We start from the raw sequence: 141,482 nt of genomic DNA, 5'->3' as shown, positions 1-141,482 counted from the left end.
GGGTGGGCGCGTGCTATGGCTGTGGGTGGGTGGGTGCTATGGCTGTGGGTGGGCGGGCGCTATGGCTGTGGGTGGGCGCTATGGCTGTGGGTGCGCGCTATGGCTGTGGGCGGGTGCGCGCTATGGCTGTGGGTGGGCGCTATGGCTGTGGGTGCGCGCTATGGCTGTGGGTGGGTGGGCGCTATGGCTGTGGGCGGGTGCGTGCTATGCCTGTGGGTGCGCGCTATGGCGGTGGGTGGGCGCTATGGCTGTGGGTGCGCGCTATGGCTGTGGGTGGGCGCGTGCTATGGCTGTGGGCGAGCACTATGGCTGTGGGTGGGCGCGTGCTATGGCTGTGGGTGGGCGGGTGGTATGGCGGTGGGCGGGCGCTATGGCTGTGGGTGGGCGGGCGCTATGGCTGTGGGCGGGCGCTATGGCTGTGGGTGCGCGCTATGGCGGTGGGTGGGTGCGCGCTATGGCTGTGGGTGCGCGCTATGGCTGTGGGCGGGTGTGTGCTATGGCTGTGAGCGGGTGTGTGCTATGGCTGTGGGCGGGTGCTATGGCTGTGGGTCCGTGCTATGGCTGTGGGCGGGTGCTATGGCGGTGGGCGGGCGCTATGGCTGTGGGTGGGCGGGTGCTATGGCTGTGGGTGGGCGGGCGCTATGGCTGTGGGCGGGCGCTATGGCTGTGGGTGGGTGGGCGCTATGGCTGTGGGTGGGTGCGCGCTATGGCTGTGGGTGGGCGCTATGGCTGTGGGCGGGCGGGCGCTATGGCTGTGGGTGCGCGCTATGGCTGTGGGTGGGCGGGCGCTATGCCTGTGGGTGCGCGCTATGGCTGTGGGTGGGTGCGAGCTATGGCGGTGGGTGGGCGCTATGGCTGTGGGTGGGCGTTATGGCTGTGGGTGGGTGTGTGCTATGGCTGTGGGCGGGTGTGTGCTATGGCTGTGGGCGGGTGTGTGCTATGGCTGTGGGTGGGCGGGCGCTATGGCTGTGGGTGGGTGCTATGGCTGTGGGTGGGTGCGCGCTATGGCTGTGAGCGGGCGCTATGGCTGTGGGTGCTATGGCTGTGGGCGGGCGCTATGGCTGTGGGTGGGTGTGTGCTATGGCTGTGGGTGCGCGCTATGGCTGTGGGTGCGCGCTATGGCTGTGGGTGGGTGGGTGCTATGGCTGTGGGTGGGCGGGCGCTATGGCTGTGGGTGGGCGCTATTGCTGTGGGTGGGTGCGCGCTATGGCTGTGGGTGCGCGCTATGGCTGTGGGTGGGCGCGTGCTATGGCTGTGGGTGGGCGGGCGCTATGGCTGTGGGTGGGCGCTATGGCTGTGGGTGGGTGGGTGCTATGGCTGTGGGTGGGCGGGCGCTATGGCTGTGGGTGGGCGCTATTGCTGTGGGTGGGTGCGCGCTATGGCTGTGGGTGCGCGCTATGGCTGTGGGTGGGTGCGTGCTATGGCTGTGGGTGGGCGGGCGCTATGGCTGTGGGTGGGCGCTATGGCTGTGGGTGGGTGCGCGCTATGGCTGTGAGCGGGCGCTATGGCTGTGGGTGGGTGTGCGCTAAGGCGGTGGACGGGTGCGCGCTATGGCTGTGGGTGGGCGCGTGCTATGGCTGTGGGTGGGTGGGTGCTATGGCTGTGGGTGGGCGGGCGCTATGGCTGTGGGTGGGCGCTATGGCTGTGGGTGCGCGCTATGGCTGTGGGCGGGTGCGCGCTATGGCTGTGGGTGGGCGCTATGGCTGTGGGTGCGCGCTATGGCTGTGGGTGGGTGGGCGCTATGGCTGTGGGCGGGTGCGTGCTATGCCTGTGGGTGCGCGCTATGGCGGTGGGTGGGCGCTATGGCTGTGGGTCCGTGCTATGGCTGTGGGCGGGTGGTATGGCGGTGGGCGGGCGCTATGGCTGTGGGTGGGCGGGTGCTATGGCTGTGGGCGGGCGCTATGGCTGTGGGTGCGCGCTATGGCGGTGGGTGGGTGCGCGCTATGGCTGTGGGTGCGCGCTATGGCTGTGGGCGGGTGCTATGGCTGTGGGTCCGTGCTATGGCTGTGGGCGGGTGCTATGGCGGTGGGCGGGCGCTATGGCTGTGGGTGGGCGGGTGCTATGGCTGTGGGTGGGCGGGCGCTATGGCTGTGGGCGGGCGCTATGGCTGTGGGTGCGCGCTATGGCGGTGGGTGGGTGCGCGCTATGGCTGTAGGTGCGCGCTATGGCTGTGGGCGGGTGTGTGCTATGGCTGTGAGCGGGTGTGTGCTATGGCTGTGGGCGGGTGCTATGGCTGTGGGTGCGCGCTATGGCTGTGGGCGGGTGCGCGCTATGGCTGTGGGTGCGTGCTATGGCTGTGGGTGGGCGCTATGGCTGTGGGCGGGTGTGTGCTATGGCTGTGGGTGGGTGGGTGCTATGGCTGTGGGTGCGCGCTATGGCTGTGGGTGGGCGCGTGCTATGGCTGTGGGCGAGCACTATGGCTGTGGGTGGGCGCGTGCTATGGCTGTGGGTGGGCGCTATGGCTGTGGGCGGGCGCTATGGCTGTGGGTGGGCGCTATGGCTGTGGGCGGGCGCTATGGCGGTGGGTGCGCGCTATGGCTGTGGGTGCGCGCTATGGCTGTGGGCGGGTGTGTGCTATGGCTGTGAGCGGGCGCTATGGCGGTGGGTGCGCGCTATGGCTCTGGGTGCGCGCTATGGCTGTGGGCGCGTGCTAGGGCTGTGGGTGGGCGCTATGGCTGTGGGTGGGTGGGCGCTATGGCTGTGGCTGGGTGGGTGCTATGGCTGTGGGTGGGCGGGTGCTATGGCTGTGGGTGGGTGCGCGCTATGGCTGTGGGTAGGTGGGCGCTATGGCGGCGGGCGGGCGCTATGGCTGTGGGTGGGTGCGCGCTATGGCTGTGGGTGCGCGCTATGGCTGTGGGTGGGCGCGTGCTATGGCTGTGGGTGGGTGGGCGCTATGGCTGTGGCTGGGTGGGTGCTATGGCTGTGGGTGGGTGGGTGCTATGGCTGTGGGTGCGCGCGTGCTATGGCTGTGGGCGGGTGCTATGGCGGTGCGCGGGCGCTATGGCTGTGGGTGGGCGGGTGCTATGGCTGTGGGCGGGCGCTATGGCTGTGGGTGCGCGCTATGGCGGTGGGTGGGTGCGCGCTATGGCTGTGGGTGCGCGCTATGGCGGTGGGTGGGCGCTATGTCTGTGGGTCCGTGCTATGGCTGTGGGCGGGTGCTATGGCGGTGGGCGGGCGCTATGGCTGTGGGTGGGCGGGTGCTATGGCTGTGGGTGGGCGGGCGCTATGGCTGTGGGCGGGCGCTATGGCTGTGGGTGCGCGCTATGGCGGTGGGTGGGTGCGCGCTATGGCTGTGGGTGCGCGCTATGGCTGTGGGCGGGTGTGTGCTATGGCTGTGAGCGGGTGTGTGCTATGGCTGTGGGTGCGCGCTATGGCTGTGGGCGGGTGTGTGCTATGGCTGTGAGCGGGTGTGTGCTATGGCTGTGGGCGGGTGCTATGGCTGTGGGTGCGCGCTATGGCTGTGGGTGGGTGCGCGCTATGGCTGTGGGTGCGTGCTATGGCTGTGGGTGGGCGCTATGGCTGTGGGCGGGTGTGTGCTATGGCTGTGGGTGGGTGGGTGCTATGGCTGTGGGTGCGCGCTATGGCTGTGGGTGGGCGCGTGCTATGGCTGTGGGCGGGCACTATGGCTGTGGGTGGGCGCGTGCTATGGCTGTGGGTGGGCGCTATGGCTGTGGGCGGGCGCTATGGCTGTGGGTGGGCGCTATGGCTGTGGGCGGGCGCTATGGCGGTGGGTGCGCGCTATGGCTCTGGGTGCGCGCTATGGCTGTGGGTGGGCGCGTGCTATGGCTGTGGGTGGGCGCTATGGCTGTGGGTGGGCGCTATGGCTGTGGGCGGGTGTGTGCTATGGCTGTGAGCGGGCGCTATGGCGGTGGGTGCGCGCTATGGCTCTGGGTGCGCGCTATGGCTGTGGGTGCGCGCTATGGCTGTGGGTGGGCGCTATGGCTGTGGGTGGGTGGGCGCTATGGCTGTGGCTGGGTGGGTGCTATGGCTGTGGGTGGGCGGGTGCTATGGCTGTGGGTGGGTGCGCGCTATGGCTGTGGGTAGGTGGGCGCTATGGCGGCGGGCGGGCGCTATGGCTGTGGGTGGGTGCGCGCTATGGCTCTGGGTGCGCGCTATGGCTGTGGGTGCGCGCTATGGCTGTGGGTGGGCGCGTGCTATGGCTGTGGCTGGGTGGGTGCTATGGCTGTGGGTGGGCGGGTGCTATGGCTGTGGGTGCGCGCGTGCTATGGCTGTGGGCGGGTGCTATGGCTGTGGGCGGGCGCTATGGCTGTGGGTGCGCGCTATGGCGGTGGGTGGGTGCGCGCTATGGCTGTGGGTGCGCGCTTTGGCTGTGGGCGGGTGTGTGCTATGGCTGTGAGCGGGTGTGTGCTATGCCTGTGGGTGCGCGCTATGGCTGTGGGCGGGTGTGTGCTATGGCTGTGAGCGGGTGTGTGCTATGGCTGTGGGCGGGTGCGCGCTATGGCTGTGGGCGGGTGTGTGCTATGGCTGTGAGCGGGTGTGTGCTATGGCTGTGGGTGGGTGCTATGGCTGTGGGTGCGCGCTATGGCTGTGGGCGGGTGCGCGCTATGGCTGTAGGTGCGCGCTATGGCTGTGGGCGGGTGTGTGCTATGGCTGTGAGCGGGTGTGTGCTATGGCTGTGGGCGGGTGCTATGGCTGTGGGTGCGCGCTATGGCTGTGGGCGGGTGCGCGCTATGGCTGTGGGTGCGTGCTATGGCTGTGGGTGGGCGCTATGGCTGTGGGCGGGTGTGTGCTATGGCTGTGCGTGGGTGGGTGCTATGGCTGTGGGTGCGCGCTATGGCTGTGGGTGGGCGCGTGCTATGGCTGTGGGCGGGCACTATGGCTGTGGGTGGGCGTGTGCTATGGCTGTGGGTGGGCGCTATGGCTGTGGGCGGGCGCTATGGCTGTGGGTGGGCGCTATGGCTGTGGGCGGGCGCTATGGCTGTGGGTGGGTGTGTGCTATGGCTGTGAGCGGGCGCTATGGCGGTGGGTGCGCGCTATGGCTCTGGGTGCGCGCTATGGCTGTGGGTGGGCGCGTGCTATGGCTGTGGGTGGGCGCTATGGCTGTGGGTGGGCGCTATGGCTGTGGGTGGGCGCTATGGCTGTGGGCGGGTGTGTGCTATGGCTGTGGCTGGGTTGGTGCTATGGCTGTGGGTGGGTGCGCGCTATGGCTGTGGGTAGGTGGGCGCTATGGCTGTGGGTGGGTGCGCGCTATGGCTCTGGGTGCGCGCTATGGCTGTGGGTGCGCGCTATGGCTGTGGGTGGGCGCGTGCTATGGCTGTGGGTGGGTGGGCGCTATGGCTGTGGCTGGGTGGGTGCTATGGCTGTGGGTGGGCGGGTGCTATGGCTGTGGGTGGGTGGGTGCTATGGCTGTGGGTGCGCGCGTGCTATGGCTGTGGGCGGGTGCTATGGCGGTGGGCGGGCGCTATGGCTGTGGGTGGGCGGGTGCTATGGCTGTGGGCGGGCGCTATGGCTGTGGGTGCGCGCTATGGCGGTGGGTGGGTGCGCGCTATGGCTGTGGGTGCGCGCTATGGCGGTGGGTGGGCGCTATGGCTGTGGGTCCGTGCTATGGCTGTGGGCGGGTGCTATGGCGGTGGGCGGGCGCTATGGCTGTGGGTGGGTGCGCGCTATGGCTCTGGGTGCGCGCTATGGCTGTGGGTGCGCGCTATGGCTGTGGGTGGGCGCGTGCTATGGCTGTGGGTGGGTGGGCGCTATGGCTGTGGCTGGGTGGTTGCTATGGCTGTGGGTGGGCGGGTGCTATGGCTGTGGGTGGGTGGGTGCTATGGCTGTGGGTGCGCGCGTGCTATGGCTGTGGGCGGGTGCTATGGCGGTGGGCGGGCGCTATGGCTGTGGGTGGGCGGGTGCTATGGCTGTGGGTGGGCGGGCGCTATGGCTGTGGGCGGGCGCTATGGCTGTGGGTGCGCGCTATGGCGGTGGGTGGGTGCGCGCTATGGCTGTGGGTGCGCGCTTTGGCTGTGGGCGGGTGTGTGCTATGGCTGTGAGCGGGTGTGTGCTATGGCTGTGGGTGCGCGCTATGGCTGTGGGCGGGTGTGTGCTATGGCTGTGAGCGGGTGTGTGCTATGGCTGTGGGCGGGTGCGCGCTATGGCTGTGGGCGGGTGTGTGCTATGGCTGTGAGCGGGTGTGTGCTATGGCTGTGGGTGGGTGCTATGGCTGTGGGTGCGCGCTATGGCTGTGGGCGGGTGCGCGCTATGGCTGTGGGTGCGTGCTATGGCTGTGGGTGGGCGCTATGGCTGTGGGCGGGTGTGTGCTATGGCTGTGCGTGGGTGGGTGCTATGGCTGTGGGTGCGCGCTATGGCTGTGGGTGGGCGCGTGCTATGGCTGTGGGCGGGCACTATGGCTGTGGGTGGGCGTGTGCTATGGCTGTGGGTGGGCGCTATGGCTGTGGGCGGGCGCTATGGCTGTGGGTGGGCGCTATGGCTGTGGGCGGGCGCTATGGCTGTGGGTGGGTGTGTGCTATGGCTGTGAGCGGGCGCTATGGCGGTGGGTGCGCGCTATGGCTCTGGGTGCGCGCTATGGCTGTGGGTGGGCGCTATGGCTGTGGGTGGGCGCTATGGCTGTGGGCGGGTGTGTGCTATGGCTGTGAGCGGGCGCTATGGCGGTGGGTGCGCGCTATGGCTCTGGTTGCGCGCTATGGCTGTGGGTGCGCGCTATGGCTGTGGGTGGGTGGGCGCTATGGCTGTGGGTGGGCGGGTGCTATGGCTGTGGGTGGGTGCGCGCTATGGCTGTGGGTAGGTGGGCGCTATGGCGGCGGGCGGGCGCTATGGCTGTGGGTGGGTGCGCGCTATGGCTCTGGGTGCGCGCTATGGCTGTGGGTGGGCGCGTGCTATGGCTGTGGGTGGGTGGGCGCTATGGCTGTGGCTGGGTGGGTGCTATGGCTGTGGGTGGGTGGGTGCTATGGCTGTGGGTGCGCGCGTGCTGTGGCTGTGGGCGGGTGCTATGGCGGTGGGCGGGCGCTATGGCTGTGGGTGGGCGCTGTGGGTGGGCGGGCGCTATGGCTGTGGGCGGGCGCTATGGCTGTGGGTGCGCGCTATGGCGGTGGGTGGGTGCGCGCTATGGCTGTGGGTGCGCGCTATGGCGGTGGGTGGGCGCTATGGCTGTGGGTCCGTGCTATGGCTGTGGGCGGGTGCTATGGCGGTGGGCGGGCGCTATGGCTGTGGGTGGGCGGGTGCTATGGCTGTGGGTGGGCGGGCGCTATGGCTGTGGGCGGGCGCTATGGCTGTGGGTGCGCTCTATGGCGGTGGGTGTGTGCGCGCTATGGCTGTGGGTGCGCGCTATGGCTGTGGGCGGGTGTGTGCTATGGCTGTGAGCGGGTGTGTGCTATGGCTGTGGGTGCGCGCTATGGCTGTGGGCGGGTGTGTGCTATGGCTGTGAGCGGGTGTGTGCTATGGCTGTGGGCGGGTGCTATGGCTGTGGGTGCGCGCTATGGCTGTGGGCGGGTGCGCGCTATGGCTGTGGGTGCGCGCTATGGCGGTGGGTGGGTGCGCGCTATGGCTGTGGGTGCGCGCTATGGCTGTGAGCGGGTGTGTGCTATGGCTGTGGCTGGGCGCGTGCTATGGCTGTGGGTGGGTGGGCGCTATGGCTGTGGGCGGGTGTGTGCTATGGCTGTGGGTGGGTGGGTGCTATGGCTGTGGGTGCGCGCTATGGCTGTGGGTGGGTGCGCGCTATGGCTGTGGGTGCGCGCTATGGCTGTGGGCGGGTGCGCGCTATGGCTGTGGGTGGGCGCGTGCTATGGCTGTGGGTGGGTGGGCGCTATGGCTGTGGGCGGGTGTGTGCTATGGCTGTGGGTGGGTGGGTGCTATGGCTGTGGGTGCGCGCTATGGCTGTGGGTGGGCGCGTGCTATGGCTGTGGGCGGGCACTATGGCTGTGGGTGGGCGCGTGCTATGGCTGTGGGCGGGCGCTATGGCTGTGGGCGGGCACTATGGCGGTGGGTGCGCGCTATGGCTCTGGGTGCGCGCTATGGCTGTGGGCGGGTGTGTGCTATGGCTGTGAGCGGGCGCTATGGCGGTGGGTGCGCGCTATGGCTCTGGGTGCGCGCTATGGCTGTGGGTGGGTGCTATGGCTGTGGCTGGGCGGGTGCTATGGCTGTGGGTGGGTGCGCGCTATGGCTGTGGGTAGGTGGGCGCTATGGCGGCGGGCGGGCGCTATGGCTGTGGGTGGGTGCGCGCTATGGCTCTGGGTGCGCGCTATGGCTGTGGGTGCGCGCTATGGCTGTGGGTGGGCGCGTGCTATGGCTGTGGGTGGGTGGGCGCTATGGCTGTGGCTGGGTGGGTGCTATGGCTGTGGGTGGGTGGGTGCTATGGCTGTGGGTGCGCGCGTGCTATGGCTGTGGGCGGGTGCTATGGCGGTGGGCGGGCGCTATGGCTGTGGGTGGGCGGGTGCTATGGCTGTGGGTGGGCGGGCGCTATGGCTGTGGGCGGGCGCTATGGCTGTGGGTGCGCGCTATGGCGGTGGGTGGGTGCGCGCTATGGCTGTGGGTGCGCGCTTTGGCTGTGGGCGGGTGTGTGCTATGGCTGTGAGCGGGTGTGTGCTATGGCTGTGGGTGCGCGCTTTGGCTTTGGGCGGGTGTGTGCTATGGCTGTGAGCGGGTGTGTGCTATGGCTGTGGGTGCGCGCTATGGCTGTGGGCGGGTGTGTGCTATGGCTGTGAGCGGGTGTGTGCTATGGCTGTGGGCGGGTGCGCGCTATGGCTGTGGGCGGGTGTGTGCTATGGCTGTGAGCGGGTGTGTGCTATGGCTGTGGGTGGGTGCTATGGCTGTGGGTGCGCGCTATGGCTGTGGGCGGGTGCGCGCTATGGCTGTGGGTGCGTGCTATGGCTGTGGGTGGGCGCTATGGCTGTGGGCGGGTGTGTGCTATGGCTGTGCGTGGGTGGGTGCTATGGCTGTGGGTGCGCGCTATGGCTGTGGGTGGGAGCGTGCTATGGCTGTGGGCGGGCACTATGGCTGTGGGTGGGCGCGTGCTATGGCTGTGGGTGGGCGCTATGGCTGTGGGTGGGTGTGTGCTATGGCTGTGAGCGGGCGCTATGGCGGTGGGTGCGCGCTATGGCTGTGGGTGCGCGCTATGGCTGTGAGCGGGCGCTATGGCGGTGGGTGCGCGCTATGGCTCTGGGTGCGCGCTATGGCTGTGGGTGCGCGCTATGGCTGTGGGTGGGCGCGTGCTATGGCTGTGGGTGGGTGGGCGCTATGGCTGTGGCTGGGTGGGTGCTATGGCTGTGGGTGGGTGCGCGCTATGGCTGTGGGTAGGTGGGCGCTATGGCGGCGGGCGGGCGCTATGGCTGTGGGTGGGTGCGCGCTATGGCTGTGGGCGGGCGCTATGGCTGTGGGTGCGCGCTATGGCGGTGGGTGGGTGCGCGCTATGGCTGTGGGTGCGCGCTATGGCTGTGGGCGGGTGTGTGCTATGGCTGTGAGCGGGTGTGTGCTATGGCTGTGGGTGCGCGCTATGGCTGTGGGCGGGTGTGTGCTATGGCTGTGGGCGGGTGTGTGCTATGGCTGTGGGTGGGTGCTATGGCTGTGGGTGCGCGCTATGGCTGTGGGCGGGTGCGCGCTATGGCTGTGGGTGCGTGCTATGGCTGTGGGTGGGCTCTATGGCTGTGGGCGGGTGTGTGCTATGGCTGTGGGTGGGTGGGTGCTATGGCTGTGGGTGCGCGCTATGGCTGTGGGTGGGCGCGTGCTATGGCTGTGGGCGGGCACTATGGCTGTGGGTGGGCGCGTGCTATGGCTGTGGGTGGGCGGGCGCTATGGCTGTGAGCGGGTGCTATGGCTGTGGGTGCGCGCTATGGTGGTGGGTGCGCGCTATGGCTGTGGGTGGGTGGGCGCTATGGCTGTGGGCGGGTGCGTGCGATGGCTGTGGGCGGGCGCTATGGCTGTGGGTTGGTGGGCGCTATGGCTGTGGGCGGGTGCGTGCGATGGCTGTGGGCGGGTGCGCGCTATGGCTGTGGGTGCGCGCTATGGTGGTGGGTGCGCGCTATGGCTGTGCGTGGGTGGGCGCTATGGCTGTGGGCGGGTGCGTGCGATGGCTGTGGGCGCGTGCGATGGCTGTTGGCGGGCGCTATGGCTGTGGGTGCGTGCTATGGCTGTGGGTGGGCGCGTGCGATGGCTGTGGGTGGGTGCTATGGCGGTGGGTGCGCGCTATGGCTGTGGGTGGGCGGGCGCTATGGCTGTGGGCGGGCGCTATGGCTGTGGGTGGGTGCGTGCGATGGCTGTGGGTGGGTGCTATGGCGGTGGGTGCGCGCTATGGCTGTGGGTGGGTGGGCGCTATGGCTGTGGGCGGGTGCGCACTATAGCTGTGGGTGCGCGCTATGGCTGAGGATGGATGCATGCTATGGCTGTGGGTGGGTACGCGCTATGACTCTGGATGCGCGCTATGACTGTGGGCGGATGAGCGCTATGGCTGTGGATGGATGCATGCTATGGCTGTGGGTGGGCGCTATGGCGGTGGGTGGGTGCGTGCTATAGCAGTGGGTGGGTGTGCGCTATGGCAGTGGGTGGGCGCGCGCGCTATGGCTGTGGATGGGCGCGCGCGCTGTGGCGGTGGGTGGGTGCACGCTATAGCAGTGGGTGGGTGTGCGCTATGGCGGTGGGTGAGCGCGTGCACTATAGCAGTGGGTGGGTGCGTGCTATGGCTGTGGGTGGGTGCACGCTATAGCGGTGGGTGGGTGCACGCTATAGCGGTGGGTGAGCGTGCGCTATGGCGGTGGGTGCACGCTATAGCGGTGGGTGAGCGTGCGCTATGGCGGTGGGTGCACGCTATGGTGGTGGGTGGGTGCACGCTATGGCTGTGGGTGCACGCTATAGCGGTGGGTGGGCGTGCGCTATGGCGGTGGGTGAGCGCGCGCGCTATGGCTGTGGGTGCACGCTACGGACATGCAGAAGGCAGGTGTTTTAAGTGTGATTTGGAGTTTGGGTTGAGCAGTGGGGGCTGTCCCCAGCCATGAGGACATAGGCCTGACGGGTGGGTGCCACGTGCGCAGTGAGAGACCATTGGACTCTGAACACCCTGAGACGGCAGGAGGGATGTGGCTGGGAAGTGGGGCGGGGACATGGGGGATGCCGGGCTGCGGGAGGCTTCAGGCTGGCTCCAGGCCTTGCACACTAGGGAGTGCCCCACATGCCCGGTGACAGGAGCACAAGGCGTAACACTGGCCAGCCCCTTGTTCCCACTCTCTCCGAATACCTAAGTAACGTGGTCCCTTCCTGGAGGGAGAAGGACGATCCCTCCTGCTGCATGATGGGGCCAATTACATCCTAACCCTTCCCTGGCCAGTGGTGCCCTCTGTTGAGGACAGGATGCGTGTGGGGTCTGGGGCCTGTACTGAGGGAGTTAATCCCATTCTGTTCCTTAGCTCTTCTAGTGCCATAAACCAGACAGTGCTGCCCAGGGGGTTGAAAATCCAGAGGCCGCCTCAGTCCCCGGAAGGGGAGGAAATTTGCTCCCATTGCAGGCATTTCCCCTGCCAAACTTGTGCGGCAGCACCAGGCAATGCACGACCTCATTTCTCCCAGGCACCTGGGATCCCGCCCGTCCGTAACCCTGCGGCTGGGGGCAGATCGTAGGGAGTAACTCCGCATCAATACAAGGGAACCTCAGCTGGGTTAAGCTGCTGCTGTTTGGGCTCAGACTGGGTGGGATTTATTCACCCCCCAGCCCGAGGCCTTTCCCCCCTCTAGCCCCGGCACGCTGCAGATCTGGTCGTCACAGCTAGTGCCGGAGAGGAAGGGCAGTCCAGGGGGAGGGGCTGGGGTTGTGCATTTGTGCAGAGCAAATCCCTTGTGCAGCCACCGAGGAGAGGCTAGGGGGACGTGGGGAAGAGGGCAGCCCCCCATCCTAGCCATGGGCTGGGGAGGGGCTGGATACCTCGCCATCCACATGCAGCCCAAATTCATTCCATCCATCCATCCTCCCTATCCAATGTAATCCACTTCCCCCCCCCCCACCTGCATGGCCCTCATCTCCACAGCCTCTGCCAAGTCCAGCGCTCCGCGACGAAGGGAATTTCACCTACCCCACATCAGAGGACCTGTTCGCTTCCCTGGACTACGGCGACCCCTGCGCATTGACATGCAGCGGGGGCCGAAAACGGAGAACCTGCCACTGGGCTGACGGATGCTCTGTCCCTTCCCTCCCCTTGTCGTGCGGGAAGTCCCAGGCATCGATCAAACCACCAGTTTAATAGGACTCGTAAAACCAAAGAGGCAAAGGCTGTAACGGGACTCCGGGCCTTAGGAGCCCACACAACGTTCGGGATGCACTTGAAAGGGAAAAGGTGAATTACGGAGTCAGGAGATATTTCACAGCTGTTCAGAGTATTCATGACTGTTCTCTAGGGCGTGGGGTGTGGGAAGGGAGCCAAATAATCTCGCCACGGCCTCCGAGCCAGAGCTGACGTGACTGGCGTAGCAGCCCGGCTGGATTTCAAAAGGGCAGAGCAGTGCTCGGGGGAGGACGAAAGGAATGGCTTAGGGTACGTAAGCGGGTTGTGGAAACTGCCATCAAGCAGGCGGGGTGTTCTCCAAGCACTGAGGTGGGGAGAGGCAACTTGGTAAACTGATAGTGTGAAAAGAGCAGGCTGGGAACCAGGGGGCCTGGATTGCTAACGAGCTTCTGGAATGTTCTGTCCCTGCTGGGGGTGCAGAAACTGAGGGCTGCGGAGGGTTTGGCTAGAGCGGGGGGGGGCAAACTTTTTGGCCTGAGGGCCACATTGGGGTTGCAAAACTGTATGGAGGGCCGGGTAGGGAAGGCTGTGCCTCCCCAAACAGCCTGGCCCCTGCCCCCTATCCACCCCCTCCCATTTCCCACCCCCTGACTGCCCCCCTCAGAATCCCCAACCCATCCACACACCCCGCTCCTTGTCCCCTAACTGCCCCCTCCCGGGACCCCCCTCCCCTAACCGCCCCTGGGACCCCACCCCCTCGCCATCCCCTCTGCTCCCAGTCCCCTGACAGCCCCTATCCACACCCCAGCCCCTTGTCAGGGCCCCTGGGATGCCACGCCTATCCAACCTCCCCCCGTTCCCTGTCCCCTGACCCCTATCCACACCCTCGCCCCCTGACAGGCCCGCCCAGGACTCCCACGCTTATCCAACCCCCCCACCCCCCCGTTCTCTGACTGCCCCCCAGAACCTCCACCCCATCCAACCGCCTCCTGCTCCCTGTCCCCTGACTGCCCCCGGGACCCTCCACCCTTATCATGCCGCTCAGAGCAGCATGTCTGGCAGCCGTGCCGCCCGGCTGGAGCCAGACACGCTGCCACGCTGCTCGGCAGGAGCACGCTACCCATGCGGCGGCGTGGCTGCGGTGGAGGGGGGAGGGCGGGGGAGGGGCCGGGGGCTAGCCTCCCTGGCCAGGAGCTCAGGGGCCAGGCAGGACGGTCCCGCGGGCCGTAGTTTGCCCACCTCTGGGCTAGAGTGTAGCCTGTAAGAAACCATTTGATGTGTGGACCGTGCCTAGCCCAGCAGGGTCCAGAGCCCCGACTGGGCCTCTGGGCTTCACTGCAGCACAAACAGGAATCATTCTGGGGAAGTCCCAGGGCCTGTGTGATGCGGGAGGGCAGACTAGATGACCCCTGCTGGCCTTAGACTCTACGAACCTATGAAATGAATAGTGATACTAATATGCGACGACCTAGAGAAAAGTGGAAAGTTTGGGGACACCTCTTCACCGCCTGTGTCGTGATCGTTGGGACTCACGCAGCCCCTCTCAATCCGAGGGCTCCTTGGTACTTGGATTACAGCTGGACTTGAGAGGCCCCTGCCAAGATGACGATCACCGTGCTAGCTGTTGCACACACACCCAGTAAGACAGCTCTGCTCTGAAATGCTGGCAATCTAAGTAGACAAGACAGACACAAGAAGGATTATTTAGCTCCATTTTGCAGATGGGGAACTGAAGGAGAGAGAGACACATTCAAGGTCACACAGGGAGACCCCCACGGCCTTAACCACAAGACCATTCTTTCTTTGCTCAGGGCTTTACAGCTGCTCCTTTATAAAATCTCAAGGTCAACCCCTCCCCCTCACATCCCCGCCCCCTGGATCTTGATCAGCTGAAATTTGGGCATGTCCCCAGAACGCCAAATTCATCCAGGAATGTATTTCATTTACCTAAAACGTTAGTTATTTGGGTGCCCCACCACACATTCCGATAGCTAAGGTTTAGCCAAAGAGCGGTCGTATCATCCAGCGTTGAAAAGCACTCAGCTCTGGGGAGGAACACGGCCACCATTTTAACAGCACACGCTAGTATTAGGCCAGAGCTTAGTAGGGGAAGTGAAGCGGGGCCACCCTGCCCAGTTTAACATTGCAGCCGAGGGGCAGAAGAGTGGAGTATGGCGAAGACCTTCGGGTGAACACCCCCCTTCCTGTAAAAAAGCGCAATAGAGTCTATGCCGACCGCTAGTCGACAGGACCTCCGTTTTGTCTGAGCCGATGACCAACACTGGAAGCAGTGTGGTCGTGCTGGTGAAAGATGTGGCATTTTTTCCCAGCTGTGGTTACAACAAAGTGGGTGACACAATATGTCTCCTGGGAAGAGCTTGTTCCCCTTTTGCTCTTGGGAGGCAGTGTGGCGTAGTGGGTAGCACAGCTGACGGGGATTCAGGAGACCTGCGTTCTGTTCCTGGCTCTGCCACTGACCTGCTGGGTGACCTTGGGCAAGTCACTGCCTTCTGCTGTGTGCCTCAGTTTCCCCAGATGTAAAATGGGGGCGATGGTCCTGTCTTCCTTTTGCAAAGCACTTTGGAATGTAGGGATTAAAGTGGTGAGAGCTAGGTATTATTAACAAGAGCTATAGAAAAAGGGTTCAGTAGAGAGGCAAGGGGGCTAGAAAGGAGGACAGAACAGGACAGCTAGATTCTCCCATGGGAGTTGGGCACCTAACTTTCAAAATTCCCAGGCCAGAATCCAGCTGTGCTGCTGTGGGACCATGGGAGAGTCACTCCATCTGTCGGGGTCATGGTAAATGCTCCCTCGGTGGAGCAGGGCTAATGAAACAGCATCAACCACAGCTGAGTTCGTTTCTGACAGCTTCACTCTGAGCTTCATGTTTAGCGAGTCCTCAGAGAGCCTCGGACAACGGGCAACGGAGACGAGGAGCAGCATGAATTATTCCTGGTGTCAGCAAAAAGGGATTCGGGGGGGGGGGGGGCAGATCCTCTGCTGGTGTAAATTGTGACAGCTCTATTGATTCCAATGGAGCGATGATGTTTCACACCAGTCTAGGATCTGCCCCTTTTGACTGAAGTGGAGCTGGGATATTTTACACCAGTGCAGGATCGGCCCCATTGACTGCAGTGGAGCTGGGATATTTTACACCAGTGCAGGATCGGCCCCATTGACTGCAGTGGAGCTGGGATATTTTACACCAGTGCAGGATCGGCCCCATTGACTGCAGTGAAGCTGGGATATTTTACACCAGTGGGGGCTCGGCCCCATTGACTGCAGTGGAGCTGGGACATTTTACACCAGCTGGGGACTTGTCCCATTGAGCACAATGGAGCTGGGACATTTTACGCCAGCCGAGGAGCTTTGGAAAGCTCGCAGCAGACACACAAACTATCAGCTCGACTAGGATGGTACAAGGCAAAGCTTGTCGCAGCCGGTGTGTGGAAATGATGCCAAAGGCCAAGGCCAGCTTGTGGGAGTTACACCAAACATGAGCCTGTAATGGAAAGCGCGGCTGTAGAGCGGGAGGCCGTGCCAATGGCTCGTATTGTATAGCTGTTTACAAGGTGCAGCCAGGAGCTCTTCAAGGCCGAGACATAAACACAACCCAGTCCTGACCCATATGCCCCTCCGCCCCCCTCCTCCGGTACAATCACTGGGACATTCAGGGCTCAGCGCCTCTGAGGACTTGGGCCCGGATGCTCATGTATGTGTTTGGTTTCAGTGGAAGTTGGGAGCCTAAATCCTTTTGGAGATCTGGCTTTAGCACTTTGTTCCCAAGTCGGCCTGTGATCGCCAGGTGCCCGGCGTGTTGGGTGCGCCTGGGAATCGCAGACTCGGCTTACAGAACTGGGTTCTCATTTCTTTTTCCAGTCCTTTTTACCCTCTCGGAGAGCGCAGAGCTGCAGGGACGCTTGGAAAGGAACGAACCACCGAGCTCTATTATTCTCTATCCAGGCACTTCCCTTGCACTCGGCACTGTAATTCTGCAACACCTTAGGCACATGGCTGTGATGGCAGGTTCTCTGCACGCACCGTGTATGTCCCGCATTTTGAAAAACGAGTCGTTGGATCAATCTATTCGTAGCAGACAATCTGAACAGTCCTGACTGCTTACAAGGCCGTGGCCAGATGACTCGGCAGGAACCACAGCCAAGTGGAGTCGGCGTGGGTTTTTCCTTAGCCCCAGAAATCAAACCACCTTAACACAAGCAAAACCCCTGGCCTGGGGCTCACCTCACTCCTGGGAGCGGGGCTGTGGGTCCCTGTCTTCCCAAAGGCAGCCTCAGCCCTCCACCTCCCGCAAGCAACCCATTATAGCCCTGAACATCCGTGCAAGGGGAAGTGGAGCTGAGGTGAACCCCTTGTGCACCAGGGAATGAGTAGCACCACCTGCGTGCATGGCCCCATCCAGCCATAAATACCCTGTGTGGACAAGGGAAAGCTTCTTCAACAGGACGTGCCAGACGCCGTACTCTACTGCTTCCTAAAATCAGGTTCAGAAGGACACACGAGGGAGCGTGAGTCCCACAGCCAGGGACTTGCTACTGAAAAAACTCTGCCCTGGGCCTCCCAGGATACGCCGCTAGGACCTAGTAGCAGCTCAGCTGATCTCTGCCCAGACACCTGCTCGCGGCGTCAGTGGAAATTCTACCCACGTCCCGCCTCTGCCTAATGGCCACCCAACCACCAGCTGCTGGACGCAACCCTACGTGGCTCTGCAGAGCACTGTAGGGCCTGGCCCTGCTTGCCTATTCCCGCCCACAGAAGGTCCTGTTGACTCAAGGGGGCCAGTCCCATGAGGCAGACGAGCAGGTTTGGGGCCTGAGGACTCAGCAGCATTGTTTCAGTAGCGTCCATCTCAGAAATGACCTCGGGTCACATGGCTCTTGCTGACAAACACACTCAGGGAGGTCTCTCCACAGGCTCCCAGTTTGCTGAAGGCCAATACCTGGAAATCAGGAGGGCAGGAGAAACAAATAGTTTAACTCTGTCTCTCAGTGACTGGCCCTGAGCCTTGGGATAATTCACTCAGGGGCTTCTCTAGCTCTTCCCTCCGCTGCCACAAACGAGTGGGTGATCTCCAGGTGAACTCACTGGCTGAGACCCAGCACGGCATCATCAAACATCGGCTTTGGGTGTCTCCGGGATCGTTCCCAGCCAGGTGAAGTCTAGCTAGGCGCGCCTCAGCACAGCAGCCGCGCATTCTGCCCTAAAGGCCGGTTGAAGCCGCCGAGTGGATGCAGATCAAACATTTGCCATCACGTGCACAAGGAGGAACGGGCACGTGTCTCAAGACGTTATTCCGAGGGTGCTGCAATGGCGATAAATGAGAACGACCTGGGCACCAACATCCTCCTTAAGAGAAGAGGCGATGTCCTATAGGGGGGTCGTCCTATATGGTTTTTGTACAATGTGCATGTGTGCCCAGCGTGTCATTCCTCTGGCTAGTGAGTGGCCTGCTAGGGGTTAACAACCTCCTACTGCTAACAGGGCTAGTCCTTTAGCTCATGCAGTAAAGCCCCAGGCTGAAAATTGTGGATTCAAATCCTGCTGACAGTCTCTAGGACAAGGGAGGTGTTTATACCTGCCTACCAGTATTATTACAAAACACCCTTCGGTTTACAGTAACAGCGTGACTGGAGCAGTTATTTAAAAGGATATTGTCTATTGATAAGCATTTTTACGTGCCCATCAGCGTAGTATCTGGGCATCAACAACAGTGTAGGAGAATTGGGCCCAATCTTGACGTCTTTACGCCATGATTTCAAATGGCGTTTTGCCGGAATCCTGATGACTAAGTATTAAACTGAGTAAAGATTTCAGGAGTCCGCCTCCTGTTTAATAACATTGTCTCTTCCCCAGGGCCGTCAAAAGAAACACTCCACGCATATGAAAAATTCCAAGAGCTGGGTTACCGAGAGCACTTTTGATTATTCCACAATTGAATTCCTTTTCTGCTCTAGCTGCCGTTTGTTTGTCTATTGTCTCCACTTCGCTCAGCCTGGCCGGTTTGGTTTCTTTTTGATTTCTATTTATAGTCCGTTTCTCTTGCGCATTCTCAGGCACTACTAAGCCAGTGCTGTTGTGTTAGAATCTCCAAGATAGCAGGGGAAGGTTTGACTCTTCAGTCTGTGCCACTCACCAAAACAAAAAAACAAAAATATAGGCAAGACCTGGTTTTGTTGAAACGTTAAGAAAATCCTGACAGTTCCATGTGGATTGTCTATTAGGTTTCATAAAATGGCTTTTAAAATACTCCATTTTGGCACAGTCCCTTTAAACTGGAAATGGACGAAGCTTATTGTATTTGATATGGGCAATGGCATGAGGCTATGCAGAGCCAGATTCTGAGCTGGAGAACTCTGTGCAGCTCAGTGGGAGAGGTAGCGGCTTTAAGCTGCTTCTGTGCTCCCCTGGTCTGGACTGAACTGAGGTAGGTCTTTCCCAGGCACAAATAAGAGTGGCCCCAGGGCTGCTCTAAATTGCACTGGTTGCCATTGACAGCTGGGGATCTTTGAGACATGGGGATATCCCAGCCATGCCTCCTTTTCCCCAGCCACTGTCCCTGTATGGCTGCAATGGAGGATATCAGAGCAGCTACACTGGCTCTGTGTCCCTAGAGGATCCCCTTACACGTGAGTGATCCTGATGTGGCTGGTTACACCAGCTCTAGGACAGCTTTGTGCCAACGAAGCAGTGCAAAGCTCCCTAAACACGGCCCTGGCTCTAGCCCACAGGCCCTAGTCCAATAGTATTTGCCAAATACTATTCAGCAAAACACTCGAGCACTTCCCTATTCAGCAAAGCCCGCTGATTTATGTGCTGAATTAGGCACATGCTTAAAGTGAAGCATGTGCTTAAGTGCTTTCCTAAATCAGTGACAATGGGCTTTATTTTAGCTTTGTGACATATGCACAAACCACTCCCATGGGTTAGGAACATGATTGTCATTTGAAAACATTCAAGGAATCGCTCCAGCAAACAAACAGCAGCCTAAGGCATATAGACGTTCAGGCTTTCTAGCTAGTTACACACGTATCCTGGGCCCAGATCCTCCATGGGAGTGTGACGGGATCCACTCACTGCTGGTGGCGCCTCCTCCAGGCCATCCTAGGGATTAGTTCTGCCAGGCATCACACCCTCCTCTGGTGGTGTCTTCACCCATTCTGTCGCACCCTGCCACCCCTCTCGCTCCAGAAACTGCAGCCTTCTCTTCGTGACTCAGCTCTCCGGCTAGGTCTCCATATGGATTCCCCTTCCGGAGGTAGCAAAGTTCATCTTGACCACTGGGCTCAGGCAGTCTTCCTGCTCACTGCCTCACCAATGCCACTTCAGCAGCAGCTGGTAGGGGGACCCGGGCTTGCCCTCCCCTCCCTCCGGTTCTAGCTCAGGGGCCCTCTAGTCAGCAGCCAAGGCCCGCGCTGTCCTACCTTGCTGCTTTCCCCTGAGCCTTCTCCTACCTTTCTGGGTTCACCAACCTCCCACCTCCCTCCTCTAATGGAACAATTGCAGCCTACTTCCGGGCAGCTTCCTTCGGTTGCCTGTTCCTCCTCAGCTGGGCTTCATTCTTCAGCGGCAATTTGGCGGCAGGTCCTTCCCTCTGAGAGGGACCGAGGGATCCGCTGCCGAATTGCCGCCGAAGACCCGGACATGCCGCCCATTTCCGTTGGCCGCCCCAAGCACCTGCTTGTTGCGCTGGTGCCTGGAGCCAGCCCTGTCCTGGCTTTTCCTCCAGCTGCAGCCTGGGCAGTTAATAGGCCTACCTGGCCACCTTAACCCCTTCCTGTCCTGCATGAGGTGGACACCCCATCACAGGAGTGAAATGCCTAAATACCTTTGAGGCACTGGGCCCTAGTTGCCTTATCTGTTGACTATGTGTATTCGACCCAGTCAAGCAGACCGGTTTTGAAGCTTGGTGACTCTGAAAAGTCAGGAATTCTCTCTAGTTGCCCTAGTAATTGCCAAACACCCATCACTGACCCCAGCCCAGTATTCATCCAGCAAGACACAAAACCTACTCCCTGTTTTAAGAAGAGAAAATATCATCATTATCTTGAAGCTTAAAAGAAACACCGACTGCCGCGTTAAGAAGGATTGTGCTTCTATTCCTTCAACGCTGTGATCCGTTGGATTTTCAGTACCCAGCTCCGTTGCGTACAAGGGAGCTGACTTGCCAAATATCTTTCCCTTTAATAGTGCCACTGCGCTGCTGACTTCCTGCTTTGTAGCGGGAGCAGTGCTATGTATTCAGAGGTACTTATAGCAGTGAGCAGTGCGAGGCCGGAGCAGGCAGCAGGTGGGGTAGAAAAGTTCCTGTTTGTGCCAGAGAAAGTGAGAGCTGGTGAAGGGGGCAGAGTCCTCTGATGAATCTATTTTGGATAGCTCCATGCAGCTCTGCATTGCTGTAAGTGGTGTTCAGGCACTCCAGTGGTAGCAGCTACATTCGAAACAGACTGAGCCTGAGAAAAGAGTGCAGTGAAATACTAGGAAGTGGGCTACCTGGGTTCTATGCCCATCTCTGCCATTTATTTTCTGTGTGGCCATGGTCAAGCCACGTAATCACTCTGTGCCTCAGTTTCCCCCTCTGTTAAATGGTGTACGGCTGCTGCTGCGGGAAAGTCGCCTCGGACACGTTGCTCAGGGGAGTGGCGCAGAAGTGCCCTCGGGTTTCTACTTTTCAAACGCATCTTTTTTTGCTATTGCACACCCAGCGGGGCAAATTCAGCCCTGGAATGAAGTCAGCCCAAACCAGGGCTGGATTTGAGCAGCGCAAGCGTCTTCACATAACAGAACCAAAACCAAAACACTCCCTAGCAACCAGCCCTTTGGATCGAGGGCCACGAAGCTGCAGCAAATGCCATCCCAAGGCAGGTAGAAGGGTGGGAAGACCAAAAATCTCAGCTAAACTCCCCCCTGGCTGGCCCCTTCTTTGCCTGACACAGCAAGAGAGCGCCCCCTCCTGGCCTCCCAAGTCACTTGCAATGGTTGCTGCCTCTTTCAAGGTGCTTTCAGTTGTAACAGCAGCTAGAAGGTCACTCTCTTTATGGCACTCGGCTGAGCAAAGATTTGAGTCTGAGTCCCGCTCTCCTAAGGGCTGTCCAGGCCAAGCACTGAGTGCCAGCGCTAGCTCCCCTGTTCCCCATGACATTTCTGCACATACTGTTTTTATTCTCTAAAGAGCAAAAGACACAACAGTCCCCTTGAAGGGGACTGGGGAGTCGGGCAGGGCAATCATTGTTGCAGTAATTGGAATTGCCCGAAGAATAAATGAGCCGCATGTTCTAGTAGCCCAAAGAGATGGGCAGAAGGTAGGGTGACCAGCCGTCCGGGCATTATCCGGACCGTCCCAATATTAGGGGCTTTGTCTTAGAGATGCAACTCTATCCTCCCACCCCTGGGGGGAAAAAGTCCTGATTTTTCACACTTGCTATCTGGTCCGCCTAGCAGAAGGGCTCTTATAAACGTGGCCGGCGCTTTGGAAATGTGACTCATTCGGCCGATCGTGGAGAGGTAGTTCAATTGTAGAAAACCTTTTAAGAGGCAGAAGGGATGACACTGTGGAGTGAAGTGCAGGCTTCCTCAGAAGGCTAATGGATCAGCTGCAGTTCTGCGGGGCTCTCTCCCCGGCCCCCGATCCCTGGGGAATAGGAGGGGATCCAGACCTCACTGATTTAAATGGAATTTTAAACAAGAAACGAGGTCCGTTTCTGCTGCATCTTGGAGCTTTGCGTGGACTGGAGGATACACAACCTGCTCCCCTGGTTCATTGTAGGCCTGTCCCAGCCTCCCTCTCTTTAAATCACCAACCGCACTTTGCATCAGGGCCCACTGGAATTTTGCAGGCAGGCCTTTTCGGTGCTGAGGGCCATTTGTCAACAGTGCCCCGGCTTCCCCTTCTCATGTCAGCCGGACGGTGAGTTCAGAGTTTCTCCTTTATTCCCGACAGCCAATAATTATCTCCATTTCCTTTTTCTCTTTATCAAAAGAGGCCATTCTTCAGCCAAAAGGGATTACCTGAAACTGTACATCATCCGCTGACATCATGCACAGCGGGGGGAATCTACCCCTCCGGGCAAAAAGCCATCACCCGGCACCCAGCAAGTCCCCCTCCAGCCCATAGTGGTGCATAGCCCCCTGCCCAGGGGTGGGTCTCACCCAGTATGCGTGAAGGCTCCCACACAGCCGGCATCCAGGGGCTAGGCCGGGGAGGTCTCCTTGCAAAAGAGCTTCTCCTGGGTGTGCTGCATGCATTCCGGCCACACTGAAATACTGTGATTCATTCAGCAGCCGTGCCACTTCCTGTTCCCTCGCCCCAAAATAGGGGCCTAAAAATAGATCCTCTTTATACGTCTGGAGGAGAACTGAGTTGGAAAAGCCCGACATAAAGTGGCCTTTTATTACGCGCTGTTGGAGCTGCACAGCCCAGGGACGATACAGTCAGTGTCGCTACTGTGCTGGAAATGAACCGGGTCTGCGAACTGTGTTTCTCCTTGTAAATTAATGAATCTACAGGGTACCTGCAAACCAAATAATGATCCATCCAAAGTACACTGTTATGGAATGGCTCGTCTGTATGGGCACTACTGCCCTCTACTGGATAGACTCAGAACTGCTCAACTGTGTGGCACAATCTCTACATTACAAGCAGCGAATGGGGAGTCTCCTTTTGCTCATGTAGTAAAAGTCTGTGATTTTGGAGTTGCGCTCTCAGTAGACTGCGTGTGCAGGGCATCAGTGTGGACAGCTGAACAAAAGCCTCTCTTCCATCTGCAGCAGCAGTGGAAATAAAGCAAGCCAAATGTAGGCTGCATAAAGAATGAGACGGATAATAATACTGTAACAGCAGGTTATAAAGCAATGAGCTGTGCTTGCCTGCAGGGTGTTCAGTTCTGGTCACCGTGTCTCAGAAAGGGTCGAGGAGAAATCCAGGGGTTTCACAGCTGGGAAATGAAAACGACTAGAGGTCTGGATAAACTTCCATTGGCATGAAGAGAGGCTGAAAAGATTGGGGTTGTTTAATTCTGAGAGGAGGTGGATAAAGAGGCCCAATGATAAAGGTTTACAAAATAAGGAATGGCACAGAGAAGGCAAATCAGATGCTGCTAATCACCCCACCCACCCACACACACACACACTATCAGTTATGAACAAGGGAACATTCAGGACAATTGGAAGGCAGGTCATTTCAAATAATAAAGGAAAATCCATTTTTTGCTCAAGGCACAATGAGCCTGTGGAACTCATTCCCACTGGATATCATTGAGCCTGAAAGCTCAGCAGGTTTGAGCAAAAGGGGGGAGGGATAGCTCAGTGGTTTGAGCATTGGCCTGCTAAACCCAGGGTTGTGAGTTCAATCCTTGAGGGGGCCACTTAGGGAGCTGGGGCAAAATCAGTACTTGGTCCTGCCTAGTGAAGACAGGGGGCTGGACTCGATGACCTTTCAAGGTCCCTTCCAGCTCTAGGAGATGGGATATCTCAATTTCTATGAATAATATGAACATTCAGAGGACTTTTTCACAGGAAGTTTGGATGCGCTATAAACCCTCCTGCTTCAGGGCATAAGCCAAGCTCTAAATATCGGAGATCAGGAAGTAACACCCCATTAGGGCAGTTTATCCCAGGTCTGCCTCCTGAAGGCTTTCCTGCACCTTCCTTTGAAGCAGCGGGTGCTGGCTATTGTTGGAGACAAAATCCAGGGTGGGATGGAGCCCAGGTCTGATCTGCTATAGCAGTTCTGTTCGTAGGGCATTTTTTTCCTAGCTCCAGGGCCAGTGACCTCTGTTGGAGCTGACAGCTCTGGGTTCTAGTCCTGGTGTAATTGGCTACTGTTCTGCAACACAGGAGTTTGTTTCACAATGCAGCCGGGGAAAGGCGGGGTGGGAGGCGTCTGGTGTATGCAAAGGTTAGGGCACCGGTGAATCACTGCTGGGAAGGCCTTTGTCTTAGGAGGCTCCTGTCAGGGTTGTTTCCTGACCTTTGAGACGTGGAACATACCTGTGCCTGATTTATACCATTAACGGAGATTTCGAAGGCTAATGAAGTCATCTCCACTTCCTCTCGCCTCTTGATTGAGACCAACGCTCCTGCTTAGACCTGTCTCCACAACAGTAATTAAAGGCTTTATTGAGCTGAGGGAGGGAGGGAACCACGGTTCATCCTCAGGGTGTTTCCTGAGTGAAAGGGACAAAGAGGGGGTGAGTGGTCTGCTGGATTAGCAGGGACCCACTGGGAAATCTGAAGAATCAGGGGCCCTTTCAAAGAGATTTCCCTTTCCTAGGCATTGCTGCAGCACTAATTAATAGTAACAATCATTTTTATTAATTATTATATCTGTCTGAGGAACACTTTGAGCCCACCCCAGCCCCTCTTGGATTTCAGCTGTCCTTCCCCCTGCTCCCAGGCCAGCAGAGAGCACATGAGTATGGCCCTTCGTTATCAGTTTTTCTTTTATTTAATTTTCCCCAGGAATTTATCAGTGTTTATTACAACAAAAAATGGTGAAAATCAACGCAAAACATTATTTACACTTTTTCTGGGTAAATATCGGGTTTATTTTGGTGGACGGAAAGATGAGGGGTGGGATTCATGCTTTGAATCCCGTTCGTCCATGTGGTTTGCTGTGGCACTAAAACAGAGCTCAAAACACAAGGCCACCTCTGAGTTTAAGAAAACAAGATACCGCTAATCCCCAACTTGTCATCTGAATAAACAGGTCACTGTTGTAGATTTGGAACTATTAGCCTACAAATATTTACATTTAAGAATCGGGCCACACCGTTTACAGTGCACATAGTCAACGTCAACCTTTTCTCCTGGTTTTGTTTCGTTAAAACTTTCAAATACTTCCTTGTGTTCTGAACCGTATTCTGGTACAGATGGTCGTTTTCTTCCCATTTTAGCGTGTCAAATCTTTAAACCCTTATCTGCCAACAGCTTGAAATGTGTACGTGGTGGGCACGAGATTCATCAGTACGTTCAGATGGGCACGCGCTTCAGAGCTTGCGGGCGTGTTTGTTTATTGTGTGTATCTTCTAGCCTAATACATGGCCTTACTTCAACAGGCAGCTTTGCATATACACACAGACTAATGCATTATCGTAATACATAGAGCTCATGCAATGTATTGCATTTTCCTAATAAAACAAGTGATTGTTTGTATATTCGAATGATACAAAAGTAGGGTGAAAATCAGAAAAAAATGAATACTACTTTTTGTAAAACCCGCACATTTTTCAGTAAAAATCAGTTTAATCTGGAAATGAAGGGGCTTGCACATGAGGCAGATGTCCCAACCAACCCGGGCTATCATTCCAGCTCACCGCATTGGCAAGGTCAGGCTTGACAAAGCCCTGACTGGGATGATTTAGCTGGGGATTAGAATAATAGAATCATAGAATATCAGGGTTGGAAGGGACCTCAGGAGGTCATCTAGTCCAACCCCCTGCTCAAAGCAGGACCAATCCCCAACTAAATCATCCCAGCCAGGGCTTTGTCAAGCCTGACCTTAAAAACATCTAGCCTTAGGTCCTGCTATGAGCAGGGGGTTGGACTAGATGACCTCCTAAGGTCCCTTCCAACCCTGATATTCTATGATTCTAAGATTCCCCATAAGAAAACTTGATCCTAGTAGGGAAGCTCCCAGCCATGGGGCTCTCTGCATTGATAGACTCCTCAGCTCTGGGGCTCCTCACACTGGCATGATTCAGTCACAGGATTCCCCACACAGGCCCTGGAAATGGGGTGCTTCTGGCATCTGAGGGCATCTTCTGGGTGCTGATGGGCCGAGACCACTGCTGACCAATACTGTCTCATTGTTTCCTCGTACTGCCCCGTTGGTCTGGATCCATCTGTTGTCTCTTGTCATAGACTTAGATTATACACTCTTTGGAGCCTGTCTGTTTGTTCTGTTTGTACAGCACCTGGCACAAAGGGGCTCCCAAATGCTATGATAATACAAATCATCATCCTCTAAGGTGGCTGCTGGGACTACCGTCGCAGTTGGATGAACAATCAAAGCGTCGGATAAATGTCTAGCAATTCAGGAGCCTGATTGACCCTGGGTTACTCTGATTTTGTGCCGGCATAACCCCATTGATTTCAATGGAGTTACACCAGTGTAAATCTGGAGCAACACGAGGAATACTTGCTCTGGAATTGCTGTTGGGCAAGTCAGCCTGAAGCCCTTCAGGTTCTGGTTTGGGTTCTCGCTGACCGGAGAACCCTAAATGCATCATGATGTCATCTAATAGGTGTCAGGCAAGGGACCTTGGTCCACAGGGGAAAGTCAGGCCCTGAGTGGTACTGGCACTCAGCATTGGCACTGATGTAGCTATACTGGGGCAAACCACTCCTGTGGTCAGGTTGCACTGGTGTAAAGTGGACCTTGCACCAATGTAATTTACTCCAGTCATTTACAAGAATGAGTTGGGCCACCATGAGCCCCATCTCGCGCCCACACAGCGCGTCTGCTTTCCGGGGTGACCACCCTGCAGCTGAGTCAGTGCAAACCTCCCCCAGGGCATCGGACCTTGTGTGTCCAAACTGGCCACTGGCAGCCCCAGAGTCCTGGAACAACCACCTCTGCCCCTATGCTGTGGTCGGCTTGGCCATGCCCCAGAACTGGGGGCGGACCCTGATAGAATTTGAGGCACCCAATTTGGAGAGTGCATTGGCAAATGTATGCTCGTGGGCCTGATTCTCCTTTGCCCTGTACCTTGGGCCAGTGCCCAGTGGCTGTGAAACACGCCCAGATCCGAAGGGTAGCAGGCCGCACTAGCTTTGCTGCACTGTAAATGACAACACAAGTGGCAGAGCTCCTCCGGATCAGCCCCCCTGGCTTTCCTTTTGCCATAGCTGGAAAGCAAAGACGCCAGCCTGGCCGCAGCTGTCAGATTTCAAAGTCACTTTTTTACGGTGCTGAAATTTCACAGTGGCTTTCCTACTACTCCTAGCCCAAGCTTTCTGGCCTGCGCTTATGGCCCAGGCCTAGAACCCAATGGATCATAAAGCTTCATTTCCCATAGTTAAGCGCCAGTTAACACATACGTGACAGGACCCTCACTGCTCCGCACTTTATTACGTGTGTGGGGTGGGGACACGCAATTCCTCTTTTATTCAGTCATTACTTTAGCTTCAAGGGGACATTATTTTCCTCCCCAACTTCCTTTCTCACTTGCAGCATGAAATCAAGATTAAAAACACGACCCAGGGCCTAGGGAGAAGGGGCGCTCGCCTAAAAAACACCCCCACACTTTTACAGCCCTTCAAGTGTCCATCATAAAGCAATTGTGGGCTCTAAAAACAGCTCCCCTTGTAAAAAAGCAGCATCCCACCCAGACCTGTCATTTCACTCCAGCAGCAAAGAACCACCTGGCCTCAGCCCCTGGAAGTAGGTAGCAATCATTGGGATAAAAATGGGTTTATTCCTCCCTATAAACCCATCTTGTCATTTTCAGCGGGGAGTGAAATTGACCAGTGATTTTCCTAATTAACCAGAGGTGTCAACTCTCCCTCAGCAGAGAGACCCATTCCTCCTCTTTTCTTATTGTCATGACACTTCCTCCTTCTTGCCCACCATTTGAAAAGAGCTCAAATTGAGCTGAAAGGGGAACCAGACAGGACCAAAGGGCTAGATTCATCCAGTCTCATATTTACTTCTGACTTCCAGGGGAGCAGGATCGGGCCCTTGCTGAGCAGAAAGAGGGAAGGTGACTGGGGGCTGAATCAACGTGCAGGGGCCATCGGGCTGCTGCAGCTGCAGAGACAATGATTAGCACCTGGCAAAGGGGCAGGTGTCGCTGTACTGCCAGGCAGAGGCTCTGAGGGTGGGTTCGGAGATTGCCGTCTGTAGCAGAGACATATTTGAGACAGATAGGAGAACAGACAGGAGTTGATGACAGAGCAGCGTACTAGGAAGGGAGAGAGATACTAGCTGAGGGGGTCAAGGATGAAACAAACAATGAAGGCCAGGTCCTGGATCCTGAAAGGTATTTAGGTCTTTTGAAATCAATGGGAGTTAGGCACCGAAATACCTTTGAGGCTCTGGGCCTAAACTCCCCTGTTACGTTGCCAAGTGATGGCTGAGACAAGCTGGCCCAGGCAGCAGCCTCTTGCATTGACAGTTACCTGTGCTGGCTTGCTCTCTGGAGAAACAAAGGCCGCCAAGCTCTGGGGCTGTCGCTCCCGCACCTTCCACCCGCCTGACCGTCGCTCTGAATTTCTGAGACGTGGAAAAAGTAAAACGACCGAGAGGAAAACGCTGCGGCCCAAACGTTATGGTCACCGTGACGATTGCTGAATCAGTTCAGATTGAATGGCTCCATGGAAACCACTGGGCTCGCTCTAGGGCTTCTGTGGCTTTTCTCTCATCACAGGTACCGTCAACGGCAGCGTGTGAGGCAAAGCATCTCTTGGTAGCGCAACGGCTCATCCAAGGAGAGGAGGGGAAATCTAGGGCTATGTTCCTCTTTAGCCAGATACCTATAACTACAGCTGCCTTTCAAAGCCAGCACAATTACCAAGCCAGGACTTACCTAGCTTCCTCTCAGGGAGTGAGGAGGTGCGGGTGTGGCTAGCGCAGGGCCTTTGGAGGATTGTGTGCTGGAGAGAGCTTTTCCCCTCAGTGGTTGCCTGTGGAGATTCCACCTGCCAGGCCATCTCCCGAGGGAAATTAAAGAGGTTTGTGTCTGTTTCTGCTACCACACCTCGTGCTTGGGGTAGTGGTTTTGGCACTAGCAAAGCACAGGCACCCGTACAGGGAAACACGTCAGGTGAAATAAACAAGAGATCAAGAATCTGGATAGATGACTATCTAAAAGGTGCTTACACGGCCCATGTCATGAGCACCTCCCAGTCCATGTATTTATCCTGCCAACACTCCTGTGAGGTAGGGCAGTGCTATTACCCTCATGTCACTGATGGGAAACCGAGGCACGGAGCGACTAAGGGTTAGATCCATAAAGGGATTTAGGCACCTAACTGCCACATTAGGTGACCAAGTTCAACATTTAGACCCTCAAAACCACCCTGTATGTGCCTAGGTGCTTACGTTTCTGACAGTAAAGTCACCTAATGAACAGAAAGTTGGGAATCATTAGGAAAGGGAGAGATAAGAAGACTGAAAATATCATATTGCCGCTATATAAATCCATGGTATGCCCACAGCTTGAACAGTGTGTGCAGATGTGGTCGCCCCGTCTCAAAAAAGATATGCTGGAATTGGAAAAGGTTCAGGAAAGGGCAACAAAAATTATTAGGGGTATGGAACAGCTGCCGTATGAGGAGAGATTAATAAGACTTGGACTTTTCAGCTTGGAAAAGAGACAACTAGGGGGATATGATAGAGGTCTATAAAATCATGACTGGTGTGGAGAAGGTAAATAAGGAAGTTTATTTACTCCTTCTCAAAACACAAGAACTAGGGGCCACCAAATGAAATTAATAGCCAGCAGGTTTAAAACAAACAAAAGGAAGTATTTTTTCACACAACGCACAGTCAACCGGTGGAACTCCTTGCCAGAGGATGCTGTGAAGGCCAAGACTATAACAGGGTTCAAAAAAGAACTAGATAAATTCATGGAAGATAGGTCCATCAATGGCTATTAGCCAGGATGGGCAGGGACGGTGTCCCTAGCCTCTGTTTGCCAGAAGCTGGGAATGAGCAACAGGGGATGGATCACTTGATGGTACCCTGTTCTGTTCATTCCCTTTGGGCACCTGGCATTGGCCACTGTTGGTAGACAGCAAACTGGGCTGGATGGACCTTTGCTCTGACCCAGTATGGCCGTTCTAATGTTCTTATGTTCTAACGTTTGGCCAGTGATTATGGGCAAAGCTGGCCACAGCCTGACAGCACTGAGCAGTTCAATGTGAGCCTCAGACTAGGGTGTTTGGGAGGAAATAGAGTCTTTGGGTTAAATTCAGACCCAATGTAAACAGGCCCAACTCCATTTCAGTCAGGAAGTCCAGACACTTCCACCTGTCTGCATCAGGTCCCTTGTTTTTAAAAGTCTATCTGCTTCTGGTGTGTATTTGCCACCTGAAGTTATTGTCCTTAGTGACATCATATTTGGTTACTGTAAAAATTGTAGTGATGTCCCATTAATCAATTAAGAGGGTGCATAAACAGCAGGGCCGGCTCCAGGCACCAGCCAACCAAGCACGTGCTTGGGGCGGCACCTGGTGAGGGGCGGCCAATCTTGGGGTGGCGGGGGCAGCGCGGCGCGGCACTCGGCGGGGGGGGGGAGGTGTTCTGGCGGCGCAGCACTCAGCGGAGGGTGTTCGGCAGCATGGCGCTCCGCGGGGAGGGGTTCAGCAGCGCGGCGCTCGGCAGGGGGTGTTTGGCGGTGCTCCATGCGGTGGGGGGGTTTCAGTAGCGCGGCGCTCCGCGGGGGGTGTTTGGCGGCGCGGTGCTCCGTGGGGGGTGTTTGGTGGTGCTCTGCTCGGGGTGGGGGGGGGAGAGTTTTCGGCAGGGGGGCACTCCGCGGGGGTTTCGGCGGCATGGTGCTCCGTGGGGAGCGGGGGTGTTCGGCGGCGCTCGGCGGGGGGCGGGGAGGTTCGGCAGCGCGGCTTGAGGTGCGGGGGCGGTTCGGCGGCGGGGGTTTCGGCGGCATGGTGCTCTGCGGGGGGCGAGGGTGTTCGGCAGCGTGGCGTTCAGCAGGGGGGTGTTCGGCGGCACTCCCTGCGGGGGGGTTCAGCAACTCGGCGGGGAGGCGAAGGGTGTTTGGCAGCACGGCAGGGGGGTGGGGGCTGTATGGCAGCGCGGCGCTCAGCGGGGTTTTGGCGGCGCGGCGCTCCACGGGGGGCGGGGGTGTTCGGCGGCGCTCCGCGCGGGGGAGGGGCGTGTTTGGCAGCACTCCCTGCGGGGGGGTTCAGCAGTGCGGCGCTCCGCGGGGGGTGGGGGTGTTCGGCAGCGCTCCGCGCGGGGGCGGGGTATTCGGCGGCGCTCCCTGCGGGGGGGTTCGGCGGCGCAGCGCTCGGCAGGGGGCGGGGGGTGTTCGGCAGCGCGGCGGGGGGCAGGGGCTGTTCAGCAGCGCAGCGCTCAGCGGGGGGGGGTTAGGTGGCGTGGCACTCGGTGGGGGGTGTTTCGGCGGGGCGGGACGGCGCTGGGGGGGGTTACGGTGGGGCGGTGCTTTTTTTTGCTGCTGGGGGCGGCAAAAAAGTTAGAGCCAGCCCTGATAAACAGATAGATAGAGCAGAGTAGCAAACTAGGCAACGGGAGACCAGGGTTTGAATCCTGGCTCTGCCACAGACTTACTGCATGGCCTTGGGTAAATTACTTCACCTTGCTGCCTTATTTCCCTCATCTATAAGTGGGAATGGCATGGCAGAAGTACTAGGCTATTACACATGGTCTTAAAGTCCTTAGTGAGCGAACAAGTTTTCAGTCCATTGAAGAAACGCTGTGTTGTTTTGTTATGAAGTAGTCCTTTGAGAGAAGCTCTGCTTTATTCTCTATAATTGGTGGCAATTCTTGGGCCAGAGTAGTTTCCTGGGAGACGGGGGCGTGGGCTGAGATTTCTGGCAGAAGGGATTTCCTGCATGCTGTTTGTGACCATCTCTGTGCCAGGACTGGTGTATATGTTTACCGAAAACAAGTTAAACTTAGCGTATACTCGCACTCCATGTCACTGGTTTTTCCTCCCCTAGGAAGCCGATCTGAAAACCCCCCGAATTCTGCTGCCGCTCAACAGATGGGTGCCGCTGGTCTTAGCGATGGGATGCTGTGCTCGGACAAAGGGGCAAGCGGGAATAATGAGCGCCACTTCCCAAGGGCTTAGTGAGGCTTAACTCATTCATTTTGGGGAAGTCCTTGGAAAGCCTCCTATGGAAGGCACTGAAATGAGGCCAAATACTGCTACTAATACAGAAAACAGCTGATAAACCAGCACAATCATCGCTGAATGCAGGGCCAGGAACCTAGCTCGTGTAAACCAGCTTCACTCCAACCCAGCTCTTCACTGGTATAAATCAGCACAACCACATTCTAGCCAATGGGGCCAGATCTTCAGCTGGCGTAAATCAGCATTGCTCCAGGTGCTGCAATGTAGCATTACTGATTTCAATAGTTACAGCATTTTACATCAGCGGCAGGTTTTCCCCCAGATCACCTGGTTTCCTGTTTGAAGCTCTCTGGCTAATGCCCCCCATTGCTGGATTCTCTGAGCACCTGGTGGGGTTCAGGCTATTGCCCCTGGTGGGGGCGGGGAGGGGAAAGCCGTGAAGTTTTTTTCTTTTACGTGCCAATGAGTTTTTTATGCCTTGAGCCCTAGTTGCTGCCCCCATTAACCCAGGCCCCATCTGCACACACGTGTCACCACGCAGATGGGCCGTACAATCCTTCATGCCAGCGTAGTTCGAGCTAGGCGGTGTTGGGGGGTGGCCAGGCGGGTTGCACTGGGACTGGACCTGAGCCAGAACGTGGGTATATGAGGGACGGGCGTGAAACTGGCACCCATTTGGCATTGAGTGGGCCGGGTTCCCTCCTCCGAGCGAGCGCAGCATGGCACACCATGAGGGGAAGTTGGCTTTAAGCCACCTTCATGGTCTTTAGATTCTGGGGCCAGCTGGGGATCAGTCTGAGGCCTGCCCTAATCACAGCTGTCTGCCTATATCCCAAGGGGCAGTTTTGGCAGTTGAGGATCGCTAGAGCACAGAGACAGCCTGGCCATGCCCCTTTTCCCCTGGGAATGTCTCCTGTGCTCAGCGCCTGGAGGCAGTGCAGGGTTTACAATGGCTCCATGGAGCCGGGCCCATGCTCAGAAGGGTCCCCGGTCTGCTCCCTTTGCACTGCGCCCCGAGACCCCACTGGTTCCCTCTGCCCACCACTTGCTCCTCTCGGCCTGCCCGCCGGCTGGCTGAGGGCTCTTCTTTGCCCCCTGGCCCCACCCCCTGAAGTTGTGGTGGGGCTGTGGGCAGAGGTGGTGGTGTGCAGGGCACTGTGCATTTGTGGGTGGGTCTGGGGGGGCGCTGGCCATAGTGGGTCTGGGGGGGGGCTCTGGCCATAGGGAGTCAGGAGGATGTTGGGCGGGGGGCCTGTGTGGCATGGCATAGGCCCACCCCTGAGGGAAAGGGGCATGCTGGCAGCACACGGCCGGGCAGGCCACTGTGTGTCTGGCAACTGCCAGTTTGTAAATAGTGCCCTCGCATTGGGCGGAGCAGGGCCGCCCTTGCCATGCCATGCCCCATTGCCTCTGGCTGGCCCCTTGCTCCGGGGACTGACCTCCCTGTGCCATGCTCCATTGCCTCCATGGTGGCCCACAGATATGTTTGGCGCTGGCCAGGCCCACAAAAGGTTAATCTGGTCCTGCCTGGAGAGCGTGGCTTAGAAGCTGCTCTGTGGCTTTAGACTGCCCACGGATTCCCCTTCTGCCAAGGGAAGCCCCAGCCAGCCAGTGATGCTGGATTTCTGTCTGCTCTGTGCCACCAGAGTGGGGCCCAGTCGCTGTGCCCAGGAGTGCCGTGTCCACCCCCAGGGGCAGAACGGAGGTAACATGAAACATAACGCTCCACCCTGAGAGTGTAAAATAAATGAATGGGTCCTGTTTCCATCTTACACTCCCTGTGCTGGCCACGCCACCGACTTGGCTTCCCCTGGCTCCGGTGTCGCCGTGAGACAAGGGAGGACGCCTGGCATGACAGCGGTGTAGCTGAGCGTGGGATTGGCCCCCATTGACTTCGACAGCATGCCTTGCTTGCCGCAGACTTGATTTAGGCTCATGGCATCAAATATGCCTGAATTTCTAGATGTTTGTTCCTTATTGTGTTTAAATCCTGTTTTAAAACGGATTTGTCCCATGGGACAGAGACACCTGGGACTGGAACAGGGCTCCCCACTGCTGCAATGCTTCTCCGACAGCCCCGTGGATCAAACACTGATCTTGGGGGTCAGGAGATGGGGGTCTAATCCCAGCTGTGCTCTGGCCAGCCGTGTGCCTTTGGGCAAGTCACTTCTGTGCCTCTGTTCCCCATTTTGGGATGATGATAATGACCGTCCCTTGCGAAGCACAGTGAGATCACAGATGGGGAACGCTATAAAGGAGCTAAATGTTGGACTTTCAGCACCGTTATCAAGCCACGTCTGACAGTGCTGCTGCCAGGTAGGCTTGGGCACTTTGTACAGGAACTGAGGAGTCGGCCCTTTGCCGGCGTCCAGACAAAAGGGCTTGGCAGGCCACAAAAGAGGTGACTAGAGACACTTTGTATAGAGCTAATTCCACACCACACCTGCTCCCAGACCAGTGCTTTAATAGATAGGTCCCTCCTAGCCATAAGTAATGGAGCACCTGATCACCTAATTCAGAGGTGAGCAAACTACGGCCCAGGGGCTGCATCTGGCCCTCCAGATGTTTTAACCTGGCCCTCAAGCTCCCGCCAGGGAGCAGGGTCAGGGGCTTGCCCCACTCCACGCGGCTCCAAGAAGTAGCAGTATGCCTCCCTCCAGCTCCTATGCATTGGGGCAGCCAGGGGGCTCCACACACTGCCCAAAGCACTGCCCCTGCAGCTCCCATTGGCCAGGAATTGTGGCCAATAGGAGCTGCAGGGCGGTGCCTGTGGACGGGTGGCATCTGCAGACAGGGCAGCGCACAGAACCGGAGGGGAAAGATGCTGCTGCTTCTGGGAGCTGCTTGAGGTAAGCGCTGCCCAGAGCCTGCACCGCTGACCCCCTCCCGTGCCCCAACCCCCTGCCTGAGCCCTGATCCCCCTTCCACCCGCTGAACCCCTCAGTCCCAGCCTGGAGCGCCTTCCTGCATTCCCAACCCCTCATCCCCAGCCCCACCCCAGAGCCCGCACCCCCAGCCGGAGCTCTCACCCCCCCACACCCTGCATCCCAACCTCCTGCCTCAGCCTGGAGCCCCCTCCCACATTCTGAACTCCTCATTTCTGGCCCCACCCCAGAGCCCTCACCCCCAGCCGGACCCCTCACCCCATTCCGCACCCCAGCCACCAATTTCATGAGCATTCATGGCCCGCCGTACAATTTCCATACCCAGATGTGGCCCTCGGGCCAAACCGTTTGCCCACCCCTGGCCTAATTGTTTTGATCAAAGTCAATCAGTTCTGCACAGCTGATTGCTCATTACAGCTCCTAACCGTTTTTTTAATTGCCCTTTGTCCTAAGTCTTCCCCTGAATGAAAGTGCCACAGTGCTCCAAGAAACATACTCTGGGCCAGAACCTCAGCTGGGGTAAATTGGCATCGTCCCACTGCATCTGGCTTCAGTGGCGCTCTGCTGATAGACACCATCTGAGAGACTTAGGGTGACCAGACAGGAAATGTGAAAAATCAGGACAGGGGGTGGGAGGTAATAGGAGCCTATATAAGAAAAAGACCCCAAATCAGGGCTGTCCCTATAAAACCGGGACATCTGGTCACCCTAGAGAGACTCAGCCCACGTCTCAGCACGAAGGGTGCCCCCCAGCGGATTCTGATGTACGCCGAAGGGAGAAAAGTTTACGGGCACCCCCTTTGCACAGAACAGACCCTACCTCCTGCCATCACAAAACGGTGGCGTGGGACTCCCAGGGTGCCCGAGAAGGCCGTTTCTAAGGTAAGCTGGTCCAACAGGCAGGACAAGACCCAACGGCCGGAAGCTGAAGCCAGAAAATTCAAACTGGAAATAAGGCACCAACTCAACAGTGAGCGCAGCTAACCCCAGGAACAAGCTCCCAAGGGCAGTGGTGCATTCCCCAGCTCTTGCTGCCTTCGGATCACGCCGGGCTGCCTTCCCGGGAGGTGACTGGGACTAAAGCACAGGTTAGCATGCTCAGAACAGGGGTAGCCGGGTGGAACACTGCGGCCTGTTACACAAAGCAGACTAGATGCTCATCTAAAAGCTTTAAATACTAAGACTGTGACTAGTTCTCTCTGTACAATCAACCGGCAGCCAGTGCAGTGAGCAGCCCTGAAATGCCCCCCTCTCCCTCTCCTGCCCTTATAACCAAACCAGCCTGCCTCTATGGGAGAGCACAGACCAAGTTCAAGCCTTGAGGGGGACATTTAGGGATCTGGGGCAAAAATCTGTCTGGGGATTGGCCCTGCTTTGAGCAGGGGGTTGGACTAGATGACCTCCTGAGGTCCCTTCCAACCTTGATATTCTATGATTCTGTTCTGGTTGGGTTACACATGCAAGCAGAGCGGAAATGAGGTGTGACAGCGCCACCTATGGGCAATGTGTACACACAGCTAGTCCAGGTAAGAGTATTTTGCCCCAGCTGTGGCAATACCTTCCAAAGGGAGGGCACCACTGAGGGTGGCAAACCAGTCTGTGCCTTTCGAAGCATTGGGCGCTGAATATCTAATTGCTGGTACTAGCAGTTCAAGTCCCAGCAAGGTCAAGCCAACTCTGTGGAGTGGTCGCGGGGTAGGTAAATTGAGCAGCACGCGGTTTTCAGTGTTAGAGCCTGTAGGAGGAGACCTGGAGCCGGTGTGGACCTTAATCATCCCAGGCACTTTCTGTAGCTTGATCCCAATGTCTCCTCCCTGTACTGCTCTGCAGTGCCCTCTGTGCTCCACCCTAGAGGTGGGTGCATTTCAGATGCCTTCTAGTTTGCTTAGGAGAGCAAAACGCTCCAGTCGGGCACTGCCTGTACCCTCCGCTCAGGCACTAACAGGCAATACAACACAGTCTGTCTCAGCCACGCGACCTGCACGGCTGTTCAGGCCATTGGCTTCTCACTGCTATTTCACCACATGTGTGAGCTGTTTCCCTCATCCCTGTGCGTATCCCAGCAGGGCCTAGGGGCCCCAGACTGAGCCCGGCTCTGCTAGGAGCAGTACAGAAACGGAGTGAGAGAGAGGCCCTGCCCCACGAGTTAACAGTCTGAATAGACAAGGCAGACAGGGGGTAAAGGGGATTGTGATGCGGGAGCCACGGTTGCCAGTGGGGATTAATGAATCCTGCACCCTGGGCAACCTGCACAGAGACAGACAGACACATACACACACGCACCCCACTGGCATTCACAGACTCCTTTGTGTGTGGTCTCAGCTGAGAGCCCAATGCCTGACTAAGCCACATGGCCCCTGCAGGGTTCAGGCCTACCTGGATGGAGGCAAGTCCCCCTTGTCGCCCAGCCCTTTCCAGAGGCCACTGATGAAGTGTGGAGCGGCCAGGTCCTGCACTCCCCGGAGGGGCCAGCGGCTGGCATCAGGCTCCCCCTGCTCCGGCTCACTGCCTTTGCCGGCTGGGACGGGCTCCCATGCAAAGCCCCTTCCATGCTGGGAGGAGGCCTATTAATCAGATGGAAAACGCTGGAGCCAGACTGGTGGGGCCCAGCATGGCCTTTCCTCTCCCTCCCCTTCCTAGCCAACAATGGGATTCATTTGCAACCCCCCTCCCGCAACTCCTCAGCGGCCCCCGCCCTGCTCCCCACCGCCCTGAAAAGGAGTCGCCTTCTTTAATTGACCTCCCCTTATTCTTACAGCAACAGGCGTCTCCCCTGCCGCCCGCCCCCTCCCCAACCCCCCCGGTCTCAAACTGACTGGATTGCATGAGAAGCCTGGAGGCCAAGGGGGAATCAGGGGTGTGGGGGGGGAGCCAGATTTATCCCACAAGTCAGCTAGTCCCGCCAAACGCAAACGCTCCATGGTGTACTGGGAGTGAGCCAGCCCCACGTGTGGACAGGTCATAACCAATGGTTAGGAAAGGTTAAAAGCGGGAAATGCACCCTCTTCTCCGGATTAGCGCCTGACTCTGCTGACATCGACCCGAGGGCTTGCTATGGGGCCAGCCGCCAGGACTGCTCGCTGCTGCGGCAGTTCCCCGGAGCACCTGCACTGCGGGGCGGGGGGTCGCCCCGGCCTTCAGTGGGAGCAGGATTAAAGCAGGGGGAAGACGGTGCCCACGCTAAGATCCCTGCCTGGCCTCTCTGAAGCTGGGCTTAATATGTAATAATGACACCCAGCTCTTAGATAGCAGTAGGGCTCAATGTGCTTTACAAAGGAGGTCAGTGCCATTATCCCCATTTTACAGATGAGGAAACTGAGGCACAGGGCTGAGACATGACTTGCCTGAGATCACCCAGCAGGGCAGTAGCCAAGTAGGACTAGAACCCAGGTCTTCCAAGTCCCAATCTAGGGAGCTACCCCCTAGACCTCTCTCTGGTTGCGTTGAGGGCCAAAGGGAAACTGCCAGCCCCGCATTTAACTGAGAAACTGTAGAAGCTAGAGAGACAGTAGAGTTACTAGAGGCTCTAGTCCATGCCCCAGGGGTCCATACAGGATGGGGCCTATGCGCTAAGCAGCCCAGCCTGGGGACTCCACCCCTGCTAGGGGAGGCTAGTGCGCAGCGTCTTCTCTAGAGCGCTTCGCCAACATCCAGCCCCAATTCCCCATGGCTTTGGCAACCTGGCAAGGCTAAACATCAACAGTCCTCAGCATCCCCCTCGCTCCGGGGCCTAAGCTTTTCATTGGCTGAGCGAGAGCTGCACCAAAAGCTCTCTACATTCACCTGTCCTCCCGCCTCGGGCCTGTATCTTCCTGGCTGCCCAGAACTAGCCGGCCTCTCTCCCATGAGCTCTCTTCTGCCCCTGCCATGAAGAGAGGACTGCTGGAGGTGGCAGGTTGGACAGGCCGTGTGGACACCACACACGCAACCCAGCTTGCAGGCCCCTATCGCAGCTACAACCAAGGGTCTTGTGGGTTAGCTCGTTTCCCAACCAGGGGAAAGCCTCAGGCAGTTCAGGGCTTCAGCCAGCTTATGAATGTTACAAAATCATGTAAGGGCACCCGGTGAGTAAAGTGCACAGCAGGGACCAGAATACCAAAGCCTCCTGCCTCCCTATGCCATCTTCTAATCATTATCCTTAGTTACACGTAGGAGGGTAGCACCCAGCCGAGATTCGGGCCCCATTGTGCTAGGTGCTGTACGTATCTGTTGTAAGAGGCAGTCCCTGCCCCGAAGAACTTCCAGTCTGCATAAACACAACACACAAAGGGTGGAAAGGAGCCCCTAAAGATGAATGCCTAGATCAGGGGTCTCCAACGCGGTGCCCGCGGGCGCCTGCCAGGGCATCTATGTGCGCCCACGTACTGGCCAGCGGACAAGCATCCGCTGAAATGCCACCGAGAAGCAGCATCATCCAGAGGCATTGCCGCCGAAATGCCACTGAAAATCGGCAGCATTTCAGCGGTGACACCTATTGACATTGCCGCTTGGCAGCGGCATTTCGGCGGATGCTCGTCCGCCGCCACGGTCCTCCGCGGCTCATCGTCTGGCGCCCGCCAGACAAAAAAGGTTGGGGACCACTAGCCTAGATTCTCAAAGGCATTTAGGCACCTAACTCCCCTTGACTCCAGTGAGAGTTAGGCACCTAAATACTTTTGAGGATCTGGGCTGAAGCGACTTGCCTAAGTTCACACAGCTGATACACGGCAGAGCCCAGCTGTTCTGAGGTTCACCCAGTGCCATTCACTGGCCCATTCTGCCTCTCAGAAGTTGTGGCATTGGCAAGGCGTGTGTCCCTTCTCCTAATGCTTAATTTTTATTCCCCCTTCCCCTTCTGATTTCTGCCAATTCCAGTGCCGACTGAAGGGGAATGAAAGGCCAGCTGGCCAGGACTACACCGGGCTGCTGTCTACTTGGTTAGCACTGGCCAGGGCGGAATGGGATTAATGGACTCAGTCCAGTTCTAAGTGTAATTGCATGTTTACTTGCAGCACATCATTCAGCCAGTAGGTGTCTGTGCACATAAGGTTCATGACCTTATAGGTGGGACCCCTGGTAAACAGAAGAGACCATGCGGAGACACGAGCTTTGCAGAAGCCTGGCTGTAGTTGTAATTGTTTTCTCTGACAAGCACATGTGATTCCATACACCACAGCACCCAGGGGCCAAGCTGACTTGGTAACACTGTATGAGGGGCTCCGCTCTGTGTTGTGCGGGATGTTTGACTAAATGATCATTGTGGTCCCATCTGAACTTAAATTCAATGGGGAAAAACCACCAGCCCCATTTGTCCCTTCCAGCCTTGCAATCTATGAATTGTGACTAGCTGGCCCTGCCTTGACCAGCTGGGCAAAGAGGCTCCAGCCACGGAATGGACCTTCTCCCCCTCGGAAGCAGTCCCTTGCATGGCTGCTACCCCACCCTGTGCCTGTTCAGTGGACAAAAAGAGGACTCTGCTTTCCAGGGGCTGTCCACACAGCCTCCTTTCCCCAGCCCTGACTTGACTCAGAGAAACCCTGTGTGGAGTAATGCAAGGACAGGATGCTCCAATGAGCAATAGGTTCCCAGGCAAATTACCGCCCAGTTTCCTAAATGACGCTGAGCGAGGCAAAAGGCCGATGGTTGGCGAGGTCTAAAGATCGAGACAAACACAGCCGGAAAGGCCCCTGCCCTGGTGACCGGGCAGCTGAAGCTCTGGCTTGTTTCAAAGGCCAGGTGTCAGCACAGCTGCCTTCCACATCCTGGCTTCACCTGGGCCTGAGCCAGTTCGCTGCCTCAGCTTAGCGTCCCCCCGCCAGCTGCGTTTGATCCTGCAGCTCCCCCTGCAGGAGAGAGCGTGGCATGAGCACTTCCACTACTAGCACAAGCTTCGAAGCCAGACCCTAGAGGATATGGACCAGGAGCGTGCGAATTCAGCACTGGGGAGACACCAACTGAGCAGATACAGCACGGGTGGCAGCCCAGCTCCCCTTCCCCTCCACCGGGTGCTGCCCGGCCAGCAAACCTCCATCCCCATCCAGCTAGCAACGACAGTTCACTTTCCACGACCCACGTGCCCTTTGGCCCCTGGCTGAGGCTGCCAAGGAGGGCGAGTTCGGCCCAGTGGAAGGAGAGCTGAGGAGACGTGGACAACGGCCCCCTAAGATCCAACAGGCCCCTGAACAGCCATGGGAGGACAACACTCATTTCCCCTCCTCCCACCAAGCACTCCCAGCCCTTCAGCAGCAGCTGAACAGTAATTAAATTGCAACACACAGAGCACTGGAGTCAGTCCAGCATGAAGCAGCTTTGTTGATTCCTCCCTTCCCAAATTCCCATTGATTTACCCCATTGACCCTCCTCTCCCATCCCATCCCAGCCGTAGTCCTGCCAGCTGAGCCAGGAGCCACTCCCCTCTTCTCAGCTGGCACACACGAGCCCAGCCAGCAAGGGGAAGGAACGGCTAGGACACTGGCTCCAGGTGCTGGAAGAACCAGTACCTCATGGGGAGCAGCCATCCGGAGGCCAGGAGGTTTTGGAAGCTAGATTTGCACCGGGCAGCTCCCAGGCCAGTGCTGCCACGTCAGTTCCATTCACAGGATTGCCCGTCCTTCAGTGGCAAAGCACGCCAGAGCGACGGCTCCGGAGCTGCACGTCCCTTTTTTGCACCCAGAGCACAGGCAGGTGCCACGCAGGTTCTCCCCACCCCTCTGACGCAGCCAGAAGGGGCATTCGCTGTCCCTGCCGAGACTGGCTGGTTCCATGACCCGGCCCGTTTCACACCCTGCCCTGGTTTCCTAGCAGGTGATGGTGTCAGCCATATAGTGACCATCTTACACATCCTGGGCAGATGCTCCAGCCCTCATGGAGAATGCCAACCCCGGCCCACTAACAGGCACAAACAAAGTTATCAAGGACCAGGGACATCACTCTACACGCAGGAGGTTAGTCTGCAGGCAGGAGGGCCCCTGGGCTCAGCTGTGGACTGCACAGGGCAGAATTGCTGCCAGGCTTCACAGAACTCAGTGGAATTGTGCCAGTATACAACAGCAGAGACTTTAGCCCCACAGAAGTGCAGAGCAGATATTCTGATCTCTCTTCACATCCAGGGACGGTAGGTTACGGTTAGTAAACTTGTATTTGGACAAACGTATAAGTCTCCAAAACGTCAAGTTCTTTTGTTCTTGGGGGGGAAAGTTTACAAAACTTCCTCTAAGTAAGTTTAAAAAAAATTGGGGAAATTTAAAGGGAAAGTGGCAGGTTAAAAAAAAAAAAAAAAAAAACCACCCCTTCAGCACAGTAAAAAACACACAAGGATAGCAACACCTTTTAGGCTATTAAAGCCAAAACTGTTCATCTCCAGCTGCCTGGTTTTCAGGGACACACTGTTTACTTGCTAGGTCACCCTCTGCTTGAAACAGACTAGATTCAATGTCCGTTTTTATTGGTCATGTTCCAGTTGCTTTAACCTTGCTGGTTCTCCTGTGCTAGCACAGCGGGTTGCAGACATTCACCGCAGGCGACAGTCAAAATCTAAACAAGATCTCTCTTCTATTACAGTCTCTCCCCAAGATTTTCAGTAAAATTCTGATTGAATAGGAGGTTCTGTAGTTGACCTTGGTTTTCTAAAATACCTAACTGGGCACACAAATACCTGATCAACATTCCCAAACAAAGGTCTCCATTCTGCAAGAGGTTCGCTCCCCGGCATACAGTTATCTCCCTGCAGATACACGAGGGATCTGTGCATCTGGCTTTAAATCTTTTGTGGGCACAAGACACAGCGGGGCAGGGCAAACTCAGCAGAATCAAAGGAATAGACCAGTGGAGCGGCCGTGGCCAAGCTAAGGGCTAGGCTCCGCTAAAACCTTTAAGCGGTGTAGCTGCAATTATACTGGCATAAGAAAGTGCGTTTGCTGGTATAAATGTGTCTACACTAGGCATCTATGCTAGGGCATCGGTAGCATAGATAAGGGCATTAAAAAAAAAAACCCCACATCAACCTCTGGGCGAGATCCTCAGCTGGTGTGAACCGGTGCAGTTCAATGCACTCTCAATCCAGTGACTTCACAGCTGCACTGATTTGTACCAGCGGAGGATCTGATCCTGTAACTTCCGTTTGGACAGCGTCCCTTTAAAACAAGGCCATAGCAGTCCCCGTCTCTCCCGCGCTTCCCTGCAGCTCAGTCCTCTGAATCAGTGTCGTGGCGCCGGTTGGCGTGGCGGGCTGGGGGGGACCCTTTGCCGTTTCCCTTGCCCCTGGAGGTTGAGGGCCGGCTGTGGTGGTCCCTGCTGCCACTCCTGTCATTACTGTGGGCTGGGAGCTGTCGGCGAGGGGGGCTCCCTCCCATGCCCTCACTGCTGGAGGAGTCCATGTCGTGCTGCCGCCTGCCGGGTTGCTTCTGTGCCTCTCGGCCCGGTGATGAATGGCTGTCACGCCAGCCGCCTGCAAGCCGCCGGGAGGATGATGAATGGTCCTTGGGGGGTGGGGCTTCCCCCCTCCTCCTGCAACACAGAAGATGGGTCAGAGCCTGCGGGTGCAAACCCCGCGGCCCCTGAAAGGGGCAGTGAACAGACCCTCGAAGCGGGAATGGAGAGAGACAAGTGATAAGGGACTAGTCCCTGTATGCTGAAAGGACAATGCAGGCAATGCTGAGATACGGCTCCGCACAGGGGAACGTAGCCCAGGGAACAATCCTACCGTCTGCATCTTTGCCTTCCCTCGGGCACAATCCCGCCCCCAGCCTTGGGGCTGAGCTCTGGGGGATCCAATTCTAGGACGACAAGAACAACGTTCTTCCAAACTAGGGGCCGGGTTCTGCTTTCAGTTACACCCAGCTAAACTGCCACGCCCAGTGTCAATGCAGTTAACCCTGGATATACGCCTCTGACAGACATCAGAGTTTGGCCCTAGAAAAATGCATTCAGGGCGAGTTATTCTCCTGCAAAACCGTTCACGCTCACTGTGCTGTTAAACCCAGTTCATTTCAGTCCATGGCCAGGCCTCCAGGCTGTGGTGACAGCAGTGCATTTATAATCAACCGTAGGTCACAAGGGCTGCTGGATGCATAGGGGACACCCAGGGAAATCTCCCTCCTCTGCACAATGCTCATCAGCATGCCCAGTGGTTTGCATACAAAGCACAGAGCCCCTCAGCCGAGACTTAACAGCTGCTGCTAGGGAGAGGCTGCCTGTTCCCGGGATTTCATTTCTTTTGCCGCAATACACTCCAGGACGTTTACTGCTATCACCGCGTGGGGCTAGCGTACATCACCACCACTACGCTACACCGGCAGATCCCGTGAGGAAGGGTGTGCTGCACTGCCCCTGAATCTCCCCTGTGCTCCCTCACCCAGACATTGGCCAGGGCTCTCCATGGTGCAAGCCAGCAAGGTCGCCCTGGTCACTTGGTTTTGAAAGAGGCAGCGTGGGGGCTCGAGTCAGACCACTGGTTAAGGGACAATCTCCACCTGTCACACACATTAATGGCATGGGTAAGGTGTGTTAAATGACAATCCTCCTCAGAGATCCCACTGAGCCAGCGGGAGGAGAGAGACTGCTGGAGGTCCACTTTGGACACGGCCAGTTACTCTGTAGTCTAGAGGGGAAGGAATAAATACAAAAAAAAAAAAGCCAGCAGGGTTGGTAGGTTTGTTTCTGGGATTCCATGAACGTGTCCCTTAAATAGAGTGTGGCAGCAGTTGGCTCACAGCGCCCTCATGTGTTAAGTATTTGCAAATGCATCAAAAAATGTGAATGCACGAAAATGTAACCTTCGCACATCAGGTAAGCATGGGCCAAATGAGCACATCCCTTGGGACCCCCAGTTCTGATCTCACACAGCCATTCCCCCTGGGTAATGCCACAATCCTCAACCGAGTTACTCCTGGCTTACACTGGCACAAGCGAGAGGAGAATCAGGCCCCTTGTTTATGCTAAGAACTATCTGCACCGACTCCCATGCACAGTAACTCCTCGCTTAACGTTGTAGTTACGTTCCTGAAAAATGCAACTTTCAGCGAAACAATGTTAAGCGAAGCCAATTTCCCCTTAAGAATTCATGTAAATGGGGGGCGGGGGGTTAGGTTCCAGGGAAAAAAATTTCACCAGACAAAAGACATTGTGTGTATAAATACATATATATATATACACACACACACACACACACTATAAGTGTTAAAACAAACAATTTACTACTGCACACAGCAATGATGATTGTGAAGGTTGGTTGAGGTGGTGAAGTCAGAAGGTGGGATATTTCTGCTACATGATGAACTAGCACTTGGCTGAGCCCTCAAGGGTTAACCCATTGTTGTTAATGTAGCCTCACACTCTACAAGGCAGCACGAATGGAGGGAGGGGAGACAGCATGGCAGAGAAAGACAGAGACACACACCGTGTGTGTGAGAGAGAGAGAGATGCACATTGCCCCTTTAAGTACACTGACCCCACTCTAAGTACATTGCCTTTTTAAGTAGATCAGCAAGTTGAGACCGCAGCTGCTGCTAGCAAGTTCCCTCTGTCCTGAGCCCTGTCATGTCCCCCCGCTCTATGGAGATGGGGTAAGCGGGGGGGGGGCCAGGAGCAGGGGGGAAGGGGACACCCTGACATTAGCACCCCTCTTCCCCCCCACCCCCGCACAGCAAGCAGGAGGCTCCTGGGAGCAGCTCCAAGGCAGAGGGCAGGAGCAGCACATGGCAGTGGGGGGAGGGACAGCTGAATTGCCGGCAATCAGGCGGCTGCCGCACAGGGAACTTAGGGGAGCGGGGAGCTGCCTGTCCACCCTGGTTCCAAGCCCCCACTACCTAGCTGCAACGGGCTGCTCTTCCTGCAAGCAGTGGACAAAGCAGGCGGCTGCCAAACAACATTAGAAGGGAGCATTGCGCAACTTTAAACGAGCATGTTCTCTAATTGATCAGCAACGTACCAATGAAACAACGTTAAGTGAGGAGTTACCATACTATGTATGTGGATTGTGGTAGCGGCTAGGGCAGTGGCTCTCCAACGTTTGTACTGGTGACCCCTTTCCCACAGCAAGCCTCTGAGTGCGACCCCCCCGTCTTGTAAATTAAAAACACTTTTTATAGGGTTACCATACGTCCGGATTTTCCCGGACATGTCCGGCTTTTGGGGGCTCAAATCCCCATCCGGGGGGAAATCCCCAAAAGCCGGGCATGTCCGGGAAAATCGGGAGGGAGGGAGGGCTCGGCCGGGGCCTCTTTGGCCGGGGCCGGTGCGGGGCCGGGCCGGGGTCGCAGTGCCAGGCCGGGCTGGGCGCGGGGCCGGGCGGGGAGCAGGGGGCGCGGTGCCGGGAGTGAGAAATATAAATACAGTGCGTAGAGAAATATAAAAAAAAAAAATTTAAGAGCAGAAACTTTTTTTTTTTTTTAAATGAGCTAATAGCTAAATACTAGCTTGACCCTCCCCCCCCCTCCAATTACACTGCAAGTTGCAGTCAGACCAAAGTCTATGTCTCTCCCTGATCCGACCATCCTGTAGCCGTGTTCTCAGTTCAGCACTGGAGATATGCAGGCTGGCTTGCAATAGAGAACTAAAGCAAGAATCCATTCTACCACCACTGATTAAAATCCAAGGGTGTTCTGCCATGGACTCTGGAGTCTGAGATGTGGAACTCCAGGTCGAATGGTCCAAGGAGCAGTGGGCTATAGACTGCGTGGAGAGAGAAGTCATTTAGCTCTTAATGGATGGAAGATTTGTACTGGTGCTTGGTTGGGGGCATAGCTAATACAGAAGTTAATCAAAAGCTGCTGCAGGGGGGGCGGGGGAGAGGATGACGCACTGAGATTGGCAAGAGGCCCAGAAAATACCGACCTGCCGCAACAGAAGAGCGCTCAGCAGGTTACTCCATTGAATGTTTGCATTTCAATCCCTACCGGAGGGGGGGCTGGCTCGGTATGACGGGTCAATCCATCCCACCGATTCCCCCCAATGAGCCTTTTTACTACCCGAGGAGCAAGCAGAGATACTCTCGGGTGGTGCTGCGCAACCACAATTATCCTCAGCTTGCTGTTGGTGATGGGGTATGGGGGGGGAGTGTTGTAGGCTTCCCCAGTTGGGTCAGACAAGCTACAGACACCACAATCCCCTCGCCCCCTGCTACACTCAACACCTGGAGCAGCTGCTGCACGTGGGCTCAGGGCATTGTACAGGTGTGGCAAAAATCAAGGTGCTGCCTCACCCGATGTTGCTAATGCCAGAGAGTCTTCACACCGGGTGACCTACCCAGGGGAGCAAATCCAACTACCGTGTCGAGCCCCAGCTTTAGGCAGTCGAGGTGAACGCAACACCCCCCCACCCCACGACACACTCTGAACTCCCTTGGCTGGAAAAAGGAGAGAGCACAATGCAGCCGACACACTTGCTGCACAAAGGCTGTGGCAGGGAGAGACTTTACAGGCTGCTTGTTCTCCCCACGCCTTAGGCTATGTCTACACTATGCACCTTTAAGTACCGTTACACGACGAGAACTCTCCCGCTGACAAAAAAAATCCACCCCCAATGGGAAGCAGCGGGAGAGCTCTCCCGCCAACAAAGCGCTGTTCACACCGGTGCTTTTCGTCAGTAAAACTTTTGTTGTTCAGAGAGGTGGGAGGAGGGTGTTTTTTTCACACCCCTGAACTACAAAAGTTTTACCAAGGAAAGTGCACGGTGAACAAAACCTGAGTTTGAGAGCTCCAGGGTCAGGAAGGGGCTCAATACAGGAGTAACTGAGTGAAATTCTCCAGCTACACAGAAGGTCAGAAAGTTGGTCTTGGCGTTAGAGCACTGGAGTTGGGTGACGTGGTTTCAATTCCCAGTTCAACTAATATCAACTTCCTCTATGATCTGGAACTCTGTGCCTCAGTTTTGCCATCTGTAAAATGGGGCTATAATACCCAACACACTTCATGGGGCTATAATATCTAACACACTCACAGGTTATACAGGAGGTCAGATGAGAAGATCTAATTGTCCCTTCTGGCCTTGGAGTCTATGACTGCCCTTGTGTTTGTACAGTGCCTAGCACAATGGGGTCCTGATCCCTGACTGGGGGTCTTTAGTTGGTATTGGTCCTGCTTTGAGCAGGGGATTGGACTAGATGACCTCCTGAAGTCTCTTCCAACCTTAATCTTCTATGATTTTAGACATTGCCATGAGAGAGAATGATAGCAGGAGCTCTGGTACCTTTCCCCATGATCTGGAGAGGGGGAGGAGGAGGTGGTGGCTGCTTCTTTCTTGTGATGTTTCTCTTTTTCCTTTTCTTTCTTGTGTTTTCTCTTCTTTTTCTTCTTCTTCTCCTTTTTGGATTTCTTGCTGCTCTCGGGCCTGCACGGTTAAAGAAACGGGGAGACATGCAAACAGCACCGGCGCTTCTTTTAAAGCACAGCTGCATTTGCTGTCCAGAGGCAAGTTGCCAGGTCTCAGCCCAGTGCCTGCCCAAAATGACCAACTGCTGTGGATCACTCAATGAATGTTTTGCAAGAACGGATTAAGCCTTGAGTTGCTCACAAGCTGCTGCAACTATCTAATAATCTGTGTGATTGGTTGCTTCACTCACATGGTATTGTTTCTTCCACGCAGTTGGTTAGCTCAGTGATTCTCAACCCGCAGGCTGCTTGCTGCCCAATCAGCACACAGTTGCGACCCATGTGATAGCCTCAGGGGCATATAGGCAGTATATACATTGTGCGCATGTGGCCCAAATAACAGAGAGCTGCATGTGTGGCCCACAATGGTAAATACGTTGAGAACCACTGGGTTAGCCTAATCTTTATAAAACCACTTCTGCGCGGAAGGAAGTTAGTTTGGGATTAAATGAATCCCAGCTGCTAGCTCCAAGTTTGCAGATGTCCACACGCAAAAGGCTTTGCCGGCAGGGAGCTCTGTGAAATCAAAGCGGGTGCAGACGCAGCCAGAGGGGAATTTGATTTATAGAGACACCTGGCTGTTGGTGAACAGCGTCTCACGGTAGCCCACCGCAGCTCCAGCTGTGCGTAAAGTACAAGTGGGTTGTTCTTACCATGCCTCTTCTGCCTTCTCTTCCTTGCCCAGTTTTCTCTTCGCACCTGAGGCCTCCGGACTGTTTGCCACTCTCTGATGCTAGATTTCCAAAAGACAAAATGATGTACGAGACCGTCAGGCTGAGGGTGCCCATGGTTAACATCACAGAGCAGGTCCCGCTGTTCAGAGCTATTACTGAGCAATACCAAGATTAAACAAGGTGGCAACATAGCTGGGGAGGGGGGGCCCAGGGCTGGCAGTGTGGAGCTCCTTCCTTCTCACTCTGCCGATTCCCTGCTATGTGACGCCATCCATTGGATGTAAAGATTACACCCTGCAAGTTAGGTCACAGCCGCGACAATGCTGGGGCGACAGCTAGTGCTGACTGGCAGTGCCTCCCTGCAGGAGGGCAAAGTGGTGCCATCTTAGACCCTTGCTCTAGAAATCCTTTTTCTGGGCCCCACCATGACCGTCTCTCACCCTCAAGCTCCTCCCAGCCATGACCTAAGCCTCGCCTTGTATTTCCACTCCCCACATCTACCCATGGGGCGGTCAGGGTTACCACGCTAACTCGGCCGCTGGAGCAATCTCCCAATCCCAGCCAACCCCCAATGCTCACAATAAGGGATTTAATATTTTAGTATGTGCCATAGAGCTGGGCTGACCCCAAGTTAAACTCTCCTGAAGGTTGGGGGATGTGTTTGTATCAAGGGATTTGCCCAGTTACAAAGATAGGCACTGGCTGCAAACTTTAGAGTTAGGCTGAAATGCTCCCAGAGTTCAAGGAGGTGGGGGGCCCAGAGAGCCAATTCAGGCTTATTTCTGTTATCCAGGTAATAAAACTATTGCCCTCCTGCACAAAATCCTGCTCCCATGACATCAGTGACAAAATTCCCAGATCCATTTGAACAGATGGAGAAAGGATGGTGTCTAGTAAAAACTCTGGCCAGGGGCTGAGAGTTGAGTTCAATTCCTGCTCTGCCACAGACTTCCTGTGAGAGCTTGGGCAACTCACTTAGTCTCTGTTCCTCAGTTCCCCCATCTGTAAAATAGGGCCAATACTTCTGTACCTCACATGGGTGCTGTCAGGATAAAATCCACTAGTGATCATGAGGCACTCAGATATTAGTGAGGAGGGCCACGCCAGCACCTACACAGACATGCGAGTAGGATCAGCCCCTGTACAAACAAACAAACACCCCAATGCAGCCCTCAATGTGGAATGTGAAACTAACCCCAGAAAGTTACACTCTGGAGTTTCACTTGGACGGTAAAAGTTAGTGTAGACGCAGCATGGATCAAGCCTCTCCTATGCTCTGCAAAGCACCTAGCACGCAGAACGACTAGCACAGGGATGGAAAGACTTACAGTAAAAACAGAAAGCCCCAGTTTGGCAGCCTCTTTGTCTTCTTTGGAGAGCATCATTCTGCCAGCACCGCCACTGGGGGGAAAATAAAATGAAAAGATACACACACACACACGCATACGGCATGATTTTCTCTAGTCACCGTGAGGGCTGAGACGATGATGCTTTTGGAGCAATGTCTACTGGTTATAGCAGGGGACTGGCAGTCACGAATTCCTGAGATCTGTTCCTGCTCTGCTACTGAGTGGCTGCATAATCTTGGGAGAGTCATTTAACTTCTGTGCTGCCTCAGTTTCCTCTTGGGGCATGAAGATTCATCTGTGTTTTGAACGACCTTTGAAAACTCTCCGATGAACACGCTAGACCGGGGCACAGTATTACTGTTATTCCACAATGGCCCTGGACAGGAATCATCGATCTGATCAGGTTCCCTCCGCTTCTTTTCAAAATCCCCTTGCATTAAACACTGCCTGCTCGTACACATCCTGTGCTTCCTGGACCCAGAGCCTAGGTTTCTGTTCCAATCCTTCCTATTAATCCACGTTCAACCTCTATAGAGGAGACCACCACTTACCCGAAAGGTGGCCACGTTTCTGCAGGGACTGGACAGATTCCAGCCTGAACAGGGGTTTCAGCATATTATATAATATAACAAGCTAGTAAAAATACTCCTCCCATTCGCTCAAGAGGCCAACCCCACTGCCCCACGAGAAAGCTGCTCCAGGGTTGACTTTGGCTAATACGTTATGGTTAGATGGCTTCCTAGTTGGAAGATTAATCCCAGTGGCCCATGGTCTGCTCTTGTAGTTGCGTAATGCGGTCCTCTGTACAATGGGAGGTAGTGTGGTCTGGTGGAACCACCACAGGGCCGGAAGGGTCTGAAAACACCCTGTTCTAACCCCAGCTCGCCACTGACTTCCTTTCCCTGGTGGGAGAGAGGAGAACAAGGAAGCAGCATGGAGAGACATGGGGGAAGACTGCCAAGGATGTGGAGGGATGAGCACTGCAGAACATAAGAACGGCCATACTGGGTCAGACCAAGGGTCCATCTAGCTCAGCATCCTGTCTTCTAACAGGGGCTGGGGCCAGATGCTGCAGAGGGAGTTAACAGAACAGGGTAATTCTCGAGTGATCCATCCCGTTGTCCACTCCCAGCTTCTGGCAGTCAGAGTTTAGGGGCACCCAGAGCACGGGGTTTTGTCCCTGACCGTCTTGGCTAATAGCCATTGATGGACCTATCTTCCATGAACTTACTTAATTTTGTTGAACCCCTTTGTACTTTTGGCCTTCACAACATCCTCTGGCAAGGAGTGCCACAGGTTGAAGTGGCATTGTGTGAAGTAGTACTGCTTTATGTTTGTTTTAAACCTGCTGCATATTAATTTCACTGGACGATCCCTGGTTCTTGTGTGATGTGATAGGGTAAATAACACTTCCTTATTCATTTTCTCCACACCAGTCATGATTTCATAGACCTCTATCATACCTTTTCCAAACTGAACAGTCCTAGTCTTTAAATCTCTCCTCCTATAGAAGCTGTCCCATGCCCCTAACCATTTTTGTTGCCCTTCTCTGTACTATTTTTAATTCTAATATTATATCTCGGAGATGGGGCGACCAGAACGGCACACAGTATTAAAGGTGTGGGCGTACCAGGGATTTCTATAGTGGCATAATGATATTTTCTGTCTTATCAACCCCTTTCCTAATGGTTCCTAACAGTTAGCTTTTTGGACTACAGCTGTGCATTGGGCAGATGCAGAGAACTATCCACAAAAGCTCCAAGATCTCTTTCTTGAGTGGTAACAGCTAATTTAGACCCCATCATGTTTATGTATAGTTGGAATTATATTTTCCTCATGTGCATTAACTTTGCACTTATAAACATTGAATTTCATCTGCCATTTTGTTGCCCAGTCACCCGGTTCTGGGAGAGCCCTTTAACTCTTCGCAGTCTGATTTGGACTTAACCATCTTGAGTAATTTTGTATCATCTGAAAATTTTGCCACCTCACTGTTTATCCCTTTTCCCACATCGTTTGTGGTTTTGGGGTCCCCAGATCTCCTGCTTTAGCCACCAGAGGTTCTAAAGAGCAGGGAAAAGCACTGGAGTTCTTATGCTAGTGGAAAATAGCCCCATACCTGGAACTCCCCAGCCCCAAGACTCGGTCTGTATCCTTCTCATCACGCTCTGCTCCATCACGCTTACAGACCTCAGCGAGATCCTAGGAAGGAACAGGTTAGAAGGAGCAGTAAGTCCATGGAGCTGACCAGTTAACCGCATCCGTGCATTAGAAGAACTGGAGGCGCTGAATTCTTCAACACTGTATTTTCCATAGTCAGGAGCACCCCTTCCATAGTCAGGGGACACACAGGGAAGCACGATGGTAATCAGAGTGATGTGATTTTTTTTTTATTTTTATTTTTTTTAAATAAGAACTGATACGTCATGACCCAGCAGGGCTGGGAACATTTTGGAAGCAGCAGTAGAAATTCTTTATGGACCAAGTGAATCCAGGCTCCGAAATAAGAAAGCGTTAAATGTCAATAGGCTTATGAGGCAAACCCAGATAACCTGGCAGGGAGTGTGCCTGTGGCCCTGTTAAGCGTCGCTTCCCGCTCCCTCCCCTGAATCTCCCGCACAAAGGCCCCACATATCTCACACTCGGACGCCTAACTTACCTCTTTGCTCAGGCCCGTGGGCTGTTTCTTCACATTCTTGTAGCCCCTGGAAAAAGTAAAATCCAGACAAGTGACAAAAGCAAGCGATGGGTGAGTCACCCGTTCGGGGAGAGGGGCTGGGAGAAAGGGAACGAGACGCCAAGACTGCTTCTCCATCGGTTGAATTGTTTGAAGATCACCGAGTCACTAGACGCAGAGTTGCTATTACCACAAGACTGCAGGGACGCTCAGGCTCAGTTGGGATGTTTACCCAATCTAACCTGTTTGGAGCTCACAAATGCATTTGTATGTGGTTCTCAGACACCACGGTGATGGGCACCCTAGAAATATCAGACAGAGCAGGTTGCCTACAATCCCACAACACTGGCTGAATTATTTGCACTAGGACAGTCCCCAGAGGCCCTAACCAAGATCACGGCCCCGTCGCGCCAGGTGCTGTACAAACACACACAGTAGGAGATCAAAGAATTTACTAGCTAGGTAGCCACAACAGAGAAATGGTGGGAGAGGAAGCAGAGCTGACTTGCCCAGTTGTGACTAGAGATTTCAGGTCAGATGAACCAACTCCAAGGTGCTTTTTAAGCTGTGGTTCTCAATATGACATAGGCCTTGGAGAGGTCACCTGTTAGACCCATTCGTCAAGGACTTACAGAGCCGTCATCATGGCCTCCTGCTCGGCTAGCCGGACTGCAGCCAGCTCAGCTTCTCGGGAGATCTGCACGTCGCCTTGCTTCCCCTTTGCGTACCAGGTGAGGTCTTTGCCCTTCTGCCACCTGCCCACCGGAGCCATCAGGGAGTTGCCTGCCATTTAGAACAAGAGAAGCCTTCAAGAGACCTAAAGTGTTAGGCCAGTATGAAACGTCACTTCTAAAACAATATAACCAGCCTAACGATAGATCACGCAGGGCACAGCGTTGGGTGTCAGGGCACCCAGGTCTTCCACTAACCTGCGGTGTGACTGCGGACAAGGCATTTCACTGTCCGTGCCTCAGTGTCCCCATCTGTAAAATGGGACTACTGATCCTGAACTCCTTTGTAAAGTGCTTTGAGGTGAAGAGTGCTACGTAATAGCTAAGCATTATTCTTGACAAGGTCCAGGATGTGATTCAAAGGCTTTTGTATAGGTCTAGGGGCCAATCATTTATTCTGAGGGGAAAAGACAGCATTTGGGCCAATCTGTCCCAGCCATTCAGCTTCCACTAACAGCGAACAATAACATCTTACATTTCTATAGCACTTTTCATCCTCGGGGATCCAAAAGGGCTTTGTAACTCTATATGCATCGCTGCACTGAAATGCGGCCATCTCTGGGGTGGAGGGTGGCAGCCAAACAGCACACAGCACTATGCACAACTGGGGGAGGGAGGCTGGCCAGACCCCAGGGCAAACCACAAAGCCTACAAGAGTGCCATTTAATGAGCATACTGGGCAAATAGGACCTCAGGTTTTTATATCACTACAACTCCCAAAGTGCTTTAGCAGCAATGCTGACTGTATGAATAGGGTTCACTTTGCCCAGCAGTGAAATTCAGTCAACTCTTGGTTGCTTGCTAAGGGAGGTGGTAAATTCTCCATCAAGCAGTCTCTTTAAATGGAGATTGGCCATCTTTTTAGAAACAAGCTGCTTTAATTCCACCCCAAATAATTGGGTTTCCCATTGGAATCACTTGGTGAGGTTACGTAGGAGGCCAGATTAGATGGTCAGAATGGTCCCTTCTGGCCTTAAAAAAAAAAAAAATATCTATGAAACACAGTAGTGTTTAAGATCAACACCATGACACAGCTTTTAGGACACGAGGCAAAGAGCAACACCATCTCCATGTGAATATTTTTAACACCAATATTCCCGTGTGTCCAGTTCCTAGTTACCACATGGACAGGACATAAAATAACTGTCACAGCTGGTCCCCCTGCGTCGGCAGTCTCAGCAGAAAGACCAAATCCTCCTGTTAGTCCAGAAGTGGTGCTCTCAGGTCAGGATTGGTGCTCACAGGGGGATGGCAGCAGGGAAGGGGAAGGCATGGTGCCCATGCCTTATGCGTCCTGTAGGCATAAAAAGGACATCAGCCTCCAGTGCTGCCTGTCAGACGCCTTTCACAAGAGCTGAATTCACACAAGACACTTCATACAATGACAAGATCAACTCTTACCCAGGTAATTTTCCCTCTGTTTATCCGTCTTCACATCCTCCCAGTTGAACTGGTCCTGCCCCCCTCTCACTCCTCCCCTGGATGAGCCGAACATGGTGCGGGAAGAAACAGCCGGCGGCGCTCGAAGTGAAATCAATCACCACGAGGTGCTCAGATCTCTGCCCCGAATTGTCCAGATCTAGAAAACAGAGCAGGACAATCCCAAGGGTTACAGACCACATCTTACAGCCAACCAGCTTCCGCCAGACCCACATCATGCCAGAGGGGGAAGATCTGCAAACCATGACCGGACGGTGGCAAAGGACTGATTTTCCTAGGAGGGACACTGACTGCTAAAATCTGCACTAATTCCTGCAGCTGGCACAGGATGCTGTGAATGGCAGCTTCCCGTGTTAGTCTACCCCCATAATACCTCTGTGGGGATTCACCCCACAGAGTGAGCCAGTGGCATTTCAGTTGTAGGTGCCTACTCTTGTCTGGCTGGGGTTCTACAGGGGATAAAATGAGAATGCACCCTTTGGGCACCCCCTTTTTGGCCCCAGGAGGGAGTGGTAAGGCTGTTTTCTGCCAGTATGACCTTCCCACTGGTGAGCCTTCCTCCACCCCTGGGTTTACACTAGCAGAGAGTGGTGGAAAGCTGAGCTGAATCCATCCCATTGTCCACACAGTGTGCTAGGTGGCACCATCCTAGCCCTACAGAAGAGCAAGAATAGGTGGCCTGAGGCAGATTCCTTCAGGCATCCATTCCCTTTGCAGGCTCTCCCAAGGCACGTGGGGCAAAAGCGGACAAAGGTCACACCTAGGAGAACACAGGAGTTGCACGCCAGGGCAAGGAGGGAGGGATAGCTCAGTGGTTTGAGCATTGGCCTGCTAAACCCAGGGTTGTGAGCTCAATCCTTGAGGGGGCCACTTGGGGATCTGGGGCAAAATCATACTTGGTCCTGCTAGTGAAGGCAGGGGGCTGGACTCGATGACCTTTCAAGGTCTCTTCCAGTTCTAGGAGATGGGATATCTCCATTAATTTTTAATTTCATTTCAATTTCAGACTCTCAGTTCTTTAGGGGCAGCATCCTGACACAGGCAGTGCAGCGATTCAGAGGAAGGCAAAACACACCCATAGTGCCCCTGGCAGCACAGGCGTGCGCACGGGGTGTGCCGGGTGTGCCCAGGCACACCCTAATGCAGGGGTGGGCAAATGGTTCCACTCTCCAGGTGCAGCAAGCCGCCGGCCCCTCCCCCGCCTTCCCGGGCCGGCCCCCGCGGGTCTACCCCCCTTCCCCGCCTGCCACACCCCCACGGGTCTCCCCCCTCCCCCGGAGCGTCCCTGCCTGAAAGAAAGCAGCGTGGGCCTCTCCCATGCCTGCTTGTGCTGCTGCTGTAGCACATTCCTGCTCAACTGCTGTCTGCTGCCCCAGGGTCCTAGTGCCCCCCATCCCGAATGGCAGGGCAGGCTGCCCTTACCCTGCTCTTCCGCCCTAGCCCTGAGCCTCTCCAATGCCCCAAACCCCTCGACCCCAACCCTTATCCCCCCGCACCCTAATCCTCTGCCCCAGCCCTGAGCCCCCTCCTGCATCGTGAACCCCTCATCCCCAGCCAGAGCCCTCATCCCCCCACACCTAATCCTCTGCCCCAGCCAGGAGCTCCCCCGGCATCATGAGTCCCTCAGCCCCACAGTCCTCACCCCTGCACCCCCTCCTATTCCCAAACTCCGTCCCAGAGCGTGCACCCCCCCTTCACCCCCCCGCCCCCAAACTCCCTCCCAGAGCCTGCACCCCTCACCCCCTCCTGCACACCCACCCCATGCCCCAGCCCAGAGCCTACACCCAGCACCCAAACTCCAACCCAGAGCCTGCACCCCAGACCCCCTCCCCCACCCAAACTCCATCCCAGAGCCTTAGGCAGGTGGGGGGGGACACGCGGAGTTAAATAAAATAAATAAATTTATGGAGATATCCCATCTCCTAGAACTGGAAGGGACCTTGAAAGGTCATCGAGTCCAGCCCCCTGCCTTCACTAGCAGGACCAAGTACTGATTTTGCCCCAGATCCCTAAGTGGCCCCCTCAAGGATTGAACTCCCAACCCTGGGTTTAGCAGGCCAATGCTCAAACCACTGAGCTATCCCTCCCACCAGTTGGGGGAGGGGCGGGTTCTGGGCACCACCAAAGTTTCTAGAAACCTGCTGCCCACGTGTGGGGCAGCGTGTCTGGCTCTGCACGGAGCAAAACATGCTGCTAGGAGCCTCATGGTAAGGTGTCCGGGGTCGGCGGGTTGGATAAGAGGTGGGGGCAGTCAGGGGACAGGGAGCAAGGAGGGTTCTGGGGGGCCAGTTAGGGTGGGGGGGGGTATCTCTGGAGGGGGTGGTCAGGGGACAAGGAGCTGGGGGGGATTGGATGAATCAGGCGTTCTGGGGGGGGGCTGTCAGGAGGCAGGGCTGTGGAGAGGGGTTGGGGCAGGCAGGGAGCAGGGGAGGTTGTATGAGTCGGGAGTTCTGGGGGTTGTCAGGGGGCGGGGAGTGGTTGGATAGGCATGGGAGTCCTGGGGGCCTGTCTGGGGGCGGGGGTGTGGATAAGGGTCAGGGCAGTCAGGGGGTAGGGTCCTAGGGGGGCAGTCAGGGGAAAAGGAGCAGGGGGGTTGAGGGTTCTGAGGGGGGCAGTCAGGGGGCGGGAAGTAGGAGGGAGTGGGTGGGGGCAGGGCTCCCTGGGCAAACACCCTAATGAAACGTGCTGCGCATGCCTATGCCTGGCAGATTTTTCACAGTTGTATATGAGGAAGAGGAGGAGAAGCTTTTCCTGACCCCCATGGAATCCGATGTGCCCTGAAGCATAACCTTTGATCTACCCCATCTCTTAGCATGTATAACTATTGGTATTTTTATACTGTGCCACACACACACTTTTGCAGACTCCTGCAAACACGAGTTCCTCCCAGCAGAGACCTCACAGGAGACAGAAGCAACACAACCTGCTTTCCCCACCGTAACAAGGAACAAAACCGGGTCTTTCTTTGCATCTCTGCTTTAGGCCCCAACCTGGCCAACTCACACTCTCAGCCACACTGACCTGCAGGATGAGGGGGTGGAGGGTGGTCTTAGGGCTGTTTATTTTTGCGGAGCATGTTGTCAGCACAGCAATCAACCATAACAACGACCGACAGATGTTATCACTGCGCCTGGAAGTTGCCCGGCCTCTCTTTATAGCCGGCTACAGCGTGCAAACATTCCTGCAGAGACAGCAAACCGAATTCATTCTCTCCGGCCTTCCTAAAGGCGCCCTACGGCTAGTGCCTTCCCTCTGCAGGTAGCAGAGTTCCTTTTCCCAGGAATTTAAACCCAAACGCGCCTGGCTTTAAGGCCGGATGCCAACCCCCCACCCGCCAAGCCAGTGCCTAATTACCAGGAGATGTTGCGTGCAGCATTCAAAAGCTCAATGCCCACTTCATGCTCCGACGGCCCTGCTGGGCCCCCTCGCTCCAGTTTAGCTGCCAGGCTCCAGGGCCTCTGTCCCTGCAGCTGGGCCCTGCCTTGCAATACCCTAAGGTAGTGCAAGCAAAGGAAACCCCCAGGTGCCTTCCCCTCGGGCGGGGGCTGAGCAGCTTCCAGGCCGCGGCAAGGCTGCAGAATGCGGATCCGCCCCGCGCGAGACCCTCCCCTGCCAGCCCCCGGGGCAGCAATTTGCAAGAAGCGGGACTAGAACCTACCCGCAGCTCCTTCCTCCTGCAGCTGCAGCCCCATGCCTAGGGAGCTACCACTGCGATGAGCGGGGGGGGGGGGGGAGCACAAGCTGTACCAAGTGGCTGCAGGGGCGGGGGTGCACATGCAGCTACTTGGTGCCTTCGGGTTTAGACGGGAGGCAACCGCGCTTCGTCCGCGCTGCTTTGGTTGACGTCACAGGCACACAGGCCGCGCGAGCCTGCAAAGGCTGTGCGCACGCGCGCAAGTGACTTCATGCCCCTGGAGTTCCAGGGGTTGCTCCCATGAGCAAAGGGGTGTGTGTGTGGAGCTGAGTCTACATTAACACCCCCAGGGGAGTTTTAACCCCTCTGCATTTGCCACGTGTGGACACAAAGCAGTAACAGCCAGGTCTCTTCTGAGTCCCCTCTTAACAAGTCATTATTATTTATTAACCACAAGTCTCCTTGGCTGGGCTGTTGTGAGGATTACATGATGTTTGTAAAGCACTGAGAAAATGCAAAACACAACGTATTAATTAATTTGTTATGGAAGCCCCTCATAAAATAAGCCAGATTCATAGGAAAGGCCCTATAAAATATGAATATATAAGACCCTATACAAATAAACCAGATGCATATAAAAGGCCCTATGAAACATATGTTAATATATAAGACCCTATAAAATAAACTGGATGCATACCAAGGGCCCTATGAAATATATACTATATGAATATAAGACCCTATAAAATAAGCTAGATGTATATGCATGGCCCTATGTAATATACGATATGAGACCCTATAAAATAAACAAGGTGCACATATGAATGGCCCTATGAAATATATAATATATAGGACCCTATAAAATAAATCAGAAAGATACATACAAAAATTAATTCAGTTCTGAACATTTTAGATTTGGAATTTTTTTTTTTATGATTTTTTTTTTTTTTTTAGAAAATGTGTCAGAGTATGATGAGAACAACTCTGGATTCCAAAAGGGGGAGAACCCCTCGCCTGTTCTAAATCCCCAAAAGACCGGGCCCGTCAAAATAATTGAGCTTATATTGACAAAGTGAGGAAGCTTTCGGTTGGTCAGAAGGCCTTTCCCAAAATGGAGACATGTAATTCGTTTGAACTATCCAGTCCTTCTCAAGCACACTTAGTTGAGATGACTTGTTTCTATAAGACCGGGGAGTAAGGCTATGACTACATGGCACTTTTGTTGGCAGAGGTGCCAACTCCGTGGGTGCTCCGGGGCTGGAGCACCCAAGGAAAAAAACTAGTGGATGCTCGGCACCCATCAGTGCCCCCCCATCAGCTCCTCCCTCTCCCCCCAGAGTCTCATGCCCACTGGTGGGCCCCACCATTCAGACCTTCCCCCTCCCTCTCAGCACCTCCCACCCACTGCAATCAGCTGTTCAGCGGCGTTCAGCAGGTGCTAGGGGGAGGAGTGAGGGCGGGGTGTGCTCAGGGGAGTGGGTGGAATGGGGCGGGGCAGGGGCAGGAAGAGGCTGGGGGGGAACAGGGGTGGGAAGCAGTGAGGTGGGGGATTGGAGTGGGGATGGGGCCTGGGGTGAAGTGGGGGGTCGATCACCCCCCGGCAACTCATAAAGACTCTTCTATTCCTGGTTCAGTGTGGCCAGGAGCATTTCCCTTAGGCTGGGATTTTCAAAGGAGCCTAAGGGAATTAGGTGCTTAATCCCTACTGAGTCACAGCCTTAAATGCCCTATACCTCACTTTTCGTAACAGCTAAAATAAGGACAATAATATGGGCAGGGAGGGTTATAAGACGTCATTCCTTAGTGTTTGTAAAACATTTTGAGATCCTCAGAGGAGAAGGGCTATGGATGTGCTTGTTATTGGTTGCTAATAATAAAAACACTGTTATAGAACACTTGTCATCCATAGATCTCAAAGCCCTTTACAAAGGAGGTTAGTGTCATGTTCTAGGCCAGTGCACTATCCATTTGACCACACTGCCTCCCTACAGCCATTGGGCTGTGAAGGTACATTACTGAATGCTTATTGGAACATCAGGGTCTTTACTAATTCCACACTTCTCATCTCAGGGTACGTCTACACTACCTGCCGGATCGGCAGGTAGCAATCGATCTATCGGGGATTGATTTATCGCGTGTAGTGTAGATGCGATAAATCGACCCCCAATCGCTCTCCCGTCGACAGCTTGGCGAGAAGCAGAAGCAAAGTCGATGGGGGAGCGGTGGCCGTCGATCCCGCGCCGCAAGGACGCCAAATAAGTGATTTTAATTCGATCTAAGATACGTCGACTTTAGCTACGCTATTCTCGTAGCTGAAGTTGCGTATTTTAGATTGATCCCCCTCTCCCCCCAGTGTAGACCAGGCCCAGGCCTCATCCCCGGGAGTCTGATGTAGCTCCCTGATCAAATCAGTGAAAAGACTCCTATTGGCTTCAGTGGAAGTTGGATCAGGCTCCAGAACCTTTATTTCACCATCTGAACAAAAGCCATTTGTGACCGGGGTCCCAGGGGAGCCAACTGAGGTCACTCAAGTAGGGTGAACTGCAAAGATTGGGGCAGGCAATCCCCAAAGCTGGTGGATATTCTAATACTTAGATTTACCAAGCCAGCACAAAACAGCTTCTATAACACCTCACTGGTCACCCGGAAGCCAACAACACAGTTCTCTTAAACCAACCCAGCCTTAGGCCTCCACCCAGACACCCAAGTCAAATACACTGAGGATTACTGAAAATCGTATTCATCATATAAAGAAGTTCTACCAATCCCAAAGGATCGGACACATTAACTCCCAGGTTAATGGATATTCCAGATTTTACCCAAATACATGCTTACAGCCAATCCTTATTAACTAAACTAAAATGTATTAAAAAAGAAAAGAGAGAGAGAATATTGGTTAAAAGATCAGTATACATACAGACATGAGTACAGTTCTTGAGATTCAGATTCACAGCAGAGATAGTTTATAGTTGAAAAAAGTTCTTTCAGAAATTTAAAAATTTTATTAAAGTGAATGTTTAAAATTAAATATACACGAGTTAAGAGGGAAGGTACTGTACATCTGGGGTCAGGCTTGAGTTATGAGGGATTACAGGTATCGGTTGCAAGGTGAAGAGATACATACATATCACATAACCGGCATAGACTCAGATTGGGGTGCAGGAGTTTTTAAAGTGTCAGTGGATAAGTGGGGTCGGGTACGCCACCCATGGAATGAATAAGGAGTCCAAGTCAGTATCGGTGTGGCGGATAAGTACATGGGTGTGGTGCGTCCCTTGGTCCGTCAGGGAAGGAAGTGGGTTATTTCCCTGGTCGGCAGTCTCGGTTACTCAGTATGGTATTGACGTTGTCCTGTGATGTGTTCCGTATAGATGTCTCTGGACCATCTGATGGTGTCGGACACCATGAGTTGTCTCATGAGCTGGGCGTAGCGTTGACCGACTCCGCACGGTCTCAGAAACGGCTCGTTGTGGGGGTCCCATGAGCCCAGAGCTCCCACGATCGGGGCATGTATCTGGACCTCGTAGCCCTGGGTTCTCAAGGTCTCGGCCAGCGGGGTGTACTTCGACGTCTTCCATGCTCGGACCTCGTGGAGAGCTGGTGACCAGTTTTCAAAAGGCACCGTGACATCTACAATGAGGACCTTCTTCTTTTCTGCGTCCGTCACGACGATGTCAGGTCGCAGTCTGCTGTCTGTCCCGGGGATGGCGGCGTCGAGGACGGCGGGATGGCTTTCACCAGCCGGTTCTGGATGGCGTTGTGGTGTTCCAGATTAGGATTGGGATCTTAGCCTTATGACTTAAGCTTCTCCTGCATGAAGCATCAAGCAGGTCTGAGATGACAGGATCAGGACCCAATGGTCTTTTATACAGTTTCAGGCCCTCTTCTGACAGCTTGGAGTCCTTAGCTGAACAATAGGCACTCATGGGGACTTTGAAGTGGACTCATTTCCTAAGCATCATCAATAATTATCTACACAGATTAACATAAAGCAATTGCCCGTTTTTCATCATTCTCATGTGATTTTTTTATACATTTCAAAGACAGATGAACACAGCGATATTTTATGTTTACAGTTTCATTTAAATGTTAATATTCCCGATTTGATCTCTGAATCAGTAGCTATACTGACAGACAGGAACTGTCCGTTTACATAGGTAATCATTAAACAAGATATAAGTAAACACATACAATTAGTATCACCTTTAATTTCTAGCAATATAGGTTTGCATTTCAAAGTTCTAGTCTATCTAACATGGAATGGCCCTAATTACCATTCACATACTTTATAACTTGTCTTTAAAGGTTGACTCTGAGCTATTTGGCCTGCAAGCTGCTTAACCCTTTCTGGCCATGTGTCAAACTTTGTATAAGATCCATTGCAATTATATAACAGTGGTAGCAACAATGGTTTGCATGGTCATATTTTAATCTGACAACGTCACACCATTGCTTCAAGCTTCTGTCTGTAACTGATCATCATAATATCATTGATTTTGTTTTAACTCTTAGTTTTGCAGTAATGGTAAAAGGGTCATGAAAATTGTTGCATTTGAATAAGGACTGACCAACCAGAAAAGACTGAGATATGCTAATCTGTGCCCTTAAATTCCTAGATTTGTTTCTTAAACATGTACCTCCAGTAGGTAATATGGCCCAGATCCTTAATGGTATTTAGACACCTAACCCCCATTGATTCATTGGGAGTTAGGTGCCTAAACACCTTTAAGGATCTGGGCCTATGTTCTTTGACCAGGAATTGTCATAAGAATATCAGAACAGCCATACTGGGTCAGACCAATGGTCCACCTAGCCCAGATCCTGTCACTAACAGTGGCTAGGGCAATTTCAAGTGATCCATCCCCTGTCGTCCAGTTCCAACTTCTGACAGTCAAAGGTTTAGAGACATGGGGTTGCAACCCAACTATCTTGGCTAAGAGCCATTGATGGACTACTGATCCTCCATGAACTTATCTCACACTTTTTTGAACCCAATTATATTTTTGGCCTTCACAACAAGCCCCGGCAATGAGTTTCCCAAGCTGACTTTGCTTTGTGTGAAGAAATACTTCAACTGCTGTCAATTAATTTCATTGGGTGAACTCCAGTTCTTGAGTTATGTGAAGAGTTAAATAACACTTCCTTATTCACATTCTCCACACCATTCATGACTGTACAGCCCTCTGTCATATCCCCCTTTAGTTGTCTCTTTTCTAAGATGCACTGCTCCAGTCTTTATAATCTCTCCCCTTTCAATCAGTTATAACAAAGGCTAAGATTATGTCACAAATTATGGCGTGGAATCCGTGAGTTCCAAAGATCTCCGTGACATTTTCCGCTTTAGCCCCAGTGGAGCCCCCACAGCGCCCTGCTGCCGTGGGTGGCGGGGGACCCTGCTGCTCCCAGCCACCGCGGCCGGCAGGGGACCCCAGAGCTTTCAGCCGCTGTGGGTGGCAGGGGAACCCCGCAGCTTCGAGGCACCGTGGGTGGTGGGGGGATCCCACAGCTCCCAGCTGTAGGCCCCACAGCTTCAAGCTGCTGAGAGGGTGGGGGAGGAGAGGAGAAGACCCATCGGTGGGCTGGACTCCCCTCCCCATTTTGTCAGTTATTTTTAGTAAAAGTCAGGACAGGTCATAGGCTTCCATGAATTTTTGTTTATTGCCTGTGACCTGTCCCTGATTTTTACTAAAAATAACCGTGACAAAATCTTAGCCTTCGTTATAACCCGCACTTGGGCCAAGCATTCTTTCTGCAGTTTTTAGGAACACAGGAATTGCCATATTGGAACAGACTCGTGGTCTATCCAGTCCAGCGTCCTGTCACCAACAGTAGCCAGCACCAACTGCTGCAAAGGAAGGTTCAAGAAGCCTCCTAGTGAATAATTATCCTGCCCACAGGGGAACATTTAAGTTCACTAAACTTTTATACCATAAAGTTGTTCTCCTCGCCGCCATCATGGAATGCTGGTGCAGACAGACACCGCTGTGTCTGGCCCAAGAGTGCCAAAGAGCCAGCTCCCATTCGCCAGTCTCTGGGCAGAACACACAATGCCCTTTAGTGGCAGAGGCGGGGAGTACTGCTGGGACAGGTCAGGGAGTGCCTCTTATTAGAGACCACTTCTGGGGTGGTGTGATGGGGTGCCCACCCTACACAAGGCTGGAAGGGGTTAAAACAGCCAGGCAGGACAATTAACTCCACAGGCTGCACCTGGAAGAGGAGCTAGGGAGCAGGGAACTATGCCTCTACCTCGATATAACGCTGTCCTCAGGAGCCAAAACATCTTACCGCGTTATAGGTGAAACCGCGTTATATTGAACTGGCTTTGATCCACCGGAGTGCACAGCCCCGCCCCCCCAGAGCACTGCTTTACCGCGTTATATCCAAAGTCGTGTTATATCAGGTGGTGTTATATTGAGGTAGCGGTGTAATTGGAAGCTGGCTTAGATGGGGAGGAGCAGATGGGGGTCTGTATAAAGCCAGGTAGCTGGCAACAGAAGAAAGGTGCAGTGAAGTAGGCTCCAGTCACTCCCTAAGTGGATGGAGTTGGGAGGCTGGCAAACCCAGAGAGGAGGGAAGCCAGAAAGGTAGGAGACGGCTCAGGGGAATAACAGCAAGGAATGGGAGTGTAGACCTTGGCTGCTGACCAGAGGGCCCCTGAGCTGGCATTAGGAGTAGAGGGCGGGCCCAGGTTCCCCTACCAGCCACGGGGAACGTGGCACAGTTGGAGCAGTAAATGGAAGCCTGCATTTCCTATGGAGGGACTTTCATACCCTGCAAAGGGGGAATATGTATCGTGACCTGGCCGGAGGGATGAGTCCTGAAGAAGAGCATGTGGTTCCTGGAATAAGAGGAGTCTGCAGGGTGAGAGGATGGGAGAGATGCTGACAGGGGAGGGCGCAACGCCCGTCCAGAGCTAATCCCCAGGACGGCCAGGAGGAGGTGCCACCTACGGTGAGTGGACCCTGTGACAGGCAGTGTTGACTAGGTGTGGAAGGAACTTCATCCTGCATTGCTCAGCCTCAGATACCACACCCGAAAATGACGGGGTGGGAGAGGAGTTAAAGGGGAGGGGAAAATAGGATACCTGCCCCATGCCCCCCCCCACTCCCCACAAACTCATTTAAAAAGCACTCATGAAAGTTATAAGGAAGCCAAAGGGTTAAATGGCAAAGCTACCAAGCTCCTCTTTGGGCTGATCTTAAAATAGCCCATTAATCTCACAGTTTAAAGCCTATTTGCATTAAATGCCATCCCAAAGGAATTCAAGGTCTGTTTCTTGTCAGAGATAATTAGATCTACAGCCTTAACCTTGTGCAGCGATGGCCCCCATGGATCCACACCTGCACACGCTGTGTGCATCAAATTATTTATCCTTTATTCAGCACCACAATTTTTACAAATATTAAAGCTCAAGCCCTGCCCCAGGGACATTACAGTGGTAGCCCCTGGTCCAACAAACACACACACCTTTCACTTTCCTCAGCCCCATTGAAATCAATGGGAAGACTACCCACGTGACGCGAGTCAAATTAAACATGTGCGTAAGTTTTTGCTTGATCAGCACCTCAGTTGAACATGGGGAGTAGCAACTGACTAAGGGAGAAAGGTAGAAGGAAATGGCTGAGCAAGGAATACAGCGTGAAAAATCATAAGATTGATCGTTGTAGATGCGGCATAGCTGTTTCCCTCTCAATTTTAGTTTTGCAGCTTATCTGCTCAACTGTTTACAATTGCTGTGTATTTTGTGCGATGGATAGGAGGCTTCCTGCTTCTGATGTACTTAGAACATTTTTGCTATTACTTTTTGGGTCTTTGGCTAGCTGTTCTTCACATTCTTTTTTGGCCTCCCTAGTTCTATTTTTACACTTCATTTGCCAGAGTTTATGCTCCTTTCTATTTTCCTCACTAGGATTTAACTTCCACTTTTTAAAGGATGCCTTTTTGTCTCTCACGGCTTCTTTTACTCTGTCAAGTATCAGAGGGGTAGGCATGTTAGTCTGAATCTATAAAAAGCAACAGAGGGTCCTGTGGCACCTTTAAGACTAACAGAAGTATTGGGAGCATAAGCTTTCGTGGGTAAGAACCGCATCTGAAGAAGTGAGGTTCTTACCCACAAAAGCTTATATCCCATCTCCTAGAACTGGAAGGGACCTTGACAGGTCATTGAGTCCAGCCCCCTGCCTTCACTAGCAGGACCAAGTACTGATTTTGCCCCCTCATGGATTGAACTCTCAACCCTGGGTTTAGCAGGCCAATGTTCAAACCACTGAGCTATCCCTCCCCCCCTATGCTCCCAATACTTTCACAAAAGCTTATGCTCCCAATACTTCTGTTAGTCTTAAAGGTGCCACAGGACCCTCTGTTGCTTCTTTTATTCTGTTGTTTAGCCACGGTGGCACTTTTTTGGTTCTCTATGTTTTTTTAATTTGGGGTATATATTTAAGTTGAGCCTCTATTCTGGTATCTTTAAAAGGTTTCCATGCAGCTTGCAGGGATTTCACGTTTGGCACTGTACCTTTTAATTTCTCTTTCACTAACCTCATTTTCGTGTAGTTCCCCTTTCTGAAATTAAATGCTACAGTGTTGGGCTGCTGTGGTGTTTTCCCTGCCACAGGGATGTTAAATTTAATTATATTTTGGTCACTATTACCAAGTGGTCCAGCTATATTCACCTTTTGGACCAGATCCTGTGCGGCACTTAGGACTAAATCAAGAATTGCTTCTCCTTATGTGGGTTCCAGGACCAGCTGCTCTAAGAAGCAGTCATTTAAGGTGTCAAGAAACTTTATCTCTGCATCCCATCCTGAGGTAACATGTACCCAGTCAATATGGGGATAGTTGAAATCCCCCATTATTATTTTTTTTTAATAGCCTCTCCAATCTCCCTGATCATTTCACAATCACTATCATCATCCTGGGACGGTGGTTGGTAATATATCCCTACTGCTATATTCTTATTATTAGATCATGGAATTACTATCCATAGAGATTCTACGTACAGTTTAGTTCATTTAAGATTTTTACATCATTTGATTCTATGCTTTCTTTCACATATAGTGCCACTCCAACAGCATGACCTGTTCTCTCCTTCCAATATACAGGGGTCTCTCCTTCCAATATACAATGTACCCTGATATTACTATGTCCTATTGATTATCCTCATTCCTCCAAGTTTCTGTGATGCCTATTATATCAATATCCTCATTTAATACATTATACACTCAAGGACAATAAGGCCATTGCAGAGAAACTAAATGAATTCTTTCCATCTGTCTTTACGGCTGAGGATCTAAGTTCCCCGTAAGCTGCAAGGCAGCGCAGCAGCCTTCCTAGCGCTGCACAGGCACTCAGGGAACCTGCCTGGGGACCTGCCCTTCCCCCAGCCCCAACCTAGCCCAGCTCCCAACCTGCCACAGCTGGGGCACCCCTACCCCGGCCTGAACCCAGCCACAGCTGGGGTGGCCTAGCCCGCCCCAACCCTGACCTGGCCGCGGCTGCCCAGCTCAGCCCCGACCCAGCCATGGCGCCCCAGCCAGGCCCAAACATGGGAGGAGAGGGTCCCTAGGTCCCCGCCAGCGGCCGAGTACAGTACCAGTGCTCAGACAGGCTAGAGCCCTCCAATGCCAGGCGGGGCTTAGCAGGGCTCCAGGGCAGAGCCCTTCTGTGGGGCTGCTCCCATGTAGCCAAGTGCCATAGGCTCAGTGGCACGGGATCGGGCTTTCTGACAGGCGGGGGGGGGGGGGAGGCTATGGCAGCTTATCTGTCCTATGCACTACGCTACAGACTGGGGCAATCAGCTCCTAGTGCCCTGGCTCCCCACCCTGCTGGGGAACGATGGGTCTCTGCTGGCCTTTCATTTGCCCTGGGACCCCTTGGCTAGCTGGGAGCTGGTGGAGAGCAGAGGCAGCAGGAGGCTGTGGGCTTGGAGCTGGGCCTGCCTGGCTGCCGAGAGCAGCCATCCCATTTCACAGAGCCCCGTTCGCCCTGATTCGGGGCCCACCAGTGACAGCTCCCAATTGCCAGCCAAGGAGGGCACCGTGCGGCTGGGCTCCAGAGGAAGTGCAGCAGGTCACTGGTGGGGGACACACAGAGCGAGCTGAGGAGGTCAGCTCCTTGGGAAGAGCCAGAGCATGGATCCCAGCTGGAAGGGGCCCTGGCCTGTCGCTGCTGATCACTGGCTCATATGCACAAACGATCGACACCAGCTGAGGCCCCTCCCCCAGCCTGAACCAGCCCTGGCCCAGACCTGCCAGGGAAGGCACCTATCCTGTGCTCCAGCCCCAGAGCTGCTTGGGGGGGTGGGAGAAGAGAACCGAACCTCTCCCCTTCCTGTAGCCCCAGAGCACCCTTCTGAACCCCAAACCCATCCCTGGACCCACCCCAGAGCACTTACCCCCTGCCCCCAACCCTCTGCCCCAGGCCTGAGCCCCACCCCCAGCTGGAGCCCTCACATCCCTGCACCTCAACCCTCTGCCCCATCCCTGAACCCCTCATCACCAGCCCCCACCTCACAGCCTACACTCCCAGCCAGAGCCCTCATACCCCTGCACACCAATCCTCTGCCCCAGCCCTGAGCCCCCTCCCACACTTCTAACCCCTTGGCCCCACCCTCATGAATTTTGTTATATGCCCCAATATGGAGGTGATGTGTCACATATCACCTCCATATCAGTGCACATAACAAAATTCATTCCACACATGGGTGGGAAAATTTAGAGGGAACACTGCTGAGGATGTGAGGGAAATTCCCAAACCTGAGCAATTCTTTTTAGGTGACAAATCTGAGGAACTGTTCCAGATTGAGGTGTCATTAAAGGAGGTTTTGGAACAAATTGATAAACTAAACAGTAGTAAATCACCAGGTCCAGATGATATTCACCCAAGAGTTCTGAAGGAACTCAAATGTGAAATTGCAGAACTACTAACTGTAGTTCATAACCTATCATTTAAATCAGCTTCTGTATCAAATGACTGGGGGATAGCAAATCTGATGCCAATTTTTAAAAAGGGCTCCAGAGGTGATCCTGCCAATTACAGCTCAGTAAGCCTGACTTCAGTACCGGGCAAACTGGCTGAAATGATAGTAAAGAACAAAATTGTCAGACTCAGAGGAACATAATTTGTTGGGAAAAAGTCGTAATGGTTTTTGTAAAGGGAAATCATGCCTCCCCAATCTATTAGAATTCTGATGGGGGTCAACAAGCATGTGGACAAGGGGGATCCAGTGGATATAGTGTACTTAGATTTTTCAGAAAGTCTTTCACAAGGTCCCTCACCAAAAAGGCTCTTAAGTAAGATGTCATGGGATAAGAGGGAAGATCTTCTCACGGATTGGTAACTGGTTAAAAGACAGGAAACAAAGGGTAGGAATAAAGGGTCAGTTTTCAGAATGGAGAGAGGTAAATACTGGTGTCCCCCAGGGGTCTGTACTGGGAATATTCAACATTCATAAATGATCTGGAAAAAGGGGTAAACAGTGAGGTGGCAAAATTTGCAGATGATACAAAACTACTCAAGATAGTTAGATTCCAGGCAGATTACAAAGAGCTACAAAAGGATCTCTCAAAACTGGGTGACTGGGCAAGAAAAATGGCAGATGAAATTCAATGTTGATAAATGCAAAGCCTCTATTTGCCAGGGGCTCAGAGTGGGTGATAGGGAATGGATCACTTGACCATTACCTGTTCTGTTCATTCCCTCTGGGGCACCTGGCATTGGCCACTATTGGAAGACAAGATACTGGGCTAGATGGACCTTTGGTCTGACCCAGTACAGACGTTTATATGTTCATACAAACATAGGACTGGACGAGACCTCGAGACGTCATCTAGTCCAGTCCCCTGCACTCATGACAGGACTAAGTATTATCTAGACCATGAGATGATCACAGTTGAGGTTTTTTTGATGAGTCGGCCTGGAGGATCTTGCATGCCAGTGCCCATACTGTATCTGAGTAGTGGATAAACAGAGCCTTCAGTCTCCAGGACTGTCAGTCCAGTAGCTTTCACCAACACTAAATAACACATACATACAAAATGAAACAGGTGCACAGAAGAGAAAGAAAATCTTTACTCAGCTACGAACTTTCTCCTTATAACAGTAAGTTAGTCTCCTTCTCTGCAGGCCCGGGTTGCCAAATCTTCCCTTTACACTTCCACAGATCCTCAGAACAAATTCATTTCTTCTTCCAAAATTTTCTGTAATCGTCCAAATTAAAATCATCCAACACTTCCTCCGGTTTGCTCTTAAGCCTTCTGGAATCGCGTTTCCGTAACCTCGCTCTTCTTTCGGCCTCAGAAAGAGTGTTAATGTCTACAGGCATCTGTGGAGGGGAACAAAAATTAATAATCAGTCAAAGGCATCTTATTCAAATACCTCAGTGTTCAAAAGGAGAGGAGTTTGCTGCAAAATAAAAATCCCAATAGAGGTTAATCAAATGGGAATTTTATTAATTACAATTCTCTTACTGATTGCTGGGGTTTCACTGGTTTGGGGGCAGATGCAGAAGTTATTCTGCATTCATCTGTTATCCCGAGGATGTATGATGCAGTAGTGAAAGGTCATCAGAACACAAGCATTTAACCTTCCAACAGGGGTTGACTGGGCAATGGGAAAAGTACTGTGGTATGCAGAGGCAGCAGTTATTAACACTGTGCAAAATAAGCTGAAAAAAATAATGAATAAGTGGGAGGAGGGATTGGATTTCTTTTCAATTAGGAAGGTTGCATTTTTAAGTGGATTTATTACTGGAGAAAAGTGTTGGGCAAACAGCTCTGTGAAATGTAGTCCTGTGCTTATCCACACTAGAGATACAGCACTGGCTACTTCTCACCCCACCAGCCATGGTGCATCAACCCTGACTTGGATGGACCACATCTAGGCATGCAATGATAATTCAATTGGACTCATTCAGTACTAGGCCAATAAGAACCATTTGTGGTGGTGGTGGTGTTGGGTTTTGTGCTGTGGGCACCTACCCACTGGGAGCTGACCCAAGACCCAGTAAACTTGTATGTAAGATCCATCAGATGGCAATGACTTTTAGTTTTGGGACTTGTTTTGTGCTGGTGACCTAAAGGTGAAAGGCATTTTATCCTATTACTAATCCCCTGAACCATCCAGATTCTGACCCACCTGCTCTTGTATTCAAGTGACTTTCCAAGGAGTAAAGGGGTTTGGTTCCTGGAATCACCACATTCCCCCTCAAAAGGGCCTGTATCTCAGAGACCTGTCTTTGGCCAGAGGAGGCTGAGATCAGCGGGAAGGAGGGGGACAGGGGTTGCCTGAAAAATGCCCGGAGCATGAGGTGGCTTCTGAACTGTAACTACCCACAGGACGCAGACAGGGCATTCATTACATGGGTAGCGGAGATTTCAGACCCATATTCTTATAAATGGGTGAGGGGAAAATAAAAAGCTCTGAAGATTAGCCCCCTCCATCTTCAGTAATCCATCTGAAGGGAAGGGAGCACCCTTCATCATTCAGGCCACCACCTGGAGCAATGTTAACAGGCTCTAAAGGGAGATGCAGCCTGCCCTCAACAAGCAGGGATTAATGAATGTAACTTGGCACTCTCAGGGTGGAGGCGGCTGGGGAAGCAAACTAGGAAGAAATTGGGATAGAGCTGAACACAACTTTCCAAAAATCCAATGTGATTGCTAATTAGTACTACTTCTACAGCTTTACAAAGTATTTATGATGTAGGAACACTGGAACAGCCACCCCAACGGTATCTAATGATCCACCTAGCCTGATGTCCTGTTGAAGAGATGACCATTAAAAATACTGGAGGCTCTACCTCCTTGGAGGAAGTTAATTGAGCCTCGTGTTTCAGGATATGGAGACAACTCTGCCCCCGGACAAATGGACAAGCGCATTTGGAGGTTTATCACCTTTCTCTACAGCATCAAAGTGGTCCATCCAGTCTAATATCCTGACCACCAATGATTTGATCCAATATGGCAAATCCTAGGTGTGCATCAGTGACTGATACAGGATGCTTCAGAGGAAGTTGTAACTCCATCCTTCTCATTATGCAATATTGTGCAATACTCATATCTATTTGTGCAATACTCAATACAACCTCCATCCCAGCAATTCTATTAAAAAATAGATTTTGCTCAATATTTCTTACTGTAAGTATCCGCCTTGGCTCCTTATAGCGGATGTGAATAGTAGATCCATCAGGCCTGACCAAGAGCACTGGGTAGGACCTGCCGTATGTCTGCCTCTGAATGCGGGCGATGGACGTCCTGTTGGAGTTATGTTGGCTGAGGGATGTATGCAGATGGCAAGCAATGGGTAGTAACCTGTGCATTGCATCCTGACGCAACAAACTAAAGGGAATTCAAACAGGGCAGGGTTAGTTATTCTTCCCCTCCATTCTACAGGGAGGCAGAGAAAAAGGTAGTCAAGTTCAGTAGACTAACATCAGGGCCAGCTCCAGCTTTTTTGCCGCCCCAAGCGGCGAAGAGGGGGAGAGAAAAAAAATAAATAAAAAAGATAAAGCCGCGATCAGCGGCTGCTCTACCGTGCCGCTTCATTCTTCGGCTGCAATTTGGCGGCCGGTCTTTCCCTCTGAGAGGGACTGAGGGACCCGCCGCCAAAGACCCGGACGTGCCGCCCCTTTCCATTGGCCGCCCCAAGCACCTGCTTCCTGCGCTGGTGCCTGGAGCCAGCCCTGACTAACATACATGACTACGGTCTTCCCAAATTCATGGTCCATTTTGGTCAATTTCACAGCCAGAGGGTTTTAAAATCTGTCAGTTTCACTATTTCAGCTGTTTAGATCTGAAATTTCAAGGTATTTAACCATGGGGTTCCCGACCCAAAAGATGATCGTGGGGTGCAGGGGGGAGAGTTGCTGTTGTAGGGGGGCCAGGGGATTGCCACCTTCACTTCTGTGATGCCTTCACAGCCGGGCAGCAGCCCTGGAGCTTCCTGCAGCAGGGAAAGAGGCTCCCAGAGTTGGAGGTGAATCTGATCTCCCTGTGCTGCTGGGAGTGCCCTGCCGGGGGCTCCTAGCTGCTAGCCCCAGCCAATGGTGGATAAACGCATGGGCACTCCAGGAGCCGTTGGGGGCAGAAGCCCCACGCCCAGGCAGCCTGAGGGGTGGAAGCCCCGAGCTCAGCTCCGGGGCTGCTGTAGTGCAGAAGTGAGGGTGTACCACCCTCACTTCTGTGCTACCTCTGCAGGCAGGTCTGATCTCCCCACCAAGAGCGGCCGTGCAGGGGAAGGACAAGTCCTGTCCCTCCCCAGCTCAGCCCAGACTAGCAGCTAGGAGCTCCCAGCTGGGGCACTCCCAGCAGCACGGGGAGATCAGATTTCACAGGGAAGGGCTTATTTTGTGGTCTGTGACATGTTTTTCACAGCTGTGAAACTGGTAGGGCCTTATACATGACACCATGTCCAAGAACATGGACTAGAGCTGGAAGAAATTTATAGTCCTCCATCCAGGCTACTTTTAAATGTCCCAAGCAAAGAAGCTTCCACCACAACCCTGGTAATATTAATGATGATGAGCATTTACATAACATTTACCTTCAAAGTGGTTTACAAATATTAAGTAATCATATTAGCAACAACAATACTTTTTGCTTATACTACAATTTTACACAGGATGTAAGGCATTTTTCAAAAGAAGGCAAATGTTTAATGGGGAAAAACAACAATCAAGGAAATTGAACTACACAGTATTTAAGTGTCTTGGGAGGATTAGAACTCAGGAGTTCTGTGCACAGATGAACAGACCAAGCCCCTGTTTCATATCCCACAATCGGACAGATCTCATCTGCAAATCCTTGGTCCTGTAGTACAGCCTGACATTTTAATGATCAGTTTTTCTTCCTTCAAATAAATAAGTAATTTGTTGATGACAGGCCTCCAGGACGGATTGCACTAGGCCAGTTATTCCCAAACTTTAACAACCTGGGAACCCCTTTCACTAAAATGTCAAGTCTCGCAAACCCCCTCCTAAAAATGAATATTCCCAGGGATTTTCTCCTTTACCTGAGTATAAATTATAAAAGCAGTGATCTTGGAAATATAAAATTTGTTTTTATGACATGCTTATTACACACTATTTATTATTACTTATTATTTATAATTACACTATTTTTATTACATTATGAAAACGGCAACACTCTTCCAAGATTTTACTTCCGTAGCTTGTATCACTTTAAATAAGCCTGTTATAAGACAAGGCTCCTATGTTTCATCAAGGAGTATCAGATGTGAAACAGCATGAAGGGATTTAAGAAGCTAAGGCTACATCTACACTACGGGGGGTGGGGGGGTGGGTGTCGATTTAAGATGCGCAAATTCGACGTATCGCAGCCGACTTACCCCGCTGTATGGACGGCGGCAAAATCGACCTCTGCGGCTTCCCGTCGACGGCGCTTACTCCCACCTCCGCTGGTGGAGTAAGAGCGTCGATTTGGGGATCGATTGTCGCGTCCCGATGGGACGCGATAAATCGATCTCCGAGAGGTTGATTTCTACCCGCCGATTCAGGCGGGTAGTGTAGACCCAGCCTAACTCAGAGTTCCTCCTACATAAGCATTCAGGTCTTGAGCAGTCCAGGAAAACAACGCACATTACAACAAAGCTTAAACTCGTTCTTCATAATAATTTTAAAAACAACACTGACGTTGTGCAGTCTATATGGTTTTATAAAAACATGATAATAAGTGAATATAATGTAACTGGGATAGTTTTAGAAAAATATGGTAAAAAGTGAACATAACTGGGATATGCTTCCTGCAAAAGGTCTCTTGTAAGGTATCATTACAAAGCTCATAATCTACTGAGTGTGATCATCCGATTTGTATAAATATACCACTCTTGTATCTAAAACTAGGAATATAAAATATAACTGAGGGCCTATTGTAATTATGTAAAGTGTGGGCCATTAATGATGGTTTGGAATCTTGAGGACTCCCATTGTCTGCAGATGGCTGTGTTTACCTGTGAGTCTTCCTGTATATGTGCGCACTGGCAAGTGAACAATGAAGTCTTGCAGTGACATGTGATCATGCCACCTGACCTGGAATCCATCTTTAACCTGGTGCTTTTCCGGGGGGTGGGGGTGGAAAGCCAGAGGGACAAAGGGTTCCCGCCTTATGCGAAAGATATATAAAGGGGTGGAAGAGAACAAAGGGGAGAGAGGAGCCATCATGAAGAATCCCCTAGCTATCACCTGAGCTGCAACAAGAGCTATACCAGGGGAAAGAATTGTGCCCAGGCCTGGAAGGTGTCCAGTCTGAGAAAAACTTACTGAAACATCTCTGAGGGTGAGATTATCTGTATTTAGTTTGATTAGACATAGATTTGCGCATTTTATTTTATTTTGCTTGGTGACTTACTTTGTTCTGTCTGTTACTACTTGGAACCACTTAAATCCTACTGTCTGTATTTAATAAAATCACTTTCTATTTAGTAATTTACTCAGAGTATGTATTAATACCTGGGGGAGCAAACAGCTGTGCATATCTCTCTATCAGTGTTATAGAGGGCAAACAATTTATGAGTTTGCCCTGCATAAGCTTTATGCAGGGTAAAACGGATTTATCTGGGTTTAGACCCCATTGGGAGTTGGGCATCTGATGCTAGAGACAAACATTTCTGTAAGCTGTTTTCAGGTAAACTTGCAGCTTTGGGGCAAGTGATTCAGACCCTGGGTCTGTGTTAAAGCAGACGGGAGTGTCTGGCTCAGCAAGACAGGGTGCTGGAGTCCTGAGCTGGCAGGGAAAACAGGAGCAGAGGTAGTCTTTGCACATCAGGTGGCAGCTCCCAAGGGGATTTCTGTGATCCAACCCGCCACAAACACTAGCTGCCTATTAAATTTTAAAAACAGCAAAAAATATCCACCTTCCTTTCCATTTCTTATAAGGAGTCTTGGAGTTTAAATCTCCTCAGTGTGATAGATGTGCTTGCTTTGATCTGCTTAGCTCTTGGAAGTCCAGGGGCTCCAGGCTGCTGGCCCTGTGCTGTCCAAGGTCCCTAGGGACAGCTCTGTCCGCCATTAGGGAATTTTTTCCCCCGCCCCGAGAACCCTCCAGTTTGGGAACCATTGCACTAGGCTAATTTCTATCATGTGACTAGAGTTCACAGGGCCCTGGATCACCAATCTTCACTGAAAAGCAAAGTGGAAATAGTGTGAACAGCAAAAGGAGGAGGGTACAAACAGGCAAGGAAAATGGTTAGAGCCATGGAAAATCTTCCTCATTAAGAGGCAGTACAAAGATCAGACTTTTTAGTTTAGAGAGAAGAGGAGCATGAGGGGGACACAATAGAGGCACATGAGATCTGGTTTCATTGGCCCTGGAACTCTTAATTCAAGTGAACAATACCACTATGACATTCCCCAGAGTGCCATCTGGAGTGCTGTGTCCCCTTAGCTCTCCAGCCTGGCATGCCTTTTACACTGTTTTGCTGACGAACAGCAGCCCCTCCAGGCTCTCCTCACTCACAGCCACCAGCATGCAAAGTCACTCCCAGCTGAATACATGAATGCTGTGCCCAGCCATCCATGAATTACATACAGGAGGACACCATGCATACCCCTCAGCCCCAACCTTGCTCCCCAGAAACGTGCATCTTATGCTGTTCAAGACCCTCCCCCGGACAGTATAAGCTCATAGATAGATAGGCTTCATTCCAACAATGGGTAATGAATATGCACTAGGCTTGTTGACCTAAGATTCTCAAGCACTTCAACCAAAACACACAGTTTAGATAAATCAATAAAACAAACAAGTTTATCTAGAGAAAGACAGATTTTAAGTGATGAGAAGTATAATTGAGTATAACTCAGGATTGGTTACAAAAGAAATAAAAAGATAAAACTACAAGCTAATTCCCAAATTTTACCAAGGCTAATAGCCTGAGCTGGAATACATTTCACAGGCTGCATCCCTTTCCAGCATGGGACCACTCCCCACCTTTGTTCAGTTCTTTGAGACTCATCATTGTCATGAGCAGAGAGATGGAAGGAGGAGAGAAATGGCTATGGATATTTTTCATCCCTTCCTATACCCCAATCCCTTGCTGGGTCATGGGGTCAGGCAGTTCCATTGCCTACATGAGCTCCAAACTGCCCTTCAGATGAATTGTAAATTTCTTGTTTACAACTCCCGCCCTGCTGGAGAAGGTCTGATTGAGCCGGTAATGGCTCTTTAGCCCTTTGCTGATGTGTCTCTGAGAAATTGGTTTGTGGGTGTTACCAAGAACTACAAGTTTCAGTAACAATCATATAGTAAAATCTCAATTTTACATGCAGTGTTGTTACACACATTCCTGGGGGAATTCTGTGCCAAAAAATTAAAAATTCTGCATATAACATTTTAAAATTTGGCAAATTTTATTTGTCAAAACAACACTACATAATCACACCACTTTCAATTATTTTGGTAATTTATTTTAAAATACCTGTCAACAGGTATGTCTAACAATACAGACACACAAAAATTCCCCCAGGAGTTAAAAAAAAACCCTATGACAACCTAGTTTCCTCTCCCACTCCGCAGAACCCACAACCCTTCCCGAGTCCAGCCACGGTGCTCTTCCAGCCAATATACCTGAATCCCTCCCCCAGAGCCCAGCCATGGGGGCCTCCCTAGCCCAGATACCCACATCCCCTCCACTCCAGAGCCTAGCCGTGGCCCCACCAACCACACCCACCCCCCTACTGCCCAGGGATCCAGAAAGAGAAACAGCCTGTTGCTGGGTTCCAGCCAGGCTTGTGTGGAGTTTCCTGCGTGCCACTATCTCCTTCCCTCAGGGCGTATAGGGAACTACAACTGCTAGGAACTCTCTACTCCAGGGGTGGGCAAACTTTTTGGGCTGAGGGCCACATCTGTGCAGGAAAATTGTATGCAGGGCCGTGGCAGAGGGTTGGGGTACAACAGGGAGTGCGTCATGTGGGAGAGGGTGCGGTGTGCAGGAAGGGGCTCAGGGCAAGGGATTGGAGCAGAGGAGGGGTGCAAGGTGCAAGCAGGGGGCTTAGGGCAGGGTGTTGGGGGGGGTGGAGTACAGGAGGGGTTCTGGTTCCGGCCCGGCGCCGCTTACCTCAAGCGGCGCTGGGGTGGCAGCGGCGTGCACCGGGGCCAGGGCAGGCTACCTGCACCGCTCCCGGAAGCGCTGCGGCCCCTGGGGGCCCTCTGCGTGCACTGCCCTTGCCGCGCCTCCAGGTACCTCCCCCGAAGCTCCCATTGGCTGCAGTTCCCCATTCCCGGCCAATGGGAGCTGCAGGGGGCAGTGCCTGGAGCAAGGGCAACGCATGGAGCCCTCAGCCCCCTTGCCCAGGGGCCGCAGGGATATGGTGCCAGTGGTGCCACGGGCCAGATCCAAAGCCCCAAGGGGCTGGATCCAGCCTGTGGGCCGTAGTTTGCCCTCCCCTGCTCTACTCTCTCCCCTGGCCCAGTGTCTTCTATGTGCAAGCTGAGCTCTGCCAGATCCAGTGGCCTATAGTGGCGGCCAGCAGCACTGCAATCCACTTCTGTGGGGGAAGGAAATTCTGTGCAAAAAACATTAATTTCTACAAAATTCTGCATTGCGCAATCTCACAGAATTCCTCCAGGAGTAACATTTCTACGTGATAATAATATTCAGCGGATTAGGAGTTTTCAAATGATACCTCACAAGGCATACTTTGTACAAAATATAACAAAATGGTGAACATGGGGTACAGGGTGTCACAGTGACTGACTTCACTGGGGCAATCTGGGCAATGAGGGCTACAGGATCAGATCCTGTCGTAACGAGAATAACTACAAACTTTATTCTTAGTCATAAAGGGTCTGATCTTTTGAGGTACTGACTACCTATTGCAAGGAGGTGAGTGCTGTCAACTCCCACTGAAGAGAATGCCAGATTGCCCATTTATTCCATCAAAATTCACACACCATGACCAACATCAGCCAGCCCTTTAGCCAAGTCACAGTATTTGATATGTGAAGCTTACCCCAGAGTCCTGCTTACTGCTGCCATCCCGCTCTTAGGTAGAACCACAAAAAGTCCAAGGAACTAGTTCAACAAGGGCTTTGTCTGCAATACTGGATTTAACCGCTGCATGAAACTATTCCATAAAGTTCTTCAAGGTAAGTGATCCACCTGTTACACCACAGCTCTGCACCATACACGTTCTTCTCTTTGTAGGTAACCTAATGACCAAATGGACCGAAAAGAGACGGATCAAGCAAAGCAGCCTTTTCTTGCTACTTTAATCAAATCTCTTCTGAAACTGCCCATTTTTTTAAAAAAAACCTTGCAATTCTGAGGTACCTCATTAGCATTTTGGAAAGTGCTTTAAATAAAAAGTTAGTGCAAAGGAAGATTCTGAGAACTGATGATTTCACCTTCCTTTCTCTGCAAAATTATAGCGTATGGCTGCTCAAATCAAGCCAATCTGTGCTCTGCATTCTTTGATCTTTCCAGGTAACAATGGTGCAACTTTCATTAAGCAGAAACAGAAGATAAGGCAGATATCCAATGTATGACATTTAATTTTCTGTAGCAACATTTCTCATAGCAATTAGCAAGTTCACTTAATTCTTCATCAGATTTTATTATTAAGCCTTAGGAAAATAAGCCTAATTTCCAAACACACGTCATCTGGAAACTGGCTAATTTCTAGAAGCCACTGGAGTTGCTGCACCAAAGGAGAAGAGCTGTTTTCTAATGGCTGACAGATGGGTCACATTGGGGACTCTGCAATGGAGAAACCCATCTGGCTCTGCCTCTCTGCTCTCAAAAATCTCCCTCTCCTCCTCTTGACCCTGCTCTCCTGCTATGATGGTGGTTCACAACTCCCTCCCATACGCCAAGAACGAATACAGAGTTCAGAGCTCTGTGTGGCAACGCAATAATGGTAGCTGAGAGGAGAGAATGAACGGCAGGAGGAAATTGCTTGGCAGGGAGGGATCATTGGTGGTGGAGGGAATCGCATGCCTGGTGAGGGGAAAAGGAGAGGTACCCAAAACATGTACTCTTCAGTATCCCAAGGGTTAACACCTGCTCCATATTTCAGTCTAACTGCACCTGCAGGGTTAGTGATGATCCTGTTGTACAACATCAGGTCTGTCATGTGGGGTTACAGGTGTAATCACAGGAGGGGAGCACACATTTCAGACAGCTGGCTACACTCCTGAATGCATAGGGTAGGCTGCAGTGTGGCCCAAACACCTCATACATTGATATCGACCCTCACACAGGAAGAAGTTATTTTCCCCCACTTTACTACAGTGGGCCAAATTTGTCCCTGGTTGAAACTCTTTAATGGGTGACACCAGGAATGAATTTGGCCCAATATTTTCCACATATAAAATCTTTTAGCCATTCTGGTTACAGTATCGAGGGTGCTGTGTGAATTTTAGACACAAATTAACCCAAACCCTGGCCATATTGCAAGCTGGGATGTCTGGTAGGAGCCTCCTTCCTATAACCTTCCATGACTAGTCCGTGTAGCAGGGTCATGACTAAGCTCACACGCAACAACTTAAGACTGCAATAGCTTTTCCACTTGTCTGACTCTAAAAGCTCCCTAATGCTCCCATGTAATGGAGTTATAGCCTGCCCCTGCCTTCCCTGACCCCGCTCTGCATGTAGCACACACATGCTAAACACATTACTATGTGTTATTTGTGTTGTGGCAACACCTGAAGGTTTCAAACAGGATCAAGCCCCATCACAATAGGGTGTTGTACAAACACCTATCCAATTAGGAGCCCGCAGCACAGGATGGATCAGATCTATCTTGCACTTTGCAAGGACAGATTAATTGATTGAGGTATTATAACTAGAACTCGTATGATCCTAAGCATCCCAACAGTGGGAAACTAGGAAAATAAAACCTACAAGGGCTGAGAAAAAGAAGTAAGGGGCGAAGCAGGGATAGAGTGATAGGCAGGGTGACAGGCTTGGTGTAGCAGGGCAATAGGCAGTGACAAGGGCAGGGTGACAGGCAGTTATAGGGGGAGCAGCCAGAGCAGGGTGACAGAGATGTGAGGGAGGGCCATGAGGATAACAGGTGCCCCAGGGGCATGCAGGAGAGGGGATGCGGGAGGCAGGTCACCCAGGGAACATGGGGGCAATAGGGAGCCAGGGTCATGGAGGTAGCAGGACTATGGTGCACAGAGAGAGCTAAGGCAGCAAGTGCAGGGGGTGTAAAGCCATGGGTCCTGAGGAGAGCTGAATGAAGTAGCAGGCATGGGGGTCATAGAGTCCTGGGATGTGGGTGTGTGGGGGTGGGGAGGGGCATGCCATGGGGCATAGAGGAGGCTGAGGTAGCCAAGCACAAAGGGGGGGCCAAGCCATGGACCACAGGGTGGGCTGAGGTAGCTGCATGCTGAAGTAATAGGTGCAAAGGGCATAGGGCCCTGTGGCACAGGGTGAGGTAGCAGGGGGATGAGGGGGGCGGACAGACCATGGAGCACAGAGGGGGCTGAGGTACTGGGCGCGGGGGGGGGGGGGGGACGACAGGCCGTGGGGCACAGAGGGGGCTGAGGTACTGGGCGCAGGGGGGGGGGGGGAACAGGCCATGGGGCAGAGAGGGGGCTGAGGTACTGGGCGCAGGGGGGCGGGGACAGGCCGTGGGGCACAGAGGGGGGCTGAGGTACGGGGCTCAAGGGAGGGGCACAGACCTTACCCCATGGTAGGGTTACCATTCATCCGGACTCCCCCGGACATGTCCAGATTTTTGAACTAAAAATAGCGTCCAGGGGGAATTTGTTAATGTCCGGACTTCCCCTCCTCCCCCCCCCATACAGAGCGTGCGCGCAGCTTACAATGCAGCCGGGGCTCTGACAGCCAGAGCCAGAGCCCTTCCTCCACTTCCCCCCTCCTCTCTCCTGAAACTTGACCCCCTCCTCTCCCTCCCCCTCCCCCTCCCTGCATTCACAGATCGCTGGCCATTCGCTGTCTGGAGCTCCGACCCTGCTCCCCTCCCCCGCTGCCGAGGTGCGCTGCTCTGCAGCACAGTAAGGGGGCCGGGGGCCAGAGAAGCAGCAGGGAGGTTCGGGGGGGGGGGGTGGATGGGTCAGGGAGTTGGGGGGGGCTGTCTGGGGGTTGAGGGTGTGAGGTTTTGGGCAGTCAGGGTACAGGTGAGGGGGGGGTCTCAGGAGGGGGCAGTTAGGGGACAAGGAACAGGGAGGCTTAGGTAGGGGGTGGGGTTCTGGAGGGCAGTTAGGAGCAGGGGTCCCAGGAGGGGGCAGTCAGGGGACAAGGAGCGGGGGGTAGGGGGCTGGGAGTTCTGGGGAGGAGCTGTCAGGGGCAGGAGTGGGGAGAGGGATCGGAGCAGTCAGGGGACAGGGAGCAGAGGGGGTTTAGATGGGTTGGGAGTTCTGGGGGGGCTGTCAGGGGGCAGGAGTGTGGAGAGGGATCGGAGCAGTCAGGGGACAGGGAGCAGAGAGGTTAGATGGGTTGGGAGTTCTGGGGGGGGCTGTCAGGGGGGGTGGGGAGTGGTTGGATGGGGTGTGGAGTCCCAGGGGGTCTGTCTGGGGGTGGGGGTGTGGATAAGGGTTGGGGCAGTCAGGGGACAGGTGAGGGGGGGGTCTCAGGAGGGGGCAGTTAGGGGACAAGGAACAGGGAGGCTTAGGTAGGGGTGGGGTTCTGGAGGGCAGTTAGGAGCAGGGGTCCCAGGAGGGGGCAGTCAGGGGACAAGGAGCGGGGGGGGTGTTTGGGAGTTCTGGGGGGAGCTGTCAGGGGGCAGGAGTGGGGAGAGGGATCGGAGCAGTCAGGGGACAGGGAGCAGAGGGGTTTAGATGGGTTGGGAGGTTCTGGGGGGGGCTGTCAGGGGGTGGGGGTGTGGATAAGGGTTGGGGCAGTCAGGGGACAGGTAGGGGGTAGGGTCCTAGGGGGCCAGTTAGGATGTGGGGAAGGTCTCAGGAGGGGGCAGTCAGGGGACAAGAGGCAGGAGGCTTAGGGAGGGGGTGAGTCCTGGGGGGCAGTTAGGGGACAAGGAGTGGGGGGGAGGATTGGGGTTCTGAGGGGGCAGGAAGTGGGCGGGGCTAGGACAGGACGGGGGCGGGGCTAGGACAGGACGGGGGCGGGGCTACGGCGGGGCTCCTCCCGTCCTCTTTTTGATTGTTGAAACAGGGTAACCCTACCCCATGGTGACGCTGGCCGGGGACCCCAGGGGGTGAGCGCTGTGGTCTGGGGGGGGGACGAGGTTCTGCGTCACACCCAGGGGACCCCGCCCCACCCGCCCCGCGGCTGTCACGCCCCCACCCCAGGACCCAGCCTCACAACTTGCCCCCCAGCCCAGCTTCCCCGCCATCACACTGCGCCTGCCTGGCACTGGGCCCCTCCCCCCACGAGCGGACCCTCCACCGCACTCCTTACAGCCGCCGCCCCGCTCCGCACAGTGGTCCGGCCCCCACGGGCGGCCCCTTCTCAAGGCACAATGGTTTAACCCTTCGGGGAGCTCACTCCCACTCACGTGACTAAAGCCCGGCTCGCGGGAGGCCTCCGGTCCCAGCAGCCGCCACGCGCCGCTTATTCCCGCCCTTCACCTACCTACGTACCCACCCTGCCACGTCATCACGCGGCGCCGGCGCCGCTAAGCAACGCTCAGACTCCCGAGGCTAAGAACGCGCCGCCTGTCTCACGTGGGAGACGCAGGGGGCGGGGTCGCGCGCGGTGACGCGGGGGGGGGTTCCCTATGGGCGGGGCTTCCCCAGCGCGGGGTGCCGGCCCCAGCTTCTCCCATGAGTTGGCGGCGCCTGTGCAGCGTGGCAGCGGCGGGTGAGTTGAGGGGAGTCGGTCCCGGTTCCTCCTTCCCGGGTCCCTTATACAGCCCCAGCGCCCCCCTTCCCTCCTGCAATGCAGCCCCATCCCCCAGCGCTCCCCCTGTACCCCTTCCCTCCCCATACAGCCCCACCCCCAGCGCTCCCCCTGTACCCCTTCCCTCCCCATACAGCCCCCATCCCCCAGCGCTCCCCTGTACCCCTTCCCTCCCCATACAGCCCCACCCCAGCGCTCCCCCTGTACCCCCTTCCCTCCCCATACAGCCCCACCCCCCAGCGCTCCCCCTGTACCCCTTCCCTCCCCATACAGCCCCACCCCTAGCGCTCCCCCTGTACCCCTTCCCTCCCCATACAGCCCCACCCCCAGCGCTCCCCCTGTACCCCTTCCCTCCCCATACAGGCCCCACCCCCAGCGCTCCCCCCTGTACCCCTTCCCTCCCCATACAGCCCCACCCCTAGCGCTCCCCCTGTACCCCTTCCCTCCCCATACAGCCCCACCCCCAGCGCTCCCCTGTACCCCTTCCTCCCCATACAGCCCCACCCCCAGCGCTCCCCCTGTACCCCTTCCCTCCCCATACAGCCCCACCCCCAGCGCTCCCCCTGTACCCCTTCCCTCCCCATACAGCCCCACCCCCCTTCCTTCCCCCCATACAGCCCCAGCGCCCCCCTTCCCTCCTGCAATGCAGCCCCATCCCCCAGCGCTCCCCCTGTACCCCTTCCTCCCCATACAGCCCCACCCCTAGCGCTCCCCCTGTACCCCTTCCCTCCCCCCATACAGCCCAGCGCCCCCCTTCCCTCCTGCAATGCAGCCCCATCCCCCAGCGCTCCCCCTGTACCCCTTCCCTCCCCATACAGCCCCACCCCTAGCGCTCCCCCTGTACCCCTTCCCTCCCCCCATACAGCCCCAGCGCCCCCCTTCCCTCCTGCAATGCAGCCCCATCCCCCAGCGCTCCCCCTGTACCCCTTTCCTCCCCCCATACAGCCCCACCCCCCTTCCTTCCCCCCATACAGCCCCAGCGCCCTCCCTTCCCTCCTGCAATGCAGCCCATCCCGCTTCCCTTCCCCCTGTACCCCTTCCTCCCCCCATACAGCCCCACCCCTAGCGCTCCCCCCTGTACCCCTTCCCTCCCCCCCATACAGCCCCACCCCTAGCGCTCCCCCTGTACCCCTTCCCTCCCCCCATACAGCCCCAGCGCCCCCCTTCCCTCCTGCAATGCAGCCCCATCCCCAGCGCTCCCCCCTGTACCCCCTTCCCTCCCCATACAGCCCCACCCCCAGCGCTCCCCCCTGTACCCCTTCCCTCCCCCATATTGCCCCACCCCTAGTGCTCCCCTGTATCCCTTCCCTCCCCATACAGGCCCCATCCCCCTTCCTTCCCCCCATACAGCCCCATCCCCCTCCTTCCCTCCTGCAATGCAGCCCCATCCCCCAGCGCTCCCCCTGTACCCCTTCCCTCCCATACAGCCCCCACCCCTAGCGCTCCCCCTGTACCCCTTCCCTCCCCCCATACAGCCCCAAGCGCCCCCCTTCCCTCCTGCAATGCAGCCCCATCCCCAGCGCTTCCCCTGTACCCCTTCCCTCCCCCCATACAGCCCCACCCCTAGCGCTCCCCCCTGTACCCCTTCCCTCCCCCCATACAGCCCCAGCGCCCCCCTTCCCTCCTGCAATGCAGCCCCATCCCCAGCGCTCCCCCTGTACCCTTCCCTCCCCATACAGCCCCACCCCCTAGCGCTCCCCCTGTACCCCTTCCCTCCCCCCATACAGCCCCAGCGCCCCCCTTCCCTCCTGCAATGCAGCCCCATCCCCCAGCGCTCCCCCTGTACCCCTTCCCTCCCCCCATACAGCCCCACCCCTAGCGCTCCCCCTGTACCCCTTCCCTCCCCCCATACAGCCCCAGCGCCCCCCTTCCCTCCTGCAATGCAGCCCCCATCCCCCAGCGCTCCCCCTGTACCACCTCCCCCCATACAGCCCCACCCCCAGCGCTTCCCCTGTATCCCTTCCCTCCCCCCATACAGCCCCACCCCCAGCGCTCCCCCTGTACCCCTTCCCTCCCCCCATATTGCCCCACCCCTAGTGCTCCCCCTGTATCCCTTCCCTCCCCCCATACAGCCCCACCCCCAGCGCTTCCCCTGTATCCCTTCCCTCCCCCCATACAGCCCCATCCCCCAGCGCTCCCCCTGTACCCCTTCCCTCCCCCCATACAGCCCCACCCCTAGCGCTCCCCCTGTACCCCTTCCCTCCCCCCCATATTGCCCCACCCCTAGTGCTCCCCCTGTATCCCTTCCCTCCCCATACAGCCCCATCCCCCTTCCTTCCCCCCATACAGCCCCATCCCCCTCCTTCCCTCCTGCACTGCAGCCCCATCCCCCTTCCCTTCCCCCTGTACCCCTTCCCTCCCCATACAGCCCCACCCCCAGCGCTCCCCCTGTACCCCTTCCCTCCCCCCATACAGCCCCAGCGCCCCCGCCTTCCTCCTGCACTGCAGCCCCATCTCCCTTCCCTTCCCCCTGTACCCCTTCCCTCCCCCCATACAGCCCCACCCCTAGCGCTCCCCCTGTACCCCTTCCCTCCCCCCATACAGCCCCAGCACCCCCCGCCTTCCTCCGGCACTGCAGCCCCTTCCCTTCCCCCTACAGCCCCACCCCTAGCGCTCCCCCTGTATCCCTTCCCTCCCCATATAGCCCCACCCCTAGTGCTCCCCCTGTATCCCTTCCTTCCCCCCATACAGCCCCATCCCCCTTCCTTCCCCCCATACAGCCCCATCCCCCTCCTTCCCTCCTGCACTGCAGCCCCATCCCCCTTCCCTTCCCCCTGTACCCCTTCCCTCCCCCCATACAGCCCCAGCGCCCCCGCCTTCCTCCTGCACTGCAGCCCCATCTCCCTTCCCTTCCCCCTGTACCCCTTCCCTCCCCCCATACAGCCCCACCCCTAGCGCTCCCCCTGTACCCCTTCCCTCCCCCCATACAGCCCCAGCGCCCCCCTTCCCTCCTGCAATGCAGCCCCATCCCCCAGCGCTCCCCCTGTACCCCTTCCCTCCCCCCATACAGCCCCACCCCCAGCGCTTCCCCTGTATCCCTTCCCTCCCCCCATACAGCCCCACCCCCAGCGCTCCCCCTGTACCCCTTCCCTCCCCCCATATTGCCCCACCCCTAGTGCTCCCCCTGTATCCCTTCCCTCCCCCCATACAGCCCCACCCCCAGCGCTTCCCCTGTATCCCTTCCCTCCCCCCATACAGCCCCATCCCCCAGCGCTCCCCCTGTACCCCTTCCCTCCCCCCATACAGCCCCACCCCTAGCGCTCCCCCTGTACCCCTTCCCTCCCCCCATATTGCCCCACCCCTAGTGCTCCCCCTGTATCCCTTCCCTCCCCATACAGCCCCATCCCCCTTCCTTCCCCCCATACAGCCCCATCCCCCTCCTTCCCTCCTGCACTGCAGCCCCATCCCCCTTCCCTTCCCCCTGTACCCCTTCCCTCCCCATACAGCCCCACCCCCAGCGCTCCCCCTGTACCCCTTCCCTCCCCCCATACAGCCCCAGCGCCCCCGCCTTCCTCCTGCACTGCAGCCCCATCTCCCTTCCCTTCCCCCTGTACCCCTTCCCTCCCCCCATACAGCCCCACCCCTAGCGCTCCCCCTGTACCCCTTCCCTCCCCCCATACAGCCCCAGCACCCCCGCCTTCCTCCGGCACTGCAGCCCCTTCCCTTCCCCCTACAGCCCCACCCCTAGCGCTCCCCCTGTATCCCTTCCCTCCCCATATAGCCCCACCCCTAGTGCTCCCCCTGTATCCCTTCCTTCCCCCCATACAGCCCCATCCCCCTTCCTTCCCCCCATACAGCCCCATCCCCCTCCTTCCCTCCTGCACTGCAGCCCCATCCCCCTTCCCTTCCCCCTGTACCCCTTCCCTCCCCCCATACAGCCCCAGCGCCCCCGCCTTCCTCCTGCACTGCAGCCCCATCTCCCTTCCCTTCCCCCTGTACCCCTTCCCTCCCCCCATACAGCCCCACCCCTAGCGCTCCCCCTGTACCCTTTCCCTCCCCCCATACAGCCCCAGCACCCCCGCCTTCCTCCGGCACTGCAGCCCCTTCCCTTCCCCCTACAGCCCCACCCTTAGCGCTCCCCCTGTATCCCTTCCCTCCCATATAGCCCCACCCCTAGTGCTCCCCCTGTACCCCTTCCCTCCCCATATAGCCCCACCCCTAGTGCTCCCCCTGTACCCCTTCCCTCCCCCCATACAGCCCCAGCGCCCCGCCTTCCTCCGGCACTGCAGCCCCATCCCTCTTCCCTTCCCCCTGTACCCCTTCCCTCCCCCCATACAGCCCCAGCGCCCCCGCCTTCCTCCTGCACTGCAGCCCCATCCCCCTTCCCTCCCCCCATACAGCCCCACCCCCAGCGCTCCCCCTGTACCCCTTCCCTCCCCCCATACAGCCCCAGCACCCCCGCCTTCCTTCCCCCCATACAGCCCCATCCCCCCTTCCCTCCTGCACTGCAGCCCCATCCCCCCTTCCCTCCCCCCATACAGCCCCACCCCTAGCGCTCCCCCTGTGCCCCTTCCCTCCCCCCATACAGCCCCAGCGCCCCCGCCTTCCTCCTGCACTGCAGCCCCATCTCCCTTCCCTCCCCCCATACAGCCCCATCCCCCTCCTTCCTCCTGCAATGCAGCCCCATCCCCCTTCCCTCCTGCAATGCAGCCCCATCCCTAGCGCTCCCCCTGTACCCCTTCCCTCCCCCCATACTGCCCCACCCCTAGTGCTCCCCCTGTACCCTTTCCCTCCCCCTAATACAGCCCAGCCCCCTGTACCTCCCCTCCCCAATACAGCCCCATCCCTAGCGCTCCCCCTGTACCCCTTCCCTCCCCAATATAGCCCCTTCCTCATGCCCCCAATACAGCCCTATCCCCGCCCCAATACAGCCCCACCCCAGCACTCCCCGATCGCCTTCCGTCCCCCCAATACAGCCCCTTCTTCCATCCCCCTGTACCCTCTGCCCCCAATATAGCGCCATCCCTAGTGCTCCCCTTGTACCCTTCCTCCCCCATACTGCCCCACCCCTAGTGCTCCCCCTTCCCCCTGCACCTTCCATCCCCCCATACAGCCCCAGCGCCCCTGCCTTCCTCCTGCAATACAGCCCCATCCCTAGAGCTCCCCCTTTACCTCTCCTTCCCGCATACTGCCCCACCCCTAGGACTTCCCCATCCCCCTTCCCTCCCCCAATACAGCCCCATCCCTAGCGCTCCCCTCCCCTAATACAGCCTCAGTGCCCCCACCTTCCTGTACCTCTCCTCCCCCATACTGCCCCACCCCTAGCGCTCCCCCACCCCTTCCCCAATACAGCCCCATCCCCCTTCCTCCAGCCCCCTTTACCTCTCCTGCCCCCAATACAGCCCTATCCCCATCCCCAATACAGCACCATCCCTACTGCTCCCCCTGTACCTCCCGTGCCCCCCAATATAGCCCTATCCCCATCCCAATACAGCCCCATCCCAACCGCTCCCCCCCTGTACCTCCGCTCCCGCATACAGCCCTGTACCCCCCCGCCCATACAGCCCCATCCCTACTGCTCCCCCTGTACCTCCCCTCATACAGCCCCATCCCCCCACCCATACAGCTTGTAGACGTGCCCCTCATTGCTCACGGCACAAATTCGCGGGAGACCACTCTTTTATTTCCTTGTATTTTCCCACCACCTCTTAGATACAGCGTTATACAGTTCGCTCTCAGGCAGGTAGCCCCTTGGGGAACAGCTTGCTCTTACAGCTAGCGGGGAGCAACAGGCGCTCACTTTCCTGTTCCTCCCCACCTACTTCCTTTCTGCTAGCTTTATAGGCCTTCCCCCATCAAACTCACAGGCATCTCTCCTTTAGGGCTTTAATCAGCCGCAGCCTGTCAGCTCCAATCTCTTCCCCTTACTGGAAGCTGAGCTAGCAGGCTCTGAGCTCCCAGGGGCTGAGCCAGTGCCATTTGGCCAGCACCCTGTTACACAACCCCATCCCTAGTGCTCCCCTCCCCCCATACAGCCCTATCCCTAGCGCTCCCCCGGCCCCCTGTACCACTCCTCCCCCCATACAGCACCATCCCTACCCCTCCCCCAATACAGCACCATCCCTACCCCTCCCCCAATACAGCACCATCCCTACCGCTCCCCATACCTCCCCTCCCCTCAGTACAGCCCCTTCCCTCCCCAGTACAGCCCCATCCCTCCCCCTCCCCTATACCTCCCCTCCCCGGGCACCTCACCTCCCCCAGTACTGCCCCATCCCCTCCCCCAGTACAGCCCCATCCCCGTTCTCCTGTACCTCCCTGTGCACCTCCCCTCCCGCAATACAGCCCCATCCCTAGTGCTCCCCCAATACAGCCCCATCCCTACTGTTCCAACTGTACCTCCCCCTCCCCCATCCCTAGCCCTCCCCTCCGCAATACAGGTCCAGCCCCCTTCCCCCAGCCCCCCTGTGCATCTCCCAAAATAGCCCCATCCCTAGTGCTCCCCCTAGCTCCCCTTCCCACAGCCCCCATACCTCATCATCATATTCCTATTACGCCTCTGGCGTTTAGGGCAGTGACGAAGCTCCTCCACTCCTGGCTGTTTCTGGCAAGTCTTTCAGTGATTTCCCCCGCTGTGCCCCAGGTTTTTCAGCTCAGCTTCCACAGCTCTTCGCCAGGTTGTTTTCAGGCGGCCTCGTTTTCGCTTGCCTTCAGGTGTCCATCTTATTGCTACTCTGGTGATGGAATCAGTTTCCATCCGAATCACATGACCGATCCATCTCCAACGCCTCCTGGCAATGATGGTGCTCAGATCCTCTTGGCTGCACTTTGTCAATAGATCTTGGTTTGAGATTGTTCTGGGCCAAAAGATACGGAGGATTTTTCTGAGGCAGGTTGTATAGAATTTTGGACATGTCCTACTTTCTCATTCCCCAGCATTCTGCACTCTAAAGTAGTGTTGAAAGGACGCAGCTCTGATAAATCTTGAGTTTGGTTTTGGTGTTGTGTGTTGATGATTTCCAGACTGCATTATGCTCCTGAAGGTGTTCCTGGCTTTACTGATTTTGTTCTGGATGTCCTGGCTTGTTCCACCGTCCTCTGGTGTCTGTGCCTTGTCGTGGTGGGACAGCTCGCGTTCTCTAATGATCCCCAGAGTCTGTGTCGGTGGGAGCTTTTTGCTCCTGGTAGGTTCAACCATGCCGAATTGGTCTGTGAGGGAGGTGCCAGACAAAACAGACACCCTGGTCCTCCAGGTTGCGGGTTAGGCACAGGGCTAACAACCCTGTATTGTAAAAAACAAAATATGTTATGGAAACAGCAACTGAGAAATCGACCATTACTATGTGTGATGGCCTTCAGGAGTCAATGACCCGTCTGACTGCCAGTGGTGAAAGCCGAAAGGAAGCCACTGGCATGAAGACTGAAGTGCTCAACACCAAGACAAAAAACAAACTTGGTTTTTGGAATGTAGGAACAATGTATGAAACAGGGAAGCTAGCTCAGGGCACAGCAGAGATGAGATGCTACAGCTTACACATCCTGGGTGTCCGTGAGAGCAGATGGTCAGGATCAGGAAGATTAACAGCCTCGTGAGAAACTGCTGTTTTCTGGACGGGATAATGGACAACACTATGAGGGTGTTGCCATCCTTTTGAAGGAGGAGTGGAGCGTTCCCTGCTTGAATGGAAATCCATCAGCAGCAGACTTACGAGAGCCAGACTGAAAGAAAACCTAATAATATCACCCTGATTCAGTGCTATGCTCCGACAAATGACAACGATGAAGAAGTAAAGGACAAATTCTACCTTACATTACAGGCAGAGTTAGAGAGAGTACCATGCCACAACCTAACTATCGTCATGGGAGACCTGAATGCCAAGGTTGGTAAGGACAACACCAACAACGACAGAGCAATGGGAACACATGGGTGTGGCACGATGAATGAAAATGGAGAAAGGCTTGTTGATTTCTATAATATGAATGACCTAGTCATCCGCAGAACCCTATTTGAACATTGTGAAATTCACAAGCTGACATGGTATTATCCAAATGGCAGAGATAAGAACCAGTTTGACCATATCATGATCAATGGCAAATGGTGACACTCACTGACAGATGTGAAAGTGAGAAGGGGTGCAGATGTTGGCAGCGACCACCACCTTGTAACATCAAGCTACAACTGAGAAGTGTGGGTCCACCAAACAAGGGACATAGATGTTATGATATTGACAAGAGAAAGTCCCTTGAAATACAGAAAGCCTTCGTTCTGCAGGTAAAGAACAGGTTTCAAGCACTTGCAGAGCTTGATGAAGAGGAGGGGAATGCGGATGAGGAAATCAACAAGAAGTGGGACAAAGTAACCGCAATTTATAAACAGAGCAATGAAGCCTGTCTGGGCTACAGGCAGAAGAGAAGAAAGGAGTGGATTACAGCCAACACATGGAACACCATAGAAACCAGATGAGTCTTGAAGAGAAGTTTTAGACACAAAATCCCAGAAGCTGAAGGACAAACACCACAAGCAGTATAGCAAGGCACACCAGGAGGTCAAACGCCTTGTGAGAGCAGACAAACTGCATTATATTGATAACCTGGCAACACAAGCAGAGGATGCAGCTGCTCGTGGTGAACAAGGAACTGTCTACAAAATGACGCAGCTGATCAGTGGTAAATAGCAGACACCAACAAACATTCTTATCAGGAACAAACAAGGAACTAAACTGAAAAAGAACAAGAAATGCGCTGGACAGAGCGTTTCAAAGAATTGCTGAACAGGGAGCCACCTAAAGAGGAAGCAAACATCCAGGAGGCAAGTTTCAGAGTAACAGCCGTGTTAGTCTGTATCCGCAAAAAGAAGAACAGGAGTACTTGTGGCACCTTAGAGACTAACAAATTTATTAGAGCATAAGCTTTCGTGGACTACAGCCCACTTCTTCGGATGCATATAGAATGGAACATATAATGAGGAGATATATATACACACATACAGAGAGCTTCCGTCGACGTGCAAAGGCTGAAATTGTGGAAAAGCAACATCACTTGCCACATAACCTCAGCCATGCTGAACACAACGCCATCTACAGCCTCAGAAACAACCCTGACATCATAATCAAAAAGGCTGACAAAGGAGGTGCTGTCGTCATCATGAATAAATTGGAATATGACCAGGAGGCTGCTAGACAGCTCTCTAACACCACATTCTACAGGCCATTATCCTCTGATCCCACTGAGGATTACCTAAAGAAACTACACCATCTGCTAAAAAAAACTCCCTGACAAAGCACAGGAACAAATCCGTACAGACACATGCCTAGAACCCCGACCAGGGGTATTCTATTTGCTACCCAAGATCCATAAACCTGGATATCCTGGACGCCCCATCATCTCAGGCATTGGCACCCTAACATCAGGCTTGTCTGGTTATATAGACTGTCCTAAGACCCTACGCTACCAGCACTCCCAGCTATCTTCGAGACACCACTGACTTCCTGAGGAAACTACAATCCATCGGTGATCTTCCAGAAAACACCATCCTGGCCACTATGGACGTAGAAGCCCTCTACACCAATATTCCACACAAAGATGGACTACGAGCTATCAGGAACAGTATCCCTGATAATGTCACAGCTAACCTGGTGGCTGAACTTTGTGATTTTGTCCTCAGCCACAACTATTTCACATTTGGGGACAATATATACCTTCAAGTCAGCGGCACTGCTATGGGTACCCGCATGGCCCCACAATATGCCAACATTTTTATGGCTGACTTAGAACAACGCTTCCTTAGCTCTCGTCCCCTAACGCCCCTACTCTACTTGCGCTACATTGATGACATCTTCATCATCTGGACCCATGGAAAAGAAGCCCTTGAGGAATTTCACCATGATTTTAATAATTTCCATCCCACCATCAACCTCTGCCTAGATCAATCCACACAAGCGGTCCATTTCCTGGACACTACTGTGCTAATAAGCGATGGTCACATCAATACCACCCTATACCGGAAACCTACTGACCGCTACACTTACCTACATGCCTCCAGCTTCCATCCAGGACACACCACAAGATCCATTGTCTACAGCCAAGCTCTAAGATATAACCGCATTTGCTCCAATCCCTCGGATAGAGACAAGCACCTACAAGATCTCTATCAAGCATTCTTAAAACTACAATACCCACCTGCTGAAGTGAAAAAACAGATTGACAGAGCCAGACGAGTACCCAGAAGTCACCTCCTACAAGACAGGCCCAACAAAGAAAATAACAGAACACCACTAGCTGTCACCTTCAGCCCCCAACTAAAACCTCTCCAGCGCATCATCAGAGATCTACAACCTATCCTGAAAGATGATCCTTTACTCTCACAGATCTTGGGAGACAGACCTGTCCTCGCTTACAGACAACCCCCCAACCTAAAGCAAATACTCACCAGCAACCACACATCACTGAACAAAACCACTAACCCAGGAACCTATCCTTGTAACAAACCCCGATGCCAACTCTGTCCACATATCTATTCAAGTGACATCATCATAGGACCTAATCACATCAGCCATACCATCAGGGGCTCGTTCACCTGCACATCTACCAATGTGATATATGCCATCATGTGCCAGCAATGCCCCTCTGCCATGTACATTGGCCAAACCGGACAGTCTCTACGCAAAAGAATTAATGGACACAAATCTGACATCAGGAATCAAAATACTCAAAAACCAGTGGGAGAACACTTTAATCTGTCTGGTCATTCAGTGACAGACCTGCGGGTGGCTATATTACAACAGAAAAACTTCAAAAACAGACTCCAAAGAGAGACTGCAGAGCTAGAATTGATATGCAAACTAGACACAATCAACTCCGGTTTGAATAAGGACTGGGAATGGCTGAGCCATTACAAACGTTGACTCTATCTCCCCTTGTAAGTACTCTCACACTTCTTATCACACTGTCTGTACTCGGCTAGCTTGATTATCACTTCAAAAGTTTTTTTTTTTTTTTTTCTCTTAATTAATTGGCCTCTCAGAGTTGGTAAGACAACTCCCACCTGTTTATGCTCTCTGTATGTGTGTATATATATCTCCTCATTATATGTTCCATTCTATATGCATCCGAAGAAGTGGGCTGTAGTCCACGAAAGCTTATGCTCTAATAAATTTGTTAGTCTCTAAGGTGCCACAAGTACTCCTATCCAGGAGGCAGAAGATGATCTTGATATCAACACAGACACCCCAACTAAGGAAGAGATCATTCAAGCCATCAAATCCTTATAAAATGGGAAAGCTCCTTGCTAGGATAACTTGAATGCAGAATTGTTCAAAGTAAATCCTAAATTAGCAGGGTCTATCCTGGCCCCGCTATTTACATCAGTCTGGGAAAGGGAAAAAGTGCCAGAGGAGTGGACCAATGGGGTTATAGTGAAGATACCAAAGAAAGGAACTCCGTGATTGTAATAACTGCCGTGGTATCACACTTTTATCTGTGCCAAGCAAAGTATTGTGTAAGATCATAGTCCCAGGGATCGGCAACTTTTCAGAAGTGGTGTGCCGAGTCTTCATTTATTCACTAATTTAAGATTTCGCGTGCCAGTAATACATTTTAATGTTTTTTAGAAGGTCTCTTTCTACAAGTCTATAATCTATAACTAAACTATTGTTGTATGTAAAGTAAATACGGTTTTTTAAATGTTTTAGCTTCATTTAAAATTAGGACCCGGGCAGTGTGAGTGCCATTGAAAATCAGCTCGCGTGCTGCCTTTGGCACACGTGCCATAGGTTGCCTATCCCTGGTCCAGCGTATATCAGAGGCAGTTAATAGCGTTCTCAGAAAAGAGCGAGCTGGTTTTCGGAAAGGGCATGGATGCACAGACCAGATCATAATAGAACAGTGCTTAGAATGGCAACGGCAACTCTACATAAATTTCATTGACTTTAAGAAGGCTTTTGATAGCCTTCACAGGACCGGCCTATGGGGTATTCTGCAGGCATATAGAATTAATTTCCATATAATCAATGTCCTCAAAAGCTTCTATTTCAACTTTATATGCAGTGTTGATCAGAGTGAGCTCAGTTTTGAAGTCAAAACAGGAGTATGTTGGGGTGTGTCATGTCTGCAATCCTCTTCAACATTGCCATCGACTGGGTAATGAGGCATACAACAGAAGACATGCCAAGAGGCATTAAATGGACATTCTTCTCATCCCTTGAAGACCTGGACTTTGCAGATGATGTCGCTCTCCTATCACATACCCAACACCATATACAAGAAAAAACAACTCGACTGAACGCGTTCAGCCAGCAAATTGGACTGAAAATCAACCGCAATAAGACAGATATCATGACCTTTAATATTGCCTCACCGTCACCAGTAGGGATAGAGGATTATGTTCTCACCAATGTAGAAACATTCACATACTTGGGCAGCAGCATCAGCCAGGACAGTGGAACAAGCCAGGACATCTGGAACAAAATCAATAAAGCCCCATACCTCTCGTCCCCCAATATAGGCCCATCTCCAGGGCTTCCCTCAGCCCCCCCAATACAGCCCCATTCCCAGATCCCTTCCCCGAGCCCCTGTTTGCCTCCCCAAATACAGCCCCATCCCACCGCTCCCCCCAGCCCTGTACCTCTCCTCTCCCAATACAGCCCATTCCCAGTGCTCGCCCCTAGCCCCCCTTCCCACAGCCTCCTTCTGGCCCCAGCTCTCCCTCCCATCTCCCAATACAGACCCATCTCTAATACTCCCCCCACCCCACTCAGGTTCCCCTCCCACAGCTCCCCATGCCTCCCTAGCTTCCTGACCCCTGCACCCTCACTCCCACAGCCCCCCCGTGTTCTCCTCCAACAATACAGCCCCATCCTCAGTGCTTCTCCTTAGCTTCCTGCTTGAGCTCTCCTTCCACATGCACTCCATGGCCCCCAGCTCCCCTTTCACATGCACCTCGGGGCCCCCAGTTTTCTTCTCAGCCCCCTCCCAGAACCAAGATACCCCCTTCTCCACAGGCTCCCCCTCTACCTGCCTCTCCTTTCCCATCCCACCCTCTGGCTTCAGGGAGAATTATCTCCCACCTTTGTGATAGTACAGGCTGTTGGCATTTTAAATGTCTCTGTCAGCTTCTGCCCCAAAGCACTTTGCGGGCTGGACGTGGGTGATGCCAAACTCCGTGTCGGGGTAGTAGCCACCACAGCCCTCTACTTGGTATGGCAATTTCATACTGTGCTGAATGCACTGTTGACACCTGATCAAGAGTGTTGAAATGAAGGAGAATCCCCTACGCTCCAACCCCCAAAATGCAGCCTCCCTTGGAAGGGAAATTTGGTCTGTTTAGCTGTGCATAGAAAAATCACCCAACAATACAGATCAGGGCGTGAGAAGCATGCAGTGTAGACATGCCTTCTGTGTCTAGTTGCTGCAGCTCTTCTGACTCTTGGGGCTCTTGTGTCGTCGCTTTATGGATGCCTGGAACAGGTTTCTAGTACCTTTCCATCTTTTCTCAATACTCTGTTGAAGACTGGCCTTTTCTCCCTATCTGTATCTCTTTATTTCTTGCTCCCTCTGCCATTACTTAACTCTGGGTTTGTCTATGCTTAAAACGCTGCAGCTGAAGACGCTACCTATTCTGATGGGAAGGATTCTCCCATGGGCATAGATACTCCACCTTTCTGAGAGGTGATAGCAAGGTCAACAGGAGAAGTCTCCCATCAACTTGAGCGCTGTCTATGCCGGGAGTTAGGTTGGTTTAACTGCTTCGCTCCGGGGTATGGATTTTTCACACCCCTGGAGTGACGTAGACAGACCTAATTTTCTAGCATAGACGAGGCCTTGGTTATAAAAGGGCCCCAATATTTGGGTATTGTACAGTGCTTTGTAAATAGCACTGAGTGCCCTGCTATGCACAGGGGACTTATGGTATTTATATGGCACATCAAGTCCTGGCCCTACCCATCCTAGTCTCTTTCCTTCCCTCCTTGTTAATCCTTAGCAACCAGTGTAGATTTCTCTTGGACTTGTTAGTGCTCTTTGCCTCTGATGCCTTTTCGAGTAATGTATTCCACAAACCCATTTCACTGCTGTCAGTTGAGATGATTTTCCATCTCCTTTACCCCTGAACTGACCAAACTCAGGAGGTGTCCTTATGAAAGTGTTTTCATAATGCTTAAATTGGTTTACTAGTGGATTATATTGATTTATCCTAATTCAGTAAGTAAGAGCTAAACCATTTCTGAACCAGTTTAAATAACTCGTTTAAGGAAGTTAAGCAGCAGCTACTAAACTAGATGCTTTTAAATCAGCAGGTTCAGGTAACTTAAATCTAGGAGTTTTAAAAGAACTGGCCATAGAGCTCTCTGCACTGTTAACGTTGATTCTCAATAAATCTTGGAACACTGGGTAAGTTCTAGAGCACTAGAAGAAAGTGAATGTCAATATTTAAATAGTAGATAGGATGATCCAGGTAATTATAAAATTATCAGACTGACATCAGTGGTGGGCAAGATAGTGGAATGGCTGATACAGAACTCGATTAATAAAGAATTAAAGGAGGGTAATATAATTAATGCCAATCATCATGGGTTTATGGAAAATAGATCCTGTCAAACTAACTTGATATCTTTTTTTTAAGTGATTACAAGTTTGGTTGATTAAGTATATTACACCAATATTAAGTATATTACACCTTTGACTTCTGTAAGACATTTGACTTGGTACCACACTGCATTTTAATTAAAGTAGAAGAATACAAAATCAACTTGGCGTTCATTAAACAGATTAAAAAACTGGCTGACTAGTAGGTCTCAAAATGTAATTGGGGAATCATCATTAACTAGTGTGTTTGTGGGGTCCTGCAGGGATAAATTATTGGCCCAATGCTATTTAGCATTTTTATCAATGACCTGGAAGAAAACACAAGCATTACTGATGAAGTTTGTAGATGATACAAAAATCGGGGGAGTGGTAAACAATGAAGAGGACAGATCACTGAGACAGGACAATCTGGATTGCTTTGTAAACTGAGTGCAAGCAAGCAATATGCATTGTGATATGGCTAAATGTATACATCTAGGAACAAAGAATGTAGACCATACGTACAGGATAGGGGACTCTATTCTGCGAAGCAGTGACTTTGAAAGGGACTTGGGGGTCATGCTAATGGAGCAGACTACCTAGGAGGCTGTGGAAGCTCCTCACTGGATGTTTTCAAAAGGAGTCTGGATTGCCATCTGTCTTGGGTGGTTAGACACAACAAATCCTGCATCTTGGGGGGGGTTAGAGTAGATGACCCTTGCGGTCCTTTCTAACCTTATGGTTCTATGATTCTATGCTGGATAATCAGTAAAACATGAGCTCTTAGTGCGATGCCGTGGCCAATAGAGCTAATGCGATCCTTGGATGCATAAACAGAGGAGTATCAAGTAGGAGTAGAAAGGATACATTACCTTTGTATCCGTCACTGGTGTGACGGCTGCTGGAATACTGTGTCCAGTTCTGGTTTCCACACTTCAAGAAGGATGTTGACAAATTGGAGAGCAGTCAAAGAAGAACCACAAGAATTAATAAAGGATTAGAAAACATGCTTTATAGTGATAGGTTCCAGGAGTGCAATCCCTTTAGTTTAACAAAGAGAATGTTAAGGGGGTGACTTATCACAGTTTATAAATGTCCGATTTGTTCCCCAAGTAGGTAATTGAGGGATCTTCAGTCTAGCAGACAAAGGTCTAACACAATCCCATGGCTGGAAGTTGAAGCTAGATAAATTCAGACTAGAAATAAGGTGTGAATTTTTGACGGGGTAATTAACTATTGGAATAATTTATTAATGATTGTGCTGGAGTCTCTATGGCTGGAAACTTTTAAATCAAGATTGGATGGTTTTTTTGAAGAGATGTGCTCTAGTTCAAACAGGGCAAACACAATACCTGCCTTTAAAAAGGGGAACAAACAAGACCAGGGGAATTATAGACTAGTCAGACTAACTTCAATACCTGGAAAGATACTGGGGAAAATTATTAAACAATCAATTTGTAAGCACCTGGAGGATAATAGGGTTATAAGGAATAGTCAATATGGATTTATCAAGAACAAATCATGCCAAACTAATTTTAATTCCTTTCTTTGATAGGATTACTGACCTAGTGGGTGGAGGGAAGCTGATGATGTGATATACTTTGGTTTTAGTAAGGCTTTTGACACAGTTCTGCATGACATTCTCATAAGCAAACTAGGAAAATGTGGTCTAGATGAAATTTACTATAAGGTGAGTGCACAATTACTTGAAAGAGTGTACTCAAAGAGTAGTTATCAATGATTTGCTGTCAAAGTGGGAGGGTGTATCTAGTGGGGTCCCGCAGAGGTCAGTCCTGGATGCGGTACTATTCAATATTTTCATTAAAAACTTGGATAATGGAGTGGAGAGTGTGCTTATAAAATTTGCAGATGACAACAAGCTGGGAAGGGTTGCAAACACTTGGGAGGACAGGTTTAACTTCAAAGTGACCTTGAGAAATTGGAGAATTGGTCAAAATCAACAAGATGAAATTCAATAAAGCCACATGTAAAATACTTCCCTTAGGACGGAAAAATCAAATGCACAACTACAAAACGGGGAATAACTGTCTAGGTAGTAGTACTGCTGAAAAGGATCTGGGGTTATAGTGGACCACAAATTGAATATGAGTCGTTAATGTGATGCATCTGCAAAAAAGGTTGATTATGATTCTGGGATGTATTAACAGGAGAGTTGTATGTAAGACACAGGCACTAAATATCCTGCTCTTCTCAGCACTGGTGAGGCCCCAGCTGGAGTACTGTGTCCAACACTGGGCACCACAATTTAGGAAGGATGTGGACAAACTGGAGTATATCCAGAGTAGAGCAACAAAAATAAAACGTTGACAAAGCTTGATGTATGAGGAAAGATTAAAAATACTGGGTGTTTTCTTGAGAAAAGAAGACTGAGGGGGGACCTGATAACAGTCATCCAGTATGGTAAGGGCTGTTGTAAAGAGGATGGTAATCAGTTGTTCTCAGTCTACTGAACGTAGGACAAGAATCAATGGGCTTAATCTCAGCAAGGGCGATGTAGGTTAGACATTAGGAAAAACTTTCTAACTGTAAGGGTAGCTAAGCTCTGGAATAGGCTTCCAAGTCCCCATCATTGGAAGCTTTTAAAAAGAAGTTGGACAAACACTGTCAGGGATGGCCTAGGTTTACTTGGGGCATGGCTTCACTTGCAGGTGTAGAGAGCTTTGAGTTAAACCAGCCTTCGGAGAGCACAGTAGGGAAAGCGCTGCAGTCTGTCCACATTGACCGCTTCAAACGCACTGGCGTGGCCACATTTGCGGCACTTGCAGCGGCATTGGGAGTGGTGCATTATGAGCAGCTATCCCAGCATGCAAGTGACTGCAACGTGCTTTTCAAATGTGGGGGGTGGAGTGTGATAGGGAGTGTGTTGTGTGTATGTGGGGGGAGAGTGAGTGGGTTTTTGAGGGGCTGAGAGCATGTCAGCATGCTGTCTTGTAAGTTCAGAGAGCAGCAGACCCCCCTCTCCCCTGCGCCTCTCTCTCTCTCACACACAGCATTCCACAGTAATGGTTGCTTTATCTTGGAGCAGATAAGCAGCCAGCTGTCAGAAACGGAGCTTTGTAAGGGCATAGCCGCATTCCTGCAGCGATTCAAAAACAACGACCAGAGTGGCCACTTGATTTAAGGGGATTATGGGATGATTCCGGAGGCTGATCAGAGCGCAGTAATGCAACATCTCGTTCACACTGATGCCCAGGTGTTGTAGCTAAGGCGCAGCAAACGTTATTCCACTCGCCGACGTGGAGTACCAGGAGTGCCGCGGAGTCAGAGCGCTCTATGTGCCTTGCCAGTGTGGGCGGGTAGTGAGCTAGGGCACCCAGGGCTGCTTTAATGCGCTGTAACTCGCAAGTGTAGCCAAGCCCTTGGTCCTGCCACAGCACAGGGGGCTGGACTTTGTGACCACTCAAGGTCCCTTCTCAGCCCTACATTTCTATGGTTCTTTGATGTCTGGCTTTCTGTATAATACAGGAAGCCATACTAGATGATCACAATGGTCCCTTCTTGCTTTATAATCTATGAATTTATGAAACTGTATCCACAGACTGATTTTGCCCCAGATCCCTAAGCAGCCCCCCTGAAGGATTGAACTCACAACCCTGGGTTTAGCAGGCTGATGCTCAAACCACTGAGCTATCCACAGACTGGTTTTCACTGGTTGAAATAAATTGATTTCCAAACTGATTTTAGTTAAACCCTGGCAGATTTTGTATGTAGTGACTGAAAACCTGAACTGTGAACTGGAATTGTAGCTCCTAGCTGATTTCCTCTGTAACCTTGGGCAAGTCAGTCAACCTTCATCACAGCTTTCCACATCTGTGAAAGGGGAATAATAATGCCTGCTGCACATAGGTGTTCTGAGGGTTAATTAGCATTTGTTTACAAGTATCTTTTGAAGATGACATGTCTAATATTAGTGCCAAGCAATATTACTGTGATGTGGAGTTCTAAAGTTGCAACTGGATATGTAATCAAGCTTTTATCTTGTCTTTTGCATTGAGAGGAAGGAATTTTCCCTCCTATTGATTTAATTAAGCCCAGCATAGAAACCACTGAAGCAGAAATATCTAATTACTGCAGACCCCAGCTGGGAGTACTATTAGGAATGCACGCCACCCTCCATTTGTAGCTATTTGTGTCTATGTATCCTTTGTGAACCAGACCGTATGGTAACATGGGGCAAATAGCCTCTTTTTATTTCCTAATTTGAGTTTCGTGTGGCTGGATACGAGGTGATCCAATTAAGTATGCTGCGATCTGATGACGATAGGGGTTCAGATAACTTCCTCTTCTGTTCAGCTTTACAAAGCCTTTCTACTAAATTATTTCCATATAGATAGACAGCGGAAGCCTTTGTTTCCTTTCGGCTTGTTGCCAGCAGGCTGTCCCGAGGCCTGTTGATGTTAAAACCACTTGGATGAGAGGTACAGGAAAATAATTTCTAGTGAAAACAAAACATAAGCGTACTGTGCAGGCTTTCTCAACCAGCCTGCCCGTCCCACATGGCTATATGGGAAGGGTGTCCTGTTATAGAATAGGTTGGGAACCACTGAACATCCTCTATAGAAGTCCTAAAGCACTTCACGGTGCTTCTGATGCTTCTTCCTCCAGATCCCATTGGTTCCCCCAGGAGCTGTAGAGAGTGACCCGCCGCATTCCTCTCTGCCAAAGGGTTGATTAAGCATGCTGCCCTTGCATCACCTGGGAATGAAGGCGCTGGACTCTGATCCCTGAATAGCAGAACACTGCTTTGCCACTAGCCTGCTGGTCCGGCCCTTTCTAGTCTGTCTATCAGAGCGAGAGAATAAGCCCATGATAGTCCAAATTAGTACCAGTCAAATAGCAGCTATGTGGTTTTGCCACATTCACGTCCCCTTTCAGCTGCATTGATGGATGGAAGGAGACAGTGCTTTTTAAAAAAAAAAACAAAAAAAAACCACTTCCCTATTGGGAAGGTCCTTTCCAGGACGCACTCTTTTTGTCACTGTCTCCCACTATGCTGCTCTGCTCCTAGTCTGTTCAGTGTTCTGGGAGCCAAGTGAAACTTCTTAAAGCCTGATCTCATCTTCGATTCACTTAACTGCTAGCATACATCGCACAATGGAGTAGAGCTGGGGGATGTGATGGCAGGAGAAAGCAACCCAGGAATGTAAATAGTCAGAATGATCCTAGCACAATGTAAGGGACTGTGTGTGTGTGTGTGTGTATGTGTATATATATATATATAGCCATGTTCACAGGGATATATGTGAGCCTTCTTGCGGTATTTCATGCTACAGGTTACTTTTACGGTGGAGAAGGTACAGCATGCAGCAGTTGTAATGATCTTGAGTGTGTTAGCAATTTGAAAAAAATAAAATGTGTTTAGGACTGAGTTCTTTGGCAAAGATTGAAAATTGCACAGGGTCCACAAGCTGGGACTTGCAGTCGCTCCTGGATCGGGTCCGAGAAAGCACTGCCAAGCTGAGAGAACCCATGATCGGCTGAAAGTTCATTATCTTGTGACTCATAAGGCTAGCAGTGAATACTGTACATCTATTGAAAGCTGGTGTTTCAAAGTTTCATGTGATAAGAAGTAGTGGTTTCTGTCTCCAGCTGATCATGGGGTAGCAGCCAATCACTAAACTCATGTCATGGTTGCAATGCGAGACTGTGGCGTGGAGGAAAGTAAGAAGTTAATCAAATCACTGGTCTTGCAGTCCAATAATCTCCCAGTATGGGATGGCTTAGAAACATTTATTTTTTGAGACTAGACCAAAATAAATCTCTTTAGGACCAGCATCAGGGGGTAGCCGTGTTAGTCTGTATCTACAAAAACGACAAGGAGTCTGGTGGCACCTTAAAGACTAACAGATTTATTTGGGCATAAGCTTTCGTGGGTAAAAACCTCACTTCTTTGGATGCATCAGAAGTGAGGTTTTTACCCACGAAAGCTTATGCCCAAATAAATCTGTTAGTCTTTAAGGTGCCACCAGACTCCTTGTTGTTTTTTTAGGACCAGCAGACACTTGCAGATATTGGTCCTGGAGCAGAGATCAGAAATAGACATTTTTTGGTACCTGTCTGGGAAAGAAAAAGAGGAGTGCACAATTCTAGAGGAACAGCAGAGTGAGGAGTTGGAGCCCAACAAGAACCTAAGCCAATAAAGTCAAGGCAGTGGAAGTATTTAGCTTGAACTTCTTTATACTTTTAAAGTATTAATTATGGGCTAAACTACAAGGTCGTTGACTGGATAGATTGGTAAAAATGCTTCTAAAATTGAGCTAGGGATGAATTAAAGTAATTGATATTGTGGATATTCACACTCCCCAGTAAAAACCTTTGTGCTGCCCAGAGAGTTGACACGCCTCTTTTTACTCACTCCAGTCTGAGGACTTTGAACAGGACTTCCCTCTATCTTAACACAGGTTGTTGCTTTAATTGTCCTCACAGCCTTTCTATTCTGGATATTTTTCTTTTGCTGTTTGGAGACTTCCAAGAATTTCTGGTCTCTGTTTTATGATAACGTCTATACCATATACAGCTCACGAGAGCACTTTATAATACCAGAAAGAGAGAAGCAAGGAATTGCTCTGTGAGTGTGCGGGTGTATGTGTATATAACTTTATATATTAAAGATTTTTCCTTTAGTGAGTACATTGTCTAGCAAACTTTCATTACTAATACACCCAGGAATTTTTGACATAAACAATGGCAAAAATTGTATCCGTAACTGATGATTTAAAAAAAAAAAAAAACTTGTTTGATTTAATTTTTGTTTTTAAAATAGGATATCTCCATGAATTTATTTCCTAGAACTGGAAGGGACCTTGAAAGGTCATTGAGTCCAGCCCCCCTGCCTTCACTAGCAGGACCATTTACTGATTTTGCCCCAGATCCCTAAGTGGCCCCATCAAGGATTGAACTCACAACCCTGGGTTTAGCGGGCCAATGCTCAAACCACTGAGCTCTCCCTCCCTTCTGTTTTCTGGAACACAAGAAACTGAAACCTCTGTAAGAAGTTTGTGGCATTGTGCTTTTATTTTAAGAAGGTGCTGGGACATAATATACCAAATTCCAACCCAGAATGAATTTTTAGTCGTGTTTATAAAATCCTGATGCTAGAGGTTTATTCTGGAGTAGCTGACTCAGTGGCATTGCACAGGTCCTTTAACTTTACCATCACAGCTTCCAAAAAATCATTATATCTGGAGGGAGTGATTTAGTCAATTAGCATTGTGCCTAGTGAGGTCTTAGTGAAAATACTCTCTTGGCTTTCAAGTGGGCTGAGAAAAGTGGCGGTCTAAAATAGGTTGATCTATTCCCCAAAGAGAATTGAATGTTAAGATTACTTCCTTGTCTCTTTTATGCAGTGTCTGTTCACCATGAAAACTTCACGCAGGCCATTCTGCTGTCAGAATGCTCATTAAGCACAAGTCTCCGTACGTGAGCTGACCGCAGCAATTCTGTTTCCCGAGCACATGCTGTCAATTGCACACTGCTGTCTACAATTGCTTTGGAGCATGCCCCACCCTAAGCAGCCTTCCTCTGGACAACAGCAGGTTATGGTTCTTTACTGTTCAGTTAAGTTATCGCACTGGGCCCGAAGGGAAGGTACCATGTTATGCTACGACGTCTTCGAAGCCCAAAAATGCTGTGTGTGTGTGTGTATTGCAAAGTATTATTAATTTTTGCCATATTACTTAACTTCAACTAGATTGGCTTTCAGAGCTTTGAAGACCCTACCAGTTGTCCCATGGTTTAGAAGGGTGGGGATGTAGTGCTTATAAAGAACATGCTAAAAATAGGAAATGAGATTAAAGGTGTCTAATCCAAAACCCTCTCTTGAGGCTATAGAAAAAACTCTCCTCTGATCTTCTTTTCTACTCCTAAAACGGCTTCATTACCTTCTCTCTTCAAGCCTTTGCTAATCAGTACTAGTTTTGCTGAACTTTCTGTACTCTGGCTTACCTACTGTGCTGCACTTCCCCCATGAAAATCAATGGAATATTAGAGTACCCCAGTGGAAGTCTGCTTGGATGTATATGAAATATTCATCCTCCATCTAGGAGTCATTTATTTATGCTACTGGTTAACATACTTGCTAGCAGGGACAGAACAGTCATGTGCGAGGCACATGTCTCCAAAATACCAACAGCAGTGAAGGACTCAATTGTATACTCTGTCACGCTGTCTGAAGTGGCTCACAACTATGGGTGCCAATCTCGGGTCAGACTGTCAGAAAATGGGGCAGACACTCCAAACTGGTGGTATATTCTATAATTCGATTTCACCAAGCCAGTAATAAATGTGCGCTCCTGGATCACTATATTAGTCTTGCAGCAGAGTCACAAACAGGATCTCCAGCCTACCGTGCCACCAGACAAACTGGACTTTGTGTTATGGATCGCTATACCATCACATTAGCAACAGAGAGTCCTGTGGCACCTTTAAGACTAACAGAAGTATTGGAGCATAAGCTTTCGTGAGTGAATACCCACTTCATCAGATGCCAGGATGATGAAGTGGGCATTCACCCACGAAAGCTTATGCTCCAATACTTCTGTCAGTCTTAAAGGTGCCACAGGCCTCTGTTGCTTTTTACAGATCCAGACTAACACAGCTACCCCTCTGATACTATACTATCACATTAGGTTACTCCCAACCCCGAAGGGTCAGTCACTTACCCCAGATCAGTGGATACTCTTGATTTCACACCGAAGACAACACTGGTGGCCAATTTTTCTAGTAAACTAACTGAAGATTTATTAGCTAAGGAAAAGAAATGAGTTATTGAGAGGTTAAAGCAGGTAAAATACATTAACAGGTGAGTCAAAGTTTGTAAGTCCAAAATGATAGCAGAGATGTAGTGATCTGCTAGGCTTCCATAAGTCTGTCAGGGTTACCAAAATAACTTTGGGGATATCAGTCTTGCATCTGGAACGCAACCCTGTGAGTGTTCAGAGATACAGGATCATTCCCTTTAAACCAGCATAGATCCTGCTCACAGAAGACAATCTGAACAGCTTCTTCACCTACTTAGGTTTTGATGAATAGCACCTGCAGATTGGGTCTGAATTTCCATTGTCGAACACAATGACCCATGCTTTGAAGTTAGCAATTTTTAACATTTCAAAGGCTTCAATCTCATGTGATGGGTAAACATAACGTAAACACAATGTGATAACCAGAAACAATCCTTCATTCGTTTTCATGCAGTTTACACATCGGGTAAATTCTCATTTAATACTAACACACACTTTTGATCTAGGACTAATTAAGTACAGGGATATATATTGTGTGATGTAGTACGGGGGGGGGGAGGGGGCGCTAGTTCAGTGGTTTGAGCATTGGCCTGCTAAACCCAGTGTTGTGAGTTCAATCCTTGAGGGGGCCACTTAGGCGTCTGGGGCAAAAATATGATTGGGGATTGGTCCTGCTCTGAGCAGGGGGTTGTACTAGATGACCTCCTGAGGTCCCTTCCAGCCCTGATATTCTATGATTCATTCAACAGGTTACAGATAGGTGAAGACAATATCATTCACATTTCCTTTGAACCAATTTAATGTTGTGTTGGAGGCCAAGGCCAAATCAGCAGGGGAGCACTTGGATAAGATGCAGGATCTGAGATCCCCTGAAGAGCCACTATCAGGCCTCACATAAAGGAACTAGAAAACTCCTGCAGCTGTGAGTGTCTTGGAGAACTTGGATTTGCCCTTTCTGAGGTAAAATCTACACTCTGGTATCAGACTGCCACCTTCATGCTGTTGAGTGTCTCAGCAGGGTTGGTGAGAAAACAAAGCCTGTGGTTTTGCAGCAGTGCACTTTGTGGTAGGCTATCTTCCACAAATGGTACAGTAAATGCTATTTTTGGCAAATGCTGGCACAGCAGTGACAATTGCCAACTGGCAGTGACCTAACAAATGTGCACTAGCAACCACCCACAGTGACTGCCTCAGCTATTTGATCTTATGGAAAGAATTGCTTCATTATTTGCAATTCACATATCACTTCTTCCTCCACCACCCCAACCTCTCTTTTTAGTCTGCACAGGCCTGCTGTGATGGTTGCCAGCAAAGGTGGAGAAGTGGGAACAAATTTGGGGGGGGGAGAGATCCTTGGTTCTGCTTCGTTTATCTCTTGAAACCAGACTCCAATAGTGATGTTCAGTAGCACGGGTTGTGAATCTGTCCTGCGATGACCTACAGGGTAGTTGGCAGTCCCTCATAATGTATAAAACAACATCCTTTAAAAATGTGGATATTAACATACTAGTGACCCTGTTTACATTCTGACTCCCAAAGAGAAGGATTAGTGTTAGAAAATGTTCAATGACTACCCAGATTCAGAATTAGTTGGCATGGGGTGTTGTGTGTAGTAGTTAGTTAGTGAAGGAGACCGGGAGTCAAAACTCCTGGATTATATGTTCCTGTCTCTCCCACTGGCTAGTTGTGACCTTGGGCCAGGCACTTAATCTTTTTGGCCCAGATCCACAAAGGTATTTAGGCTCCTAACTGCCATTGATTTTTTTTTATCCATCTATAAATTCATCTAATATTTGCATCCTATTGGTGGTATGAGATTTAATGTTTATAAAGCACTTGAGATACTTTCCTGAAAGACGCTCTCCAGAGTTCTTACACAATGGTTTCCTAAAGGAAGCTATAGACAGCTGTTGCCCAAGTGCATCCTATCTGGTTGGTTCTCAGATTTACTCTTTATTTCCTTGCATGGTGTCAAGTATCAGGGGGTAGCCGTGTTAGTCTGTATCTACAAAAACAACAAGGAGTCTGGTGGCACCTTAAAGACTAACAGATTTATTTGGGCATAAGCTTTCATGGGTAAAAACCTCATTTCTTCAGATGCAACTGAAAGCTTTACCCACGAAAGCTTATGACTATCAAAAGGCCCAACTCTGCCCTACCCCACTGGCAAACACTTCTGCTTCTCCTTGACAATCTCTACAAAGCAGCTACACCCTTTCCTATTAATGAAGCTGTGGCATGTTGAAAATTTGGGAACAATATAAAATGGATTCATTTTGATATTAAAATAAATAACACACTGGATACTGTACTATTGGACAGGTCATGGTAGAGGGCAGTGACTGGGGGTGGCTTTGGGGAATCCCAGATAAATAACTTGAGGGACCTGTGGCATAGTTTAACAAACTGTCCAGTACAGATGGCCATGGGTATTGTCATCTGAATGCATTGTTGTTTGAAATAGCACCTCTCAAAGTCTGTGCGGGTAATGACACCTCCACCCCAAACCCAGATCTGCCTTTAAATAGCTAAAATGCTCAAGTACAGTGGTGAATGGGCACAGCAGAAAGAAATGGTTACCCATCTTCTTGTCATGTTCTCATACTGCTTCTGGCTACATCCATGCACATGCGATTGCCTGATCGTTGCAGTCCCCCAAGTCACTGGAAGACATTTGCGCTCCAGGAGCTGCTTCTGATTTTGAGGCTCTCTGCCGCAGTCACAGGACTTGGGGGCTATTGATGTAGCTCCACTTGATCATTGCATCTCTAGACCAGCCAACTCCAATGCAGAGTCGATTAAGGTGACACCGTGTAGCCCTGGGTTGATCTGCACTGAGTAGTAGGGGCTCAACTGGTGGGAGCTGGAGCGCACATGCTACAGGGTTGTCCTCCACTTGGTTGCCATAAATGAACCCGTGTGTGTGTGTGAGTGACAATGTTAGGGGTTTAATGGTGGCAAGAAAACTTTGTCATGATGTTGGGCGACTCAGCATTGGTGTTGCATCTTATAGTAGATGTCTTGGATCTGTGCATTGCCTAACATGGCGACCCCTCTGAAGCATTGCCTTGTGCGCTTGACTCTCCTAGCAACATCCGGGCATATATCAGGAGCAGCAAGGCGCGTGAGGTTACCCGTGTTCCTTCAGTACTTCGGTGCATTCCAAGTTCCTGTTGCGTTTGCTCCTTCTCAGATTTTATGCAAATACCCAACATGCATTGACCTCTAGCTGGACCCCTGTCACCCCTAACATTAGCACCCAATGATGCCAAAAGCTCACTCAGGTAGAGTTCCTCGTAAGGCCAGTTTAGTTAGATTTTTACATGGAGTTGTTTGGGTAGAAAAAACGAAATGATGAAAGCTGATAGCCAACCATTTAAATATTAAAACCTATTTTAAGTCAGATGTTTGTCCTGGTTTAGATGTCACTTTCTTTTTCTGTTGCTTTTGTTCAACAACTTGGCGCAGGTCTGACTAGGAAAATGGTGTTGCCAGTTAACTTTCACAGAGGGCTGTAGGGCATGGCTTTAGAGTGTACGAGGAATCCCCAAACTAGGTGTATTTTTCCATTTGAATTCCCAAAATAGTACTCTTTGACTGTATTAATGTTTCCAGACCCCTTTTATCCTACCAGCTATCTGTTCTGTTTCCAGGAACTGAGCCCGAAAGCCCAAATGATTGACTGTTTGTATTACGGTGACACCTAAAGACACCAATCACGATTAATTGTACCCTTAGTGTGCTAAGGCATATAGGAGGGGTGGCCAATCTGTGGCTCCGGAGCCACATGCGGCTCTTCAGAGGTTAATATGCGGCTCCTTGTATAGGCACCAACTCGGGGGCTGGAGCTACAGGTGCCAACTTTCCAACGTGCCAGGGGGGAGTGCTCGCTGCTCAACCCCTGACTCTGTCACAGGCCCTGCCCCTACTTCATCTGTTCCCCCAAGGCCCCCACTCCTTCCAGCCCCATTCCCTGAGCCTACCATGCCCTCGCTCCTCCCCCCACCCCCCAGAGGAGGAGGCGCTGATCAGTAGGGCTGCTGGCAGGCAGGGGAGAGCTGATAGGGGGCTGCTGAGGTATTACTGGGGCTCTTTGGCAATGTACATAGATAAATTCAGGCTCAGGTTGGCCACCCCTGGCCTATAAGAACAGACAGCTCAGAGACCAGTGGAGTGTTTGATCTGCACCTGTGTTTGCATGCCCTTATAAGGGCAGACAAGATATTTTTGTAATTCCCAGATTATTTTATTGGAACAGTGTAATTCCACTTTGAGGCCAGCCTACGTAGTAAGTCCTATTTTTCCTCTTAACATCACAAGGGTAATATACTGAGTATTTTGTTTAAAATGCCCCATAGTGTATCATGGCGAACGCTCCAGTCTAGCCACACACGTGTTACTTGCAGCACCGAATCAGACCTTTCTCGTTACGTTTCAAAATTAATTTTTGTGCTGGAGAAAGATGCTAGGCTGACAGTTCTGGAGACTGACACCAAAATGATCAAACCTTTAAAATGTGAGTTTAGGAGCCTAGCTTTAGGCCTGAAGCCCTTTATTTAGCTACAGCCCAAATATTGTACAAGCAACTGCGCAAACAGCAGCAATAAGATCTTTTACCACTTAAAAGAAAGGGACTGTCTCTAAGGAACAAGAATAGTTCAGTCCCCATGACTCAGTCAGTCTTTGGCCTTTATGCTGAGGTTGGGTGTCTTCCTCAAAGAAATACTGTAGCTTAACCTGAAATTATGAGCTTAATGCAGGATTCCTTGGGTGAAATTATCTGGCTTGTATTATGCAGCAAGTCAGACTAGATGATCATAATGATCCCTGTTGACCTTAATGTCTGTGCAGCTGCCAACGAGGGGACCAGTTGTGCTGATGTTTTTTGTGCTGGGGGCACCTGTCTAGCGGGATCTAGACTGAGACCATCAGACTTGCTTTACAGAGGCCATTAAAGAGCCATCAGATGGTAACACCTTTTTCAGTTTCTGTGGGCTGGATTGGCACTACTGATGTATGGGTGAAAATCTCTGCATTCCATTACCGTCCAAAGGGTTTTACTCACAGCTGTAATGCACACCGGGCTTACTCAGTACAACAAGAAACATGGCAATAAATTATTTAAATCGTCCTGGCAGTTTTTAGCGTTTGTCTATCTTGCTGTCTAACAGGATTATGCTAAAAATAAGCCTTAAAGTAGTTAGAAAGCAGTTACTTACCAGAGTCCTATTAGTATGCAATCTCCAATTTGCCTGACCTCCTCCTAAGCCATATCATTTCCCCTGTTTAGACGCAGACCTTTCTCCTTCATGACACTCAGCCGAGTTGCAAATCATGCTATTGACAAAGCCATATTTGTAACTGTTACCAGAATGTTCAGAAATTATACAGGGATCAAAAACAGAGCTTGGACCCTGCTCCTGGAGTTAGCCTTAGCAGTGTATTGGCTAGAATAGTTGTTCTTGTACGTAAAGAGCTGTTGTCCGCTTTGTAGCACCAAACTGTGCTAGCTACAACCCTGTGTGAACGCATTTCTCCAGCCAGTGTAGACTGGGCTATAGGCATAGGCCCTGTTCAATACGATTGGTTTGCAAACATGTTTATGGTGACATTTATAAAACTTGCAATGAAATACAGGCAGCAGAAACAGCAGCTAGAGGGGATTGGTATGATTACACAAAGGTGAAAATAGAAATGGTGAGTGACATGAAGCATTTAAAAATCAGTAGTGGCATAATGAGAGTCAAGGTAATGACTCAAACTAGGTTACAATAATAACCCCATCTGTCTGCAGGACTGAGCTGGACATGGAATCTAGCATATGCCCATATAGCACTAAGCAGTGGGTCTATACCAGGGGTAGGCAACCTATGACACGCGTGCTGAAGGCGGCACACGAGCTGATTTTCAGTGGCACTCACACTGCCCGGGTCCTGGCCACCGGTCCGGGGGGCTCTGCATTTTAATTTAATTTTAAATGAAGCTTCTTAAACATTTAAAAAACTTTATTTACTTTACATACAACAATAGTTTAGTTATATATTATAGACTTATAGGAAGAGACCTTCTAAAAACGTTAATGTATGACTGGCACGCAAAATCTTAAATTAGAGTGAATAAATGAAGACTCGGCACACCACTTCTGAAAGGTTGCCGACCCCTGGTCTACACTGTATTCTTGTATATTGGTAAATCCAGAGTCTGTTTTATGTCAGTATAAAATTAAACTCAGCGGAGCTACTAGTGTAACTCCAGAATGTAACTGAGATAAGAATCTGGCCTAGTTCAGTTTCAATAATTTTTGCTATCTATAGAGAAAGGTATAGATAAAATAAAGATCTGATTACTAATTTTTCCTCTATCTCTTTACAGCTGTGCCTGAGAGCTCAGCATTGAGAATGCAGTCAAAGTTGACCCAAATTTTCTTCTTTTAACTTGAATTAAATAGCAAACCCTTTCCCTATTGTACTTGTTTTTGTAGATGATCATGTCTTTGCTGCTAAGATGTTCTTTTTATGGATGTGTAATATTTCAGATCAGTTACATATAAACAGTCACTTAAGTTGGTCCCTTGTATTTCTTAAAAACCCCAGTATGCTTTGATGTGGAAGGCTTATGCTGGCTTTTACCAGAGTGTTACCCGGGGATGCCTGGAGATTTAGCAGTAAGAATAGTAGGAGAGTGGAAGAAACCACAGGAGGAGATTAAAGATCAGCGGAGAGTTTTCATTGGCTCCTTTAAGATGGAGACTCTGTAATTAAGGATTTAGATGGTTCACAAATAGCTCAGCTTTCTGCCTGCTCGCTCACATTATCAGTTTGTTGCTGTTACAAAGAGCTGGATTTTATACTTCGACTAAAAGGGCATAAAAGTAAAAGGTAAGGCATGCAATTGGGGAATGCTGCTCATATGCCAATGCTATTTAAGCAACCACGATTATCTCTGTCTCCTTTCCGGATCAGCTTTGAATAGAGTGCAGTTCCTGTAACAAATTTTGTTTGCTTTAAATTTCCCTTTCCTGTTAGTGGCTGTTAACGGATAGGAAAAGAAATGCGAGCAGAGAAAAGAAAATTTAAAAGAGGAGACAGGAAGAATAAAAATATCCAAGCACTCCCGACTGGCATATACAAGTAGGAGACTGAAGAGTTCTGTGTTTCAGGCAGCCTAAGGAATTCTTGTTAGCAGGCAGATACTGTGGTGAAGAGTGAATTATTAATGCCTAGATAAGTGGCAAAGGTCCTCGTTGGCATTTGAGTGTCAGGGTGTGCTGGGGTTGATTTTAATTATGCCCACGGGAGAGCTCTCTCTCATCGGCATAGAGTGGCTACTTGGGAGACCTTACTGCAGCTGCAATGGTACAACTGTGGCAGTGTAGATGTAGCCTAGTTACTATTCAGCTTTTGGAGGGCTGGAGAAAAAGCTGCCTTATATATCTGGTCCTGTCCTAGACCAAAACAGTAATAATAATATGCACTTTCAGAACCTCATTGTTGTTAAAAGCATTTTAATTAAGCCTCATCATGACCCTATCACTTAGCGATTATCCTTATTTTATGGATGGGAAAAGTGGACACCAGGCAGAGAGACTGAGTGACTCGTGCAAGTTCACGCAGTGAATTAATTTGTGTTGGTAGAATCCTGTACAAACAAGACTTCCTTATGTATATAAAAATTCCCTTCTTCAGTGTATACAGAGATTAGTAGTTGTCAGGCAAGTGTCTGGTAATGCATAATATCTTGTATGGGGTATACAGAGGATTCGTGTGCTGATTTTGGAGTTTGCTGAATTTATAAATATAGCGTCTGGATGGACTGTGGAGCTGTGCAGATTAGAGTTAGAGATACACAAGTAATCCACCTGCTCTGTTCTACCTGCCCTGAGTCTGAGTTGTCACATTAGCTAAGCCTGCAGTGCATGTGTGACTGGGACTAATTCTGTAAGTGTCTAATTGTTTGTGTCTTTACGAGTTTGAGATGAGACCCACTGAATCTTTTAGTCCAGCAACTCTTACTAGTGCAGGATTGTTCCTTTGGGGGTGCTCTGCATGCCAATACAGGATGCAATTCATCTGCACCTGTATGAGCGTTGGCTAATTATTAGCTCACCTCACACCCCAGGGAATTATGCAAGTGAACACTCCCTCTTCCCTTCCCCCTCCTCCCTACTAGGTAAGCAAACAGTCACTGGTAGGTTGTGTCTGGCCCAAGGTCACGCAGTGAGTCAGTGTCACAATGGGATTGAGTAGAGGAGCTGCCTACTTTCCAGTTTAGGGTCCGAGCTAGGCTCGCCCGTGCAGGGAAGAAGGGCAGTGAGACTGGGAATTCAGTATTGTGAAGGAATTCTCGCTCCTTGCCAAGTGTGATAAGAGGCTGGTTTTGTGTGTTTCTCAGATCACCACTACCCATCTACCACTGACCACCAACAGAAAGGCTTTATTTAACTTAAAAAAAATTAGTTCTGTCATCTGTCTGAAACAGCCCTCTTCCCTCTACTCTGCATGAGAGTAAGATCCTTGCTGAGAGTCGCCTGCAGATGCTAAGCCAAAAGAGGCCGGGTCTGCAGAGAGAGCATTCAGAGCAGGGGCGGCTCCAGGCACGTTTGGCGGCGTGACTGCGGGAGGTCTGCCAGTCCCGTGGCTTCGGTGGCAGGTATGCCGAAGGCGTGGGACCGGCAGATCACCCGCAGACATGCCTCCAAATCCGCGTGACTAGCGGATCGCTCGCAGGTGTGCCGCTGAAGGCTGCCTGACCGCCGTGCTTGGGGCGGCAAGTAACATAGAGCTGCCCCTGATTCAGAGATCGGAATGTACATTGGGATTTTATTTAGGGGCGGTTGGAGGGGGGAAAGAGTAGTGGGGGCAGGAGTGTTACCTTTTAGTTGAGGAAAGACTTCACTGGGGTTTGAACCTGTAACCTTCAGTACAGGAGATTCTACTGTTGGAGCTCAAGCTTGAGTAATTCCGCTACTTTGCTGTAGTAGACCCTTATCCACTTGTGTGGCTCAACCACTAGAGGGAGACAAAGACCCACTCTCTCCAAGGTTGGGGTATGTTTGCACCCTCGTAAGAGTCCAAAATGTTGCAGCATGATAATGTACTTTTCTTGTAAACTTTCATGTAAACTCAATACTGATAAAAGTGCAGTGGTTCATAGCCAGGGGGATCGAAGTCCTCACCTAGTCACAGAGCGGTGGCTTCCATCACCACAGTGCCTCTGGTATGACCTGGAGGGGCCAACTCTAGCAATGAGGGGGTGTTAGGCACACTTACCCGTTCCATCCTCTGCTGAGGTTGTCAACTATTTATGGTGGAGGGGGCTTATGTGGACTCTTGTCCAAGGCAGACTGGACTGAGGCCACCAAACAGCTGTCAGAGGGTAATGGTTTTCAGTCACTACCAACCTGGCCAGGATTTGGTAAAGGTGAAGGGCTCTACAATGTGTTACCAGTCTCCTAAGACATGCCCGTCTCCCTGGCTTTTTCCTCTTTGAAATGAGCAGTTCAGCTTGTTTATGATGAAAGTTCTGTGGCAACATCTACAGTGCCTGGGTCAGTTGCTCTTTTTACATCCCCGGCCTTGTGATTCAAGCTTTTATGGCTGAGTTGGATTCTCTTTCCCCATCCCTCCCAAGCTGCATCATCCATAAGTTTCTTACCGGTGTGTCACTTAGATCAGGAAGCGTTATTCCACTGGTGTCAGTGAAAATGAAAAAATGAGCAAAACAGGTTCGTTGGCGGTTTTACTTCCTTGAGACCTTACAGTGCAGATGTTTTTGCTCACCTTTATTAAACGCATGAGGTAAACAAACATCGCATTGTGTATGTACAAGGTGTTCTATTGGGATAACAGATGACATTTATATAGACTGGAGGTACCCTGGGGAAAAAACACGGTTTGGCTCAACAATTGAGTATAAAAGGGTCCCCTGACAACCTACAAACCAAATACCCATGTAAACATGCTTCTTTATACTGTCCAGCAAACTGAATACTAGTCCCTTTTCTGTTTAGAGAAAAGTCCATCCCTTGGGACTAAATGGTTCAGGGGCCGGGTAATAGGAAAAAGGGAATCTTGTGCTCTCAGGATGAATCCTGCCCAGCTTAGTAGCCACGGGCATCCGTCTGACTGCTGCTCAGTAGGTCTATATGCAGTGAGTTTGATCTCAGTTCAGTTCCTTGGGGGCACTTGCCCACATCGCATTGAATTCACCCTATACTTGGCACTAGCTGTCCCTCTTGTTGGCAGTCTCAGTAGAGAGGCCATAACTGACTGGATCCTGGAGACTGAGCTCACTTTGGCCTAGGGATGTCCCCTCCAGGTGAGGGTTGAGGCACAGTGGGAGGAAATCTTGTCCTGTTGCTGCTCATCCTGTGTTTGCTCTCTGGATAGAGGAGGTTGCTCTCTAGGGCTATCAGTCCAGCACATTTCATCGCCAGCACTAAACAAGTCACTTCAGCCATACATTGTGCGAATTTATGCTTATCTGATTTCATATTTCATCTCAGTTTCCCTCTACTGTTTCTTCTAATACCCCTTTTCCTCCCCTGGGCGGTGCCATTTGTTTGCTGATGATTGCGTAGTTGGCTGCAGTAGCTTGTAAGTCCATGTGGCATCTGCTGGAATCTAAAGCTGGCATTTCTTATGATTCTGTGTTTCTAACCAAGAGAGGTGTTTGGTTTTTTCCCATCTGCAGCCATGACGGGACCAAGACCGGTAGTTCTGAGTGGCCCATCGGGTGCAGGAAAGAGCACTTTGTTAAAAATGCTGCTTAAAGACTACGGCAATATCTTCGGCTTCAGTGTCTCTCGTGAGTATTTGTGCGCGACCCAGCTGGGGGGGGGGGGGGGGGGGGGGCAGGGAAAGTGAAACCGAAGCTTAATAACAGCCAAGGGCCTGACTGTGTAGCTACTACACATAGTTTTCAACATAGTTAGCCCCCAAATCATAAAAATTGCATGTTAGCTGTTGTGGCGTGGGTTAATTGATCTATCTTAACTTGTGTGCTAGTAAGTATGTTTACATAATTTGGGCCATGTTTTACTACTCGTGTAAATGTAACTTCATTAGAATTGCACCTTTTTAAAGGGTTGGTATCTTCATGCTACACCTAACACAGCATGCAATGGATGTTGTTCAGAGTCATCCCTTCCTGGGATTTGTCTTTAGTCTTAGTCACAAAGCCCTAAAGCAGAACTACTTACAAACGGATGGCTTGTGTCCTCTAAACACCCCAAGAGAATTGATTAAGATTCCGCTGTGCAAGACCCCACCTGCTTTTCTGCAAGCTTTAACCTTTCTGTGGGTGGATTTAATGAGACCTATGTGGTCTGGCTGTTAGGGTGAGTCAGCAGAATAGATCTGCTCGTCTGTTCAGATTCTTATATCCTGACACTGAGTTACTTACCTGCTTGTGCCAGTGATTGTTTTGTCTCATTGATTTATTTTCCTGCTTAGAATGGTAAGCTATACAGCAGTCTTTGTTTTCTCCACATGAGAAGTGTGTGGTGGATTCCTTTAGTACATAAATAGCCCTATTATATGGCTAACTTACTGTCTCTCCCATCCACCTCCAAAATGTGGAGAGCTGTGAATGTTGATTTTATCATATATACTTTTCTAGTGCCCAGATACGAAGGTGGCTGGCACTCACCTAAGATAAGGAGTTAGATAATAAATGAATACTCCATCTGGATCATTGCTACAGGACTCTGAGTAGATGACCTGTGATATAATCTGTGCTTTGTGTTTATTGATGTGACAAGAAGATGCTGTTTGTTTGCTTGTTTCCAGTAGCATTCTCCGAGTGGTAGGTGTTGTACGGACATATGGGAAGGCACAGTCTTTGCCCCAAAGTGATTACAGTCTCTAAAAGATACGTATTACTTGAAGTTGTGATATTCAATTTCAGATGGAAAAATGTTTAAATGGAATAGGATAAATTTAGCCCTATGTATTTGATTGATAAAGTCTCTATCACTGGATATGGTATCCGGGAAGTTGTGCGAGATTTAAAGGTTAACCCAAATCTCTGACCCTTTGGTCCAAAGAAAATGAATCCAAAAAAAAAAAGGGAGGAGCTGATGGAGAAAGAGGAAAGCCAAATACATAACTATGTGCTGGTAGTTACAAGAAGGCCTTGCACTGAGCCTTGAAAATGCCACGGAGGAGTTCCAGAGGACATCCTTAGAGGCGGAGGGGTTCCACGGACAAGGTCCCCATGAACCCGCTGGCTTGGCCCAGTTCATATGGAACCTCAGGATCGAGAGTAAGGATAATCCAGATGATCTTCCCTGTCTGAAAAGTCACGTTTTAGGTCTAGATTGCGGGCCCTCTATATTAGCAACCAGACATAGCCAATTTCCAGTGGGAGCCGCGATCGGCCGGACCTGCGGCCGGGGCAGGTAAGCAAACCGGCCCGGCCTGCCAGGGGCTTTCCCTACACAAGCGCCGACCCCTGTTTGAGAAACTCTGGTCTATAAGGTGCCACAGGACTCTGTCGCTTTTTATGGATCCAGACTAAAACGGCTACTCCTCTGATCTCTGAATGTTGTGACTTTCAGAATAAGTTTAAAAGTGCTTGAGACTAAAAGACTTTAAAATGTCTCCCTTTGATACATGTATAATGCTGCTTTGTATGTCTCTAGCAACCCAACAAAATCTCACATCACAAGTATCAGGGTCGCCGTGTTAGTCTGTATCCACAAAAACAACAACGAGTCCATTGGCACCTCAAAAACTAACAGATTTATTTGGGCATAAGCTTTCGTGGGTAAAAAACCCACTTCTTCAGATGCAGTTCAGCACAGAAATAGACTTTGTCTGTTCCCTAGGCTGCCTCTGTGTTTTTTGTTTTTGTTTTTTTAAATCTGTGCACAGCACTTACACCCAGCTGATCAGTGCTTTTAGAAGCTTATAGATAAGACTACATCCTCCTTTTGATCAAGTCCATTCCAACCAGTTTGAAATAAGTCATTCATGTTGTGTTCCATGCTGACTGCCAAAGGGTGTATCACAGTCTCCAGAGCACATGCTAGCATAGGTGCTGCAATTAGAGGTGCTGCTGCACCCCATGGCATGAAGTGGTTTCCATTATAAACCGAGTTTACAGTTTGGTTCAATGGCTCTCAGTACCCCACTATACAAATTGTTCCAGCGTCCCTGCATGGTAGTGCTTCAAAATAACACAACTTATAGTGGTCTCCATATGGATTCTAACTTGGTCTCCTACCTCATTCAGAACTCTGACCTTATTCATTAAATCTATCTATAGGAGCACCTCACAGTCTTTTGAAATGGATTTATCCAATACTGTGGGGTAGGGAAGTAGAATTATCCCTGTTTTACAGAGGGGGAACTAGGGGCACAGGAAGATATAGGTTAACCTAGCTACATCGCTCAGGGCTGTAAAAAACTTCACAAGCTGTGCAATTTAGTTAGGTCAACCTAATCCTCACTATAGACACAGCTAGGTTGATGGAAGATTCCTTCCATCGACCTAGCTACTGCCTCTCAAGGGGGTGGATTTACTACAGTGATGGAAAAACCCCTTCCATTGCTGTCGTAAATGTCTACAGGCATTACAGTGGCATAGCTATAGAGCACTTGTAGTAGGTACATACCAGTAGAGGGGTTTGGCCGGGGCTTGTCCCTCTCCGGGGCGGCGGGGAACCACACTGCCTCGCTACTTCCTACCAGATGCTGACGGGGAATTAGCCTGGCCACGGAAGTCACTCGCCGTGGCAGCAACAGAGGCAAACACGGACAGTCCTTCGCGCCCGGCCCATGGTCAGCAGGCAATAGCGAGTCAAAGGCTCAGGCCCTCAGGAAGGAGCTGAGCAAGGGCAGGCAAACAACCAGCCCAGGCTCTCGGCTCAGAGGGGCCTGGGAGAGGGGGAGACTGCCAGCCACAAGCTGGGTGGCAGGGGGGACGCAGGCCCTCCCACTCCTTTGCGTCCCAGCCCAGGGCCCTAGCAGCAGCAGAAGACCCACTGCTTAGTCAGTGGGGATCCTGGCCACAACACACTGACATGGGCTCTGGCAGTGCTGCAGCCAGACTAGGGTCAGCTGCCTCCAAGCTACTTCCGAACTCCCCCTCTAGAGGTACCTGGGTCCAGACGGTGTCCTCCGGGGGGGTCAAGCACCATGAGCTCCTCTAGGTAACTGGCGAGGGGCGGGCCGGGAAGCTCCTCTGGGCTCTGGTCGGCATTGGGCGTCGGCAGGTCAGGCCAGTCCTCGGGTCCGCTGTAAGTCGCCGGGGTTTCCCAACCAGGAGCTAGGCCACCTCCCGAGTGAGCTCTGGAGTCGGGCTTTTATACTTCCTGTCCTGCCCCTTGACCTCTGGGGGGCGGGTGCAGGACTCGCTGGCTCCGCCCACTCTGGTGTTGAGAGGGGCTTGTCCCTCTCCAGGGCAGTGGGGAACCACACCACCTCACTACAATACCCTAAGGGCTTGTCTACACAAGGAGATTAAAAAGCAACAGAGGGTCCCGTGGCACCTTTAAGACTAACAGAAGTATTGGGAGCATAAGCTTTCGTGGGTAAGAACCTCACTTCTTCAGATGCAAGTGAGGTTCTCACCCACGAAAGCTTATGCTCCCAATACTTCTGTTAGTCTTAAAGGTGCCACGGGACCCTCTGTTGCTTTTTACAGATTCAGACTAACACGGCTACCCCTCTGATACTTGACAAGGAGATTAATGCACAGTAAACTAGGGTGTGAATTTAAAGCACAGTAACTACCCCACACTGACTCCCTCAGTCAGTTTACCTTAATGCACTGCCGAAGTTTATTAAACTAATGAGCACAAAGGCATTCTTAGTGCACAGTAAGAATGTCTACATGGGAAGGCAGAGCAGAGTAGCTAACACAGGCTTTTTACCTGTATAGACAAGCCCTAAGTGATTTGCCCAGTGTCACACAGGAAGTCTGTGCTGGAACAAGGAATTGTATCTGCGTCTCCCAAGTCCCTAACCACTGGGCCATCCTTCCCTTCCATAAGCAATGACTGAATCATCTAATAATACCCACTTAAGGCACCTAGAAACAAAAGGTGCAAATTGGGTCCAGAAGCTTTGATCAAATTAAACAGAGAATCAAATTACCAAGTGATCGAATTGAAGCCTGTGTATGCTGCTGAGTAAGTGGCTTTATATTGCTTTTACATTATTATATTCTTGTGTGAACTACAAAATTACAGAGACTGTGTTTGCTTCCAGATACCACAAGGCAACCAAGAGTCGGAGAAGTGAATGGCAAAGGTCAGTGTATTGCCCTTTGTTGTATTGTCAGATTAGGCAGGGCTACGGCTCTGAGAATTCTGGACGGCGTTTCCTGCTATGTAAAAGCTTGCAGAACCTGAGAGGAGTAGCTAGTTCTGCTGGTAGACAATGAAGAGCAAATAGGGCTTGTAACCAATGGATAAGTACATGTTGAGCAAGTTTTGTTGTTTATGGGCATGTTCCGTGAAAGTGCAATTGCGGGGAAGTCATACCTTATTTACTTAGTTTATGGAGTGTATTTACTTTAGTACGTGTCCAATAACAGTATTTTACACTTACATAGGACCTTTCATTCTGAACGATTCCAACGCAGGGCTTCGGAGCGGAGCCCAGACCTGGAGTGCAGAGCAGCTCCGGAGCAGTAGAGCTGCAGGTTTTTGCCTGGAGCTGGAGCGGAGCCGGAGCACAGCTCCAAAGCCCTGTTTTATAAACTGAAGATACAGACTAGACACAGGGATCACTTCACCTTCAAATGAAATGCAGCTGCCTCTGTTTTAGGAGGTAGCAGCTGCGTAATAGCACACAGCAATCTTACACAACAGTTTAGGACAGAATGTGCTGAGTACTCGGCAGCTCTGATTAACTTCAATGGGACTTACTGGGTGCTCAAAACTTCTGAAAATCAGGCCATTTAATTTAGGTACCTACAGGTGGATTTAAGAGCGAAACTCTAGACACCCAGTTTTGAAAATCTAGATCTTAAAGGCCAACTACTAATAGTAAGGCTCTGGATTTCATCCCTATTCCAAGAGACCTTGCCTCCAGTAGCACAGAATAGAACCCTGGCCCCTCCCAAAAAGCATTCTGGGGTCATTGTTTTACTACTGACTGGGAGGGAACAGTGTAATTTAATTCAGTTGCCAGAGCAACTGAGGTTTAAAATGCAGGGACATTAGAGTCAACCCAGCACCGAAAAGCATCTGAAATGTCTTACTGGTGTCTTTATGCCTGAATAGCTCAAAAAGGTCCACATGAGATTTTTACCTACTTTCCAAAGGAAAGTTTACTTTTCAACTGAGAAGAAGAAATTTCAGCCAAAGTGGGTTTTGTTTCGGGGACGGGAGCACAATAAGCCTCTAAAAATAGAGGCACTTAGGCTGAAATGACTTCTCATCTACTACTGTAGCGTGTTGTAAGCATGGCACTGTAATGAGAGAGGTCACTGGCGATCTGGAGAGTAGGAGAGGCAACGTAAACAGCAGCAACAGTATATCCGGCCAATTATTAAAGATGCATTGGAGATAACTAAATACCATGAGCAAGGTGCGGGGATCCATTGTGTTTCTGTATGTGTTAACCAAGGGCCAAATTTTTTAATTTCAGTGCCTGAGAGCTAGGCACCTAAATAAGCATTTAGTTGCCTAACATAGGCATTTAGGTGCTTCATTACATTTTAAGTCTCCAAATGTGTACACATGGCCCTGAGCCTTTATCTTGTTCTAAGTCAGATGGAAGCTGCACATTGATATAGATTGTTTTTCAATATTGCTGGATCCAGAGTACCACTTTGTGACCAGAGAACAAATGCAGAAAGAAATTGATGCTGGTGAATTCATTGAGCATGCGGAGTTCTCTGGAAACATATATGGAACAAGGTATGTAACTATTACACTGTATCCAATAGCTCATGTGGACTATGGATTGCCATTTACTGGCTACTTGTGTTCTGCCCTAAGATGATGGGGAAATATTTTAACTTGCCATGACACTATTCTCTCCCTAGTCTAAGCTTTTCACTCTGGCAGCATGTCTGCTATTAATTTTATTCTGTCACTAGTAATTGGTGACATTCACCCGTGTGCAAAAGGTCAGTATCAGGCGTGTGCAACGCTCAAATTTTGCTTAAGCCCCAAGATTTGAGTGCGAGATAGTTCATAGTGCTCACGCTGGCCCTTCACAGAGGTGAATTTCACTCGTACGGAATGTTTATAGTGCTCTTCATCTTCAAAGTGCTCTACGAAGATTAATTAAACAAAATGGGACTAAAAAAAAAAAAAAAAATTTTTAAGATTCTGCATTCACTCCCTGTGTTATCCCCCAAAGGCCGGAGTGTGATCAGATCAGTGGTGAAAGGAAGTGACACACGTCTCAATCTGTATAGTAACGCTTACAAATTAATGAATTCTCTCTGGTGTTAGCACCTGCAATTAGGATTAAGGTGTAAAGTGGATTTTAAAATAGCATTGCTGCTGGCATAAAAGTGATCATCAATGAAACACTGAGCTGCAATATAAATTAAAAGTCATATCTTACTTAACACAACATCTCTGACAATTATTACAGCCCAGGTTGGATCCGAATGGCAAAAGTAAAATAAGTGCAATTGTTTTCTAAGATACCAAATCAGTAATAGAATGAGTTGATTTTAAAATTGCGAATACCTCTTAAGGGTGAACGGAAATGCTTTAAAAATACATGCAAAAAAAGTCTAAATTTCCAAAACCACGTGTGATTTTTGGGGACCAAACTTGACAGTTTAAGGAGACCTGCCTTTTAGAGCTCGGGTGCTCAGCATGTTCTGAAAATCAGGCCCCTTTAAAGTGTCTCCAAAACTGGGGCAACCAAAATCACACATCACTTAAAAAAAATTAATCTTAAACTTCTGAGTGCATTATCCAAATCTAAAATTACAGATCAATACATTTTTAAAACAAATGAAAATAATTTTCTCACTTTACAGTATTTGCCTTCACTTCACTTCTAGTTTGTGTCTCTTGAAAGATTCGACATGATTTCCCTAAGGCAACATAAGGAAGGCAGCTTCCTGTTTTACTCTAGCATTTCTGATGTCACCGGCTTGCTCAGGAGGAACACGTAATCTTGGCCTTCGATCTCAGCCGTTAGAAACCTTCCAACTCACCTTGAAGGAGAAATCAATTTCAAGCCTCTTGAATCCATGGATTCAATCTGCTAAGGGGAGTTTGCCTTTGAACAGGATTTTCCATTTAATCCAGGCCGCCCCTCTTCTGGGATACCTCTCAGGGAGCAAGCTGAGCTTACCAGCCCCAAATGGCAATAATAATATATGGAGATATACCTATCTCATAAAACTGGAAGGGACCCTGAAAGGTCATCAAGTCCAGCCCCCTGCCTTCACTAGCAGGATCAAGTACTGATTTTGCCCCAGATCCCTAAGTGGCCCCCTCAAGGATTGAACTCATAACCCTGGGTTTAGCAGGCCAATGCTCAAACCACTGAGCTGTCCATCACTCACCCCACAATGGCAGCTCCTGTGCTATGGGGCTGGCGGGGCTTGGCTCTCTGCTCCAGGCGTTGTAACCTATGGGGTTGCAGCATCACTCAGGTTTGGCCCTGCCCCCCTTGACTGGACCAAATTTGTGTGAATGGAGTTGTGACCTGGCTCATGGGGTTGCAGTGCCACTCACTCAAATTTAGCCCACCTGGACTCCCGTCGTCATGACAACTGGGCTAACCCTGAGTGGCGCTGGGACCCTAGAGGTTTCAGTACCTGGATCAGGGAGGCGAGCCCAGCCAGCTCCATGGAACAGGAGCTGCCACGCGACCCTTTGAAACATTCTGACGACACAATTTTGGGTCCTGACCCATAGGTTAAGAAACCTTGAATTAAACTAAGTATTCTTCCCTTCCTGTCCTAAACTGTTACATCACATTAATGTGCCCTGCTATATAGCTGCCATGGTGCACTCCAGAGGCAACTGCATCTTAGCAGTGGGGAAGTATGTCCTGTATGTACGCTATACTGGTGTTTGTTTAGGCACATTTCAGAATCAAAGGTGCTTTGTAATAGTAACACATTTCCCCTCAGGTTTTCCCATCATAGAGACTAAGGTTTGTTTTCTCCATTCCCCCAGAAATGCTCCAGACGTGATCCATCAGACTAGTTAGGGCCGGATCCTAAGCGGTATTGAGCACCCACAGTTGTCAGTGAAGTTTCACGGAGAGGGTGGTGAAGCACTGGAATGGATTACCTAGGGAGGTGGTGGAATCTCCTTCCTTAGAGGTTTCTAAGGTCAGGCTTGACAAAGCCCTGGCTGGGATGATTTAGTTGGGGATTGGTCCTGCTTTGGGCAGGGGGTTGGACTAGATGACCTCCTGAGGTCCCTTCCATCCCTGATAGTCTGTGATTCTGAAATAGCTCAGGTTTCAGTGCAGACCTAGGGCCAAATTCAAGCCTGGCGTAAGCGAGTGCAACGCTGTTGCTGCTTATGCAGAGTCTGAATTTTCCCCTTCATCTTTTCTCCCTAGATATTGCCACCCTTTATGCGCTCTGCTTTGCCCATCTGTATACATTTAGGAGCAGCTATTTTAAATCCAAAGACAGCTGCTTTGCTCTACCAGATATTTGTAGGTTCATTTCTACTGCACACCTGTGGCCATCTTATGAATGCAAGGATTGCCCAGTACTGAAATAGGTGACTATACATCACCAGACTAGGTGAAGCATTAGTCTATCTCCAGCAACAGCTAATGCTGTGCTGCGGATACAAGTTTCTTCCTGCCCCTGCCCCACTAGCTTATGCCCTGAAACATGGTGATGCCATTCTTCATACAATATCGTCCTTTTCAAGAACACCTTTCATCTCAAAGTGATAAAAGCAATCCTGAAACGCAGCCTTCTTTGAGCTGCAGCCAGCTAGTGCTCACGCCATGCAGGCAGGGAGGGGAAATGTTAACCGAGGAAATTAGGGGAAAAAAAACCCAAGGCTTACTGAAAGTGTGGTAGAAGAAAATAGAGGATTTAAGGCCATATCCAAGAGATCTAATCCTTTCATGACTGAAAGCTAACATGCTTTTTCCAAGACGTTTTGGTGATGGGAAAGATATAAGAACCTGAACCAAAGAGAAATTAACTTACCCCAGGAGGTGTCAGTAATTTTGAAAAACAAACTCGCCCACGAACACCGCTTCTCTGATCACAAGGGCTAAAATTTTTTCAGACTGATGGTTCTGGATGCTTAATTGGAGACCCCTTAAAGGAGCCTGTGTTCCAGAAAGTACTGAGCATCTACTCTCTGAGAATCAGGTCCCTGTTAGATGCCTCAAGTTAGGCAGCCAAACTCAGTAGTTCCTCTGGAGAACCTTGACCAAGATCTTTGCTGAGTGTGTGCATGCCACTGTAGGGTCCAGTAATGTGAGGTGCTGAGAAATCGCTAGGAGTGGAAGAGACAGCACCTTGGGCATCTCGTGCTTAAATCTGAGGATGGGCGGGGAGTCTTTCCACGCTTAGTGTTAGAGCAATTTTTGTGGATTTGTGACAGAAAACAGTCGAAGCCATAGCTCTAGTCGCTAACAACTTCTGCAGTTTGGGGGGGGAAGAAAAGAGAACTGCAATCCAGCCCAGTCAGTGAGATCGATGTGCAAGGCAAGCTCGTAGATCTCCGTGTTTGTATAGTGTTTGCAGCGATGACAATAAGGTGGGTTTAAAGGCTTTAGGACAGGATTAATGTGGAAATCCCAAGAATAACTTCGAAAGCCGGGACTCGTGTCACCTGCTGCAGCAGGAGGGGTCTTGTTAAATCCGTTCCTAACTCCAGATTTCTGCTCCATCTTGTTAAAACAATTCTGGGAAGAGGAAAGTGGCCCCCTTTTCCATCTATCCTACGTATTTGTATGGCCCCCATCACCGTAGCATCTGAGAACCTCACCATCGTTAATGTATTTATCCTCACTGCACCCCTGGGAGGAAGGGAAAGGCGATTATCCCTGTTTTGCAGGTATCATAGAATCATAGAATATCAGGGTTGGAAGGGACCTCGGGAGGTCATCTAGTCCAACCCCCTGCTCAAAGCAGGACCAATTCCCAACTAAATCATCCCAGCCAGGGCTTTGTCAAGCTGGGCCTTAAAAACCTCCAAGGAAGGAGATTACACCACCTCCCTAGGTAACGCATTCCAGTGCTTCACCACCCTCCTAGTGAAATAGTGTTTCCTAATAGCCAACCTAGACCTCCCGCACTGCAACTTGAGACCATTGCTCCTTGTTCCGTCATCTGCCACCACTGAGAACAGCCGAGCTCCATCCTCTTTGGAACCCCCCCTCAGGTAGTTGAAAGCAGCTATCAAATCCCCCCTCATTCTTCTCTTCTGGAGACTAAATAATCCCAGTTCCCTCAGCCTCTCCTCATAAGTCATTTGCTCCAGACCCCTAATCATTTTTGTTGCCCTCCGCTGGACTCTTTCCAATATTTCCACATCCTTCTTGTAGTGTGGGGCCCAAAACTGGACACAGTACTCCAGATGAGGCCTCACCAATGTCGCATAAAGGGGAACGATCACGTCCCTCGATCTGCTGGCAATGCCCCTACTTATACAGCCCAAAATCCATTAGTGTGCTCTTGTTGCCAAGAAGGCTGTTGACTCATATCCAGCTTCTCGTCCACTGGGACCCCTAGGTCCTTTTCTGCAGAAGAGGTAGGGAACTGAGGCTCTGGTAACAGAGCTCTTCTAGGGAGGCCTTGCTTCCACCATGATTTCCTTGGCCTAGGGGGACACCACAGCTCAGGAAACGTGATTCCCTAGGAATCACGCCCCACGCCTGTCTGGAGTGAGCTCATCTCCTCAACCCTGGTGTGTGCAGCCATGGCTTCGCTGTCCTAATTGGATGCTATCCTTCAGGTGTTGTGGCAGAAGAGGGTCTTGGAGGAGGGTTTGGGAGAGGAGGAGGTGGTAGGGACTGAGCAGATCCATTCAGGGAGATGTCCTATGTGTAAGAGGCAGTAGGGAAGGCGGCAAAGACACAGTGGTAGGAGGAGTGGACGGATGGGCAGGCAATCCATGGTAGCAGTATGATCATTCGCATCCAAACCGTACCCCCAGGGAGAGGAGGTGAACAGCACATAGACAATGCGGGGACAAAACCAAACAGCCGCACCCATCCCCGAAAGGTTGTTTAGTCTCATCTGGTCTCTGTAGTGCTGTCCTGACAGTTTTGCCATGTAACTGAGAATCAAAATATGAACAGAACATTAGCCCGTCCACTGCAAGGTCAGCTGGGTTTTTGGTTTTTTTTGGTCAGGTTCCATTTAAGTCATGAAGTTCATAGGCAGTAAGCGTGTTACTGATTAGAACTGGGAGAATTATTCTTACTGTAACAATTCAGGAGAATATAGGCTGCCTTTTAACACCCATCTTGTTAGGATGGGTCACCTTTACATAAAAAGGGCATGCTGTACAGACAGATACTGACACAAGGCATGCTTGCTCACACACACTATAGCAACTGCTATCATACTAGCAGAGTATATGACCGTCTACACTCCGCTTGTAATCAGATAGCGGGCTGGACTAGCGGATCTCTTGAGGTCCCTTCCAGCCCTACCTTTCTAGGATTCTATGAGCACCTGTGGGGAGGGCCTGGGATCAGGGTTGGGTGGGGGCGAAGTTTCATAAGAGGAACTACAACTTAACCTCTGCCTGAGAGTATGAAAGCCTTCTCTAAAGAACTGCTCTTTCTCTTATCCTCTGTTGCCACCATGTGGCCACTCAATTTAACTAATTTAACCCTCCATAGCCACCTCAAAACATTTTCTCAGGTTTTCTCCTCTTACTCTTTATCATTTGTAGTACATGAGCCCCAGCCACGGACCGGAACCCCATTGTGCTAGGTGCTGTACAAACCCAGAAGAAGATGGTCTCTGCCCCAAGGAGCTAACACCATTTATTACAGTATTCAGATAATTGGAGTCACTGCTCTTTAGATGTTAGTTTGTTCTAAGAGGATCACAGAGAGCATTTGGAGGGAAGGTCCAGGCATATCAGATGCAGCCCACAGTGGGGAAAGCGTATGCTTATCTTTGCCAGTCCAAAGGAAAAATATTTTAATACTCCTCTTCTTAACTTGGTATCTTGGCAAATGCTATGAAGGATACGGCACTCTTCAAGAGAATTTATTAGTATGGAAACTTGTGACCTCTTATAGAGAAGTAACCTTGTTCAGTGGCTTTTCCTCCTTAGTCCAAACATCTGTGATTCATAGATTCCCGGGCCAGAAGAAGGCCACTGTGATCATCTAGTCTGACAGCCTGTATAACACAGGCCAGAACTTCCCCCCAAAAGAATTCCTATAGCAAATCTATTAGAAAAAGCATTGTCATGATTTAAAAATTGTCAGTGATGAACAATCCATAACAACCCTTGGTAAATGGTTCCGCCGGTTTTAATTACTTTCACTGTTAAAAATCTATGCTTTATTTACTGTCTGAATTTGTATAGTTTCAACTTTGAGCCATTGGATTGTGTTCTACCTTACTTCTGATGTTGTCACCCTTGTAGTCCTTAGGGATTTGTAGGGGCTCTGGTGTTTGTGCCTCTCCAAAGAAATGATGTCATTGCTAGCCTGTAACTAAGATGCTCTTTGTTTATCTCAGTGGAATGCAATGCCATCTCGTTAGCCATTTCCATACACTTAATTTATCTTGATGTAACAATATGCACTTGTATGAAGCTCTAGGCACCTATATGGTTTTGTAAGAACATGTCAGATTCTGTGGTCTCAGCCCACAAAATCTAATTCTCCAGTACCCACCATAAAACTCCTCCCTCTTTGCCAGCCCCTTGTGAACAATTTATTCCCCCGCCCCACTTCAGGGCAAGCCTGGGAGAATAGCTAGGCCTTTCAGCTTGCCCAGTAGGCCAATGTATGTGGGCCGTCTTGGAAAAGGGGGTGGAGGAAATCTAGAGATGGGGACCAGTCACTGAGACAGTCCTGCTAGCCACCCCCTCCTATTGAATCCAAGGAGCTGTGATCAAGTCCCTTAGCAGACTAGAACTGCTGCAGTTTCCCATGAGGAGATAGAGGCAACTATTAACAAGATATGTACAAATAATAATGCCTGGCTGTTATATAGCACGTCTATCTGTAGATCTCAAAACTCTTTCCAAAGGCGGTCAGCATCATTATCCCCATTTTACAGCTGGGGAAGCTCAGGCAAAGAGAGTAGAAGTGACTTGCCCAAGGTCTCCCAGCAGGGTAAGCTAGGAATTGGACCTGGGTCTCCTGAGTCCCCCGTATTATGCCCTATCCACTAGGCTACACTGCCTCCATTTCTGAAATTTCCACTTCTAGTTCACTCACCTCCCTCTTGTGACCATGTGGAAGACACCTCTAGGGACGGGGACTGGGAAATATCAATGCAAAAGAGAATGTCGGTGGTGCAGCACAGATTGTGAACGGTTCTTAATGCACGAGGAATAGATAACTAAGGTTCCCTGGGTCTCCCTGCATGGCAGCCCCATCCCGGTGTCCAGTAACTAACTTCTTCTCTCCCTTCCCCCCAGTAAAGCTGCGGTGCAGGCCGTGCAGGCACGGAACCAGATCTGCGTCCTGGATATCGACTTGCAGGGCGTCAAGAACATTAAGAAAACTGACCTGAAGCCGATCTACATCTCTGTCCAGGCTCCGTCCATAGAAGTCTTGGTGAGTGATCCAATTCATGGATGAATTCAGTGAAGTGATGAGAATTTCCTGCCTCCCCTCCATTGATCAATTTACTATATAACCCCCAAAACAGGTAATGGATTTTGATCAAACCTCTGCCTATCCTCTCTCCTCCCTGCTCCTTTGTGCACGCTCAGCCTTCTCTTTAAAAGGCTCCGACAAGACCACCCTTCCCCCACTTTGTTTCTTCTGTTTTTTACCCTAAGTCCATTATGTGGGGGGTGTTCCTCCTTAAGAAGAAGCAAGGCCAGGCCGTGAGCTGCTGCCGCAAAACCAGCTCCAAAGTGTCGCCTAACAGCTGCCGTTTATACCTCCAGGGCTGTTCAGTTGGCAGCTGCATTGCAAGAAGCAGCACAGTCCAGTGGCCTGAGCACAGGGCTGGAAGCCCGGAGCTCCTAAGGTCAAATCCCAGTTTGGACAGAGACTTGCATTGTGGCCTGGGGCAAGTCAGTTAACTGTTGGCTAAAGTGAGGATATACTTCCTTACATCCCATGGTATGCGTGCGGCTTTATTGATCAGGGCCACAGCTGGCCTCTTGATCTATTCCTTCTGGCCAATGGGCAGCACAGTGTCACCTAGCTCCAGAAACAGCCATGTGCCAGGAGAGAGGGTGTTTGAAATTACTTCCTGTTCTCTGCCTGTGGCACATGACAGTCTAGTCTCCTGTGGGCTGTAACACTTTGGTCTCATTCCAGTTGTTAGGTTTAGTGTGTGGGCGCTGGGTGGCATTGGTGGCCTTGATATACAGGAGGTCAGGCTAGACAATTTGATGGTCGTTTCTGGCCACAAACATGATGACTGTGACTTGGAGCCTTTTGAGGGTGGTTGTGATGGCAGTAATGAGGCCTGGGGGCCAGGGCTGACTGTTCTCCAAACGGTGCTTGGAACGTGCATTTACGCTTGTCGTCTTTGGGCTATAGGAAAAGAGACTGCGCGACAGACGGACGGAGTCCGAAGAGAGTCTACAGAAGCGGCTGAACGCCGCTCGCGTAGACATGGAACTTAGTAAGTACAGGAAGCTCACAGAGACACAACCCCAGTGAGGACTGGGGGCCAGGGGCGGGTGGGAGGAGAGCACATCAGAGATTTTGGTGCCTTGTCATACACAGATGTCTAGCACCCTGTCTCGGGGGTTTATGGCAGGTCCAGCCAGATGAACTGACCACGACTATTTGGCAGCTGGGAGCTAATTGCAGGGGGAAGAGGGGATTTACTGTCCTGGATTGCCAAAGAGGGGCGGGGCCATGTCACCACTTTACAGCTGCGATTTCCATGCTAGTTTAAGACATCACAGGCACCGGGTGTGTTTGTGAGAGAGAACACCTCAGCCTTCCATTGTCTGCGTAAAACCTTAGGCACTAACTGTGAAAATCCTCCTCTCCGGTCCCTTCCCCCTCCTTCTGAAAGATCAGGAGCCCTGACTCCCTTCCCTCACCCCTTGGCACAGCACCATGGGAAAGATCACCTCCCCCTGACAAGCGGGAAGGACCTCCTAGCCCCTTCCCACCTCCCCTCCTCCAGACCAGTTCTTCCCATCCCTGGCTTCCACTCCTGTTACATCCTCCCTGCCCCCAGTCCCAGGCATGAGGGGAATGGGGCAGTTCAGTCTCAAAGCTGTTAGGAGGTACTAGGGCCACTGATGTACTGTTCAGTGTTACACTGTTCTTAGTGCTTCAGGGTTTGTGTAGAGCAGTGGTCCGCAACGCGGTGCCCATGGGAGCCATGGCGCCCGCCGGGGCATCGCAGTGCGTCTGCGTACTGGCCGGCGGACGAGCATCCGCTGAAATGCCGCCGACAAGCAGCGTCATCCAGAGGCGTCGCCGCCGAAATGCCGCCGATGGTGCTGCTTGTTGGCGGCGACGCCTATTGATGTTGCCGCTTCTCGACGGCATTTCGGCGGATGCTCGTCCGCTGCCACGGTCCACGGTGGCTCGTCCTCTGGCGCCTGCCAGACGAAAAAGGTTGGGGACCACTGGTGTAGAGTGAATGGAGCTTGGGGTTTTTTTTGTTTGTTTTGGGGCTTTTTTTTTTTTTTTTTAGTACCAACCACACCATAAAAATACTTTGACAGCTATTAACGCACTCCAGGGTGGCTGGGAGCACTAGGTTAAGTGTCAAGATTTTAATTTATTATGAAGTAAAGTGAATTTCATTTTTTAACAGCTTCCCTTATTTCTATCTTAGGTTCTTACATGGCCCCCCTCAGGGTAGTATCCGAGTGCCTCACAATCTTTAATGTATTTATCCTCACAACACCCCTGTGAGGTAGGGAAGAGATGCTATCCCCATGTGACAGATGGGAGAACTGAGGCATAGAGAGGTGAATGACTTGCCCAAGTTGACAGTCTGGTTTTTTTGTTCGTTTTTGTTCTGTTCATACAGCACCTAGCACGATGGGGGTCCCAGTCCATGACTAAGGCTCCTAGGTAAATAAATTCACACAGGTAGTCAGTGGCGGAAGTGGGACTTGAACGCAGGTCTCCCAAGTCATAGGCTAGTGTTCTACCCACTGGACCTCTTTCCCTTTAGTTGCATAGAGTTGTTTAAAGGGAAAATCTTAGAGTTGCCTCATCAAACTATACTTCCGCCTTTAAATTGCTGATGCTTTCCTTGTTCTATCCCATCTTCCACATCCACTCCTCTTACCTGGGAGAATCCTTTGTCGTTTTCAGCTCTTAGCCTGATGCAATCTTAAAACTAGACTTTATCTAAGTAGAATGCAGCATGCTCTCCTATAAAATTACTTCACAAGGAGGCTTGACAGAGGAGATTATTAGCAGTGGCTGAAATAAAATAAGACTGTTAAGAGTCCACAAGAATTAGAGTCCCAAAAAAGAAGGCGAAGGAGCGAACGGTCCTTTTCTGTGTTCTAACTCCTGTTTTGATTCACTAGGTAATGAACCTGGCCTTTTTGACCTGATCATCGTCAATAATGATCTACAAAAAGCCTATTCTGAACTGAAGGAGATTCTTGCAGAGGTAAGTCATTTAGGGCTCTTCTGCCGGGGGTACGGTCGAAGCCATTGTAAATGGAGAGTCAACTGTTAGAGAGCATCAGAAGGAAATGCTTGACAAACATTCCGTTTCTGAGAGAAGGGTTTTAGCCCTGACTCAGTAAGATGTCCAAGCACATACCAAACTTTTTAAGTATGAGTAGTCCCATCGGCTTCCATGGAATGCTACTCCCATGCTGGACATTAGGCGTTTGCTGAAGTACCTTGCTGACTCAGGGCCTTAAAGAGGGAACTCTAGTATGCAGATCTTTTTTCCTGGTCCAGGACCAGTATTTGCAAAAGTTTACCCAGGGCAGGGGCCGTGTCTTCTGTAGTGTTGGACTGGGCCCAGCACAGTGACATTGGTCAGAACATAATCAGTAAATGCACTGACCTTCATGCACCCAAAGCCAGGACCCAGTTGTTGGCTTCGGGAGCCCTAAAGGTCACTGCTGTCCAAGCAGTTCCTTCTGAAGATTGAACATGGGTGTTGTAACAAAGAGCAGAACTTTAAGCTTGGCAGTTAGGGTGGGAGAACTGAATCTTGGACAGCAGGGCCTCTGAAAAGGACATAGGGGTCCTGGTGGATAACCAACTCAACACAAGCTCCCAGTGTAATGTGGTGGCTAAGAGGGCTAATGGGATCCTTGAATGTATAAGCAGAAGTGTTTCAAGTAGGAGCAGGGCAGTGGGGTTACCTCTATGTCTGGCATTAAGTGAGACTCTTGTGGAGTTTTGTATTCAGTTCTGTGGTCCACAATTCAAAGAGGATGGTGAAGAATTCAAAAGGGTTCAGAATAGAGCTACAAGAATGATGCAAGGTGTAGCCTGATATAGGGTGTACTGATAATATTAATTTGGATAATATGGGAATGTAATTTATTTATTTTATTTTATTTAAATAATATTAATAATAATTATTAATAATATTAATTAGTATGGGGTTTAGGCTTGCCAATATGTTTGATTAGAAGATAAAAGTTTTTGTTCTGAATTAGGCTTCACAGAATTTATAAAGAACCCTCGGGGGTATGACAAGAAGCTTACACTGAGACAGATATAGTTTTAAAGACTTTTTATTGAAATTAATAATAGTAAGTAAATGATAAAATACCCAGAGTTACAAAGTTACAATTGCATTACTGCTATTTAAAAGATACATATGATGATATAGTATTACATGCAACAAAGCTTTGGTTAACATACTCACACCCTTTTTTGATAACCTGGTGGTAAGAGACACAGGAACAGCCTTGCGGTTTAGGTTTTTTAATTTTTGTGTGAGGGATGCAGTGCTTAAAAAATGCTAAGCGCTATTAAAGCTGACTAGGGTTTACTTGACTAACTTAAACTTAAATAAAAACCTAATAAACAAACCAAGCTTAGCCTAGTTCCCTTGAAACTTAAAGTTTAAGAAAAACAACGGTAGCCTACAAATAGTAGCAGTTATCGTAGATAGAGTGAAGAAAGTAAATAAAAATGGAGTAAAGTGAGAATGGAGATGGAGTAAAGTAAGAACGGAGATACTTTATTGAGGTAGGTTACCTTTTTTATAGGGCAGATGCCGGACCTTCTTCCTTTTATGCCCAAATTTTATTCCTTACCCACAGAAATGTTAGGGTACACTTACCCCATAGGCTAGTATGTCTGTGCATATTGATGACAGGTATGTACGCACATCAGTCTTTTGTGGTGTACTTGCTAAATCTGTGGGGAAAAACCCCTATGCCATTTTTTATTGTTTGTTGGTCTAGATAAAAGGTCATGGACTTTTATCTAGAGGGATTCCTCTATTTAGGTAACAAGCTCTAGGTCAACTTTGCTTTTTGAGTAAAAGGTCTTAATATGGATATGCTCACTTTGCCTTAGCTTAACATACAGGATATGGCCTGTAGGTCTCTTGCATTACAGCCAAACTTACTTTAATATAAATCTAAACCTATTACAATACATCAAATACTTAAACTATAAGAAAAGATATATATGCACGCACGCAAGCAAGCAAGCAGGTTAGTCCTATGGGCTACACATCCCTCTTTGACGGGGTGGTTTGCACCAAATGAATCCCGTCGCACAGGTAGGATGTAGGTGGTTAAGTATTTATGGAAACAGTTTTAACACCATTTTTATAAAGATGATAGGTTGGGTTAGACTGAATAATAGTAATGTTTTTAAAAGTAGGAATAGGTGAAATAACTTAATTTTTTATGGAATAAACAAAAATTTGGTTTTGTGACAGGACACTCCAAGGGACCATATTGGTACCTCTTTTGGTTGGTAACCATGCAAAATTGGTTATTTTCAGCATAGGTTACCCTTTTTATTGGAGTTTTATACGTGGTCAGCCTTATTAGGCATGACGATGATGAATTCCGTACTCTCTCTCCCTGTAGTTTACACAGAACAGTGTTTGTTTCAAACACGTTACACCTACAGATGTACTGAGGCTCTTTTTAGAGCAACATCTGTGGCACTTTTTAAGTTGGAGTTGGAGTGTGATAGACCACCAGGGGAGGTGCATTAATGCATTTCCTATAGATGATGTTTTTGAGGTGACCTATAGAATGGACAGCAACTAATTGCCTGTACACATCCTTGTTTGGGTTAAACACTGGTAACAAGACTGTGAATGAGACATACAAGGATTGTGCCATTATACAATTTTTTGAAAGAAAACAACTGTTTTGGTTGGGGTGAGGTGTTACAGCAGACTACCTTCAGATGATTGGGTATTTTAGGATTTGGAGTGATCAACACCGGAGCCTTGACAATGGCCTGTTTTTGCTGCGATATTGCTTTCGTGTGTTGCTCAGTCCATTTCCATTGGACACCTTTTTTTTTTTTTTAAGAGCTGGTACAAGGGACCTGCAATGGAAGCAAAATTGAAAATGAAATCCCTGTGGTACCCAGTTAAACCCAAAAAGGATTTTAAAGGGTCCTGTGGTAAAGGCAATGTTTGGATTGCATCTACTTTTTGTTGTGTTGGGGTTCTACCCCATTTTGTCAGGGTGAGGCCCAAGAAAGAGACACGATTGGCCATTAGCTGTGCCTTGGCCGGATTGCACTTTAGCCCCGCTTCCTTGATTTTCTTAAACGTTAAGTTTCAAGGCAATTAGGCTAAGCTTGGTTTCCCTACGTTTTATTCTTAGTTTGTTTATTAGGTTTTTATTTAAGTTTACGTTAATATAAATCTATAAACCTATTACAAGACATCAAATACTTACACACACACACACACACACACACATCTTTTCTTATAGTTTGTGTGTATATATGTGTGTGTGTGTGTGTATGTGTGTGTGTGTGTGTGTGTATATATATGTGTGTATATACGCACGCACACACACACACGCAAGCAAGCAAGCAGGTTAGTCCTATAGGCTACAAAGGTCAGAAAAATCTGCTTTACAGTGAGAGATTTAAGACTGTTAATCTATTTATTTTAACAAAGAGGATGTGAAGAGGTGATTTGATCATGGTCTATAAGTACATGGGAGAAGATGTTTTAACCTAGCAGACAAAGGCGGAATGAGATCTGATGGCTGGAGGCTGAAGCTAGACCTATTCAGATAGGGAGCAAAGCACGTGTTTTTAACCCTGATAGTGAGAGAACCATTAGAACAATTTACCAAGAGATGTGTTCGATCATGTGAAGTCTCTCTCTAAATCCAGACTGGATGTATTTCTAAAAGGTGTAGTCCATTTCGGCCATAAAATACGGGCTTGATGCAAGGGTCACTTGATGAAATTCTATGGCCTATTCTATGCCAGAGGTCGGACTAGATGATCATAATGATCCTTTGTGGCCTTACAATCTATGAAGCTATAAATTATTTACAGAGAGCAATACACGATCAATCGTTTTCTTCATCTGCTTGCAGGAAATCCAGAAGATCCAAGACTCCAAGAAGTCCTGAGTTCAGTCTGCTTGGCCGCCATTCCTAACGTGCTTCACAGCATTCTGTTCCAAGAGAGACATTCCCTTTAGCCTGATCCCCTTCTGAGTTACTATGACATTTATAGTAAAAAAAAACAAAACAAAAGCAAAACCAACCTTATATTTATATTAGCCGGGGCTTCTGCCACTTTGTGTGCGCACGCTAAAGCGTCCAGTGCTCTTCTAGGTTTGCATGGAGATTTCAGACAGACAGTCTGAAAGTCCCTGTACTGTATTTCCTGAGCAGAATTATGCTGAATTCACTCGTATAGCCTGATCGTAGATACAGCCCATGCTGATACAATCAGTGCATGTAGTGTGTGAAACTGTAAGCCGTAGTTTCCTCCGTAGCATTTTTGGTGGATGCTCCCTTCCCAGCCCTGGGCTGCCTGCACCAGAGGCCACCTGCAGAGGGAAACTACTTAGTATGACCTGACTTGATCTTCCTCCTGTGGACCAATAGGTTCAAGTGTGAAGTGTCATCAGCTGGCCTGAAGTGACCAACTGAGGGAAGAGATGCAACTGAAAAGGAAAGAGACGGGCTGAAGACAAACTCAGAGAGAGGACGGTGCTAACGCTGGTGCCCCCCTTCTCCCCACCAAATGTTCCACTAAGGATCATAGAATATCAGGGTTGGAAGGGACCTCAGGAGGTCATCTAGTCCAACCCCTTGCTCAAAGCAGGACCAATCCCCAGACAGATGTTTGCCCCAGATCCCTAAATGGCCCTCTCAAGGATTGAACGCACAACCCTGGGTGTAGCAGGCCAATGCGCAAACCACTGAGCTCTCCCCATTGAAAGCTCCCACTCTTTCCCTTTTGTCCTTCCATTAGGCAGTGGCTCCAGCCACCATTCCTTTAGGTGGTTGACTGGCATTCTCAGCGAGTCTCTCTGCTTGATCTCGATGCTGCTGCTGGCTAGCTCTCCTTTTAGCAGAGCTTGGGTTGCTCCAAACCTCAGTCCTCGTGCCCAGGACCTAGCCAGGTGCACTGCTGGGGTTGCTTGAAAAAATTGGAGACCCGCTTAATCTACCAAGAAATAAAATCACGTCCTGACTTCTTCTGGCTCAAAGGAGTTCCTAGGGGAGCAATTGTTCAGCGCCTGCCCGCCTTGAAAGACTGTGGGGTGTGGTCATATATGTTATTCTGTATGAAGGCAGCGGTGGAAAGGTGTGGGTGTTCCCAAGTTCAACTCTTTGGGGAATTTCTTTCCAGGCTGTGCAGTGCTTTTATTCCTGGAAGAAATGTAAAATGCCCCATTTTATTGTCAGAACAGTTTCTGAGACCTCTCTGCCTTTAAAACTTCAGGGTTTCCCTTCAACTTGAACATCTTAGAGCCAGCTTAATTCTGAAAGATCCAAACCATTTAACACCTTTTCTCCTTGATGGTTTTCCAAAAGGAAAGGTTGTGGTTGTACCTACCATTCCCCAGGTTATCCCCCTTCCCCACCACCACCTACACCCATACAGTGAATGGTAGAACAGTAACGTTCTTTCAATGTCCATTTCCTCACAAAAATTGCATGTGATCTGACAGCAATCTTCATCCTGGTTTCCGGGAGGTTGTTCATTAATTCCAAAGTTTTCCCTCTCAGGCTCATCCCAACATGGATTGGGGTGGAATTAGCAATATCATCTGTGCTGGGCCCTTACAACTCCAGCTGTTAAGAGGAACAATGAGGACTGAAATCTTGCTTTCCTGTCATTGCCCTGAATCTGCAGGCAGACGAGCTCTATGTCTTAACTGAGTGATCTCTGTATTCCAGAAGAACTGTGTGTGTCTTAGGAGGGAAATTTCTCACTTATGAAATAATGCAGCATGGAGGGTTAGGGATAGCGGGGTGGTGGTAAAAACACCTGAGCCCTGACTACCCTAATGCTCCTACGAGTGGTGAATTAAAGATTTGGTTTTGTTTTTTACTTTATTTTTTTGCTTGTGTAGCCTGCCTCTCTCATTGGCTGTGCGTATTATTCTGTCCTTGGGGTTCCTTCTCCCTTGAGAGTGCCTTGGGAGATGTGAGCATAAGGAGATTCTGGGAACCAATGCTCCAAGGCCCTATGGGAGATATTACAGCCATGATCTAAGGACCAAGTTCCACCAATGATATTTCCCATGAGACCATCCTGTGT

At 51.3% G+C, this 141,482-nt stretch overlaps 3 protein-coding genes across 8 annotated transcripts; 1 reads left to right on the top strand and 2 right to left on the bottom strand.

Moving 5' to 3' along the window:
* Nucleotides 1-41,974: 41,974 nt before the first annotated feature.
* Nucleotides 41,975-58,876, bottom strand: C2H1orf35 (chromosome 2 C1orf35 homolog). Of its 3 annotated transcripts, none has more exons than XM_054016698.1 (10): nucleotides 58,718-58,876; nucleotides 58,081-58,240; nucleotides 55,021-55,198; nucleotides 53,521-53,671; nucleotides 52,871-52,916; nucleotides 52,331-52,413; nucleotides 50,191-50,263; nucleotides 48,842-48,921; nucleotides 48,007-48,147; nucleotides 41,975-43,326 (listed from the first exon to the last, which is right to left on the bottom strand). In XM_054016698.1, exons 3-10 carry the CDS (start codon nucleotides 55,112-55,114, stop codon nucleotides 43,005-43,007), a joined length of 990 nt encoding a protein of 329 aa, XP_053872673.1. In that variant the 5' UTR covers nucleotides 55,115-55,198; nucleotides 58,081-58,240; nucleotides 58,718-58,876; the 3' UTR covers nucleotides 41,975-43,004. The 3 variants fall into 3 exon arrangements, with proteins under 3 accessions (XP_053872673.1, XP_053872674.1, XP_053872675.1); XM_054016699.1 differs by lacking the exon at nucleotides 58,718-58,876 and adding an exon at nucleotides 58,414-58,695; XM_054016700.1 differs by lacking the exons at nucleotides 58,081-58,240; nucleotides 58,718-58,876 and adding an exon at nucleotides 57,915-58,047.
* Nucleotides 58,877-70,737: 11,861 nt separating this feature from the next.
* MRPL55 (mitochondrial ribosomal protein L55) lies at nucleotides 70,738-84,212 on the bottom strand. 2 transcript variants are annotated; one of them, XM_054016696.1, is made up of 4 exons: nucleotides 84,126-84,212; nucleotides 79,653-79,851; nucleotides 72,825-73,026; nucleotides 70,738-71,012 (listed from the first exon to the last, which is right to left on the bottom strand). In XM_054016696.1, the coding sequence occupies exons 2-4, from the start codon at nucleotides 79,676-79,678 to the stop codon at nucleotides 70,866-70,868; spliced, it is 375 nt and encodes a 124-aa protein (XP_053872671.1). In that variant the 5' UTR covers nucleotides 79,679-79,851; nucleotides 84,126-84,212; the 3' UTR covers nucleotides 70,738-70,865. The 2 variants fall into 2 exon arrangements, with proteins under 2 accessions (XP_053872671.1, XP_053872672.1); XM_054016697.1 differs by lacking the exon at nucleotides 84,126-84,212 and adding an exon at nucleotides 84,029-84,050.
* Nucleotides 84,213-84,339: 127 nt separating this feature from the next.
* Nucleotides 84,340-141,277, top strand: GUK1 (guanylate kinase 1). 3 transcript variants are annotated; one of them, XM_054016693.1, is made up of 9 exons: nucleotides 84,353-84,430; nucleotides 106,336-106,524; nucleotides 118,420-118,533; nucleotides 122,943-122,984; nucleotides 124,504-124,600; nucleotides 132,263-132,401; nucleotides 133,344-133,428; nucleotides 135,317-135,402; nucleotides 139,298-141,277. In XM_054016693.1, exons 3-9 carry the CDS (start codon nucleotides 118,422-118,424, stop codon nucleotides 139,331-139,333), a joined length of 597 nt encoding a protein of 198 aa, XP_053872668.1. In that variant the 5' UTR covers nucleotides 84,353-84,430; nucleotides 106,336-106,524; nucleotides 118,420-118,421; the 3' UTR covers nucleotides 139,334-141,277. The 3 variants fall into 3 exon arrangements, with proteins under 3 accessions (XP_053872667.1, XP_053872668.1, XP_053872669.1); XM_054016692.1 differs by lacking the exon at nucleotides 106,336-106,524 and having other exon boundaries at nucleotides 84,340-84,430; XM_054016694.1 differs by lacking the exons at nucleotides 84,353-84,430; nucleotides 106,336-106,524 and adding an exon at nucleotides 114,570-114,605.
* The last annotated feature ends 205 nt before the right edge of the window (nucleotides 141,278-141,482 follow it).

The sequence above is a fragment of the Malaclemys terrapin genome, chromosome 2 (genome assembly GCF_027887155.1).
Source record: "Malaclemys terrapin pileata isolate rMalTer1 chromosome 2, rMalTer1.hap1, whole genome shotgun sequence".
Lineage (NCBI taxonomy): Eukaryota > Metazoa > Chordata > Testudines > Emydidae > Malaclemys > Malaclemys terrapin.
Note: the sequence above shows the minus strand (reverse complement) of the source record. Positions and strands in the feature narration are given on the sequence as shown.

Coding starts and splice junctions, on each gene's coding strand:
- GUK1 (XM_054016692.1), top strand. CDS start 84,394: ATGAGTTGGCGGCGCCTGTGCAGCGTGGCAGCGGCGG. Junction 84,431..118,419: donor GTGCAGCGTGGCAGCGGCGG/GTGAGTTGAGGG, acceptor TCCCATCTGCAG/CCATGACGGGACCAAGACCG. Junction 118,534..122,942: donor CTTCGGCTTCAGTGTCTCTC/GTGAGTATTTGT, acceptor GTTTGCTTCCAG/ATACCACAAGGCAACCAAGA.
- MRPL55 (XM_054016696.1), bottom strand. CDS start 79,678: ATGGCAGCAGTAAGCAGGACTCTGGG. Junction 73,027..79,652: donor GCAGTAAGCAGGACTCTGGG/GTAAGCTTCACA, acceptor AATTCCCTTTAG/TTTGTTGCGTCAGGATGCAA. Junction 71,013..72,824: donor AGCCAAGGCGGATACTTACA/GTAAGAAATATT, acceptor TCCCCTCCACAG/ATGCCTGTAGACATTAACAC.
- C2H1orf35 (XM_054016698.1), bottom strand. CDS start 55,114: ATGTTCGGCTCATCCAGGGGAGGAGTGAGAGGGGGGCAGGACCAGTTC. Junction 48,922..50,190: donor TGGGGCTTTCTGTTTTTACT/GTAAGTCTTTCC, acceptor TTGGAAATCTAG/CATCAGAGAGTGGCAAACAG. Junction 43,327..48,006: donor TCTCCAGATCATGGGGAAAG/GTACCAGAGCTC, acceptor TCTGTGTTGCAG/GAGGAGGGGGGAAGCCCCAC.